The sequence below is a fragment of the Echeneis naucrates genome, chromosome 5 (assembly GCF_900963305.1).
Source record: "Echeneis naucrates chromosome 5, fEcheNa1.1, whole genome shotgun sequence".
NCBI classification, from domain to species: Eukaryota; Metazoa; Chordata; class Actinopteri; order Carangiformes; family Echeneidae; genus Echeneis; species Echeneis naucrates.
In genome coordinates, this window is record NC_042515.1 from 19,288,819 (window position 1) to 19,430,575 (window position 141,757).

Genomic DNA, 141,757 nt, shown 5'->3' on the forward strand with positions numbered 1-141,757 from the left:
AAGGCTGAGGCGCTGGCTGTTGATATTGTTCTATCAGACAGTTCGCAGGGAGGAAGCCCTCGGCCTGAGCTCCCAGGGCCGGGGGAGAGGGAGGGTCTGCCCTGTTATCTTTGTGTTAAAGGTCACACAGGTCCGGTGGAAGAAGCACAAGCAACAACCATCTGTGTTTTCCACACAGCTATCTAGACCAATGAGAGCCAGGCTGAGCGAACACACACATGCACGCAGACATCACATCACTCACTCATATCTGTGCACATGGGCATGATGAAATATGCATTGTCAGAAGAAGTTGGAAAGCCCCCAGATAGGTTTTCCCTCTTGTGATGCGTGTGTATGAAGTATTGTTTTGCTATGTAATCAATTTCTGCACATGCTGTTGCTCGGAATGAAAAGCACTGATTTATCAAAGGTTTGATTTATAGTTTGTCTGGATATTGTATAGAGTGTTATGTGTTTTTTCATCAGGGACAGGGATTTGGATGTATCGCAAAGTGATAAGCTTGACAGTGAATCCCCCTTTAACTCTCCCTCACAGACACATTTAAGCTGTTTTAAATGACAGGGCTCACTTTGTTCCGCGCTGTTACATAAGTTGTACAGTGTGCTCACATCTTCATTTAAACTTGCGTGAGAGTGTGTCAAAGCTCTGCCAAAGACGTGTGTTTCACTAGCAGGAGTACCTGCTTCCGCCCCGTCTCCTTTGGCTGAGAAATGTAAAAACACACACAGGAAGAGTAAATTCTGGCTCAGGGCTTTTTTTCGTGATCCTATTGTTTTCCCTCTAGATACTTCAGCAGCGTACACAGTCAGAATACTGCTTACCGACTTACCCATATCCAGGCAAGTACAAGACACATGCAGGTGAACACATGTAATACACAACTCACACACTCGGCGCATGAGTCCATGCAGAGCATTAGTCATATTGGCACGCGGGACTTGAGTGTCTACAACCATTAATACCATAAAAATATAGAGCAGAGATGGAGGAAATGAGGCCACACAATCTGAGAAGGCTCTCACAATGACACTAGAAGCCAACAAATAGTGTTTTGACTGAGTTATTGTGCTTTATTTGGAAAGGACATGAATGCTTCTTTTTCTTCTGGGGCTCCATGAGTGTTTCATTTTGAACCAGTAAATCATTGTTTTTACAGTGCGGCTTGGAGGGCTGTCCGTGCAGCATTAAAGAAAAAGAAAAACAAATTCATCTGTTATCAGAGTCTGACCTACTCTCTGAGCTTTGGGCTAATTAACGGCAGTGCATAAGCTATTGTGTCACAGCAATGGCCTTTCACTACAGAGGAATAAGACTTTGTTTTGTTGTAATGGAGCAGTGCTGCCACTTTATCTTAGAGTGGGCTAGACTTAACACAAACAGCACTGCTGAAATTACTACTTAAATGTGACTTAATGAGCCCCTGACACACAACTCAGCCACTATTTGGACAAAGTTGTGAGTTATGTTAAGAAAAAAAGTGCTTACACATGGGAAAGTCACACAATCAGATGACTACAGCACAACAACAATATCTGGCACATTGTTCAATGTAGTGTAATGTCTCTTTGTTATTCAAATCACAAAAATGATAGAGGCTACTTTCATTGATTCATTCATGTTCTACCTCTCATCCATTTCTGGGTTGCTGGAGCCAATCAGAACTGACTCTGGGTGAGGGCGGGGTCACCTTAGACGGGTCACCAGTCCATCACAGGGCCAACACACAGACACAGACAGAGACCAACAGCCACTCACACTCAGACCTACAGACAATTTAGAGTCACCGGTTAACCCAAACATGATGTCTTTGGACAGTGGGGGGAAACCGGAGTACTCGGAGGAAACCTACACAGGAACAAGGAGAACATACACACACAAAGGCCCCAGGCTGGGAACCTAACGTGCAACCTTCTTACTTTGGGGCAACAGTGCCAACCACTATGCTACTGTGCTGCCCCACATCCATTGAATTACTGCAGCATTCTGGATGGCATGTAAGGAATTAAGCCTGAATTTTTTGTTGAGCTTTTTCTTTTCTTTTCTTTTTTTTTTTTGATGAAGTGCTGATTTCCATGCTCCACCTGTTTATTGTAAAGCTCTGCAGTGTGTGCATGTGTGTGTCTGTATGTGTGCAGAGGCACTGGGGATTGTGGGGAGGGGGACCTGGTCTTATATTGTAGGGGGAGGAGAGAATACACTGCTGACAACGGACTTTTCTTATTTAACTCAGGTTACAAAATTAATTACTATGCTAAAAGACACCTGAGTTTCTTTGGTACAAGTGGTTGATGTGATAAGTGTAATAATGCGTCACCTCTCTTGTCATAGTCCTTTGCCAAAAACAACCAACCTCCATTAATCCTGAAACAATCTCTGCATTCTTCACTTTTATGACATTTTAATAAAGTAGGCTACATATCCTCTGGCCTGAAGTCTTTTAATCAGGATCTCCAGCTCAGGGCAAATATGCGCATCTCAGAGGAGCACCCCTTACTGGTGTGCACAGCTGCCGATCAATAAATCATGTCAATAACAATTCGATCCATTACAGCAGTCAAATGCTTTGCCATCTAATTACAAAGGTGTTTGGGTCACTTTAAAGAGTGAAAGACCTCTGCCTGATTGCACTTGAGTATCACATCAATCAATACAGGGACTTAATATAGTACAGCGCATTTGCATAACGGTCTGATTAAGAACCTTCTTTTATTATAAATTAATGCTGTAGGGAACCTGCCACTGTCATAGCGTATCGTACTGTATCACACTGTGCCATAATGGGGCAAAAAAGTCAAAATATGCTTTCCAGTAATCAGCTGCATGAAAGTATGAAGTCACATGGTTTTTAGTCTCAGAGGGGACTGAAAACACTCAGCACGTCCATTCAGTTCAGCATCCACTCTCTGGCAAAGCAGGTGTTATGGATTGTCACAGCTCTGGGAACAAATTGCTGACCTCTTCCCCTGATCCCTTTCCTGTTTGGCGTTCTGTGTGTGCAGACGAGTGGAAGGGAGATGGAGTCACTTTGTTCCCTTACTACGGCATGTTTTTCCGAATATCTCCACCCCCCCACCCCCCTTTTTTTTTGTCAAGTCAAGTCATGTTCCAGGTGGGGTGACGGAGCGCAGCACACAGCCCGAAGTGGTCCAGGAAATTTGTGTCCTCTGTCCAAAAACATGTTTTGACCGCCTGTCCCACATCTGGAGGGATACTTACTCCTAAAGCCATTCTTCTCTGCAGTCACATGACACAATACTTTTGACAGGTTCTATTTGCACACCCTGCAAAGGCAAAACATATTTTGCTAAAATGAAAGCAAAAAAAAGGTCATATTTTGCAATTGTGAGCTGAATACTCTTGAGAAAAGCACATTGGGCACTGCCAAAAACCAGAGCGGAGCTATCTTTAGTCTCCCAATTCAAAAACAAAAGTCAAGGTTTATGGCAGCTATAAATGTGCTATATTGACACATTGAAAAGTGCCTTGGCTTCAACACTCCATAATAGTCAGTACAGTATCACATTGTAACCCGTGGAAACAAAACAAGTGAGTCACAGTGATCTAATTGTTTTGCTTCTGGTGAAGCATATTGCAAAATACATTACTCAGCATCCTATTTACACAAATAAAGAGCTTAATTGCTGCAGCAAGCACAATGGTTGCTGTCTTAAACAATAATTATTGCATAATTAATACCATATTTAGGGACACACTTAATAATTTAGAAATGTATCATTGCATGGACCAAAATGTTTAGTCTTTAATGAGATTAGTTTCATGCAAATGCAAATACAACATGAGGTGATTATGATATTCATTCTCCAGCCACCTATTACAGGAAAACAGAGCTTTGCATTTCCAGAATAGTCTAATCCTTCATGCACCAAACCATCTGGAATGGGAATATGGCTGTGTGTAATGTGTGGGTCTGGATGCCTCTGCAGCAGCCAGGACCAGGGACCCGCAGGGACACAGCACAGATGATTCTTTTATTGCGCTTCTCCACTTGATCACCATGCACTCCAGCTCTCCTGCAAACATCCCTGAGCCCTCGATGCGTCGTTTGACCTTCAAGTGTGCAGAGGAGTGTGTGAGAAAAACAAGTGCGGGACCTCCTTCCCAATGTGTGGCCGTTAAACCAGCACAGGGAGCCGTCAGACCAGCCTCCCGGTGTGCCGCACAAGGTGTCTCTGTCCTTCAGAGCAAACCACGAGTCTGAGTCAGTCTGTTCCTAGAACCACCAGGCTCTGCAAGGCAGCGATCACTCAGCTGTGTGCGAGGTGACCGAAGGGGTTAACACCGCCAACCTTTCCCATCTGTTGCCAGGGAAGTGTTGCCTGTTGTGCAGGAAACAGGGAGAGCGGTTTCCTGTTATGAAGAAAGGGTTTTAAAGGTTTGCATTCATTCAGTCGCGCAACAGATGCCGCGCCAGGAAGCCCGGGCAACAGCAAAAGCTTCGGTGTGCTGGAGAAACTGTTTGTGGAAACTGCTTTTAGGAACCTCTCTGTGCGCTGGTCTGTCTCAGGAAATAATCCGTGAGCAAAACATGTCGGAGAAAACACCGAGAAGACTTCTGACCACAATCCACTCACTCCAAGCAGAAAAAGTGTGTCATTGCACAATTCAGTGGCTCATGTGATGCTGCAAGTCTGAACTTAACGACTGCTGTCATCTGTGACCGTGCCACTGAATGGACATGTATCATATAAATAAAATATCAAATGAACACGGGAACAAATGATTTAAAACAATCATGGTACTTGAACTAAAACGTCGACGTGAGAAGAAGTGCGGCTGGTATTTGTAGTCCAGATCTCCCGGACAGAGTGGCTTTGGTTTCATTCAGATGGAGCCTGTAAAATAGTCTGTTGATTGGGCGGGATCAAAAAAAAAAAAAAAAAAAGATTTGGCGACAAATCTAACAAAAATAAATAAAGTCAATAGTAGCCCACTCTCTGAGCAAAAACTCCCACCATGCCTCAATGGTGAGCAATGCAATAGTGAAACGTGGAGAGAGCGCGTTTGGTCCGCGTCGCCGCGCAGCCCAACCTCAGGAAGCGCCAAACGACACCTCCCGTTTCCACACAGGAGCGCACCACAGCACTGGAGTACAGCACTGGAGATGAGCTCTCCCCGACAAGAGTAGACCCCAGCGGGACAAACAGCAAGACCACAAAATGCTTCCGAAGTCTTTCACTGCAACTTGATTTTTTTTTTCTTCCTCATAATGTGTGTGTCTTTGGATGAAGTTTCCGCGTCTTTCGGAGGGTCGGTGCGGAGAAACATGAGGAGAACTGTCGGATCCCGTGGATGATGATGCTCCACAATGAACGCAGGTTGTTGGTGAATGTTTTGTGTTTACATCCAGACTTACAATGTTTTGTTTTTATTATTAAACAAAGTGGTGCCAGGGTTAGGCAGGGAAATGTGCGTTAGTATTAAGGTCTTTGTGACATTGGTCAATATAGCTGTTTATTTCCATCATGGTCAACACTTCACTTAAAGGGTTAACTTGATGCTTCCCAGTTGTAGTGTTTAAAACTACTTAGATAATAACATCAACACATCGGAGGACAATTCTGTGAAGATGCACGATATGTGATATGATATTGAACTAAATCCACAGATCTGGATGAGCACATGCCGGTGAAGTTGCTTTCAGTGAAGATCTTTACCGCAAAAAATAAATAAATAATAATAATAACAATAATAATTACTGTTTTGTTTCATTTCTGGGGTTGATTACGGTTAGATTGTGCTCTATACATGAAACAGTAGTCAAGACCATTGTTCTGCGTAGTGTCCTCTGTAGTGACTAGCCTGTATTTTAGAAGTAAGAAGGAGAGAAACATTTTTCTTGTATGTGGTTCATGTATGATAACATTTTTCAAAGAAAGACATTATTCTAAAAAATCAAGTGAAAATTATTCTACAGGTTAGTTCAGATTGGATTTTGACCTGTAAGTTTGGCCCTGCCAAGGTCCCGGTGTCTATCGCTTCCTCTTTTTCAGAAACATTTGTTTTAAATGAATTCTTGTTGCATAATTCATATCCTGTTGTTTGCAGTTGGGTGCTTTGTCAGACTGGGACTTGTTTTCTCTCCCAATTTTATCGTTCATTGACGTACTCAAAAGACACCCCCTTACCCCCCTCAAAAATGAGAACGAAAGTGTGTTTCTATGTGCGGTTGTGTTTGTCTGTGTGAGGCAGTGCGTGTACATGAGACTCGGGGAAGAATGACGAGAAGGAAGTCCATTTGTGTTGTGAAAATGTGTTCTCCTGAAAAGATTCATGGAGGAGTGATGAGGGGCCATGCCGTTCATGTCCTTCCCCCCATGGACATCCTGTGTGGAGTCCTGTTTGCAGGCTCTGCTGGAATTCTTTAAAGCAAGAGCATGATGACATTCATGGTTAAAATATATGTATAACTGTCCATCCCTAAAAAAATTGCTTTCAGACTGGTGATAAGAGAGTGTGAGAGAGAGAGTCAGAGCACGGGCAGAAAGAAAGGGAGAGAAAACACTCAGAGATAGCCAAAGTGCACACAGGGTTTAATAGGATGTGCGTCAGGGCAGGTACTAAATAACAGGAAGAGACAAGGGGTGTACACACTTTGTTAAGCACGGGTGTGTTTCATGACAATACTAAATTTTAAAGGCAGGGCTCCTTTATGACTTAACATCTTTTGACATTTCATCAACTGTCTAAAGTCTAAATTGAAAACCAAAATTTGGTGCCCACTGCTGCCCCAATGAGCCAGATTATAGTGAACTGGGACTATCCCTCGTTATCAGTGCGCATCAGCTAATTTGTGGAATCATTAAGGCATCATTGCACAAATTATCTTTAAAATAACTGGTTTTCTGATCCTGCTGTCAGCCACCAACCTGTACGTGTCATTTCCCAGACAGGGAGACATTATTGTTCCTCCTGTAAGTACCCTGTGGCTCTGTTGTTTTTCCTGCTGATAATGTCCCTTGCAGCATTCTGCGTATCACAGACTACTGTATCGGTCTGGGCTTCCTCTTTGGTGCCTTTGCGGAGCCAGGGCACAAATTTTACCCTTAGTTAGTGAGTAAAGTGTAAATACTGAAAAAGAAATGAAAATGTTCTTTGTGTTTTTATTACAGCTTTTTAATTACGTTTATTTTCTCATACAGATTTTCAAAATCCCCTGCAAGTCCCTCAGCCAAAGGTCCGCAGTCATCTGACCATCAACGTACATTCCAAGCTGATGTCCAGGCCGTGTCCCCGTGTCCGGGGTCCAAAACCTCCTGTTGCCCCCAAGCCTCTGTATGAGCCTCACCCACAGGGGGAGCCCCATCCCCCACAGAGACTCAGCAACGGAGACGTGGCCCACTCCGATGGGGAGGCTGAAGCACTCCACGAGATGGCTGAGGAGAATCAGGAGAAACACGAGGCTAATGGCAACAGCACAGGAGAAAATAACAAAGAGGACACCGCAGAGGAAGACACAAAACAAGTAAACATATCAGATAATGATGGTGACATCGACAGCACTGGCTCTGAGGACACACTCAAAGGAGATGATGGGTCAGCTGTTGACACTACTGAAGATGAAAACACTGACAATGACTTGAACCGGCCTGAAGGTGAAAATCACACCGATGATGAGAATACATCAACAGCCTCTCTTCTCCTGACTGAGACAGAGGAGGAAGCAGAAAAGGAGGAAGAAGAGGAGCAACAGAGTTTAAGTACAAAGACTGAAATAACCTGTAATTCTACAGGAGTCTTTGCGGAGCAAAACCTGGATCAAACAAACAATGATGTTGGGCCTAATGAGGGAGAGAGTGACCAGAGTGAGCACTGTGACGCACTCATCGACAAGACTGATCTGGAAGCTGGAGGATTTGCATTTGGATTCAATGTGCTTCCAACTGTAACTGAGGAGTATCCCTACGATGTGATAGGCCCCAACGATGATGCTAGTGATACTTGTGAGTCATGTGACCCGGCAGAAACAGGGGATACAGAGGTATGGCAACCAGAACGGGCCACCAAAGACCCCTCCGGCTGTTTTCGATTCACATCCAGCACAGAGGATGTGTTCGGGCCTTATTCAGTCATAGAAGCTGTTCCGGGAGATGCGACCAGCACGGCTGACCCAGAGTGGAGTCAGGATGACACTGACGACAAACCCTCAAATGAACTGCAAACGCCAGGCGCTTCGAACCAGGAACCTTACTATGTGTCATCAGATGATGTTGACAAGCTAGAGAATAACCAGGCTCTCTCCGACCAGGGTGACACCGAGGAGGGCAGTGAACTGTCAAATCAGCACAAAGACAAAGCAAAGGACAGCGAGTCAGCAGACGAGTATGCGGACATTGACGAGTCACTCTCTCCCAAAGACGACTCCGAGCAGTTGGAGTGTGTGTCGTCTGAGGATTATGTTGAGATCGGCGATGAGGATGAGGAGGATGAAACGGAAAAGAAACATATCAGAGGAAAAAGTGCTAAAGAGAGAACAGCTAAACGAGAGCAGGCCTTCCACAACCAGCGGAAAAGCTGTCAGCCTCGCCTCAGGTTGTGCAACATCACAGTGCCAACAGACCTAGACCTGGGCCGCACCCCCGAGCTCACCAACAGAGTTGTGTTTGCCCACACCACTGAGGCCTTTGAAGAAGACATTGAGGAACTGGACTGCCATATTGTGCCTTACTATGAGGACACAGACTCTGATAGTGAAGAGCATATTTATGAAGAGGCAGGGTTTGACTCAGAGGGTGAGAATTTTGTAACACTGGATAGGAAAACCATTGTCACACGGTCACGTTCTTATTCTGGAAAAGTTCCAGGTTATGTCCCGGAAACTGTACCAGAAGAGACAGGGACAGAGTGCCAGAATCATGACTACTGTACGGTGGCCGTGGATAAGAACAATGAACCACTTGGCCATTCACAGCAGCCTGGGGTCAACTGTTTGATCCCTTCAACAAAGTCTCGCCGTTTCCTATTATATTCCCGTTCTGCAGAGGGCCCAGCGTTGTCCTTGACCACTTCAACAGAAATCCACCAATCTCTGAAAGATGAGATCAGGATGAAGAGAAAAGATGATACCCTTTCCCTCCCATGTGTGATTACTTCCTCTGGAAGCTTCTCCCAGCGTAGCCATCAATCATCCAGCGGCGTTTCCACACCAACCTCTTTAGTGGACATACCACCGCCCTTTGAACTGGCATACATCACAAAAAGACCAGTCACCAAGAGTTCCCCATCGCTCCTGATACAGCATGAACCTAGTGACATACCCAAGAAGAAGAAGTCCTCCTTTAAACGTTTCTTAGCACTCAAGTTCAAGAAGAAGACCGATTCAAAGGGTTTCAGTGATGGGAGTGTCCGTTCTTCACGTTCATCTTCAGAGTCCAGCCACCATGGCCCATCAAGAGTCATAGAGCTTGATCGTAGGAGCACTGGCAGCTCTCCTCAGCCCCAATCCCACAGAGTAAACTCCCAGCAGCGTATCTCAGATGTGCCATCCACCCTTGTCCTCTACAACGACCATCAGAGGAGAAAAAGTGATTTCAAAGCTTATGGCAGGGGGGTCTCCAGAGTGGAGTCATTTGAGGAGCGTTCTCGTCACTCTGTCATGCCGCTGCCTTTGACCAAACCCCGCTCCATCTCATTCCCCAGTGCAGACACCTCAGACTATGAAAACATCCCAGCCATGAGCTCAGACTATGAGAACATCCAGATCCCTGGCAGGCTCACCAGGTCCCACACTGTAACTGAATTTTTTGAGGATCCAAACCGCACAACAGTTGCCTGCAATGAGAATGATGGCTATGTGGATATGAACAGTTTCCCAGGAATTGACAGCAAACCCCACACTCCGAAAGCGGACCCTGAAAGGTATAGTGATCATTTATTTAGGTTAAAATGGTTTTAAATTAATGTTTTATCATCTCAAACGAACTTGGGGTATTTATCCCAGTTCCAAAAACACGTGTTTGCATACTAGACGTATCCAGCCAAACCCATTCTTTTGGTTCTATTTGACCAAGCTTTGCAATAAAAAGTCTGAAATATCTGCTTCCAATTGTTAATGTTTAACCCAAAACACTTATATAGACATATATCCCCAATGGTGAAGGTGTGAATACCTTTAATCAGGACGGATTTATACTGAAGAAATTGTTTCTGAAAAACACAGACAGTGTGGTAAAGCTTATCAATGTCTTTTTTGTATAAAAAAACAACAACCCCAGTTGTAACATAGTACATTGTATTTCACGGGTTCAGAATTGGGGCAAATATAACCAAAACCTTCTGCAAGATTACCTTCACAAACCAGAATGTAGTGTCGTACTTTCTTTCAAAAATACATCGGGTTCATCATCAATAATTAGACCCTATTTATTAATTTGATGATAAATCGATTAATTAAGTGATTTATAATTTGGATTGAATTGCGTAATCATGGAAATAAGCAAAAGTTTACTGGCACTTTGGCCTCTGGGACCTGGGGATGATCACTTTTCACTATTATTGCCAGATGATTAAATATTATTTACCATAGTATGTCTAAAAAGGCTTTATCTATGATCACATAGAGGGAGAGACTTCTAATCACTGGAACTACGTGTTAAGTATTTAGCTGAATTGTGAGGATTTATTCTCTTAGAAGAAAAGCAATCTTTACCGCTGAACATCGGAGCTTATCACAGATGAGCGGGGGGGCACCAAGCTGAGTAGAATTAGATCTCCCTCTTGTAGCTAAGTGTTCAGTGAGGGATGAGCAGGCTGCTGTGTCAGGCACCGCTGGCTTTGGGAAGATGGACAATGCATGTGGGAGAGCTTACTCGTGTTTTTCATTTGGTAGATTTAGAGGTCACATCTGGTGCCACTGCTGAGGTGCTAGAACAGATATGGGCAGCTGAGAAGTTCACTTATTCACATTACAGTAAGTAATTATGGGCTGCAATTAAAAGTGAGTAGACTGGTGTGGGGGGGGTTCTTTTAACACAATGAAGTGGAGGAGGATGAGGAAAAAGGTGAGAGAACGAGGGGAGGGGATGTGTTCATAGAAGGAGCAGAGCATGGTGATAAAGGATGAGAGGAGGGGGGGGGAGTGAGAACAGGAGATAGGGAGCTGGAGCGGTTCTGTTGTAATTGCCCTCCTGTACCTGACACTTATGGTTAAGTTTAGGAGGGCTTTTATTAAAGTGGCTTTCTCTCAAGTGCCCCTCTTTCATTGGACCCTTGAGGGGGCTGCAGGATTTACTACAGCGTGTGATAAAGAGAGGAATCACTGTGGTCAGACTGTACCAAATTACCCTGGCCAGCACCGGAGCCTCAGCCGCTGTGGGCCAAAATCTTTGCCAAGGCTTAACAAAATAGTTATGTTTGATGGCCTGTGTGAAGTCAAAGAGATGGGCTCCTTTAGGAGCTCCTTTAAAGGCTTGAGATATTTGTGGGACAAAATGCTTTTGTCTCAGTTTGTTTTTATGTCTTGTGGTGCCTTTTTTATATATAAACTTAAGCTAACTGTTCTCTCTTCTGTAACTATTTTACCTCCGAACAGAAACAGGCTCAGCTGGCAGTCCGTATAATTTACATACACTTATATCGTAGTACCTGTCGAGCAGCAAATGTGTGCTGCAGGCATTATTTCCCCACTGCTTCAGTCCAATGCACTTTCAAAATACTGTAGTATACTTTAAATCTCAACATTTGAAGCCATTCTGTTTCCAAGACAATGGCCCCTTGGTGAAAGCTCCTTTTTCTCCCAGTGATGTTATCGATGTGTCATCTAGCCTGTCGCCTCGCCTTCACCGTATTCCCCCTGGAGATGCCGTTGTTGCCAGGGCCTCTCTTTGGTGTGCCTGTGTGAGCTTAGCTTATGTTTATTTGACCATTAGTGCACGTGTGCACTTGCGGTGTCAGCGTATGTGCTTGTCCCTGTCTTTCTGTGTACATCTTGCTCCTCAGTGCCAATGTCTCAGGCCTCCTGGATGATCGTGGCAGTGATTTATTGGACTCATAAACAAATTCAAAAGTCGACGTGAACCACAGTGGATTTTTGTGGTGAGGTAAATGGCCGAATGTTCCCAGAGCAGTGCACACAAAAGGACCATGCCTACAGCAGCAGACACGCATTCTAAAGAGACGCTACAAAGCTGCTGTGCCACAGGCCTGGCTTCTTCCCACGTGTGTGATTAATGTATAACACCATTCAAACTCTGCTTCAGCACAAGTATTCAGCCCAACCAAAGAGACATGTTCATTAGCAAGTTTCCATAGTGTACAGTGAAAAAAGAAAGATTACACTAATGATTCAACCAAGGTGTGTGCCTTCGCACAAAGTTGCGACTTCGTGCTGCTTTATCATCAATGGAACTCCTGCCGCGCATGCTAACTCAGCAGAACTGTGCTTTGCCACAAAATCGTGTAGCAACAAATGAGAGCTGAAAAAGGCGTTTCCACAAACACTGCCCACAATTTGTGTTTGTGCTCAACCCAGACACCATTAAGTGTTCTTTATGTCTTCCTGGAAGCTATTCAAGCTAGACTTCCAACTGCAGTGTAGATGTGTTTTTCTCCCTGTGCACATACAAAAAGTTTCTATAGCAGCATGTTGAATAAGGAACTGCTATTGCCTGCAAAATAATGCAACTGTAGCTTACCCTTTGGCATCATTTTTACACCATACTGTTGAACATGAACCTCTTCAAAGTGATGACAAAGCCCTGCCATGGCCTCTAAAAAGCTCCTCCACCCACTGTTATGTTAGTGTTAGTAGTGATGAGGGAGCCGTCTTAAGTACATTGTTGTACTGGGTGTTGGCTGTGTGGCGAGGTGGTGGACAGGGCGTGTCATTGGCTTGCCAGGCCTGGTGCCAGGCGCTCTGAGGTCATTGCCAGGTCATCCCCGGGGAGGAAGTGTCCAGCCTAGGAGCTTCCCACCAGCCTGTTTACAGGAAATGCAGGACGAGGGTGTGGCTGTGGCGGGAGAGTGGGAGGCGGAGACGTGGGTAGACAGATAGGTTGAAGGTGGGAGAAAGGGTCACAGTGGTGGGGTGGCCGTTTCCCAGACTCTCCCTTGACCAACAAGATGAGGTGTGGTCCCTTCAGGAATGCCAGGTCTGCTACTTTTGCTGCTTAAGTTTGCCAAGAATGTCTCGTGTCACTTCATATGCATCGGACAAATCAAATCATGATCATCTGAAAGCAGTAGGGGAAAGTTGGCCCACCACCTGTCACATGATGGGGGTATTGTTACCTTACACCCACTCACATCACATGATAGGTGAGGCAGCAGTCAGCCTCCTCACAAATCACCTTATCACACTCTTTGACAAAAGCAGCAGCCATAGGACAGACGTAATCACCCTCATTAGAAGCAGCAGACAATTTAAAACTGCTCCCATTAGTATTAACATCTACTATTAGCCACTTCCTGAGCATGCTCCTATTTGCAATAATAGTGCTATTACGCGTGGAAAAAAATCCTGTCTGCCCGCTCTTATATTTTAATAGTCAATGTTTAGCTCAATTGAATGACATATTACAAGCATCATCAAATTCCAAGGAGACTGGTGCTGTAGGGGTCTTTTTACAAAGAGCCGTCTTGTCCTCTGCTGAATTTAACACAGTAGACTTAACTCTGCCATGACATAAAAGATATTGCATTCAGCTGGCATAATGGCATAGCAGTAATGGTTTTGTGAAAGCGTTTCATGTGCTCCCAGCTTACAAAAATGATTATTCATACGTTTATTATAGCAATGGTATATAATCGGAAATATATATTAAAGAAAGTATATTTGTTTGTAAAAAAAAATCTTGACAACATCCAAAAGAAGTCATTTTAAACTAACTAGTATCCTTAAAAAAAAAAAAAGAATCAACCAATTATGCCATTTGGAGAAATGTACTTTTTGAGTATGAAGATCTGGGAGGTGCTATTGTAAACTGGACACAACCCTCCACTGCAGCACAAAATGTACCTTTGAACAAATGTGTTGTTGCTTGTTAAAGGTGATGGCGAGGGTCTTCAGCTCAGAGTTTCTCTTGTACAGAAAGAATGTTCCTCCTATTTTTTTTATTTTTTAGTTTCAAGTTTTTGTGTGCAATTATCTTTATAGAATGTGATTTTGAAAAATGTTAGTCAGTTCACCGTCAGTACAAACACATCTCAACCACCAAAACATTTCATATTTCATGCCAAAGTGACTTATGCAGTTGTAAAAGTAACATATGATTTTTCCTATTTTGTCCCTTATTGTACAATGTAGCCAAAAATCACAGACTACTGCCATGTGCCGATATAATGGGTTTCCTTCTCCGCTGCTGAAGAAGCTTTTGATTTGTTGGTTTGCCTCTCAGAACACATTGTGAATGTGAATGGTCAGCCCTAACCCGAAGTCATAGATAACTGCCATGTAAAGCGATATATGACAAAGAAACAAATCAAAGAAGAAATCATGTTCTTCTTAATCTTTTTTGACATTTTCTCTCTCAATGCAGTATATAATAAAATAAACTCATCACAATCAGTGCCACTATCAAATAACAACTGTCGTGTACAGCAGTTTGCACATCGCCTGGCAAATTATTTTCTGATATACACTGAGGAGAACATCTCTTCAGTTACAATAACATCTGTGTTTTCCCTACACAAATGCAGTTAAACACAAGTATGACCACATTTCTAAAAGAAGGCTGCAACAAAAAAAAATCCTAAACAATACATTTTCTGAAAAATGTATATTAATCTGTTTTATTTAATATGTGTAGTTTCTTAGTTAGAATGCATCGTGTTTCTATCCCCAAAGATTTCAAGTTCTTCGTTTTTAAACTGAAAGTTCACTGTTTTTGATCTGCAGGCTGCTGCTAGTGGTGAACACTGACTTAGAGGGATTCATGAATAATGGAGGAAGTGGCAATTGATCGTCTGCTCTATTAACGCACTGCAAAAGCACACAACGTTTAGTTCCCACAGCTTTTCCATTGTCTGAATGTGTTCAGCGTTTTGGAAATGTCGGCATGAGACAAGTATGAAAAGCCCATAGCAGGTTGACCTGTTTACTCCAGGGTCAACCGTGAGTAATGGGCTGTAGGTGCTTTCTCCAGCCCACCCAATAGCTCTGACAGGCTGTGTTACATGTGTGTTTGTGTGTGTAGTGAAATGTGAATCTCATGAAGTGCACGCACTGTATGTGTGAATGGAGCGAAATGTGAATTTACTTTCTCTCTTAGCGTCAAACATGGGGACAAGCATGGAGGCAGTGTGTGTGCGCCAATGAATTTCTCTTTCGGTAATTGGGTATGAGCAGCATGTTGGAACTGTTGTTAGCGCCACAGCAAGAGGATTCTGTTTTTGATACCCAGGACCGGGACCTTTCTGTGTGGAGAATGCATGTTCTCACCGTGCTAGCGTGGATTCCCTCCAGATACTGCTGCTTCCTCCCTTAGTCCAAAGACATGCATGTTATGGTTTATTGGCCAGTCTAAGTTGCCTGAAGGCATGAGCGTTAGCGTGAATGTTTTTTTGTCTCCATATGCCAGCTCTGTGATAAGACAGGGTGACCCCCACCCTCACCTGGAGCGTTAGCTGAGATTGGCTCCAGCACCCCCCTTGGCCGGAACAGATAAGTGGTAAAAAAAAACATGAGTAATTGCGTGTTTGAAACGTGTACATGTCATTGTTGATTAAATTACAACATCCTAAAGTTTAATGCCACATTTGACTCAGAGAAATTCTGATGGCCATCACATCAGATAAAAGGGAAAGGGCAAACTCACAACTGAAGATCTAGAACCAGCATAGCATGTTTGGCTTACCCCTGCTCATTGTCTGATATAATTGTGTTGCTGGATATAATCAATGAAATGACACAGTATTTCACAGGGGAGCAGGTGAATCACGCATAATTTACCACATGCATCAATTTGCACCTTAAAATTTAATTTGTTCCAAAGAAGACAGACATAAGGGTTTCACTCAAATGACAACCAGAATGTAAAGAGGCTCCTGATGAGAAGTGACAGAAAATGACAGACTCGGGGTCCCAGTAATTCCAAAATGAGATGGTTTAACTTGATATTATTTACATTATTCCACATTTCACTGGGGTAGGTACACAATATTGCAGACCTTCATGTATTGGAAAGCAACATTACCTGTAGCAGTGTGTTTTGCTGTTCTGCTGCAATCTGCATCTCACTGTAAGTCTTTCCACTTTATGCACCATATTATGTGCCATAATGCACAAATATTTCACCTCTGTATCTATCTATTAGTTATGTAACAGAACAGGTAGATGATGAAAGAGAAAGATGAAAGAGTCTGTGGTGACGGCGCTCTGGGCTTTTAAATTACTTGGTCCAGACACTATCCTGGCAGTGCTGAATGTGCTCAAACATATTGAATGGGTCCTAACAGACCAGAGGACATTAATAATTAGCGCAGGTAACATTTGAAGGGATTACATGTAAAACAACCTACAGTGTGGCCCCCTCAGGTACAGCAGCACACAAAAGGGATTAGAAGTGTCTGCACACAACTGTGCCATCTGTGAGCGGAAGGACTCATGAAAGGGATTACAATGTGCCACTGGAGGACTCCATGTGGCGGCCGGAAACGTTCAGAGATACCCACAGGAGAAGGAAAAACATATATTTACAGGGGATTTGGAATATTGCTCAGTGTTTTGAGAATATACTGCTGCAGAGATAGTGTACAATCACCGGCTTCCAACTGTAAATGCGTTGTGTGTCATGTGTTTGCTGCCTTGTAGTCGCAGTGGAGCATATTCTGTGTGGATTTTATGCTGGGAGCCACATTATTGAAGCGATGTTGCAGTGTATGTTCGCTGGTATGCATGATTCAGAACCAGGGCTGTTTGGCTGTACTCGTCTCTTTTTCTCTTCTTGACAGTGCCTACACTGAGCCTTTCCCCATGAACCCTGTGTCCACCGGGTTGTCAGCGGACGAGGACCAGGGCCGCACATCAGAGGAAGAGGAGGGGCTGGAGCAGAGTTACGACCGGCAGGTGAGCTGTCGGACTGGAGAGACTTGTCGTTAAGAGCAGTTCTCCTAGTTATAAACCTGTCCAGCAAATCAACATGATGAGCCAAAAAACCCTCCTTGATCCTAATGTACACTGTTCTGCTTTTATTGGTGTGCTGGCTGCAAGGTGTCACCTCTAAACTCCCCAGCAGCACTCCCCACCACAATGGTAACCACAATAATATCGTACCCCAGCTCCTATCATGTCACACACATTTCCTTATTAAGTAAAAAAAAAAAGAAAAACAAAATAGATTTGACAAAACAGAGAGGGCCAGATAGTCTAGAGAAACCGTTTTCATTTAATAGATGTGTGTTTAGGTCTTATTTCAAGGAAATGAGGATCAGTATGCCTTTCATGAGGTATTTGTGAAATGCCACACATAGGAAAAAATAACACCGACAAAGCACAGGACCCTTTCCCGTTAAAACCGCCTAAATGGCTTCAATGTTATGCTTTGGCTGGGATGTTTTAAGACCCAGTGATTAGCCTCTAAATCAATGGGCAGCGTTGTTGTCACCACACACACACACACACACACACACACACACACACACACACACAGCTTCTCATACATAATGCACCTGAATTTTAAAGTGAATTTAAGAAAAGCTTCATGTCTATGCTGAACTGTAATGAAATAATCATTCTTATTTTGACAGCAGATATCTAAAAAAAAACTGCTTTCCCCTGGTCTGCTTGGCTCCTGCGTAGCTGTTCCTATTAATGTCTGAGTGGAGGAAGAGCCCACAGAGAGCCTTTAAACATTAGCCGCACTGATTCATCTCCCAGTGTTCTCTCTCCTTGTCATGCAGATTGATGGCCGATCCCGAGCGTTCTACGTCGCCAAAGAGCTCGTCGACTCGGAGAGACTGTGAGCATCTGCACTCGAGGAATTCCCCCATTTGCGCCTTTCCCCTGCATGTCATCACACAGAAACATCTTTATCTTCTGTTGTGCTGTTTAGTAGACATGTTTCTGCTCTACTCTTCCTTTCAGCTGTCTCTCTCTCCTTCTCCTAAACTAATTCAGCGAGCTACCTGCAGAGTGACTGACAGCCAATTATATGAGGGCCTTTTGTAACTTATTAGATACACCAGCCTTGTCTTTGTCCCTGTTACACACTTAACCATTCTTCTGATGTAGTTTTCCTTTTCTTCATGCATAATTGAAATAATTTAGGCTGTTCCAATAATTGCTACACTTCTCTCTTATTGTTTTGCAGACATGTCAGTGCCATCAAGCACCTTGAAGAGGTAACCTTGAAAACTTTTTTTGCCACACCATGTCACATCAGCTTTAAATGTCTCCTGCTTCAAGGCCTATTAAACCTTTATGAAAACCCGCTGATAGCATCATATCCTCTGTGTCTGCTCCCCAGTCTCTGTCTCCTTCTCCTCCTCGCCCCGTTGTAAGGCCCTACTCAGGTTTATCAATGTTTTTGCAGCAAGGTCCACTTCCTGGTCCTGACAGGGTGGACATGTACTCTGGTGTGGTCAGTTGTAAGATGACGCAGCTCCCGTAGACCAGCCGATCTTACTGATGCTTTCCTTGTATCCTTGCTCAACTGATTCTGTAGGTGTAGATACATGAGCAGGTTGTCCAGCAATCTGCTGCCTAAAGGTCAGGGAGGGCTGCTGGGTCTTTTATATTGTTTGTTTTGCTCCTTATGAGGAGGTGGGCCATAAAACGGAGAGTAGCAAATGTCGTTCACTCAGGACAGAGTGGGAAAGGTGACGGCAGTAAGCATCTGGAGGTCAGTTATGTATCACAGCCAACTGTCGTCATCTATTTCCATCATTACTCATCTAGTGTCTTTCAAAACTTCAGCACATTACCGCAGAGTGAAGAACAAAGAAGGACACTGAAAATAGTTCAAACCACAATTTCATTTAGATCAAAACAGAAAGTCCTAAAGGAGAAGTGAGGTGAACAATTCCCTTTTAAAGTGTAGCGTGTGAGAGATGCTATTATGGTGATGGTTGCAAGTACAAATCTGACAGGTTGAGCCATTGAACCAAGGGAAGCCCATCAGTCAGCCTGTACCTTATAACCTTGAGTAAGGTCATAACCTGAATTTCTGAGGCGTGATTTATGAAAGCCTGCTGTAAGTACAAAAGCAGATGCTTTGGGTAATGTACAATTTTAGGTTATTTAACAGCAATTAATGCAAATATACAATGGTCTTGTCTAATAATCATAAATATCCAATCTTGTTACAATGCTCAGTTATCCTCATTTGCATAGACGGAAACGTCAAACATCAGAGCATCAGAAGTGAAATTTCTGGCAGTAATTTGTCGCCTGAACCATTCTTCAGTGTAAATTGACTGTTTGTACAAAATTCTCACTTTTAAGCAGCCAAGGCTTCTGCTACTCTTCAGCGTTACCATGCCACCGAAGTGAATCTCTGCTACCTTTCTGAGGTGACATTGAGGGCTTTTTCTAACTGTTGCATAATGCATAGGCACATTGTTAGACTCTTATTAGTCTTCACACTGTGATCTGTGGAGGTGCTAGGCCCTGTTTGATTCAGACTGATGTCATAATTAGCATGAGTATTTCAGCTGGGAAAGAGTCCAGCAGCACAACATGCACAAACACACAGTTTGGGGGGAAGAAAAAAAAACAGGAGCAGTGTTAAGTGAGAGGCACACATGAGCTATTGTTCCATTGTTTGATAAGGAATAACAAGAATACAAAGAATTTCCAGACCCTGTCTCCACATAGGAAGGGAGGCCATGCTCCTCTTCTAAAGGACATTCCTTCTAACAGCTTCAACATATGACTCCTTATTTGTTTTTTAGCATTTGTAACTTGCAAACTCTGAGCAGATCCATTGTGCTGAGATATAACCAAACATGAGTGGCCTCACACTGCTTTTTGAGTCGTCTTATGTGAGGAACACAGGGATGAGGTGCAGAGGGGACCAGTGAAATGGAGGGTGTAGCATCTCTCATTCGTGACTCCAAGTGCATGTGTTTGTGTGCCTGTGTTTTTATGTAACCTGGAGACAGAGTCAACCAGAGTCACTGTTCTCCTCCCCAACAGACATGACAAATGTAAACTCGTAAGTTATTGATCTTGCATAATGAACATCATGTTCTGAAGCGCCCTGTGTCACCACATTATTTCTTCCCCAGCTGGGATGTCTCTACTTTTTTATGTCTGTGCTTTGCTCAGATAGTCTTCAGACTCAGATCCTTAAAAGGCTAATCAAAGTTTTCTAAAAGATCTAAGTTTCTGTGCCCTCAGAGAAAGCTGACTTTTTTTTTTCAATACCTGGTAACATTCATTATTGTCTTCATTTGCTGAGTAGATGAATTACCTCTGCTGTGGTTTTCCACTCCTGTGTCCCATAACTCCTCATATTGGTCCTTTTAGTCACTGGCACAGCAGCTATTAAGGCCTGTTGCGCGTGTTTTATGTCTGCTGAATGGACTTCCCTTATATTTACTGTATGTCAGTGAATATCAGGTCCTTGTCCAGAAGAGATGAACAGTGGGTTATGTACAAAACAAAAAAAGCAGTGTGTCATTGAGCACAAGGTCATTATGCAACAGCACCTGGTGTGTAGCCGAGTGCCGCCTTTCCTGAATGCCTGGACAGAGCCCAAAGTACTGAGGTGATATGAAGGGAGGGTGGCAGGAAGGATGTTTAGGAGGATCTGACCTTCCTTCCTTACATTTTTCTCCCCCTGTTCATTCCTCTATGCCTTTAATTTCTTCTCTTCTGCCTCCCCTCCTCACTGCCATTTCCTCCGCCCCCTCACTCTTTTTTCTCTGCCCCCACAACTTTGGCTTCTCAAAAATCTGTCCTCATAAATCTTGTTATCCCTGTCTTATGCAGGACTTTAGGTCAGCAGTGGCTGATGCAGTGGGTGAGGGTGGGGAGCCGGTGCTGGAGGAGTATCGGCTGAGAGAGATACTTGGTGTGCTCCCCCAGGTCTACAGCCTCCACAGCAGCATCCTGACCAACCTGGAGGAGCGCATCAGTCAATGGTAGGAAATATCACTTCACAGCCTATACTCCCAGGCCACGCTAATTTTTAATAGAATCTGTTGTTGTGGTGTATTGTCATTCACAAGAAGTACTGAGACGAAAACATTCATTCTCCTCTGAGGTGACAAAAAACCCTGCACATGATCATATCATTGTTTTAAACTGCACAGCGGTGTTGTTTAATATTTAGAGAAGGTCTTATTCAGCCAAAGGCGTTACTCAGAAGTCAACTACAGTTATGTGCTTTTGACACTTCACTGCACATTCCGTACAACACAGAATATCTACTGAACGCTGGGGGTGATATAGTGTTGCGGAAGCAAATTTTAGTTTTTGAGCCATGTCAATGTGGGTTAATGAAATTCTCCCTCCTTAAAAAAATCATCCCTGAAGTTTCAGTAGGGAACCATAGCTTCTTTCTAGGCTAAACGTTTTTTATAAGTGTTCAACAATCAATGAAAACACATCTTCCTAACTATTCATAAAGCGATAGCTTCTCATCTGTTAGTTTGAGGTTGCCAGACATTATCCAGGAAAAAAGTTCATTGATAAAGTTACAGGTATAAACTGTACATTCAGGCTGTACTTCATCTGTGAGTTTCCTCATTGTACAGGGAGGAGAGCCAAAGGGTGGTAGATGTGATTCTGTCTCATCAAGAGGACTTTGGCGTGTTTGACACCTACATCTCAGAGTATGATCGCAGCATGTCCTTACTGGAGGAGAGCTGCAGGAACAACCCCGCCTTTGCCAGCATTGTCAAGAAATTTGAGGTAAAACTGTGAACAAGGACCAGAACCTAACCAGCTGTTAAGTCACTTTCACTATGACCATGTCTGTTTGGCAATAGCTGTTTTAATATCAGGAAAGCATTAAGTATCAACTAAGTGCAGGTTTGGAGCGCCACGCAAGACCCAAAAATCTTCCACAAAGGTTTTGACATCCACACAATTATATCTCAGATTCACTTTCCATGTTGGTGGAGGGAAAATAAAGCCTTGTGATTGTTTTCACAGCTCAAAACTGGTACTTCCCCTGATACGCCACAACATATATTTTTGTCCAAAGCTTCCATTGGGAGGTAATGACCTTTCTAAAGCTTTTCTATCTTGCTCCTCTCCATGGGAATGACCTTTCCACTGTCATGCTCGCATATTTTACATCAACTTGAAACCAAATTCTTTGTCCAGCATGAATCTCTTCATCTTTGATAGTCCCTGGAGAGCAGGGAAAGTGAGCTTTGACTAGAGGGATCAAAATTCAGTGAAGGCTCTGTCCAGTCATTGCAGTGGTCCATGAATTGTGTTGGTGAAATACTTAATCACCACTTAAGCCATGTATCAAATAGGAATGACTAGCTTTTGGTCGTCATGGTTATCAATTTAATGTCGTTGATAATATATAGACTGTAGATAAAGGTGGAGCTTGATGTCACACACAGGTTTCTGAGGAGCAGTTTTGAAGCTCAAACTTGGCTGCTCCACCATCGCCACATCTCGCCAGTGTTTGACTCCTCCAAACTCCTGGCTAATCCAAAACTTGGCAGGAACAGGAAGGGCACGAGTGCAGCCTGTGGCGAGCGTATGCTCACTCACCTGTCACTCCCCTGTCGTAAAATGGGAATTTTGCTGGAGAGAGCAAAACTGTTTTTTTGTACCAGGCTGTAAACATGTTTATGCCTGCTGTTATGTTGGACATGTTTACATGCTTATTTTTACAGTCAGCTTCAAGTGGCCATTTAAAAAACTGGAGCCTTTGGTGCCTCAGTGTTCATTTTTTAGCCTTTCACTTGCCACATGGTTTATATGTGGATTAGTTTTGCGTTTATTTGAAAGCACTGCCCAGGTCACTTCTGTCAAAGTTCAGGGTTTATCAAGCTGACCATTCTACTCAATCGCTTTCTATCCAAATTTTCCCATCACCAGCTCCATGCTGTGCTATGATTTGCTGTGAGTACCTAACACAATGGTTCCAGGCGTTTGTGGTTTGATAAGAAAAGTGAACGGACAAGGCACCAACTGTCACCGCTCATGAATATTCAGCAGCAGCTGCTGGCCCTTCCCAGAAAGACTTTGGACCTGCCAGACTTTAGTGGAACAAATGTAAACAGAAAGGAGCGGGGCGAAAAAGACTATAAACTATTAAACTACAGAAAATATTGACTTTTAGCATCTTAGGGCACCTTTCCTCATTCGGTTTCTGTCATTAAGTAATTTAGCTCCGGATAACCTTGATCAAATGTTCCTCTTCATTTCAGCCTCATAACACTGACATCATTAGCCCATTTCCTCACGTCATAATCTCCTGATGCCATAAAGGGGATTTGCAACAGAACACAAAAGTATAAATGGATACAAGTCTTTTGATGAGGATTGGGCTTTGTTTTTTCCCTTTTGAAATGCTCCACATCTGTAAAGCATGTGATTCACCTTACCACTCTGATATTAACACTGAGAGGCTGCTCTCAGTCCACTGGCTGATCCAGCACAGCTGTCACTGCATACACGCACTTCATATTGTATTTATATTTCCCACCTTACACATAAGCGTGTAAGCTGGTTTCTGCCCCCCCTCCTAATTCCACACCAGGCCACTGTGTGCGAGTGTGTTTGTGTGATTGTGTGATCGATGCTCTGCTGTGTCAAATCACTGCCTTGGGAGCTGCATGGTGCTTGGGACCCCTACATAATGAAGGAGGGGAACTGAGAGAGCAAAAGAGATTGTAAGGGGTCACAGGAATTGCTACAGAAACTGCTGAGAGGGACAAGAGCTGTATGTCTGTTGGCGATATGGCATTTTTGGCACTTGATAGGATTGTTTCTTACTCTGTTTTCAGACCTAAATCCTCACTGCCCCCAACACCTCTCTGGTCTCTCTCCCCCTGCTCCTCCATTGTTATTGCACCAAGCCAAAGTCCAGCAGTATAAGTGGTAGTAATTTCATTGTGGATGTGGTGATGACAGTGATGAAGTATCCACCAGCCCTGATCAGATCAGAGCTAGAGCCTTACAGGATTAAAGCCTCCTCTCCACAGCCAATTGCTTGTTTACAACACCATCTATGAACATTGGCCAACACAGTGTGATGTGTGTGTGTGTGTGTGTGTGTGTGTGTGTGTGCATGCACGTTTGTTTTGCTTTGGGATGATTTGGATATCCCCAGTGTGTGAGACCGTTTGCATTTTGGTCTGTTTGTGTCTGATTGTTTTGCGGGATCATGTCCATACACAAAGTGTGTTGATCTTGGGAACCTGTTTTCTTTAATTTTCTTTTCAAGGCTCTTCAGCTTGGATTTATATTCATGCCATGGACTGAATTTGTGTAAGCCCAGCATGTTTTCTCTTGTGCATGAGACCCAGGAGGAGACGTGGATGCTGTGCAGCAGGTGGACAGAGGGCGATAGAGGGAAAGAGCGATGGAGTGCATTCCTTGTAAAGGCAGCCGGGCAATGAGGCAGACAGAAGCTAATTAGAAAAGCAGCCTCCTTTACAACTCCCCAATTAGATCAGTTGTGTGTGTATAGGTAGCAAATCAGCTGAGCCTGAAAGGTGCGTTTGTCCATTCATGCATGTTTGTATGTGTCTATTTCCCAGCTAGAGGCATCACACACTCACTCTCCTCCACCATTTGACTAGCTCACCCAAACAAACCACAAGCTAATTATCATTTCTGGAAAGCCACTTCCTCCGAACAAGTGTCAATTGGATGACAATTTACAAGCAACACTACAGGGGAGAGGATATTTTGTGGCCAGACAGGTTGAATAATGAAACGGTGATTGTGATTATTTTGCTTGATGCATCATTAAGTGGTCAGGAAAGAGCAGAAATGGGAGGGAGGAATCAAGACGATTGAAGTCAGTATAGAGGTTGTTGCTGAGGGCTGATGTTAAAAAGAAAAGGATGAGAAAGAAAAAGAACAAGGAATCAAGGAGTCAAGTATTTGTGAAGCATGCTTGTTAGGAGCGGCATCAGCTCTCTGTTTTACTCCTGCACTCCAGATTCTGTTACTGAAGACAAAGAGTAGTGTGTAATAACTTGCAACCCATCTCTCCTCTTTATAGGCCCCCATTAGCGTTATCTCATCAGGAACCCAAGGTCTGTGTGTGTCTTTGTGTAAGAGTGTGTGTGTGTCTGTGTCTGGGTGTGTGTGAGAGTGTGCCTGAGATGAGTTAAATGTGTGTCTGTCTTTGTGAGTGCAACACTGAGTAGTGTAAATAAGATGAAGATGGTGTTTCCCGCAGGGTGCTATCTGTGTCTCTCTAATGAATGGTAGGACTTCATTGAATTAGAAAATACTCAGTGTGTATGTGTGCGCAGGTGGATGTGCGTGTACGTGTGAGTGAATGAGTGTGCACGCTCCGTCCCCCGTTGCGCTTCTACTGCTCGAGGCATAAATACCTGTCAGACACAATTAGGCCCTGATTGATTTTTTTAAAGCTCTCTTTGATTGTGCCAAATTCTGTCCCCTTTCACCTGCAAATGACTGCTCTGAGAAGAAGAATGGGGCTTGCTCTGGGTTTTTTGTGTGGTAGGAAAACGCTTGAAGGTCAGCTTGCCCGCAAGTGTTCCCTTGGTCACTTGTGACCTTGGCTCGCAGCTTCAGATTGCAGAGCTTTCCTTTGTGAAGAAGACGATGGCGTAGTCATTGTAGTTCAGGGTTTGGTGATGGGAGATTGATTTCTCTGTAATTGTCTGCATCAAAAATATTTACATGTATGTACACTAGTAAAACATATTATATTATTCATTCATGTTCTACCGCTTATCCGTTTCTGGGTCATGGTGAGTGCTGGAGCCAATCCCAGCTCACCCTGGACAGGTGGCCAGTCCATCACAGGGCCAACACACAGAGACAGACAGAGACCAACAAATACTCACACTCAGACCTACAGACAGTTTAGAGTCACCAGTTAACCCAAACATGATGTCTTTGGATGGTGGGAGGAAAACTGGAGTGCCCGGAGGAAACCCACGCAGGAACAGGGAGAACATGCAAACTCCACACACAAAGGCCCCAGGCTGGGAACTGAACCCATGGCCTTCTTGTTGTGGGCTGATAGGGCTAACTACTATGCCATCATGCTATATTGTATTATATCATATTGAATGTGTCAAGTTCAAGCATATACTTTGTGTAAGTGCTTAAATCATCTTTGCCATGGAAACAATTTTGTAACCTTTGTATTATCATCTTTATATGTACCTCCCTACCAATCTTAACTATAGCTGTGGTGAATGTGTGTTTGTGAGCGCAGACTCGAGGCCCAGAGGAAGCCGAAGTCCCCCTGAAACACCAGCTGCTGCAAGTCATAGTGAGAGTACTTCAATATCGAATGCTACTCACAGGTAAAACATGTGTGCACACTTTTTAAAGCCAACCCATGTTTCTTAGCCTTACATTGTGTAGAAATAATCAATATGAGTACTGTATCTTCATGACTTGGCTATTTTTCCTCTATTTTCTTTAGATTACCTGAACAACCTCTCTCCGGACTCTAAAGAATACGAGGACACACAAGGTAAACCTCATAAATGATGCGAACGACACAGACACACACCACAGCTGCTCAACATGTATCAAGCACTAGTTGTTAAATCACAACCATCGAGTTTCTTTATTGAGGTCAAGTTGCTCATAAATCTTTCTTTGTCTGCGTTTGTGTTGCAGCTGCCTTGGTGATTGTGTCTGAGGTGGCAGACCAGGCCAATGACAATCTGAAACAGGGGGTGAGTTTTGCCTGGATACACCCCATGTGTCTGCATTCAGCCTGTTAAGCTCTTGTCGGGTTTGACATATTCACGGTCCATCTCTTCTGTTCTTGAGACACGTCTTTATATGCTGCTTGGCAATGAAAGAGTGATTTTCAAATGGAGATTGAGGGTGACCAAGTTAAACTGCTGAGGTCTTCCTGCATCTTCTGAATGACATGGTGGAGAGTGAACGGGTGGTCTATCCCTCTTTGGCACCGGCTCTGCAGCCTGACGATTAACACGAGGGACAAGAAAAGATGATGTCAACAGAAAGCCCCAGGTGTATCATTACAAAGGGAGCAGTGTAAGGGTGGACAAGGCCTACGCTCCCTCTCAAACATAAGCAGGCCATGGAGATAATTTACAAACCATCCCCCCACTGTGTCTGCCTGTCGCTGTCAAGATGCCTGGTGCCTCACTTTGGCTTGCCTCCTCTATTTATCACACAGGGCTTATTTCTCTTCTGTACACACGCTCTCACACACAGGCTGACAGACGGTGGAAACACAGGCCCCCTCTATCTGTATGTGGCCCCCCTCCCTCACGTATTGGTATCTCATCCATTTCCACATTCGCTCCCATTCATTCACACACAAACAAGGACTATTTCATTCTCTGTCTCCTCTTCTGTTCCTCATGAGTTAATCTTCTCCCACCTCTCTGTTCTTTCCTCTCCTTCAGGAGAACCTGCTCCGTCTGGTTCACATAGAGTACAGTGTCAAAGGCAAGAGGGACCTCCTAAAGCATGGACGGGTGAGCACCACATAGCTACGTCTGCCGTCTGTGTTACTATTCCTCTGTCAATGCACAGAGGAAATGCATTGTTCTTAGACTTATGACCTGAAACTGCTGAAATGCTTTTTCTTTTGACAGATGTTTGTCAAAGAGGGCACACTCATGAAAGTCTCGAGGAAAAGCAGGCAGCCACGACACCTGTTTCTGGTAACATTTCTTCTCTCCGTATCATTTTACTTTAACATAGCTTGTTGCAGGAATTAAAGAGACATTGTCTTCTGCACCTGCAATACTATTGAAGCAATGGTGAAAATAAAGTCAGTGCGAAAGCAAGAATATGCAAGAATGTTGGGCGTAGGTTGGTCTGTAAGATAGGTGAGGTTGGGAATGGGGGGCTCGAGGCCAAGGCTGTAAGACCTTCACTAAGCACCACACCCACAAAGCAAGGGCCTCCCTCTCCATGCTTCTCCTCTCCGCTCCTGTCAGGACTTGTTTTCCAGGGCCCCACTTCCTTGCAGGATGTTTGGTGTGGGTCACTGGATGCCGGCTTCCTGTGTATTGGGAGGGGACTGACAGCAAAGTGAAGGCCAGACACTCTGTAGAATGCAGGGAGGAGGAGGAGGCAGAGGAGGGGTGGGGGTGCTACACAAACACATAACGTGAAGTAGAGAAACCTACTCTATTGTTCCATGTGCAATCAGTGCTGTCGCATGTTATGAGTTATGCCTGGGCTGCATATTCGCAGGAACAGCGGTGATGACTTTGGGCTACACTAGCCGATTCACTTCAAATAAAATGGGAATATGCTCTGTGGATTTATTTATGTTTTTCATTTTTTTATATTCCATCATCCAATACATATGATTGCAGCTGCTAGATAGCTGAAAGGGTTGGCTAGTTGCTATTTGTGGGCTATTAGAGTTATATAGCCATTCACCTCTTTGAAGTGTACAGCTGCTTTATTGGCTTTTAAGGAGAGATAATCCAAACAACAATGAAGATGAAAGCCATCTTTCTCCTCAGTGGCAGGAGAAGTTACGGCCGTGTCACAGGCCTGGGCTCATGGAAGAAAAAGAAGCAGGTGGAGTGAGTGGTGGAAGGGAGTAGAGGTAGGACATAAAGTAAGATGGGGAGGCTGAGTGAAAGAGGCAGGTGAAGGAGGTGAAGGGTGATGACATGAAACACCACCGTTGAAAAAGTAAAAGAATTGCATGCCAAGAGTTCAAGTAGGTGCATGTTGTGCCCCATCTGTGAAAGTCGTTTGGGAAGACCGTCAACTTGGTATTCGGTTGAGTTCATGTGGAAGGAATATCTGACTGAATGAGCAGCACAGGGTGGAACAGGCTGCTGCTGTGGCTGCAGCCCAGAGGTCGCAGGCAGGGCTCTGGCTTGGCTATCATGCACTGTTTTGTCTCCAGCCAGTCAGCCAGTAACTGTGTAACTGCGTCGTTGTTGTTGTTGTGGTGAAGGGGGCTGGTTCCACCCAGTCCTAGTTCTAAGTGAGACCTGAGAAGGCTGGGAGGGTGAGGGGAGGCCTGGAGCCCGGAGCAGGGTGGAGAATTCCTGGATGCTGCCTTTATGGCCCCAGCGGATGTTTAGAGCACACATTAGGTGTGACCAATGATGTAATTTCTTTTGTCTGGGAAGAAATGAAATGCTATTCAAAACACAATGAACTCTCAGTATGTTCAGAGAATCACAATACTTTTAGTCTAACAGCATAATAAATACATTTTTTATCATAATGCCTCATTTTTGTCATGGGTACCTGGGAATTTTGTGTAACGTGCGTATAATAAACATGTAAGACAGCTTTGAAAGGAAATATAATGTAAATAGGTTAAGCCCAGCAAGTTGAAAAAATAAACAATAAAGTATCTACAGCAATTTCAGACATTTCTCTGAAGATAACACCACCACCGTGTGGTAACCATCAGGTATTTCATTCTGAACAGCTGAGAATCTGGACTCAGCTGATTTATTCACATTCATATTTAATTAGCATATAGGAGCAGCTTGGAAAAACATAATTAACAAATAACTGAAATCTGACCTAACTTATTTTCTTTTTGTGTTCCTCATCAGATGAATGACATAATGCTGTACACCTACCCTCAGCAGGATGGGAAATACAGGCTGAAGAACACGCTGTCTCTGTCTGGAATGAAGGTACTTCTCTTTAAGCTCATCTTGGAAATAGGCTCTGTGCAGAGAGTGCTTTACTGGACTAATGTGTTTGTGCCCCACACACACGCACACAGGTGAGCAAACCCGTATTGGACAACGTGTTGAACTGTCTAAGAATTGAGGTGTGTGACATCACCATTACACTCTCAGCCAGGTGAGCCGCTGACTGCGAAAACAAGATGTTAAATCTCTGGCCTTTCAAAACCACCAAGTGTGATTGTTGGTCTGTTTATGTGTTCAGCTCAATTGGAGAGAGGGAGGACTGGTTCCACACATTAAGTCGAGCCATAGCAGATCATGCTGCCGGACTCTGTACGTTTGGGGGACCCTGCAGTGAGGTAAGAAAAATAACTTAACCAGCTTTAACCTATGACAAAGACAAAGGATCCTTCATTGATTTCATTTGCTCAGTGCAATAGCAAAATACAACTTTAATTGCAGATGATGAGCCTCGATGTTTGAATAGCTTTGAAATGTACCATATGTAGGAATGAAGCAATTTACATATGGTATTTGGTTTTGTATTGCACTGTGACTTAAAAAAATTAGACCTTCCCCAACCTTTTTTGTCTCAAACTGCCTGAGGAGCAATTTCTTGTCACATTGACTGAGACAAACTTCACGGAACAATTCAGTTGATGTGATGTTCATACGAAATGCAACAATACATCTGTTGGAGCCAATGATTGCTTAAGAATGGTAACAACTTACATCAGCAAACAAATGGCTCTCAGTACAGCACAGACTTGATCTAGCAATGTTTCTGGTCAGACAAAATTGTGACCCATTAACTGGGAGGGGAGATCTTAAAATCATAATTTACCCCTTCATATTACTTAACAGCCACTGATTTCATTGATAACAAAGGTTTTCTGAATGTTGCAAATAGTGCCTTTAAAAATAATGATGCCTCTCTATTCAATGTAAGCAATAATTTACTGGCAACCAAAAACAGTGAAACTGAAGCTGGTTGCTGTAAAAGCCTGAGCTTTGTTCTCAGTGTCCTTAAATTTTTAAAACTTGAACATCATCCAACATTGTCTGTTCAGGCACGTGAGAAGTTGTGGATGGCCCTGGGTGAGGCAGCTCCTGTACTAGTGCCAGTTTCTCATGTGATGATGTGCATGAACTGCACCTCTGACTTCAGCCTCACGCTGAGACGACACCACTGCAATGCCTGTGGCAAGGTCAGATACAACACTGAAAACCACTGTGACTTATCTGTGATGAGTTTTTATGAAAGGCTTTTCTGACTGTTTTATAACTTTCTACTGCTGTTTGAAATATTTATATCAGAAAAGTATGTGGAGTGAATGAAGCTTTAAGTTAAGGTCACAGCAACTGCATTATGTGCATGGTCTGTGGTTTGTAAACTACCACTGTATGCTGCCTCTGTGAGCAGGTGGTGTGTCGTGCTTGCTCCAGGAACAGATATCCACTGAAGTACCTTAAAGACAGAGTGGCTAAAGTGTGTGACCACTGCTATGCGGAGCTCAGGAAAAGAGGTGAATCTTCGGTTTGTTCATGTGGAAGCGTTTGTTGGAGTGTGCATAGAGAGATAATTATCTTGGTGTGTTTATTCATCTTTGACATTGGATTAACTATGTATGTGCGTGTAGGTGGAAGTGTACCGGGGGCATGTGGTAGCTCCAGCCCTCGGACTCATCGGGCAAGTCGTCCCCTCTCTGCTGTCTTCCAGAGCCTGCAGCCCCCAAGTCTATGGAAGAGCAGGAAGAGCACCTCCCCTCTCAATCAGGTGGGTTTCATGTGTGCCTCCGTATCAGGTCCAATGTGCATTTTAAAGGCTTCAAATCACACTGCATCGTATATAATAAGAATCCCCATGTCATTGCAAATATGATAAGGGGAGAAGTGTTGTCATTTGGTTTGTGATATTATATCTTAAGGCTTCATTCATGGCCTTTGATAAAACTTGTTCCCTGACCGGGAACCGAACCCGGGCCGCGGCGGTGAGAGCGCCGAATCCTAACCACTAGACCACCAGGGACTGTTACAGTCAGCTGCCAGTGCAGTGGAATGTGGGTCATTTTGGACAACTGCTGCACTGTAAATATTTGTGTGGGAGTGCCCAACAGCTGGGGTTCACCACCTGCTGATAGATGTTTAGGTTAGACACCTGATCCCTTACAAGTTTATGCACAGACGTGTGTCAAAATCCTCAGCTGTAAGTGTTATTTGGTTTGACATTGTTTTACCATTTAAGAAATGAAAAGCGGGGCTGGAAGCCTTTCTACTTTTACCTCCTTGTTTACAAATACTGAATCAGACTTCAGATCCTGCCCACCACCACTGCTTATACTAGGCTGAGAGGTAAAAGCTGCTTAATGTGCTCATGTTGTATATAAAAACTTTATCGACATGTTTACAAGTCTAAAAATGAGATTTACATCGTGGGCCACAGAGCACAGACAACTATCTCACTGTTGACCATTTTCCAATTTTGTGACTTGAAATTTCAAAGAACTGAAACTACAGCTACAGCTGTTATTTTGTATTATTTTGCAACCCAAACCACCACCAAAGACTAACTGGATAGTCTGTGTGACAAGTGTATCTTTGCTCATGGCCTGTATATAAAAGTATAATCTCAGTAACTCCTCACTTCCCATTGGAAATACGTTAAGAATATTTTCTATAGATTTTGAGTCAAATGGTAAAAACATTCATGTCATTGTTTCCAACTTTCACTTTGTGTGGTCAGGACATATATTTGGCAGAGCAAAGCATGTGCATTAGAATGTGATATTTGACAGAGCAGAGAAGACATTTGTGAGTAGTGCAACAGCAACCATTAGTGTTCCCTAGCGTTAGTGCCTTTATACCTGCAGAATATCCTCAGGTGCTGCACAGAATGACAGGAATGTCATCCCTAGTTTACCATTATGTGCAAGAGTTCTAATTCATTACTACAGATATTTTATGTACATGATATCATGAATTTGTCAGGTGTCGCTTGGTGTGGAGGGATCCACCATGAGCGGCAGCCTGCAGCGCCGAAAGAAGAGCAAGAGGAAGTGGAAGCGGCTATGGTTCCTCCTCAAAGACAAGGTGCTCTACACCTTCACAGCCCGTGAGGTGAGGGGGCACAGAGTCTCCCACACCAGCCCCAAGACACACACACACTGACATGACCACTCAATAACAGATGCACTTCCTCACAACCTTTGTGTTTTCTTCTTCTCTACCTCTGGCAGGATATCATGTAGAACTATTCTACCCGCATGTTTCCAGCATTTCTGCCTTTGCTCCTGCACAAAATACTTTATATGTGCCTGATGAAGGGATTCTCTGTGCTCTCTCTCTTTTTCTTTTGACAAATACATATTTGCTTGCTGCATTGCTTTGTTCTTCAGTGAAGCATGAAATGCTTGTTATTCGCATATTGGCACTGACAGCAACATCGATTTTCTTAACTTGTATATCTTTGTTTGATGTATTCGCTCACTCTACTTTCCTTAGGATAAAGTGGCCTCAGAGAGTCTACCTCTGCAGGGTTTCACTGTCAAGCTAACTGAAAGACCAGATGGAGAGGAAAGCAGCAACGTGTTCCACCTCTACCACAAGAAAACCTTGTACTACACCTTCAGGGCTGATGATCAGCACACTGCACGCAGGTTAGCATGAGAATGATATCCTGTTTTTAGGCATGATAACATCTTATTGTTAGGGGGTTTTGTCAATTATTTTAGTAAATAGAGCCATTTTTCCTCACCGGGAATCAAACAGTGAAAAAAATCAAGCAGTGTTTTTAATGCTAAACATTTTTATGGATGGGACTTCCATCAAAGGCTAGCATATTAAATTAGAGCGGGTTTTTAACCTGACGCCGCTGTCGGTGGACGCAATGGTTTAGTTCTTTTGCATCTGGTGACAGTAGATGCATCAGTGAAGGCACTGACTGAGACTTCAGGTGCATTATAATGTATTTGTCTTATGAGGTCAATCCCCTGGATTTTTCAGTAAATAAACCCATTTTCCCTGACCGGTAATCGAACCCCGGCCATGGCAGTGAGCACCCCCAATCCTAGCCACTAGACCACCAGGGAGTGTGTAAGTGCACATATAACCATTCTTATGAACTGAACTTCCATCAAATATCATTCATTCCATTCAAATATTGATCAGTATCAGTATCCATCATAAAAATCCATTTACAGTGAGGCTCTACATGATGTTCACAGTTTCAATATAGAGGGCAAAAAAATGCAGATTCCAAATCGACAAGATATTTAAAAAGCAAAGGACTTATCAAAAATCTATTTCAAAGCTGCTTTAAAGCAATTTATTACCATAACAAAGCACTTTTTGTTCGCAGCTATTTGTTTCCATGAAGACAATGATAGATGTCGAAAAAATTTGACCTCAAATCCTTGATATGAGTCAAGTCCCACAAACACTGCATCATTAATTTCCCAAGATGAACAAAGAGTACAGTACTCGCTTTAATGTGCCGCTGCTCCCTGTCCTTGTGTTTCAGATGGGTAAACGCCATGGAGGAGGCAACTGTTTTATAGCGCCTGCTCAGCTACACGAACAAGCCCTGCTGTCTGACTGCTAACAGCACAACATAGCTACCTGTTGCCTCTGAACTCAGACCATCAGTCAGGATTTATGTCTGGCCTGTTGAGGAATACCACGCTACGAGAAAATCTCCAACCGGCATCTTAGACAATGCTGCCATCTAGTGGTAGCGAGGTAAAACTGGAGCGCGCCTGAACTGTGCTATTATGTGGAAAGTTGAAACCTCTCTTTGGAATATGATTCATTGTATAAAAACTGCAGTTTGCAGTGCTCTGATCCAGCAGAGGTCACTGGAGCACCTTGGATAAGTCCATGGATTCATATCAGAGGCTGAGAAAAAGCATGTTGTCCTCAAAGTTTTTAACTGCTCCTACTTTGCTGTACTTTCTCCAGTTCTGCCCGGATAATTAAGCCAATCTTGTGATTCTGCAGGAGGAAATTAGATCACGTCTTTCATCATTATAAATGACACAGCTTCAGGATAACTTTTGCAAATGATAACCAATGCCCAATACTAGTTTTCACTGATCTTAAGGGGAAAAAAAAAGGTGCATGGTATTCTGAATATATATTGTGAAGTATACACTGCAGATACTGGAGTGAATTATATGATTTATTTGTATAGATTGTGTGTGTTACACAATGTTCTGAGTAAGAGGTCATTTTAATTCTCATCATAGTGTGTGTACAATATATTTCTTGTGGCGTTTTCAGAGCTTACTCTTGTATTGGACTTAAAAAGCTATGGAATGACCCTGAGCATGACCACCTCTCAACAGTACTTCTGTATGGACAATACTTTGTTTGAATCTGTAGGTTTTGAAATCAGAGTACTATCACACAGGTTTTAAGTGCCAATTAATTTCTGACAGTTGAATGCAATGCAATTTTTAATTGATAATGAATGTGCCTGAAATGAAATTGTACTCCTCGTTCATCTTTATGTTATCACAGTACTGTACCACTGTCATGTCTTCAGAAGAGACCTTGATAACATTTGCTTCTTATCGATTCATATATACTTTAATTTTCCAGTATTTTGAACAAATCAGTTGCTATCCAGTAAATAAGAAAGTATTATTGTGCCATTTTTGTTAATGCCTTTGTCCTGCTGTATATACATTGCTGGATGTAATTACAATTTAACCACCTGGGCATCATGGAAACTACTGGAGAAAGCCACTGTCTAACTACCTGTAACGCTTCGATTTTCAAACCATCTGAGCCGCTCATGTCCTCAGCCATTGGAAGGCACTGAAGTTTCACTCCTCTCTCTCTCTCTGTTCTAACATTGTCACACGTCCATCATTTCTCTTTATATGTCTTAAATATTCTACCTAAAGGCATTACCTGCTTCATTCAGAATGCAGCTGTACTACATGTGATGTGTCACCTCCTCAAACTGTATTATTTCTAAAGCACACAGATGTTCATGAAGTACTGTTCAGCTTTTCTACCTGTTTCTTATGGCCATGCCAACAGTGTTATTATGGATCGTACCTCTTGCATATAGTGCATTGTAAATGTTTATGTATATAGATACATATGAAAATAAACTCCTTTAAAGAATTCCTTAATGTGGTGACTCTTTTTCAGTTGGTTATAAAACATATACTTATTGGATGTAATGAAAACTCTTGTATACAGATTTTGGAATACGGTGGTCATATTTTTGTTGAGAATATATGTTCATGTGTGGTAAATTATGTGGTTTGGTATCTATGCAATTTATTGATTGGTTCATTTTGCTCTCCAATTATTCCATCTCTCTCTGTCTGAGCCTCACTTTTGCTTGCATGCTGGGGTGATCAAAACTAAATATCCAAACATCTTATAATACACATATTTCCATCAACACAGTGGCAAAAATTATTAATGATTATGTGTCACAAAGATGTATAAAAGGGTTGACATGGGCCGCACATTACTTTAAACAGGTGTAAATGTGCTTATCCACTAACAGAAATAAACACTGGATTGTTAGTAAAGTGTGAAGTGTACCATGCCCATCCCTTGTGTTACCATTGTTTTCGAAAAAAAAAAAAATGTTGTGTGTAATGCAAATGTAGGTTATTCTTTTATCCAGCAGAGGGCAGCAGTAAACGGGAGCAAATATTTCAATTTGAAATCACACATACTGATATGGGTCCATACCTGCATGTTTAGTGGCGGATCATTGGTGTTTGAGTTGACAGAGCTCAAAAAGTTGATTAGCACTAACACTGAAAATTTATTTGTGCATTCAATCGAAGTTCAGGTAAGGTTTTTTTTTTTCATTTCTGCTCATTAGTAATAGCGCATTTATATAAGCATTCATAGCTTTATACAAAAACTGAAAAGGCAGGGTGAAGAGTAGAAAGTCATTGATTGCTCAGTGTTGTTTCCATCTAACAGGATTCCCCCTTAATGCCGAAGGTATACTGAAAATCTCTTAACACAGACAACTTCTATTCTCAAGCTATTTTAGGATCTATATATCTTGTTACACATGTTTATAAATGCCCCATTAAGAAATATCAATAATTGCACATACATGTGCATCAGGCTTGCTTGATCAGAATTTGAAAGTATTCCCATTGATCAATCTTCAACACCCTGATTGATAATAGGGTAAAGTTCTGGTCAAATTAAGTCTAGCCCAGAGGGATTACCCATCATTACTGTTTTTATGTTGTCGATGTAATCTAGCCAGTGACGTACATACCACCATCTACTGTCATGACTATTAACATTCAATTGTGCTTAACTTTTGACTTCCCAGCCAGAAGAGCCCCTTCAGATAAGTTATATATACCAAACTGAATAAGAAAGACTAAGTCAGAAAGCAACAGGCCACAACGAGTTAAATGGTGGTTATTAATATTTAAAAAGAGAGAAAGAGCACAAAATATTTCAGCCTATTTGTTTTTTAATACCTGCAATGTTAGTGACTGCAGGTTAATCGGGATAAGGCCAGTGCGGTCCTTTAGCCATTAAGAAATTGCATTTGATTTAATAAATTTAAAAGGTTGTCACAAAAGACATCAAGGAAGGATGGGAACAGCATGTATTATACTATTAATGGATCCAAAGATCAAAACCAAAAGATTATTTCCAATTGGATGAGTAAAGATGAAGTGATTGTATTCAACTCAGAAAGTAGGCAGAATAGAAAATAGGAAGATTGGTGTTGCTCTAGATACATGATCCCAGGAGTGCCACTGACCCAATACATACTGGAAGCAATCAAAGAAAGAAAGGGAGAGAGTGAGATTTGAGAAAAGGATTGAAAATGTGGAAATTTGTTCCATTCCTTTGAGCTCCTGAAAGTTAACTTCTAATCTTATGAGATAGCAAATGGTTTCTCACATACATACAAACACATTTTGCAAAAGCTATTCCACAGTCACCAGTGAACCTGATATAGAGAGTATGTAACTGTAACTGCTTCAATGCTTGGATCAATAGCCCTCAGTTTCTGTAGTGTCTGCAAATTGCAAGAAATTGAGCTCTAAAAATAGTAAAAGGACAGCTTTTCCACACATCCACAGGCTCAATAGATAGAGCATGTAAATGCATTGCCTAAATCAGAATCAGTCAGGTGAGAAAATTCCCCATGCTGTTAACTCTTGTGCCCATACAGTGCTATAGACACACCAGACCAATCTATGAGGTAAGAGGGTAAGAAGTGGTGCATCTGATTTGTCCTTGTCTAGAGCTCTTATTCACAAGAGTGTTCGTGTAGAAAATGTTCACAATAGAGGATCACTGTCATATGTAAAATTAGCAGCTGAGTACACAACAGAACAATTCAAAACCCAGTTGATAGACAGCCTGTGTGTGTCATCAGCTGTGGTGACCACAGAAAACACAAACATTGGTAGATGTGTTTTTTTAATCACATCTTGATTTAAATGCCCCATCAGCAGTATTTAGAACAATAAAGTACATTTACTCTACTCTTAGAGACAACCCAACTTCTAACGCAATGTTTGATCGACCACATGTTACATATTGCCATGTATGGGCTCACACAAAAAAATAGTTTGGTTTACCTCAAGGCCGCTCAGACTGAGCAACAATTGAACTTGCTTTTGTCTTAAAACACATTCTCAGCCTTGAAACCTCAACAGACATAAAGTAAAGAAGCGGGGACAAAGCTAAGGCGTGTGACAGGGAGAAGAAATGAGGACAGATAGCACAAGGCAAATTTAGTCTGCGGCATGTCTCTTGATGAAAGAACCATTTCTCTCCTTTTTTAGGGATTGTTTTTCATCCCTCCCTCCCTCTGTCTGTTCCTCTCATTACTCACTCTCATGTTTGACCTGGCACTGCTGGGATAACAGAAATGGCCATCACAACAGGAAGCGTCTGGGTCCCCTGCCCACATAGAAGTCTATTTCACACACCAATATATGAGGCTAGTAGTTCCATGGAATATACAGTCAACTGCGTCAAAAAATGCTAATACCATTCTTCAAATTAAGTCAATTACATTTCAAATTACATAATGAAGAGCAATTCAATAACAGCTGGGTTTCTCCATTTGGAAGTGTATGAACTTGTAAAACCAAAAACTCAAATTCACCCAGCCAACAATGCAGTCTGTAATTTAAACTTGAAAGCTGCAGAGGGCATCTTACAGTCCTAAGTGTTTGTGAGAAATTAGCTTTATGAACATCACACAACTCGTGACCTCAGAGAAAGATAACGAGGCATCTCCTCCGACCTTCATTTCCTACATTTTCCATCCAAAGGTGGTGATAAGGGGCAAATAATATTGGCCCACTGGCATTGAAGAGAAAGTCTTGCTTCCTCAATTTTTTTGGACTTCGTATTGAAGGAGTATTATGTTGGGCGGGACGGTATGCAGGGAAGAGTCACTCAACAAGTCTTTTGAGTAGAAGTCTGCTGGACATCAATTGACTTTATATTAGTGAATAAGGGACAGACTAGAAGAGGTGGCTGATCAAGAGTATTGCAATTGTACAGGTGGAGGTTTTATTTTCAACTCCGGCTGCAATATGACGTTATCAATGTAGATAGATTGTCATCATGGGACTTTTACAGGAGTATTGTTTTTTATGGTTGTTCCATTACGTGTAAATGGACTGCAGTGACAACACCAGGCACCTAAAAGGATGAATTTTTCAAATTCATGGGATTTCATCATTTTCTTTGACCAATCACAAATTAAAGTTTACAGATATCTAATTTGTTATTTTTTTAATATACAGGTTTGTCCACAAATCTGTGTCCTGGTGCCAATGATGTCTTTCAAATGTTTGTTAAAGTGATGAGTAACTTCCATCTTACTCACCTAATCCCTATAAGCTTTCAACCTAGGTCTACATATTATAGTTTTATCTTTATGAGCTAAAAATAGTCCTTTCGGGGTTGGGACAGACTGTCTAAATTTACGAGCTCATTTTCTCTTATAGTCAAACGGTATTGGTAGGTGGGGGCTGATGACTCAGCCCCACGTGGATCTCTGTGCTTTGTGTAGGAGTAGAGGAGTGGGAGTTTGCACATGCTGTGGGCAGGGCCAGTATGGAAATTCATGACTGTTTGGATCAGCCCAGAAATGGTAATCTGCTGAAACCTGTTTGTGTGTGTGTGTGTCTCACAGAAACACATAGTGAGAAGGATAAACTAGACCAGTTGTGTATCTGAACTAACACATTGCTTTTATTTCCTAGTTTATTGTTTTCCATGCCAAATGCTGATTTTTCACTGCAGGGAAATAATTGTTGGGCATTATTAACACTCAAGTTTGCAACTGAAAAACATGGCTTCCTCATTTTGCCTCAGTAACACTGATAGTACATGTTGTGTAAGAGGTTGTAAGATCAAGTGTTAAAAGACAGACTGACCCCTGGCTAGTCACAACATTAGCTGTGTGAATGTGGCTATGAGAAACCCATATCCAATTTCAAAAACATGTGTACCTGTGTTGTCAGTCCAGTTCTGCCAGTACATGACACTGAAATGCTCAGAGCATTAAACAATAACCCTTGACTCTGTTGTAAAATCTGCATGGCCTGTATTTACTGCACAACCTGTGAAACCATATAATCTCACTTCGCTTCTTGAGTGTGTGTGTGTGTGTGTGTGTGTGTGTGTGTGTGCGTGCTTATCTTCGTGGAGCACTAAACACTGCCACTTTGTTGCAGTCTGTGCTTTTGTGTCTGCGTGTGTGTGTGTTTGTGTGGGTGCATATTTTCGTGGAGACTTTAGCCTGACCACACAATAACACAAAAGGTGTGTACAATTCAGAGTCCTCCTGGTTTTTGAGGGTGATAGTTACTTTAGACCTGATTTTGGGTGGAGTATTCATCTGAGATGGTCAGGATTAAGAACTAAAGATTTCCCAAAGTGTGTGTGAGAGTGTGTGCGTGTGAGTGTGTGTGTGTGTGTGTGAGAGAGAGAGAGTGTGTGCGTGTGAGTGTGCGTGTGTGTGTGAGAGAGTGTGTGAGAGAGTGTGTGAGAGTGTGTGCGAGAGTGTGTGCATGTGAGTGTGTGCGTGTGAGTGTCTGTTAGGGAATTCACCTGTCTGACGTCACACCGCGGTTACTGTGCTCAGCGCTACCACAGCAGCAGAGCAGACCGGCCAGTCAGACACTCCGGAGGGAGCTGCCGCCTTCAACACTTCCTTAAACACCGCTCAACATTTACAAGTTCAACTTCCAGGAAAAGCGCCTTTCAGATACCGAACTCTACACAGCTCCGCGACGAGCAAGGCCGTTTGCAGCCCAGCGGAAGAGGTGAGTCCGGGTTTCATTTAAAAGTTGGTCGATGTTGGACAAACTTGAGCTCGGTGTGGGGGAGTTGGGACAGCGGCACTTTCTTGTTCGTTCGCGGGATACCGGGTGTGAAGAGTCGGCGGTGTTTGCTCTGACCTTCCGGCTGGGGCTTGTGTCCTGGCTCATGGTGAAGCAGAGCTCTCGGTGAGACCTAGACCCGTTCTCCCCGGAGGACCGGGGCCGGGACCGGGACCGGGTCCGGGACAGAGGAGCTGCTGTCGCCGAATCCCTCCCTCTGTCTCTCCGTTGCAGTTGTGGTTACGTAAGAGAAGTTAAGCCATCTTTTAGATCTTGCAGGTCAAGTCCATGTGAAAACGCTAAACAAAACTAAAGCGAACTAAACTTAACAGCTTTGATTGCCCCGGGGACGCATAGATACCCCCGGTGAGGGGCTGTATCCTATGGCAACAGAGGAGCCTGCCTGTAGCTAGCCTGCTAAACTGGTGCTAAATCATAATGGAGCCAGAGTTTCTGTTTATATTGACGTCGTTATTCATCGGTTTGACCGGCAGCCAGAAAACTCTCATTAAAACTCTGTAAACTATTAAGCCTCGGGTTCCCAGTCACAGTAGTAAACGGGGCACAAACACGTTATTTATTTCCACTTAAGGTAAACCTTTGCTGTGATCTAAAAGGTATCATTTTGTTTGTGCATAGATAGTGAATGGTTTTCCTGAATGATAACGCAACTAAAAAGATCATTACAATTAAATTTTACTTTGTCCACAGTTTGATATGCAGTCAGTTCTTATTGTGAATATCATATTTAGTTTAAATTCTATTTATTTATTGTGGGTCATCATAGTATGTGGAAATTTACCTAACGTTTTCAAGGTAGCCTATGTAGCTGGATAAAGAGGAGTTTCAGTGGACCTTACTTCCATTGTTCTTCCTGGGTTTCTTGTCTGGTTGACAGCAAACTGCCTGTGCCATGGTCATTAAAATAACAATACAAACAATCTCATTGCAGTGTATTGGCGGTTTGCATTACTCAACTGAGACTTGAAGTCCGCAAGCCTGAAATGTCAATGATCCTCCCCACACTCAAGTTTAGAAACTGAACCTCCATTTACCCATAATCTCAGGAATATGTTACTTCTTTTTTTGACACAAGACCATTTTTGTAATTGCGATGACGGATGGTGAGGGAGTTATGTGTGACAGTGGTATATTGTTTAGGGGAAGTTCTCGTGTAAAGATTAGTCTGAATTCTTGTGGCTGTAAACAACTCAGTCCTAGTTGACACAACTTGTTGGATCTATGGATACTGAAACACCAGATTTCATTTTGAAATATCACTTAATTTCTTGTGAAAAAACATGTGTCACTCACTGCAGCACAATTCTGCACTTGTGGCAAGACGCTGTATCCTGTTGTTAACTTATAGAGGCAGTGCAGCTTTGTGAGCACTGGTAACATGATCTGACTGCAGTTACTGGTGTGTCAATATTGGCATTATGAGCTTCTTGGAGGATACGGCTGGGACATCTGCTCAGCCAGGAGTTGCCCGTGCAGCACATATCCTTCATTAGTACGAATAGTGCTTTTTATATTTGTGAATTAACATTATGATACAGAATGGCAGAGCCAGGTGAGCTTCAATAGTGTGCAACAAATGAAAAGTCAAAATCCAATAACCAGTCAGTCCCTCCTCACACAAACACAGACCATCAGAACAGAGAAGTACTGAAAAATTGCATTCATAATTAGTACATTTTATGTATGTGAATTTATATTTTCTGATTTAAACCATCATTTCAAAAAACAAAGTGTACTTGCCGACTGAGTCTTCTCTGTAGCACTTTTTGGTTCAAAAATATGAAGCAAACACCTGCTGAAATAAGATAATAGTCCTTTATGAGTCTCTCAATGGGAAAAACGCATGTTACAGCAGCATCGAGCATATAAGAAAATAGAAATAAACTAGATAAGGTAGAGATATTAAATTGACAGAATATGACAATAAATATATAAAACTAATTTTTACCAAAAAAATGTTAAAAAAAAAAAAAAAAAGGGAAGGCAGTTGATTTGCACATTGTAACAATGTGCAATTCAGCCGCTTTTATTAAGCAGAGGGGGTGTGGCATGGGGACTACTGAGAGTGTTCTCAGTTATGAAGTCTGACCACTGAGGGTAGGAAGGACCCGCAATAGCCTTGCTTAACAGACTGCGGGTGGATCAGCCTCTCAACACGGGGCTACCCAGTGTATTCAGAGTGTCCCACAGGGGGTAGGAGCCATTCGTCAACATGGATGAGAGTTTTGCTCTCACCCACCACCTCCAGTGAATCAATGAGGTATTGCAGGACAAAGCAGGCTTCTTTGATCAATTTACTAAGTCTCTTCCTGTCTACTGCTGAGGTTCTTCTGCCCCAACAGACAACTGAATAGAAAATGTCTGATGCAACCACAGTGTCATAGAATGTCTTCAGCAGTGCCTCCTGTACTAAGACTACTAAGACGTGTTCTAGAGAAACATGTAAATATTTGTGTGCAACACAACAATTTTCACTTAAATTTGTCAGATCAGCCCTGGGAGAGGCTGGTTCAGCTCCAACTTGCCCTTGGTCTCTTGTCACAAGCTGTGTCACTCCACATCATGGTATCCTGCCTCTCCTCACTCACTTAACCAAGGCAGGGTGAACTGTGAGCGTGGCAGAAATAGACACCGTTCTTAGTGCATGTGGAGAGAAGACAAGTGCATGCACACACACATTGGCAGGATTCATTCCATGCTGGTATAGCAGGTTTTACACCATGCCAAAAAACTCAGTGATTTTCACAAAGAAGGGATAGAAAATCAGAAAAGGTTATCATGCCATACTATCGGGCACATAGTGTCCATGTGTAATATCAGTCCTTACACACTTAAGTCGCTTAATAAGAAGTTCTATTAATTAAGTATAACTGGAAGTATCACCACAACCTAACACCTCTCACCTTACTCTGACCTTGAAGCAGGAAGATCAGCTCTGTTCTCATTCTTCTTTGAATGTCTGTTATTTCTCTTTCCTTTCCTACTCTGACCTAATTGCTCTGTGTCTGTGTGTGTGTGTACTACCTTTTAAACTCTTTTTCAGAAGGTGTTGCTATTTAAACAGAGTATATCTGTTGCATGCTTTCTGTCAGCATAACTTACATGTGCAAATAGGTATGTGGATGGCAAGCAAGCCTTTGTGCGAATGTGTGTGTATGCGTGCGCGCGCACATTCACATGTTCATATATGTGTATGTCTTTTGGGGGAAGGTGTGTTTGATATTAACATGATTTACTGAAGTTAGTGAAAGAAAGGAAGAAAGGCTTTGATTCTTCCAGGATCGTCTCCTCTGAAATTCATTACAGGCTGCTATTGTGTGTGTGTGTTTGCATCTGTGTCTTTGCATACACCTATGTGTTTTTGAGCCAGGGGTTATGTATTAAAGAGTCGTGGAACTTGTGATTTAAGGAAGGTTTTGTGAGACTTGCACTGTTTTGCATGAATTTGTTTGTCAAAACTGTATATAAATACATAAATAAATAACCAACTGTAATAGTAATCAACTGAATCTGAATGATTGTGTAGAAAGTTCCTCAATCTGGTGTTATTACCTCCACAAGGAGGATAGGTTTTTGTCCTCTCCATACCTTCATATTTGTATAGGTAGCTAGTTTTCAACAAATATAAAATGTATTTGGTAGCACTCATATGAACAGGTACTCAATAGCTTTTGGATGTGTAGTGCCATTTGGAAACCTGTAACTGGTTGCCAAATTTTTGTATGGGGAACTTGTGATGGCAATGATGTGCAACCATACCCCATTTCACCCTTTCATACAAGAAAAGCAGGCAACATGTTTACGCTGAAAACATGCGTGTCAAACTATTTTACCAGTAGTCCTCTTTTTTTCCCATGATACAATTTGACCTGTCTGTGGTGCAAGTATGCAATCTCACTGGGCGCACAGCTGAAGGAGCTAAAGGCCTTCAGCCATGTGTTTTTCCTTTTTTTTAAACAACTGTGCTTTTCCATCTGTGCCATGTTCAAATGTCTTTCATGGAAGAAAACTGGGCGCACTGGTGTTGACTTAGCAGAATTTAAACCTCACTATTAAAATCTAACTTTGAACAAATCTTTTTCACTGAAGTACATTTCAATGGGATTGAAATCAGGTAACTGACTTCTCTTTCCAACCAAGATCTTTCCTCTCTTTGGCCATAAAAAGCTTTTGGTTGCCTTGTTCGTGTGTTTTTTGCTTTATGTCTGGGTAGTGCTGTATTGTACTATATTGTGAGTGTGTTGTGGAAAAGGTGTGAGACTTTTCAGTCATTGTAAGGTGCATGTGAGAAGCTCAAAATGCGTGTATGCTTGATGTAAGCTAATCATCCTGTGTGGTAATGGCATGGCTCAATTCAAGAGAGGGCTAACCTTTCATAAGTGCTGTGCACAAAAGAATTTCCTTCCTAAAGCTGGATAAAATGTCTCTGTGCAGATGTTGAAGATTCTACTTTAATATGTTAAGCAAGCTTGCCTGTTGGTATTCCTTACATAAAGATGCCTGTGTTTGTTCACAATTGTGGATAAAAAGCTGACATGCAGAAGCTTCCTAACCTGCTAAACCAGTGTGATTAGTTTTTCCTCTAAATGACATCTCTGCTCTAATTCATTGAATACCAGACCTCTGACTTGTCTTTGGAGGTTCACATGTACTTGATGACAGTCTGTCACATGAAGACACTTGTGCATTTCCATCTGTAATCTCCACCTCCTACCACTGTTATGTTTGACTTATGTATTCTAATGGAAAATCTGCTGGGTTTTTTGTCTTTACATCAAACAGTTCTCTCTACATATTTTACATTCCATTTACATTCCAAACTAGCTAAACTGGATCCTCTACTGACATATTTATCCCATAATTAAATGTCACAGGTTCTTAAACACTTGATAAGAGCAAGTTAGAGCTGAGATGATTGACAACAGGAATTTTTATGTCACGTCAGGGGGCATCACCTTATCACCTTAGTGTCTTGTTTTTATCATTTTTCCACATACTGTGTGATTTATGAACCCTTTTTGTGTTCGATAAAGATAACAATAATATCACAGGCAGGGAGTCCAGCTTTACATGCACTGGCTCTTTGCAGTCCTTTCAGTCAAGGACAAGACATGAGGCCATAGCTAAAAGTGTAACTAAATAGCTCCTTGAGGCTGAATTAACACATCCATGAACAGTGTTCATCTCACTGGATAGTGACTTTAGGATTCAGGGAAAGTAAATCTGGTTCTGTCAGTAAGCTTAATTTCTCCTTACGTGCCCACTGGCCTGCCTTTTGGGTTATCTTTTTTTCTTTCCCTCTCTCGTTTCCTCTACACACCCTCTCCCCAATTGCATGTGCTCATTTTTTCCACTCTGGGGAAACAAGGCAGTCTTTTCTATGTAGCAGTGTATGTGTACATAAGAGAGTGTGCATATAAATCAGAAGGGAACAAGAATCTGTGTGTGTGTGTATACATATACATACATACATATATATATATAGGATAGCTGGAAATCCAAATCCAAAATATACCCAACATGCAATGATGTAAGAGAATCATAGATGAAACTAACTTGTATTTTCAACAAATGTTTTACAAATGTTTCCAAGCATACTGCTTTCATTTATAAACAACACCTTAACTTTAGACTAATGATAACTTGGTCGTCTTTGGTTGGTCCTTATTTACTTTGCTGTAACCCGTGACTGGAGACATCTGTAATGTTCCTATTACTCTGTAGCAATGCTAAGAGTCATCCACCCTGAAGCTGCAGGTTTTTGTGATCTCAGGATAATATAGTGTTAATTGGATCAGAGCAAGAGGATTTATTTTATTTTCTCATTCTGAATGTAGCTTCACTAACCTAAAATGTTAAAAGGTATGTGGTGTTTCTTCGCTGTAAACAACACTAACTAAGTTATTGTCACAAGAAATGCTCACATTCTATTTTGGTAGACCATTGACTTTTAATTAAACTGGACCATTTACATTTCCTAAGCTGCATGCTGGCTACTGAGTAACTTCTGCTGTTTGGAGTGGTTAACGGTTAAGATTCCTTCCATTCAATTACCATCCCATATTTTTTTGGTTTATCTGGGATATCAAACCAACAATCTCCAGATTGCAAGCCCTCCTCTGTAAGATTATTCTGCCTCCTGCCCTGTACAGATCCTCAGTCTGTTAAACAAAAATTCACACCTGAGACGTGATCTGTGCTGGTACAGTAATTGTTCGTACTGCTAATCAGCTTGCATATGGGGTTTTATAACCCAACAGTCATAGATGATCAACTGCAGCAAAAATAAAGAGCCAAACACCACTTCTGTGAAGTTAAAGACAAATTAAAAGGTGTTGTGGATCCAAGCAGAGTTCAAATTGCATCTAATTGACCCTAATAGGCCAAGCAAACTACATTACATATATCAGACAGTGGTCAAGTCACAGAGGACCTCATAATGTCTGACTTTAAGCACTGGGGAAAGCAAGATGAAAAAATAAAGCAATATTGTGTCCTTATGAATGATTATTTATTTTAGCAGAAACACAAAACCACACGATGTTCCTGGGGTTTCATTTATGTATACACCACCCTCATTCCTAGGAGAAAAACAGGTTTCTGTAGATGCTGTTTGCCTCAAACCAGGTGCATGCCATATCGCTGAAATGACTATTAAACCAAGATTATGTTAAGGGGCAAGAAACTTCTAGAGATCAAGTTAAGGAACTTAGAAGCTCAAAAATGTGCTGTGATGAAATTCTTGGAGGAATTCTATTGGATTTCACAGCTGCTTTGGGAATTAGGTTGTAGGTTAATATGCACTCTGGGTCCTAATAGTCTGTGTCATAACACTGTGACTGGTTTCAAGCTGTTTTGATGTCTTCAAAGGCTCGGAAAGCTTTTGTTATTACTGTTCCTTTATACAACACGAAACTTGACTGACTGCCCTGCAAATTCAGAAGAGTCCTACCTTTGCAATCTCTGTTACATGGGCTCTGGAAGGGAGGTGTCACTACTTTTAGCCATTAATTTCACAACATGTCTGTTTACCATTCCAGGTTTTCTGAACACTGTCTCCCCAAACTGAAATCAACAGACATGCTTTGTCATGTTTTGTCTATGGTGCTGTGATCTAATGATATTGGCTCTCCTTTAGAAAACATGTCTGTCTTTCTCTAAATCTTTCTCCAAATCATACATGATATTTTTGGGCCATTGCATGTTTTCTGCATCACATTTTGCTACATTTCAAAAGTACACATTAAAAAGGTATTTTGGTGATTTTCAGCATGTACATTTGTTAATTATTGACTTATTTAAAGCCGTTCCAAGAGGAAGTGTACGTACCAGATTTCTTAATGGAACAGTTGCGCCTGGATGAAGCAAGCAGGCTGGCACTTTTGCAAGCTGTATTTTCTGTTTCCTTAACCCTAACCCTAACCCCTAACCCTCCTTCAAATTGTACTATAGAAGTTTAATTTTTGTGGGATAGCAATGGGATAATTTTCAAGAAATATAAAAAAAGAAAAAGTGTGGGAATTAAATGGCAAGAAATAAAAAGAGATCCAAAGTACCTTTTAAAATTTGAGTGAAAACATTTTAGAAGGGTTTTGTTCAAGGTTTTTCTTATTTAGAGGGAAATAAGAAGATACTTGAATGATGACCAATGTCAGTTGATTAGGAGCTTTCCCCTAACCCTAACCCAACAGAAAAGGAAATACTAAAGGACGCAAATTTAATCAGAGAAGCAGACTGAAAGTATGTATCCTCCAAATTTGTCCACTCAATTGCAAAGTATGATGCTAACATTGACGGTTGTCTAATATGCCCAAGACGTTCTTCAACGACACTGTCAAAAATACCTACGTCAACTTAAGATGTATAGAAACACCACTACTAATCAGTTAACATTTCTTTGTCTTTCTCAAGACACTGGGCTTTCAGTTTGTCACAGAAATCGGATCTGTTTCACTTTCTGTCATTCTCATTCTCTTATACTTCCCTCAGTTCAGGATTACTACTCTCTTTCCTCATTACTCGTTGGTAGTTTCCAATGTTGTGTCTTGAATTGGAAACTTCTGCTTTATCTGAGAACATGGACTACAGCCACTGATCTTCTTCCTTCTGGTTTAAAGTAGACATGAGCAAACCAAACACAAGACGAGTTTGTATGTGCTCTAACTGCCAATCTTTGTATCTGTTCCAGGAGGCTAAGGTGCCCTGTCACCATGGCACCCTTTCTGCGTATAGCCCTTAATGCCTATGATGTGGGAGCCTTGCCGCCCATCTCCATCACTCCCATCTGTGCCATTAAGATGAAGGAGTCTGTCAGCACAGGTATTTACATGTGTGCAATCAGAGTTTCATTTTGACAGGGGAGTGGCACAGGCGAAGTGACCAGACATCCCTTGATCAATTGTGTTCATGGTCACCATCTGCTGCTTTGAAAAGCGCATGAGCAAACTGGCCCTCCACCAACTCTAGGTCTTTTTCATTTAATTAATTACTGTGTTATAATTTTTTTTTATATGAATGATGATTTAAACAACGAATGATGATTCATATGTTCTATCACAGAGCGAGGGATGACTTTGGTCCAGAGGAAGCCCACCATGTATCCAGCCTGGAAGTCCACTTTTGATGCTCACATCTATGAGGGTCGTGTCCTAGAAGTGATCCTCATGCAGAGCACTGAGGAACCATTGGCCAAGGCCACAGTGGGTGTGTCAGTCTTGGCAGAACGTTGTAAGAAGTCCAAAAGCAATGGCCGTACCGAATTCTGGGTGGATCTTCACCCTACAGGCAGGGTGCAGATGGCTGTACAGTTCTTCCTTGAGGATAGTGATGGAGGTAAAGCCTGTATACTTGAATCCTCTTAATATGCAGTTGAAATTGTAAGCAATATGAAATATGTTTAAGTTCACAAAATACCCATCTTTGGTAGAAAATTGTTTGATCACAAAACTTAATGTTGGTCATCAAGGAAGTAAGTGTTCAGGGCTGTAAAATTGCATTCCCTGACCGGGAATCGAACCCGGGCCGCGGCGGTGAGAGCGCCGAATCCTAACCACTAGACCACCAGGGATTGGTGCCCTCATATCCTAGCAACAACACAGATACACACATGAACAGAGACAGCTCCTTGCTGTGCTGTTGTGTAACACCCTCTATTGGCAGACAGGATTCTTATCAAGTGTTAATTTTCTGCATGTCCCTGTAATTTTCTGTATGTTTCTTCCATAGCTAAGCATGTCAGTGTTGGTGTTATCCTCTCTGGGTAGTGTAGAATCATTTCTAGGCCAACTGCCCTGAAATAAACTTTGTGGCTGGCAAGTGTGTGTTGGAGATTTATCTTATTACAGGTGTGGTTATGAGGTCAGCGTTCTTTAAAGTCATTAGCCTTACTTATTAGTCAGTCATTGACTTATGAGTCAGTAATGAATTCAACAAATCCCTATTGCAGTCAATAATAGTCTCCAATAATCTATTTTAGCTCTTACTTCCGTTGTTAGAAGCTGAAGTGAAACAGAGCAGTGTTGGCTGGCAAATTCTATATTCAGCCAGCCAGCCAGCCAAGTAGCCCAGACAGGGAACCCAGCCTAGAGAGAGACTTACAAAGTAGTTCTGTGTTGAGGGGGTTTCTTGGAGTAGCACAGTCGGGGTTCACTGTTGAGGACTGAAGAGGGTCATGAGATGGTGGTGTGCCTCCTGTTATGAAAGAGTTCCCTACTCCATCAGCTCCCTCCTACACACGCCACAGATTTACTGAAAAGCAGCCCAGAGTATTTTTACACTCAACACTGCTTTCTCTGTCTGTCTTTCTCTGCGCTCTCCCTCACTCCCACTTCCTTAGCTCAACTCACCGAAGCGCTCCCTAAACATAAACATCTGTCACTAAAATGGCAGAAAGGAAATAAGTTTATCTTCCTCTCCTCATCGCTCTTCCCACTTTACCCTGACTATCAGTTGCCTTTGAGGCTACTCCTTTCTTACTCCTCCCATCCACCCACCTACTCCCCCCTGTGTCTTACAAAGTTTCAGTTTTCTTTGTTTACTTCTCTCACGCTTCCTTCTCTGACTTTCGACCCCACCTCATTGACTTCCATGAACTGGGGCTGTTTAGCCAAGAAGACAGTTTTGTGTTTTTCCCTTCATTTACCAGCAGTGCCTGTGGCCTCCCTCTCCAGCTAACAGAGTTTTGATTATATGCACTGATGACTGATTTATTATAATGCCCACTGTGATCTGACTAAAAGGTCATCACCTAAGCTCTTTAGCTATGTAGATTCTAAAAAATAAATGCAATATAGGGAAGAGTAAAATAGATAAATAAAAGACTCCCACTTTATTACCTATTTTGATTTTATTTGTCTTCTGAAATGAATAAAAAGTTGCTTTAAATGTCAGTTCACAGTGAAGCTTTTCTAAATGCAAGTTAGGTATATTTTTTCCGGAGTAATAAACAGAAATTTGGTAATTTCTTTAACTCTCTTCCCACAGCTGCGTGTAAGCCGTCAGTGAAACTTCCTCCTGAGGATGGCGTCACCACTCTTAACAGGAGGAGAGGAGCATTCAAGCAGCCCAAGGTTCACTTCATCAAGAATCATGAGTTTAGTGCCACTTTTTTTGGCCAGCCCACCTTCTGCTCTGTCTGCAGAGAGTTCCTCTGGTGAGATGCCAAGTTCTGCAGTTGTTTGATTATAACTGTCACTGCTGTATTACCTTTATGTTATTTACTTCAGCTGGCTAACATATTGGACATTTAACTGTGACTATGAGTTTTCAGGAGAGTCAAATGTTGTCTTCAGGAAAATACAAATGAGCAGAGTTCACATTTACCAAAGTCAGGTTGAATGTAACACTTCTAGGCCTTTGAGAGCACAGGTGTGTAAATCATGAGCCCACATGATTATAGGGTGATATCACTATTCACAGGCATCACTGAGGGTCTGATTGGTTGCTGTGTTAATTATTGGTCTATATCAATGACTTATTGCAGTGAGGGACCTGTGTGTGGTCTCATTTTGCTTAGGCATAAAGACCTATATATAATTATGAAAGAAAACAGATCCAAAGGAGAAATAAAATCCAGAAAGAAATAATTTTCCTGTTGGCGTTTGACTGGGATTTTAGGTCCAAATAGTCAAAGATCAACTTCACAAAACGAAAAAAAAAAAAAAACAAAAACGTGGCTATTACTCAATGTTGTAACTCTGGAAATATATATTTTGACCATTTTTCCTGCAACTGTGCTGCTTAGAGGAGGAACACAACCCCGAGGTAGTAATTTATGTTTTTCAGCTGTATTGTAATTCATCATTGTATTTAGGTTAAGATGCCACTGGCACAGCTTGAATACTTCCAGACCATCTCTGCTATCACCTCATTTTTCCCTGGGTATCAAATGGGACATAAACATCAGTTGTCTAATAGGAAAAGCCCAGCCCACCCAAGGGTGTTTCTCGAAAAACCAATTATTAGCAATTCAAGTTTTTTAGATGGAGCAGCCCTTGGAGGTGGGGATCTGAAATGGTAGAAACAACCGGAAAGCTGCTATTGTAAGACTGAGTCACTGTCAAGGCAAATCCCACAAAGTTATCATGTTGTAATACAACTATGTCAGCAAAACTAACTGTGAGTCAAACTCCACCCCTGTCTCTCAAATTACAATGGTTTCTATTCTCCTTACAGATGTGAGGGGACGTTTGTTTTAGTCACCTGTGTGTGACATTAACTGAGCACTTTTATGCATCCAAGTTTTAATAAGATGTGAAAGACATTGAACCCCCTAATCTATCTCAGCAGTTCTCTTTTGATTTTTGTGTATTAAAATGTCTCAGTACTTTGGAGAAATTTTCTCAAGTTGTTTAACAGCTGCTTTGTAAAGGAGACAGCAAATTTTCACTCTTTTGCTGGCAGTTATCTCCATTCTACAATATATTACAGTATATGACTCTGTTGTCAGCATCATACTTCTTTCCAAATGTGACACATTAACTCTGTTCCTTTTGTCCCAATCAGGGGGCTCAACAAGCAAGGATACAAGTGCAGACGTGAGTGTTCATTGCTTTTTTTCAATTGCTATCTGAATTTTTATCACATTTTATCCTTTTGTATTCTTCACAGTTATGATTGTATTTGTTTATTCACTTTACCCAGAATGCAATGCAGCAATTCATAAGAAATGCATTGAAAAAATCATTGGCAGATGTACTGGAACAGCAGCCAACAGTCGTGAAACTGTGGTGAGTAAGGTGTCAAGTAAATGATATCCAGGATCAAATCCAAATGTTTCACAGGGTTATATTTATTACTTTGTTATTTTGGTCCTAACTGTGGTTTAATAATAATTTCAGTTTTCTCTCCTGCTTTATTATTTTATAATATTTTAGGCAGTGATATTAGTGAAGCCATTAATCCATCATTTGGTCACTGTGTTTTCCAACATAAAGTTTTTGGCACAAAGGAATATGGAGCTAAACAAACTGGGAGTGGCCCAAGTGTAGAGACTGCATCTAAATGAAATTGTGAATTGAAATTAATGGAGAAGAACTCAAATAGTCATTGCGTAATTTCATTTTGACTTTTACTCAGCAAACTAACTAAATTTACAGTGAATAGCCACATTTGTCTGCTTAAATTAAGAGATGGCAGTTATCTGCTGGTAAAATTGATTTCTGCGCATTTGTAGTTCCAGAAAGAGCGCTTTAAGATTGACATGCCACATCGCTTTAAATACTACAACTACAAGAGCCCCACTTTCTGTGACCACTGTGGCAGCCTGCTGTGGGGTCTCTACAGACAGGGTCTCAAATGTGAAGGTGAGTTTTGAAGTGCTGATTGTTTTTTGTGTCTCAAATGTAATTGGCCTTTCTCCTGTGTTTTACTCAGACATTTTTTCCTATTCCTTTTCACATTTTTTGCTCCTTTGATCAGACTGTGGCATGAACGTACACAGTTACTGTCAGAAGAAGGTGGCCAATCTGTGTGGGATTAACCAGAAACTACTGGCAGAGGCTCTGTCACAAGTCAGCCAGGTCAGCACACTAAGAAGCATTTGTAGTTTGAATTTCATTACAAATTATTGATTATAAATGAATAATGCCATGGATGTTTTAGCATATTTTTTGTCCTCACTAGAAATCTCTGAAGAAGTCAGATAATTCCAATGCAGCGGATATCGGGATTTACCAAGACATCCAAAGTGCAACAGTAGACCCTAGTGGTAAGATGACTTTTTGTAAACCTGGCTGTTTGATTTAAACCATGTTCTATCTCTAAAGTCAAGATAAGTGTGCTAATCCTGTTTATAGTCTGTTTAACATTATTTATGTTCTCAAACCATTTGCATTCAGGTTGGTATATGTATTCACTCTCTGTGTATAAATGTATATCCATGACAGGTGGCAATGGCAAAACAGGTGAGGGCTTGGTCCCAACCCCAGCAGCATCTACAGCTCCCCGAGTACATCTCACCATCAATCACTTGGTGCTACACAAGGTGTTGGGCAAAGGCAGCTTTGGCAAGGTATGTCCTATGATTCTCATCTCTGAATTATCAATATTAAACAATTGTGTGGACACAAAAATGAAAGATACCACAAATTTAAGCCATTGCACGAACCTGTGCATGCCTGTGTTATAATACATAGAGAGTTAGACCTAAACATTAATCCAGAATGTGTTTACATGTGAATATTAACTTTATAGATGGACCTAAACAAACAAATATGAAAAGAGATAAGAAATATCAAAAATGTGCAAAACTGCACACCTGAAAAAGAAACTATTGAATGTGGCATAAATCAGTTCTTCAGGCACTCTGTCATCAATGTCTGTCACTGTCCTCACTTGAATTTTTCATGTATGAATTATTATCAACTCAGCTCTCATTAACCTCATTCATGATAGGCTGGGCTAGTAATACCTCAGTAGATCAATACCCTCCCCCAACTCCACCTTTTTACTTTCCTAAAAACACTGGAGTGGGAGATGAATGATAAGGAACAGCTGTGTTACCAATCACTGTAGATCCCTGACAACAACTGAAAAATCTATCTCAAATCTATTGAGGTCTATTAGGTGACAAAAAACCTGACAAACAAAGTGTAGAAGTTACATTTATATCCAGGCCAATTGTAACCTGGTTACAGTGTTATGTCAACCCTGTCCTCTCACTGAGATATAAGCATGTAAGGTGGAGATAAATAACTTTCTCATTTTGATTTTCTTTTGTTGAGACTGTTCCCCAAACACACTGATGAAGTACTCATGCTAAATTACTTTGACACCCCAGGTGCTGCTGGCAGAGCTAAAGGGGCAGGGTCAGTACTTTGCTGTCAAGGTTCTGAAGAAAGATGTTGTTCTCATGGATGACGATGTGGAGTGTACCATGGTGGAGAAAAGAGTCCTGGCCCTTGCTTGGGAGAATCCCTTCCTCACACAACTCTACTCAACATTCCAGTCTAAAGTAAGCACATATGCACTGAACAGCTCACCAGTTCTCTGATAAGTAGTCAATCTGTGCCACAGCAGTAAAAGCATCAATTCTCAGCAGTTGAGAAGGACCCACCTTCTCACCCCTCTTTTCTGCATGCGGTCTCCCTGTCTTATTTGCCTATGACTCTTAACGACAATAATGTGTTGTTTGCACAGGAGCACCTCTTCTTCGTAATGGAGTACCTGAATGGAGGCGACTTGATGTTCCACATCCAAGACAAAGGCCGCTTCGATCTCAACAGAGCCACGTGAGTACACTAGTGCCCTGTTCAGACGTGACATTAACATGCATCTCAGGTGATTTGATCACAAGTGGACACCTCTAAGCACATCAGTTCTCATCCAAGATCAGAATGTGCCTCGAGTGACCACTTGTGATTTCATATCACTTCCTGTATTATATGCAAATAAACTAGTATGACAGATGAGTGTGTTTGGACATTGTGTTTGTGAGAGAGAGAGAGTGAGTGAAAGAGAGGAAAGAAAGAGAGCAGGAGCAAGCGAGCAAGTGAGCAAGAGTAAGGCAAGGAGGGGTAGAGTGAATCAATATACTGCAAGCCGCTCTATAGTGAAATAATGTTTGGTCAATTTTAAATACTGAAAAATACATTAAAACATCAATATGTGGTCAGCAATATTCATATTTTTGCATACTGTCACAAATATATCAATGTATGTGAAATTCTGTAAGAAAAGTAAAAACACATTTTTTGTTCATTATGAAATTGTGCTATGGCTACTTACACTGTACCAGAGTATGCCAGTTCAGTAGGTGGTCCTTAAATGGGGCTCACATTCATACCATCTAAAGAATATGGCAGAATTGGGCCCAGACCACCTTTTGAATTTTGTCTGAAGTATCGATTCACAAGTGCAGTTTGACAGCATTCACAGTTGTACTTCCAACTGTTCACTTGAGTTCGGATCATGATGGACTTGAGCTATGAATAATGTAGCAACTACTGTTTCCACAATTGGAGATTTGTAATTGTAGCTCTTAATTACTGTAAAACTGTGTTTAATGGTTATTTTGCACATTTCAACCTGCAGATTCTATGCTGCTGAGATAATAATAGGACTGCAGTTCCTTCACACAAAAGGTATTATCTACAGGTAAGTCCAAATAACCACCAGGCACCAGTGTCTGCCATCTCTACAATACACACTCTTCTGCAAAAGAGTAGTTGCATGTTGCATATATGTCTTTCCGCAGAGATCTGAAGCTGGACAATGTGATGCTGGACAAGGACGGACACATAAAGATTGCAGACTTTGGCATGTGCAAAGAGAACGTGTTTGGAGAGGCCAGAGCCACAACATTTTGTGGAACTCCAGACTACATTGCACCAGAGGTCAGTTTTAAGACCTGCTAATAGCACTGTGTATCTTCAGAAAAATCAAAAAGTCTTAATGTTTTCTGCTGTTTTTTAAATAACTATACATAATAGCGACGATGCCATTAGGGTAAACAGCTATACCTACAGTTAACATATAAAAATAGTAATGCCTAGTCTCTGTGCTTATTCTCCTTACTGTCTTCTGATACATCCTGTGAAACTGTTGTTTCTTGTCTTAGATCCTGCATGGACAGAAATACACTTTCTCAGTGGACTGGTGGTCTTTTGGTGTGTTAGTGTATGAGATGCTGATTGGTCAATCACCTTTCCAAGGTGATGATGAGGATGAGCTGTTTGAATCCATCAGGTCAGACGTCCCTCACTACCCGCGGTGGATCACTAAGGAGGCCAAGAGCCTGCTTGAACAGGTGAATAACTATTATTGTCATTGTTATTGTAAGTTAGTAGTAGTAAGTTGTCTCTTGTATAGTCTAATGAAGCATTTACTGCATACACATGATTGTGTAGTTGTCGTTTCTGTTGGGAAATTCACTGATTCCTGCCATGATCACAGTTGTTTGAGCGAGATCCCACTCGCAGATTGGGTGTGGTGGGAGACATCCGTGCACAACCCTTCTTTAAAACCATCAACTGGTCGGCACTGGAGAAGAGAGAAGTGGAGCCCCCTTTCAAGCCCAAAGTGGTATGACCTGATGAGTTTGTTTCAGGACAAAAATGTGTTGCCACAAATCTCTTTGTATAAATACTGTATAATTATGTACATCCAAGATACTGAGTAGTGTAGTGTGCTGTTATTTTATACCCCAACTGAAATCTTTGACCTTCCACATGCAGAAATCCCCCAGTGACTGCAGCAATTTTGACAGAGAGTTCCTGAGTGAGAAGCCTCGTCTCTCCCATGCAGACAAGAACCTCATCGACTCCATGGACCAGGCAGCATTTGCTGGCTTTTCCTTTGTCAACCCTAAACTAGAAAAAATTTTAAGTAAATGATGGAAACAGTGGCTGCTCTGGGAGCATACTCTTAGCCCAGCATACAAAATAAACTCATAATCTGTTATCTTTACCTTATCAATTGAATGGACAAGAACATGAGAAGATTTGGGCCTGACTCTAACTTAATCTGTTCCTCTATCAGAAAATTAGATAAAAATAAGTTTGTTGGTGTCTAAACCAGTAATCAAATCTAACTATGTAAGTGTATAAAAGAATGTAAAGCTTGGGATATTCTGAAGAAACCAGTGTTAGCATAGTCAGTGCTGGCGGAGTTGTTAAAGAGCCATTGGTTTTGTTTGTTTTGTTTTGGGTTTTTTTTTTTTTCTTACTTTGTGTCCTTTTCCATGTGATCACATCTTGGCTCTGTATGAATCATCTAATGTACTGTCTTTTGAAATGTATATTTACAGGCACACACATAAGCATGGTCCTCTTACTTGGTAAAACAAATATGTACAGCCAGCATCTCACATGCAAGTCAGGAAAATTCAGTGGTACACACAGTATTCACTCGCACCCTATGTGCTTTGCCTACTGTATGCCTCCTAGAACACCCCATCTGTGTGTGTTTGTGTATTGTCACATGCATACAAGTGTGTGGATGTGTGCAGGTATTTTCTTAGATGCAAATGGTGCTACAGGACTTATTTAGACTGTCTGTGCCTAAATTAATTCTCAATTTATCTGATAAATTATTGTACCATAAAGATGGGGGGACTTCAAATCTCTGATGGACAGTTATTGTGAAACTCTGTAGTTTCTCCTAATCAGTGACTGAACTGTCTCACATTCCCTGAAAAGAGTTTGTCTTTTCTCTCTCTCTTTTATTTAAACTATTTTTACATAGCAGTCTTCTTGCCTTCGGTGTCCACTGGTGTCAAACCTTTTCAAACTGAAGCAAAACACAAACAAAAGTTCATTTTCTGAGCTGTCAGCAGGCATACTGGGAAGAGTTGCAGAAGTGGTGAGGTACTGGACCTACACATCTACAGTAGCTGTTTTAGATGTGGGTTAGGGTTAAGGTTAGCGTTTCACTGGAAGCATAGGGCCATTGAAATGTCTTATATTACTTGAATGTTGGAAATTTTTAATAAGAAAATAATGTGTTGCACGGAAATCTAATATGTATGTAACCATGAGATGTCTCTGAGTTAAGGTTGTACTTTTTTTTACTCTCCTTGTCTTTTACATCTGATTATAAATAAATATACTATGAAATGAAGATTTTGCTTACATTTGCCACTATAGACTTGTAAGCCCACTGCTGCGGTGCGGTGTCTGCAGCACCTCTCAGGACTGACCGAGTCCTGAGAGAAAGCACCAAATCATGTCCAAGTACCACAGGGATGTTGTCAGTGTCACAGACTTGGGTGCTTTCACCGCCATCCAGCGGCCAGGTGTTCGAACTCCACCCTTCAGATTAATGCGTGGACGAAAGGCATTCCTGCAGTGCGCACGGTTTATGACCTGTGCTCGTCCTCTGTCCCTGGCAGTAATCCGCCGCCCGCTGCAGGGCCACGAACACTCAACAAATACCGAACAGGAGCCAAGAAACTGCAGCCTGCACTACCACATGAATCACTCCAAGTTGTTGGCAAATTTGCCTTCACGCAAAAGCCATCAGCCAGGCATTCAAGTTGTGAAGCGTTTTCTTTTCTTTTTTTAATCAAACTGCACCACGTTATTGTCAGAAAAAAAAAATAGTTAAAAATAGTCGACGTCAAATAACGTGTGTTTCCTATGTCAAAAATTCTTATACAAGTTTCTTGTCTTCTGTAAGAGAGCTGTGCCAGAGAGAGCACCTCTACACTTAAATACAATGACTGATTTTGGGAGTGAATGCCCCCCTCCTCCTCCTTTTGATTTATTCATGGCTCTCCGATTGTTTCCACTGTTCATGCAAGATCCGATCGCTTTTCTGCAGCCCACATTTGTTCTGCTGTTTCCACCTCAACGAATACAGATCGCGGGTATTTTTTTCCCCTTTTGTTATAATGTGCATCCGAGGGGTTGGTCTTTTGTGGAGGATTATCTGAGGAACCAGCCTATGTATGGTCCAAGTGAGCGGCAAAACCTGTTTCAGACAGCCGATCACGTTTGTATGCTCGCAGAAAGGCTTTCCAAAACGAGAAATACACTTATTTCCCAAAGAAAGCGCATTTGTAATATTAAATATGGGGACTTTGAGCATTGCACCCACACTGTCAACGCGTATTTCCCGCAGTTTCTCCCGCCCTCTCCTCCCAAAAAGCAGAAGTACCGTACCAGCAGTGACACACACCATTTACATCCAGTCATTATGACGGGACCTTATTTTGATTTATCTAAAAAGTAGGGGTCCATTCAGCCTTTGTGCCACATCGTGGCGTATTTTATTTACTTAACAGATATTACACTGAGGGGAAATAAGCAACTCGAGGTCATCTTCAAAAACACAACAAAAATAAAACTTCGTGATTGCACGAATGGCTTTTTGGTGGCAAAAATCAACACTCTACTTATCGAAAGTGGGTCGACGAAAATGTGCAATTAATTGCATGTGAAGCATTAACAAAGTGTTGATTCTGCTGGGGGTAAAAGCCTGTAGCGATCCCCCAGTTTCAGCCATTGTTTGTAAGATTGAAGCCGGTCGGACATTATTCTGCTGTTTTCCTTTTCTTTTCTCCGCCTCACAGACATTAGTCCTGATTGTGGTTGTGTGATATTTTATTGTGTGTGTGAAGATGGAAGTCAGTGTGATGTAGCCGGGCTCAGAGGCATATAGGCGGCAGAACATGCGCAGTGGCCGCTTGTGCCATATTGGAATGAGGTCGTGAACGAGAACGGCGTCAAGCTCGTGAGAGACTGCGCGAGCGAGACCGGAAGCGTGGCGGTTTTACTCTCAACACGAAAAGTCCCGCTGTTACCGGGGCGACGGGCGGAACGTCCGCCAGCGCGCTGTGCCGTACTTTGAAACGTCCGGCCGGGACTCCGGCTCCGCAGTCCCGTCGGCTTTACGCTGCTGCCAGCGAGCAGGCGGAGAGGAACGGCATCTAAAAAAACGACTTGGAAAAACTACTTAGCGGTAAGAGGCGAATTTTGCGACTAAATATTCACGTACTCTGTGTTGTTTGTCACTAATTCCTAGCGGTGTTTTGCACAGTGGTGGCACATTCGCCTTTTTTCCCGTCTCTCAAAAAGATGAGTCGGCTTCGGTCGAGTGTAAGCGCCCTTATTGCTCGCCAGCCTGTTCTTATTGCTCAAGCCGTGACGTTCAGTAACTTGACTCGGACACAGGCGATTTTACCATGTGTCCGACCGGTCCCCCACCGCCGTTTGTGCATTTAGGACCGCATGTCTATTCATTGGACAGCGAGCCGATCATTTTCTTCTTCGCGGTCTGTCATGTTCCCCTCAGAGTGAAAGTTAGACCGTCGGCGCTGTAGTGTCTCTCTGCAAAGCCATTGCGTTAATGGCCCATCTCTGTTTGTGAACGCTGCGGTTAGTCAGTGCAAGCAGTGCAATCTCAAGGTAGTTCCATTTCAAGGCTTGCGTGGAAATTTCCAATGATATGTCTTTGAATAAATCAGCATTTACACATGTCGAAGTCTTATATAATGAAGGTTGCACGACCTCAGCCGATTTGTGTCTCTGCGGAGCGCTAACCAAAGAGGCTAAATAAACTCGTTTTGTTTATTGAGGCTTTTCCCTTTAGTTTGCTGGTAAGGTCTGGTGAGGCGGGTGATGCTCGCATTGTCATTTTGTTGTCATAATTCGTGTTCAGTTATTGCAACCGATATCTCCTCTGGCTCCTAACTTCCCTATTGTGCAATTTGAGTGATCCGCTGGCAGCGCTGCTCCGGTCGACGTGCCGCTATGCAATGGCAACCAGCAGCATTTCTGCAACTGAGCGGAGGAGCACAGCGAAATGTGTGTTGTTATTCATTCGGGCTGTGTGGAAGAAGTGGTTCATTTTTAATTTGCAGCATATTGTTTGGTTTCTAGTTATAGCAGGACAGAGTAAGACCAGAATAAGAGTGCAAACCTTGGTTGCCAACCCAAATGTCCATATTAATGCATAAGTCATTTAAATCACCCAGGGGTTTCAAGGTACTACAGAAACCTAATGGGAACCCCACAGTACTCAATAATAATTTGGTTTCCAATTATGTCTAAAGTATTTTTTTTTCCTGCAAAAGAGATGTGGACTTTGGTATTTTTTTAGGTGTTATTTTTTTACTCTAACCTTAATTATCCACTCCCACCCAATCCGGACAATGTCTCCGCTGATCTGGATAAACAGTAGACTTTATTGTCAACTGTTTTTATCGGAACTACTTCGTATTGAAGAAGTAGTTCCAATGCAAACTGTACATGGCAATGGCTATTGATTATTTAGTTCAATGGACGGTGTGTCTGGAAAGACAAGATGCTGTTGAATGTTTCAACGCAATTTCCAGTCCTGTAAGCACTGCAAAGAAATCTACTCAATTCTGTTGTGTGATGAAGACAGAAATTGCTGAATCAATTATCTCAATATCTGGATGTACAAAACCAACAATACAGTATTGCTCAATAAAAGATACTTATAGGAGTAAGATAGCATGGACATTTGAGTTTTTTTTAACCTGTTAATAAAATTAAGTATTTACCATTCATTGTGTAGGTTGAAATCATGAAAAAAAAATTGTTCTATTCATTTTATATGTTGGGGTGGAAACTAACAGGGGGTAACAGTAATTATCTGCTACATTACTACTTATAATGTAAGGTAATCTACTGGTTATCAGCAGAGAGCCATTAAATGGTGTTAGGGGAAGTCTTTCAGTGGGTAACTTCTTTTCACTGAAAACAGGCTTGGATTTTATATCATGTACAATGCATGTGAATACGAATTTTGTCAGGTTGCATTTCCTGCACTGAGACCTCAGAGGATCAGGAAGGTTTGTTTAGAAATGCTCAGTCGCATGATAAGTGCTGATGAGAAAACGATTCAGTAAGTGCCTGTCTAGTGTAGTTTGGCTCTCAGTTGTTTGGGAGTGCTTGTTTATGTGCGTGTTTGCGTGGGCGTGTTCACATTTAGCCCCTTCTCTTTAAGGTTCAGTCGGAGTCGGGTGGTGCAGAAAGATTCAGGCAGACTGCTGATAGCTTTGGTCCACACAGACCACTTACTGTATGTGAAAGAAGGGAAGTTGCTTTTCTTCCTGTGCAGCTTTACAAAGTGCTGCAGAAACCCAAATCCTCAGCAGTCAAATAAGTCAAAGCAAAAGCTTGAAAGCTTTCTTTACTTCTTTATATAGTTTTGAAATGTTGCAATCAGTGTGTCACTAAGCAGCATTATTCAAACAAAGATACTATTTTAGACTTCCTAGAAAGCCAGATTCACAGCTTTTTGTTTTTTTTTATTGCAATAGAAATGTTCAGAAACATAAAGATCACAAAAGTGGTGTAGAAGACGGTCCCAGGAACATTTAAACAAGTAGAAATACAATTAACTTTAGATTGAAAAAATAAATGTTGTAATATGTAAAAATGTTTGCATCAGGTGATGGAATATATCCTCTTAAGTTTAGGTCTTTTTTTTCCCCCGTCACTCTTATACAAGGAGTGTGACCCCCAGGGACAAAAAGGCCCTCTGGTGTGTGTACGTTTGTGTCGGAGGGCGGGGGAGAAAGACGGAGAGAGTCTGGGACAGGGTCGTGGGGTTGATCCCAACAGAGTGTGGGGGTCGTGGTGGCAGTCCGGTGGCCAGGAGGGGGTGGATTCTGATGCTGGCTCTAGTTGTAATAGAGACGTCAAACATGACAAAGACAAGCCTGACAGGCCAGCTGAATGGAGCTGTCTTGACAGAGCAGCTATCTTCAGCATCCCATACACTGCTCTCTTCACTGTTGTCACACCCAGCACTCCCTTTTTTCTTATTCATGCTATCTCTCTTGTTGCATTAACTTAGTGCATCAGCTTTCCACAATGCTGCGGGTCAGTTTGATGTGTCAGAATTTGATGTGCGTGTCCACATTCATGTCAATGCGCTGTTTGAATCTTTACATCAGCGTAGGAAAAGGCATTTGACTCTGAGTTTTAAGACAAGCCCCAATCAGTTTCTGATGCAGAGGTGAGGCTGGATGAGATTAGCATAGTTTAATTTATTTCCCTGATCACATACCATCTGCTGTGTTACTTAAGTAGTAGCCTGTGCTGCCCTAATGAATGGCAAATATGCAGCATGCAATTAGGGACTTTACTCACCACTTCTCCGGTTTTGTTTTGAGGCAGGACCAGATAGAAGACCCTGAATGCTAATGTTTTAACTTTTGAAAAGCTCTGTTATCAAGATATTCTTTGTTTTTAAATGTAGCAGTAGTTTGGCTTATGGTTGTTTATCCTTCTAAATAGTTGCATGACTGCATGTGTTAATTACATTTGGATTAATATTAGATTTATTTTCCATGACACACACATTCTGTGAGATGTCAAGTATCATAACTGGTTTACTGTAAGGCTGGACCATGATTTCGAGTTGTTTGTGTAACTTGCTGATACAGTTTGGCTTTTGAAGCGCTGAGGAGGCTGTGAACAACCGGCAGGATCACCTTTCTCATTAATCTAACAGTTGTTATGCACAGTAGAAATAACAGAAATTATTGATAAATGTTGAGGTACACAGTTATGACTGTGAGGAGGGCATCTTAGTCATTTCCATGTTGTCTTTTCTGTGTTACCACAGTTTTGGACCAGTGCACAATCATTTACTCTCAAAGGATAATAACGGTCCTCCTCTGCTCCTCATCAGAGCTCCCTGTCTTGGCCTTGAGGGGGCAGCAGCATGAGTCAGGAGTCACTGGAGTCAGGTAAGAACTTCGCTGTGAAAGCTGCATGAAATGAGTAAGATAAAATGTTGGAAAGGGAAAATGGGAAATGTTTCTTGTGTGTATGCATTCCAGATGGAGACTCTGCCCAGGATGCGTGTGACTTCAACTGGGATGACTATCTGGAGGAGACTGGAACCGTCTCTGTGCCTCATCATGCCTTTAAACATGTGAGTGCTAACAGAGTTCCCTGCTAACATACTGTAATCTTCCACCAGATTTCCATAGCTGATAACTTAGTCCCTGTTTAAAGTAAATGGCTGTTAGTTTCAAACCAGGTAACTCCCACAAAGAGCAGTTTGGAATGCTCCAAATTATAGGACATAAGATTGTCATCTGTCTTTTGATTATAAATGCATCATAATGAAATGCACAAAATCCACACTCTGAATTTTATTAACAATAAAACACAAAATGTTAAGCAATCTACAAGACAGCTGGATTCACCAGTGATTTTTACAAAGCTACAGTGGCAGGCTCAATATCCATGATCTGTGATTGGCCTGGCCTGGCATCACTCAGCCAAACAGGACAGGAACTCAGAGTCAGATGACAAACATCCTGTTCTTGCTAAAGCTGTTTTAAGGAAGGGATGTAAAACATTATGCAGGGCAATGTGTGGTTTTTAAAAACATGAATATATCATCCGTTGGATATCAACACTTCACTTAAAATAAAACAGTGAAAGTGTCAAATATGGCATCCTTCACCCTTGATACAGATTCAAACTAACAGATTGGTTTAACTTGAATGATGTAAAGTGAAGTAGCTTAAAATAAAGTCTATCTTTCCATTGTGCGCTTTTGTTTTAAATCAGAAATTAGTTAACAAAAAAACTTTCAATGAAAGTCATGGTCTTTGTGTTTTTCTGTCCCTGGCTCAGGTGGACCAGGGACTACAGACTGGGCTAACTCCAGGCATGAAGCTTGAGGTGTGTGTGCGCTCAGAGGCCAACAGCCCTTATTGGGTGGCCAACATCATAACTACATGCGGCCAGCTGCTGCTGCTACGCTATGAGGGATACCAGGATGACCGGCGCGCCGATTTCTGGTGTGACATCATGACAGCAGACCTCCATCCGCTAGGCTGGAGTCGCCAACATGGCAAGACCATGACAGCCCCTGAAGGTGAGACATGGCTGGGTGTAGGAGGATCTGTGTTTTGGTGGTGAGATGTAAGATCCAACCTGGAATCTACAGTAACAGAAGTTAAGGCCAAAATCTCAGTTTTTTACTTTGAGGAAATTTACTACCCAGCCATTGGATTTGTTTTATTTTCAGTGTAGCAGGGGCAGATGAACAATGAAGAAAAAACTGGCTTTTTAATACAAGTGACAAAATGCTGTTTAGTGGTGGAACTCTGCTCAGGAATTGTATGGTTGTTCAGCAAGTGCAGGATTACTTAATATGTCTGCTTTCCCAACATTATGTTGTCTGAGCTGCTCTCAGGGGAAAATGCTTGTACTTTGCTTCTCAAGTTCTAGTTTAATGAGAAACAGTTTTTGTTGGAAGTTGGACAATTTATATTTTAACTATTATTGAACTCCAACTTATATTAGTACATTGATAGTACACTATAGAATATAACATGTTAAAACTGAGAGATTAATTAAATAATAGTTAAATATGCTTTTTTTCCAAATATACCCTTTTCAGTATATAGTCATTGACAGTTGACAGACAGGTGTGGAAGATGTGACTATATGTTGTATATGGTGGATTCCGGTCATTTTTTTGTTTATTGAACTGAAGCTGTGACTGAGTGAATTGTGTGAGTGTGAGAGAGAGGGCGATCCTGAGTCCACCTGGTTGTTTGTTGAATACAATAAATGTTGGATGTTTCTGATCCACCTCAGGTGTGCGTGAGAAGCACCAGGACTGGGAAGCTCTGTTGGAAAGGGCCCTGGCTGAAGAGTGCAGCGTGCCTGCCAACCTGCTGGAATTGGTAAAGCAGCTGTCCATCCTTAGAATCCATACACTCCTATGGTGTGGGATTAGCTTTTGTCTATTTCTGTCTGTGCCACGAACAAGCTCCTCCATCTGTAAATTTATGATTAATGTGACAACCTAAAAAACACATAATGCTGTCAGTAAAAAAAAGTTAAGGTTCCCACAGTGAAATCAAATATTCCCTATTATTGTCTAACAGGGTAGGCAAGTTCAGGAATACAGCTGAAACATCCAGTTGACAGTTTTTATCCTCAGGTGATCAGAATTGTTACTCTGCAGTCTCTATACACACACACACACACACACACACACACACACACACACACAAAGGACTGCATAGCTGTCATGTCCTGTTTTACTGTTGCATGCTAGGTCTTTTAGACTAAAATCTCCAATTCCGTTTTTGAAATGTCAAACATCGTGAAGAGAAAAATGTCACGTTTAAAATGATGTGAACTTAAACTGAATACATTTTTATCTCTTATGAGGTCTGGCATGCAGAGCCAGCCTGAAGTACACAAAGCTAAGGCTCTGAGCTTTTGTTTACAGCACCAAGTGCCTCTGAAAGCAAATTCGCTTTCGGAACAGCCTGTGAAGTTGTTTTTTTTTTTTTTTTTTGTTTTAGGGCAATTGCTTTTCTTCATGTGACCATGGCAAGTTTTACTACTTGGTCATGCAGTGTATTGTCTCAGTACAAATTCGTCACCTTGTCTAGGTGTATGTCCATTTTGGTTTGTTCTCTTTCTATCCACAGCCCCAGCGTGGCCGGGACCCAATGGAGCTCTTGTGTGCAGGCTGCTATGTGGAGCTCCAGGACAGTGCCAACTTGGGGCTGGCCTGGGCTGCTGAGGTGGAGGAGAATGTTGGGGGGCGGCTTAAGCTTCGCCTGGTAGGCACAGAAGGCCTCCCAGACACACCTACAACTGTATGGCTGTTTTACCTCCACCCGCGCCTCCATCCACCTGGCTGGGCCAAAGAGCATGGCTGTACCCTCAGGCCTCCCTCAGGTCCGTGGCACTGACATGGATCAGATATTATTTTTAGAAACAAAAGTAAGAAATAAAAAATGTGTCAATATTGTCTGCCAAAGCAGACATGAGTAATAGTAATAGTAATAGGAAACAAAAAAAAATACATAGAATTCATGAATGGGTTACGTATCAAATTATAAAGTAAAGCTTTATTATTTTCATAATACTTTCTTTTATGTTAAATCACTGCATCACATCTCATTATTATTACAAATTATTGGAAAAAAATCATTGTATCTCCTGGTTGCTCCTACTTGCCCAATCACATCTGTCATTGTAGGTTTGCTCACATATGTAATGAATTTAAAAAATGTTTAATAATTTGACAATTGCAACTAAAGAAATAAAGACACAAATATTGAAAATGCAATGATATCCTACCAGACCTTGAAATTGATTTCCTGTGCAGGACTCGAGAGATCATTGTTTTCAGGGCCGAAATCTGCTAATACTCTTGAAGTGAATAAAGTTTGTTAACATGCACGATGTGAGAAGCACCGCAGGCTGTATGGCTTTCCTGACGCAGTTGATCCACCTTCTGGTTCCACTTCAGCTAAAGCCTTATGGATATTTAATTCCAGACTTTTATTACTAAACTCAGGGTTTTTTATACTTGATACCCTGCTTTTGAAAGTTATTAACAGAATGAACTGCATACCTAAAGTGATTGGGGAAAAAATCCTAATCTTAAAGGCAAACCAGCCATTTTATTAAGTTGAGCCTTACACGCCATCTTTTTTAACAGGCTAGCTGGCACCTAATGTTCCATGATGTCTGAAGATGTCTGTGTGTGTTGTGGTTGGTTTTTTTTTTTAGCTTTTGGTAGATAAGAACTAGATGGCATACAGATATAAACTGAAGTATACAGCTTTGATTCATTTAAACAAGAAAGTGTGCAGTTACGATGAATGATACACTCTTTTAATGTCACTAATAAATAAATGATGTTGCAGTCACCAGAAAGTCAGATTTTGCTCTTCAGCAGCTGATGTGTATGTTTGCTTGCTTTAGATCTGTTGGCACTGCGGACAGAGGAAGAGTGGGAGGAGGTGAGACAGAGGATCAGCGATCTGCCTCAGGATGAAGCACTGACTGCAGAGTTCAATAAGGTACTGCCAGCCATGCTCACGTTTGTCCCTCCTGGCACAAACATTTATGTTAGTTCTGTTAGTTAAGCTTTCAGAATTATTCTTCAACTTAATAGTTGTGACTTACTTTTCCATAGTGGGTGCTAAAACCTCTCTAGGATTGAGCTTTTGAAAATGACTTTGTCTTTGTCTCAGGATCAGCCTACCATTGCTACTCATTGTTTCAAAGAAGGGATGAAACTGGAGGCTGTTGACCCTGCTGCTCCTATTTCCATCCGGCCTGCCACTGTCACCAAGGTAACACATTTTCATATCAAATCTGTCTCTGCTATGCAGCAATATCTTTTTTTCTTTTGCTATTTATAGGCCTTAGATTTGTTTCTTTTTGTTTTCAATGTAAAACAGTTTTTATTTTATAGCAAAGTTATTAATAGCAAACCATTTATCCTACATGCCCCTCTTTGTTTCAATTCATAATTTTGTTGTTTAACTATGCATCCCAAGACATCTCCTTGACTTTGCAATCAGATGGACATACAGTCAGGTTCATAAATATATGGACACAATGCTGTAAATCCATTGCCATGATGTGCTCAGGCATGTGTTATCTCTTTGTTATTGCATTTAGAAGGGGCAGACAAAAGGTTTTGAGTTAATTTCACGGGTGGCTCTGGTGAGGTCACCTCTCAATATGAAGTCCAAAGAGCTGTCACTATCAGTGAGGAAAGCCATTATTAGGCTAAAAAATCAGAACAAACCCATCAGAGAGAGAGAAAAAACTGGTGCAACCAAACGGCTGTTTGGAGCACTCTTAAAAAGAAAGGACACACTGGTAACCTCAACGACACCAAAAGAACAGGAAGACCAAAGAAAACAAGTGTGGTGAAAGACAGAATAATCTGTTCTCTCATCAATAAAACCCATTCAAACAGTTGGCCAGATCAAGAACACTCCAGGAGGTAGGAGTATCTGTGCCAAAGTCAACAATTAAGAGAATGCTGAAAATTGTGTCAATATCTATTGACCTGACTATATTCTGTCTTCTCAAGATAAACAAAACAGTGATTGTTTGGAAGTATTCTATGTTGTCCTTCTCTTTTCTTCAGGTATTCAATGAGCTGTACTTCTTAGTGACGATGGACGATCTTTGTGGTATTGAGGAGCCAGAAGGTGCACGACCATCCTTCCTGTGTCACAAAGACAGTCCAGGGATCTTCCCTGCTCAATGGAGCCTCAAAAATGGGCTCTCCCTCAGTCCGCCACCAGGTCTGCTCCTTCAACGTTTGAGATACAATTAGTTTTATCAATTATTTGTGATATAAAACAGTAAAAATGTCAGTGATTAGATCACTTGGGTTGTGTTTGCCTCCCTTCCCCTGTCTTTATTTGGTTTACTTATTTTCCATTGTTTATCTCTTTTTGTTTGGTCCTCCTTCCTTCTTTATTTATTTCACCATGTCCAGGATACCAGGGTCCAGACTTTGACTGGGCAGATTATCTGAAGCAATGTGAGGCGGAGGCTGCTCCACAGCATTGCTTTCCAACTGTAAGTCCACCTGTTTTTTACCTATTCCTCAACGAAGTCACAGTGCTCAGCCTTTGGTATCAATATGCATTTTTACACACCAGACAGTGCAAGATAAGGTTCTGGTTAGTCTCATACTTGTAATGTGAGCTGTATAGCGAAGAAAGCCAGCTTGTAGTTTGACTTCAAATTAAAAAAAAGTAAGACAGACGAAAACATATGGCTTTCCATGTCTATGATGTGTTGTTTCTTGCTTAGACAGCTTGGCATGTGCACATAGCAAACCACCAGGTTTGGAACAGTAAGAGTTCTGAACTGAACAGTCTCATGTTTGGAAGCACAGGTTGAGCACAACTCTGCGACTCCCCAATGCCAGAAGAAACGTTTTTGCCATAACATCTGCCTGTTCTAAAACACAAAATGTGGAAAATGAGACAGCTTATTTGAATGACAGATAAATCAAATGCTTGTGATGAGACCATGTTTCTGTAATGTGGTGGTTGTAAACAACTGGCCCACCATAAGTTCCCTCCCCTTTATCAGAGAACAGATATGCTCTCGGAAAAAATTGGGGGCAATTTCATGGTGGATAAAAATCACAGAACACACAATCATCCACTAGACTGAAATAGCTTTCACTGAGTTTTCTTCCCTCTCTGTTTACCTGCCAGGAGCAGTGTGACCACATCTTCAAAGAGGCCATGAAACTGGAGGCTGTGAACCCATTGTCACCTGAAAACATTCATGTGGCAACAGTCACCAGGGTCAAAGGACAATACATTTGGCTCAGCTTGGAAGGTGAGATGGTATACTGAAAGATTGCATTTGCTTTAGCAGATTGGATAAAAAATAACAGCTATAAATTGTAGTCCGAGATTATTCAATCCAATATTTTAGCTTGATCTAATCTAAAATTTCAGATTTCCTAGTTGAAAAGATTTTTTTTGTCTCCAATGGAAAAGACAGGAATGTTAGAAACAGTGATTACTGAGATTATATTTTTTCATGGAGAGAGACAAATAACTGTGACACCCATCAGACACATTTTAACATAGTAAAAACCCTCACCAGGTATGACTAAAGGATGCATTTCCTGGCAAAACAAGTTTCTTGCACTCAGAGAGTGATTATGAAAATTTTTTTCTGAGCTTTCAAGAAATGTGATTAAATTATTACATGAAACAATATTTATAGAACACCATGTTCTGTAAATATTATTAAGCAACATAAATGGACAGGACTGTTGGAAACATTTTGTATTATATCAAATCATTGTTAAAATTAATGTTTTCATGTTTAATTTTATGTTTTGTCAAGTGGAAGCTTGTTATTTTTGGGTTTTGCTAAATTAGGAGACATTTTGATATTTGTACTCTTAATCTGCAACATTGGCATTTGTTGCCATATGCTTTCACACATTTATAATAGCATGATTTTTATGTGCGTATATTTTATAAATGAAAATTCAGCATTTATATACAAATGCTGAATTTTCCTCCCACACCAGTAAGGGTGGTGCTCCCTTTGTATTTTGGAGGACTTCTAAGGAGTTATTTGTGTGTGTTTGTGCAGGACTAAAACAGCCAATGCCAGAGCTGATTGTTCACGTGGACTCCCTTGACATCTTCCCTGTCAGCTGGTGTGAGACCAATGGCTATCCACTCATCTATCCCATCAAGCCCTCAGGTATACAATCTGTAGTATGAGTCATCGCAGTGGAATGCCATGTTCTTCTGCCACATCTGCCATAACAAAACTCTTACTAATTCTGGGATGAACATAATACAGTAATTTCCTCTTTTGTGATATAATAGTGTGACTGGGCACAAATCAATCTTTCCTTGTTTTCCAGTTGAAAAAGAGAAGAAGATTGCTGTGGTTCAGCCAGAGAAACAGTGAGTACATGGGGAAAGGCTGGGACATTGACAGGTTTATTGATCTGAATGGACAGAGATTAACTATCTTTCAATGACTTTACAGTAGAACTCCACCAAAGTCTTCGTCACCTGACACTGTCAGGCATCAGACGGCCAACCACTCAGAAACAGGTGAATAGTATGTCTTAGGCCTCAACAGAGGATCTCGTGACTGTGTGCAATTGTCCCATCATTTGTATCGTTTTGTATATCCACGTGCAGGACAGGGGAACGGGAAATACTGCTGTCCCAAGATCTACTTCAACCACCGCTGTTTCTCAGGACCTTATCTTAACAAAGGGCGCATCGCAGAGCTGCCCCAGTTCATTGGCCCTGGAAACTGTGTCCTCGTGCTCAAAGAGGTGAGTTGGTAGGAACGCCTGCTGCTCTACATTATTAGCAATTGCAATTACTTATATTAAATGCTACATAGAACAACAGCCTGAACCCCCCAACCAGCAGACAACTTATAAGTGTTGCATTTCTCTGTATATCTGGAATCAAGGTATTGTCTTTGCTGATAAACTCGGCATACAAGCCCAGCCGTGTACTGAGAGAGTTGCAGTTGGACCAGGAGAGTCGCTGGCAAGGCCATGGAGAAACACTCAAAGCCAAGTGAGTAGCAAACACACTTAATCCTCAAACCGAAGTTCTCCTCTGCTCAAAAAAGCTGCAAAAATATCACATCTGTTTACAGCTGGCCTGTTACAACTCGAGAAGGATTAACATGTACTTAAAGACACAAATAAGTATAAATATCTGTACAGTAGATGCTGGCAAAAGTTCCTGCATTTGACTACATTAAACTACTGATATAGTCAATATCATGTGGGTTACTTGGAAGAGAAATTCTGATTTATTACAGCTGGTTCACTGTTCAACATTGCCTTTCTTCCAATATCAGGTACAAGGGAAAGAGTTACCGGGCCACTGTGGAAATCGTCCGCACTGCAGACCGTGTGGCAGACTTCTGCAGGAAAACCTGTATCAAACTAGAGTGCTGCCCAAATCTGTTTGGACCTCGTATGGTTCTGGAGCGCTGCTCTGAGAACTGCTCTGTCCTCACCAAGACCAAATACAGTAGGTGGCTTGGACACCTACAGATGATTGACCCTGTAAATTATTTATCAGATTATCATTGACGACAGTAAGGATAACAGCTAATGGCTGAGCGGGCTGTCAGTAGGTTAGAAGCATGAATATTTGTCAGTTGTGACCTCAGTTATGAACATTATTCAGACTTAGTCACATTCAGCACAATAGCTCATTATTTTTCCCTGAGACATTGAGTTCATTTCAATTGTGTTAGTAATGAATAGAAATGATCAATGGCTAGATAAATGCTAATTCAAATCACTGAAGCTGATGGACAGAAATTCAAAATTAATGGCCCCAGTGATAAATAACAGGTATGTGTGTGTCACTATTCGCATCTTTACTCTTTTTGTCACCACTAATGTCTCATATGCATTTGTGTTTACCGCAGCTCCACTACAGTTTTGGGTTTAGAAGATGATGCAATGTGATGGCAACAGACAAAAGACTCTTTTTATTTTGTCTCTTTTGTTTTCATCTCATTCTAAGCAGCACATAATCTCCACAGATGGGACATGAGCAGCCTATTTAACAATACTTTACCTGCAGGGAGCTCATGTTAAAGAAAACAAATGCTTTAGTTTATTTTGATTAATTTGACCTCACCACCAAATTCTTGTCTCTCTACATGATATATTAAAATCTCTCCGACATGTCACACATAGCAATATAAGCTTGTTGTCTTACCTCCAGCATATTACTACGGTAAGAAGAAGAGTAAGCGTGTTGGCCGTCCACCTGGGGGCCACACAAACCTGGAGGGTGGAGTGAAGAGAAGAGGAAGGAGGAGGAAGAGGAGGAAGCAGCTCTTTGTCCATAAGAAGAGACGCTCATCAGCCTCCGTAGACAACACACCTGCAGGGTCTCCACAGGTAAAGCATGTGCATGTTCTTCATCATTGTTAAACGGACATTGCTACCTTGGGTTCTTTGCTCATACATTTTATTATGTCATTGCCTTTGGCTTGCAGGGCAGCGGAGAGGAAGAGGATTTAGATGAAGACGACTCTCTGAGTGAAGATTCTGGATCCGAGCTGCAGGACGATCTCCAAGATGACTCTGAACAATCTGTTGGGAAGTCTCAGCCCACCACACCATCCCCCTCCCCACCAGCAACACCCAAGCCCACACGTCGACGCCGGAAACCTCGCTCACCCTCTTTCTCTGATGATGAGAACCGCCCTCCTTCACCAAAGGTAATAAAAGATAACAAGGAAGAATGACTTTGGCATTATTCTGTGTGATAACAATTAATTCTGTAAATGTTGCATAATATTTCTCTTCTATTATTTTGATAGTAACGTTTCCAAACAGTATGCCTTTACTGAAAAACTGTAACTATTCCAGGTTGTAACATGTCAGCTTTTGAGCACTCTCTCATGAGTGCTCTCTAAACAGTTTATGTGCAAATTAATAGGACTCCAACAATCAGTGCATCTTTTATGAAAGATGTTAGTCCCATATCCCTCTTGTTAAAGGAAGTTGTAGGGGTCAGCAATGATCTGAGCTTCTTCACTTCAGCTTGGAGATCTGAGTCTCATCCTCACTGTCTTCTGATTCACCCTGCGTTGTGTTATTAGACCTCAAAGACAGAGCCTCCTCAGAAGTTGTGTTTGGACACCAGCCCCCTGGAGTGGAGTGTCACCGATGTGGTTCACTTCATCAGAACCACTGACTGTGCACCTCTTGCAAGAATTTTCTTGGATCAGGTGAGAAATGTTCACAGGCTTAATGGCCATTTAAGATGAGCACTCACTCCAGTCGACTAAAATAACTGCAGTTACTCACTTGTTTTTCCATCCACAGTCACACATCACAAAATTTAAACAACTATAACAAGTTAAGCTAAAAACAAATTGAAAATAGAAAAAGGCATCTCCTTTAATGTTGTATGTGTCTGTAGGAGATTGACGGACAAGCGCTGCTGCTGCTAAACCTCCCAACAGTGCAGGAGTGCATGGACTTGAAGCTAGGACCGGCCATTAAGCTGTGCCACCACATCGAGAGGGTCAAGTTGGCATTTTATCAACAATTTGCTACGTAGCTGACGGGGAATGAAATTTGGACATGATTCCATCCTGTTCTGTGTATTATCCTTGTGAAAACACTGTATTTTTCCCATTTTAACTTTTCTTACACTGGACAGCCTTTAGAATCCTGCATATACCACACGGACAAGAGGAGTGTATCAACATTTTCCTGATTCTTAAAAAAAAAAAAAGAAAAAAAGAAAGACAAAAAAGAACAGATGCATTGGTTGTTAAGGTGCTGTTTAGGAAAGCATTGCATAAGGGTGGACTGAAAGAGTACAATTCAAAGCACTTCAATACCATAAGTAAATGTAAGACACTGAAACCCAACTAATTTTGATTTTTGATCCATCATCGCAGATGTGCTTTTAAAATGAAACAAATTGGTTTCCAAGTGTGTTTTAACAAGGTTCTGTAATTGCAGTTTTGTCGTCTGAGTGCTATGAATACTCCTCTTTGATTTAGTCTTTCATTATGACAAAATGTGACTATATGCCAGTGTCACCAAGTGAATTGGTCTGCTGTGTCCATTCATGAACTGCAGTCTGCTTTGCGGTCACTGAAAGAGGAATAACACTAAGTCGCAGGTTTTTTTCATCATACTGTGGCCCAGAATCTGGTATCTGCAAGTTGAAATCATCTGCTGGAGTTAGAAATGGGGCTGTCGTGGCGATTTCACACTAAAATCTAATTTGAGTGGAAAGATCATTTCAACATTTTTAGTTAGGTGAGGATACAAACCAGATATGAAAGCCTATTGACGTTCAAGCACTTATAAACAAACATTGTTCTTAATAAAATTAACTTCACCGCTTGAGCTCCAAGCTGATTCCTGGTGCACAGGGATTCATGTGGCTTTTAGTTTCAAGAGATCATTTGGCTGGTTGGCTTAAGAGGAGACAAAGCTATTTTTGTGCATGGATTGACCTAAGTAATACAGTTGGCTTATTTCTCAAAACCCAGAGAAAACATTAAACCACAAAGTGATTTGTAGATTTTTTTTTTAAGAACAATCAGTGAATTACTGCAAGAGGAGAGTTTGAATTTAGTGTGAACAGTGGATAGATACACTAGTGGCATGTTTGCTTAACAACAGATGTAAAGGGTCTTTCATCTCAAGACTTGAAATTGCTCTTGTTTGAGCTTCTACAAAAGAGCAGTTTACAGGTGCGAGGATTCTGCAATGCAAGCACAAGTAAAACCATGTACTATTGTGTGGTATGCAAATATGTAAGTGCATGTTTGTATATATTGTACATAATCAAATATCTTCTAGTGCAACAGGGTGATTAGAAAGAAATTCTATTGAGCAATTAACTTTATGCATTAGCAATGAGAAAATGTCCTAGATATACAGTATATTTGCACAGAATAAGCCCAAACCCTTTCAAACAAGAACTATTGTGAAAACAAATTAAGCTCCAATTGATATTAGCTGTTTCATATTATTTTTTATCAAATCAACATAACGGGCAGTTTTAAAGCGAGACGATGCTCTCAAAATGCTTTTGTAAATCAATTGTTTCTCTTTACTTGCTCAAGTAGTGCGATTTGTCATGTGCTTAATTTTGTGTGAGGGGGAAAAAACCCTGTGGGCTCTTTGTTTACCCATCTGCTTGTAGTTACTGCAGCATTCAGAGTAATGGAACATATTTTTATCTCATGTTTGACTATTGCTATTTAAAAATAACACGGCAATAAAAACTGCAAACAATGGTCAATACGTCTCTTGGCCTTTCTCCTACAACTTCCAGGATGCATTTAGCGGCTACGCATGTCACATGACCCAACGTCTGTCAACACGAGTGGGCACTACCGGGCAGGGAAGCAGCTGATATACGTGAACCGTGACCTGCAATTATTCCTCGTACTCGTATTTTAATCCAGAGGAGCTGTTGTAAAGGAGTTTAAAGTAACAAGCTCGCAGGACTTCTGTTTTTTGTTTTCAATTCCAGAGATAATTTAAGTTTGATAGCCGGCTATTAGCTTGACGTTACAGATAAGTTAGCTTGAGAGCTAGCTCGGAGGCTGAGGGGTAGCACCGTCTCCAGCCGCCGCCGGCTTTAGCTATTTGGTTGTCGGCATGAATTCCCTGCTGATGTCTTGACCCGCACGGAACAGCACATCGGAGTGAAGTTATAGCCCCCTTTGGTGCGTTTCAGTCGTTATATAAGCCAGTAGTAACTCGTGGTTTGCTTTAATGTTAGCTCTCCGTCTGCACGGACGCTACTAACCAAATACTGATTTTTAAATGTTGCAGCTCGAGTTTAAAGTGTGCAGAGGGGCTGTGCGGAGCCGCGGAACACGGTATTGTAACTTCTTGTAACCGGTTTGAACGACGGTGCCACTTCTCTCGTGACAAAGCCATGTCTTCATGGGTGCCTGAGGCTGGAGGATGAGGGAGAGCCTGCGAGGGAGAGGATGTCGCCGTCTTTCACCGGAGACCGCCCTGCCTAATATATCGATTAGCTGACCGTCGACCGCTGCGGGCAGAGTCCCTGTGTAAGAAACGAGCGCCCCTGTTTGTCCCAGTTGGCCTCGATCAGTGTAACCGAGCCATGGCTGCAGTTAGCGGGGTCAACATGCTGTCCCAGCTAAGGGACGTGGCACTGGCCCCAGGAGCAGCAGGGATGCCCGCCGTGTCCTTCACCAACTCGTCGCTGTCCAGCCCGACCCCAGGCACCAACAACCCGGGCTGCGAGAGCGGAGCCCTGATGGACTCCTTCGGGATTTTCCTGCAGGGACTGCTGGCCGTGATGGCTTTCAGCACGCTGATGTGTGAGTATGACCAGAGCTCTGCTGTGCCACACATCTGAGCCCAGCTGATGATGTAATCAGGCAATTACCCAATGGAGTCTCTGTTCATCAGATGGCACATTGATCACAGCGGGTATGGTCATATGTGACAAACAAGAGGGAAAAACAAAACAAAACACCTTCACTCACAATTAAAGCACGAAGCAGAGGCTTTAGTTTACCTGGATAGCTGCTCTGTATTTGAGGGTCACAGAAGATGCTTTACTCTCCTATCTCCCGCCACATGAGCTCTCTTGATACATGACACCTATTTAGCACCCTTTCAGGTTAAAAGTCAATCGAAAAAAGGAAACAGGGTTGAAAAAGGGTCTTTACAACAGGGTGTTTATTTTGCAGGTAGAGGAGATTGTAAAATCATCATCAAGTTAATTGAGCACTAACAAGGGAATGAGTCTTGCAGACAGCAGTTATGTGTGTTTAAAGATACATTCAATTTGTGCTTAATGCCCGCAGCTTCAATTGACCTGTATAATGCTGATTTGCATGCAAAGAACTGTACCCATAAAAGAGTCACTTAACTTAACCAATGTTTGCTTCATAGATCCTGCAGCTGCTAAGAGTCATTATCATGTGTTTTAAAGGAACTGATTTGCAAGCATCCAATGCATTTTTGTTGAAATTATCTTTGTGATTTTCATTGTAATTTTTTATCTCTATCACTCATTCTTTGCACAAGAACTGGCAGCCAAACTTTAGAATTACATTAAGGCTCACAGGGAGACAAAATTTCTCATGAGGATAGATAAAGTATTTCTGAATTTCATAAAGAGGAGGGAAAACTCCAGATTTGGTCCTATGGCCATTCATCAGGGTCTGGTTCTGTACTGGCAGCTGTGTAACTTAATAGCAGCAGCCACAGTTTTGTGGGTCCCAACAGCATCAGTGCAGTGAGGAATGTTCAGCATTTTAGAGTTTGTTTGTTTTTGTTTTTTTTTTTGCTGGAGGCAGCAGGACAAGGGGCCGTCCTCCTGCTCCAGCTGTATGCAGGGCGTGTTCCCTGAAGTCATACTTGCATTCAGAGCAGAAAGTGAGGTCAGAACTAGGAGTGTAACTTGGCTCCATTAAATCACAAAATGCCCTCGGAAAAGGTTTGAGGAACACTGACGCATTTGGGGAAAGTTTAGGGCTGAGATGATTTGATGCTCAAATTCCTATTTAAGTGTCACAGCCCTGAACATGGCCATAAATGTAGAAGTCATTCTCTATGATGATAGAAATGTACACCAATCAGGTCATAGCACTGAAACTACCCTGTCATTTTGCAGCCCTTTGTCATACTAGTTTAAAGGGGAAGATGGTGAGGGTGTTGTAGAAAACAAGTCACTATTGTTTGGAAGAGCAAGAGCTTTATTTGTGTTTCACTGCTTTCAGTGATGAGCATTCTTGCATAAACCACTCATCCTTTTTTACACATAGGAATTAATTAGAGTGATAACGTCTCCTAATCCTCTAATTTTAACACTCCATAAATACTAACAAAAACATTCAGGAATAGCAGTTTCTGTTACTCAAGACCCCTTAATGTACACAAGGATCCTGTAAACTGCTTCCATGCAATCTAACACAGTGACTTTAGACCAACAGCTTAATTTTGAACACTTTATTCTTCCTCCGATTTGAGGTATACATTTTATTAGCTGGTCCTGCTTGAGCCACTTCTCCCTTTTGGACTGTCAAATTAGCATTTTTCATTTGCTGTCAACTGTGGATGTCAGATCTGCTTCCTCTGTGAGCAACAGCATAATGTTGTGACTTCCTTTAATTCGACAATAACAAATTATTCAGACATAGAAACAGCCTGCATTAACTGCTGTCTCATTTCAGCTCAAAAAGCTGCACCTCACGTCCCTATGGGCTAGATGAGAAATGTTCTGAGTTTCACTTGTGAGCCTGCTAGTTTGGTAATTTAACTGTCTTAAAAGACGCATAAATCTCAATAACATAGTCATAACATCTCAAAAGATAGTCTTACGAATCAGTTTGATTCTCTCTGTGTGCCTCTGTGTTTGTATGAGTGATCAGTAGTAAAATCCCACAATCTGTGTGGTGTACTCTTTTCTCCACAGTGAAACGCTTCAGGGAGCCCAAACACGAGAGGAGACCCTGGAGAATCTGGTAAGATAGTTGAGACAGCTTCAATTAATTTCTCTGTAAATGCATCATATGGAACGAATTAGAAGTATATCAACTGTGCTGTGTCTCTGCAGGTTCCTGGATACCTCGAAGCAGGCCATAGGGATGTTGTTCATCCACTTTGCTAATGTCTACTTGTCAGACCTAACAGAAGAGGATCCCTGCTCACTGTGAGTCTATTCTGTGTTTGACTTTGTGTCCGCAAAGCATTATGTTTCTCATGTTAGATGTATGTCACAAAGATACTGTTACAACAAGGATTATTAAGCCTTGTAGACATGAAGTGTTGAACCTTAACCACAGATCTGTCCGACAGGAAACCTCTAACTTCAGATTACATTCCCTTTTCTTTCTCTCCCAGATACTTCATTAACTTCCTACTAGATGCTTCTCTTGGTATGCTGCTGATCTATGCAGGCGTGAGAGCCGTCAGTGCTATTGTAGAGTGGAGACAATGGGATTCACTGCGATTTGGAGAATATGGTAAGAACTATATATCTGAGTGACTAAGTATGGACTTTAGCACATTCTGAAAATGCCTGTCTTGCCTAATGGACGGCAGACGTTGCCCACTGGACTGCAATACTGCAGTGTCATGTCTTATACTGGCTGCACAAGTTCCCCAAATACAGTTTGTGTATCACTGAAGCTGTGATGCCACATAAGTCTGTGCTTCATGTCCTTATGTTGAAACAAAAATGTTAACACCAATCTGCTGTGTTTGTTCTTTTCTTTATGCATGTACAGGAGAGCCAGTGCAGTGCACAGCGTGGTTGGGGCAGTGTATCCTCTACATCATCATCATGATGTTTGAGAAAGTCCTGATTATGCTGATCCTCCTCATTCCCCAGTGGAAACAGGTCAGAAAAAAATCAGTAATGAGGGGATGAAAAGAAGAGATACTAGCTGAAATAAGTTTGAAACCATTGTCAGAAAAGGCACATTTTCAATATCCAAAAGTATGGCAGTTGTTGAAAAATCAAGGGAAAAGAGTCAGAATTTTCCACAAAGCTAAGCAAAAATTTTACTAAGCTTTGTAAAAGATTGAGATTATTGTAGTGGTTTTGTCCAACAAGGAAAACAGCAGGAGTGCTTCTCTTTCAAGCCTGCTGAAGGATTTAGTTTAGCCTGAGGGTTATTTCTTAGAACTGATATACTTACATTTTGGTGCTTCAATTCACACACTGAACTGGTTTCATGTGTGCTTGTACATGTTATTCCACACTGTATAATGCCATAACAGTAAGTGGAGGATGGTCCCCTAGCCATCTATGCTAGGTAACAGAAAGGGATAGGCCATGTTCAAACTTGTAAAAGAAGAGGAATGACACAGATTTGGTGCAAATGACAGGTTAAGGGAAGTGAGCTCAGAAGCAATAGTTGTAATCATGGCATCAATGGCATTTCAGGCCTCTGACACATCTCAAGATGGCTTTGTTACAGTGTGCTGCACAATGCATTCAGGACTTACAAAAAGAAAAGTTCCCTGACCGGGAATCGAACCCGGGCCGCGGCGGTGAGAGCGCCGAATCCTAACCACTAGACCACCAGGGACATCTAGGGTTTGGTATCAGGGTTGTGTGTGTGTGTGTGTGTGTGTGTGTGTGTGTGTGTGTGTGTGTGTGTGTGTGTGTGTGTGTGTGTGTGTGTGTGTGTGTGTGTGTGTGTGTGTGTGTGTGTGTGTGTGTGTGAGAGAGCTCTGTAGTTTGACCCCTAGTGGCACAAAATATTTGTGGGTCCTCATTCTGTATTTGCATATGCAGAGGAACAACACAATGCACAAACTTTATATTTGAGTGACTTTATTCCTTTTATCTTAAGCATTTACAGGCTATAGAGACCAGTATACTCAGAGATCAAAAATGTTCCCTGACTGAAATCAAACCCAGGCCACAGTGCTGAGATTGGCAAATCCTAACTGATAGACTACCAGGAATGTGTTTGTTTTTGTAAGGAGTTTTGTGAGGAGACACCTTTTAAATCATGGTCCGTGTCTGGAGGAGTTGATAGGTTTTTGACAGCATGCCCATCGCTCTCTGTCCGCAGCCTGCAGCATTCCAGAGGAGACATATGTCAATGTCCTCTGGTAAAGGAGAGGCGTATATTTCAGTACTTCTGCTGCAGATACTGTAATAATAATATCCTTCTCCTAAGATTATAACTTAGTTCTCATGATATATCGACCTTTATCTTGTGAAATTACAACTTTATTCTTGAAGTAAAATATTTTTTCCCACAAATTGGCCCTAAAACTCTGTCGCAGAGATTCAACATGGCAGGTGAAGTAAAACGCTGGAGAGGTGGGCTTCTTTTTTATCACAGTTCTCCAGGGTGGGAGAACTGCAAAGGTTCCTGGTTCCTGGGGAAAGTTATTGTGGCCGGGCTACAGCTTTTCTGCCTTCTCACTGTGGACAGTTGAAGAAATGATCTCTTCAACAAATGGTCATGCCGAGTAAAAATGCCCCTTCAGGTTACTTACTGGTGGTCATTTCTCAGAAATGAAAGCTGTGCAATTTTCGTCTGTGGACTTTATCCAGCGAAGATAAAGACAGTTCCTGCTGATATTTGGAATTTGAAAGGCTGTGTGTTCTGTGTGTTGTGTATGCTTATGTCTGTGCCTTTGTGTTTGTTATGTGTGTGTCACAGCTGGCTCTACCCAACCTCATAAAGAATCCTGCTCTGGAGCTGGCCATCGTCATGCTTATCGTCCCATTCTTCGTCAACGTAAGTCTGCTGCTCAATTGTTTTTTGCTGCAACGCCCAAACTACATGTCATGCTTATTTCCTAAATCATGCAAGTTTGTTCATATCATCGACATTGTTTAGTGTATGTGTAAATGTAAACAAATCTTTCCAGTGTTGGTGAATATTTTCCAAATCAAACCTTTCAACACAGTGATCTCTGTTTTCTTTAGGCGCTCATGTTCTGGGTGGTAGATAATTTTCTAATGAAGAAGCACAGGACTAAAGCAAAGTTGGAGGAGCGAGAAGAGGATTCACGGGGGAATAGCAAGGTTCGCTACAGACGAGCCCTATCCCATGATGACTCTGAATCAGAGGTAAGCCTCACCGTAACGGTCAGTTGTTACTGCTCGACAGCATTGACTGACCCAGACTGACAATTTTACTCAGTACTGATTCAGCACACCTTAACTCTAAAAAGGAGTGTGCCCTTTGACTGATTGTAGCCCTGATCATGGCTCCCAGTTACTTTAAAAGCTTATAAACAGACAAGAGGTCTATCAATTCCTGATTTTTGTCCAAACAAACCTTGTAGGACCTTGTAGTCCAATTTGTGGTCCAGCTTTCTTGACACACAATAGAATGCTCCCTGACCAGGAATCAAACCCAGGCCATGGCGGTGAGAGTGCTGAATCCTAGGTTAGACCACCAGGGACTGATATCAGCTTTTGAAGACAGTGAGAAATAGTTGAATAAGTTGAAACAACTACACAAAGTGTCAAACTGTCAGACTTTTGACCATTTTATAATTGTGTGATTTTTAACTTGCCAAAAACTGAAACTAATGAAGGATGACCTGTTATTTTGTATTATTTTGTGTAAATAAATAACCAAACTGCCACCAAGAAACTGAATAGATGGTGTGATAGTTGTGTGATAGTTTTTAAGATTTTTCTAACTACGCTGACATAAATGTGTTCCCAAATAATTCTTACTTGTGGTGAGAATAGTTGTTTTGGTAAGGATTGTGGAATTTTACAAGACAGGGCCTTTTTGAGTGAAGAGACAGACTTTGAGCACATGATGGTGTGCCCAAGGTCTGGGTAGCTTGCCCTAAGTTACGTAGTTAGCATGATGTGTTCACTAGGAGAGAAAATGTGATAGAAAAGAGAAGAAGAGATGTTTTACAGCACTGGAAGCAGCTTTACCAATGAAAGAAATTAATTTGGATGCTGATATGACAAACATGTTTCATTTCCCTTTAATCTGATTTTGAAAAGGGAGGTATGCTGTCATGTGCTGTCATTCTACCTGTGGTCAAATAATGAGACAGGCAGCTACAGGTCTGACCCAAATCAGGACAAAGTTTTTGGATGTATAATTTTGGGATTTCGGGTTCTAGGGAGTATTTTCTGGGCTTTTGGCATCTGTGCCAATAGCACAATGAATAATGTGTCTGACTAGGTTTGACTCTTGGCTGGCTTGTATGTTTTATTTATTTTTTCCTTCTTTTCTTCTTTATGTCCCCTTTGCCCATCAACATCACCAGCAAAAACAGGTTTCAGCCAGCCCGTAACCTGCATCAGTGTGTTTTCAGGTTAGAATTGCCCAGATCCAAATCTGTGCTGAACTCTAACTTTCACTTGCACCATTCAGCAATGCCACATGATTTCCAGAAATAAGAAAACAGCCTTCAGTCCTGTTTGTGCGGTTTGCCTCGATAGTGTATCCTTGTTAATCGATTTCCTGTTTTGCTAACACACTATTCCTTTTCTTCTTTTTTTTTAATGTCATCAAGTAAAGTACAACATTTGGGTCCTAGCTAGATATTCGTTGGACTTTAATTGACCAAAATAAAATAAGAAGCATTTTAACATATCAAAGACAGCTTCATGCTTTGTTTAACTTCCAGCTTGTGACAGCAGCTGCTGTGACAGCACTTGCTGCAGCACTGAGCTGTGGGGGGATGGGTCGGGCTGCTCGAACGGATGTCTTCAGTTCAGCAGCAGTGTTAGCATACGGCGGGCCAGTGGCGCAATGGATAACGCGTCTGACTACGGATCAGAAGATTCTAGGTTCGACTCCTGGCTGGCTCGTGTGTTTTTGTCCTGTCTCACCATTCATGGGTGAATCGCTGTCATTCCTGCTGTTTTCATTTTGGCTCAAATCTCTACAGTTGGCATTATTATTTTGAGAGAACAATAGACTGACAAGTTATCTTCATATGATGTATACTGGACTCAGTCCAGTATACAAAGCAGTTCCTTTTCTAAGCTGGGCCATACTACGGAACTGTCAACTAAAGGTAGAAAAAAGTTATGAACCCAAACTAGGGCTGGCGATAAAACGATAACGATATTTATCGCAAAATAACTTTTCCTCGATAGAAATATAAGACGTGGTCTTATATAGGACTCACCCTAGCCATGTTTTGACAGACAACACGAACAGCCAATGATAATGAGAATGGCGCCGTGCCGAGCCAATCACACAGCTGGAATAGAGTTACCGCCACGTCAGACTAGGTTGACATACACACACAGAGGAGGTGATGCAGCCGGCTCACGTGCTTATGTTTTGGCCATTTAAAGTCCGACGAGAAGCAGAGTAGCGTGCACGGCAAATTATGTCGGATATATACAGAATGTTTCTTGTTTTTTGTCTATTTATTTGTGGATTTGTTGTCCACGAATTTAAAACAATTCGAATATATGCAAAGCATACGGTGAGGTTTTTTTTTGGTTTGTTTTTGATTTAATTTAAATTCGCGTCGGACCGAAGAACGCCCCTCAGCTGTGGTATCATGAGCGCATACGACGGCCTGTGGTGATGTGTTGCTTTTTAAAACGGTTACCAATAACGGGAAATATGAACGAGGAACACACAATCTATTTCCTCTTATTTTCGTTTTTATTTAATCAGAAATACATGTCCAATAAAAATAGTCCCACCTCTCCTGACGTTAGCTGTGCATGTCGTCTTTTTTCAGGAGACTCTACCTGCAGTCAACCCTCCCCGGAGGTGAAAGTTAACCATAAACGTGAATTCAGATAATTTGGTCTATTTGTTAATTTTGTCAAAACACCGCCGCTAAGTTCTGCTACCTACCTACTGTAACAGTTGGATGTTGTCATGGAAACATAGTTGCTTCTCTGGCAATAATGGCAATACTGAAGAGGAATACACAATCAATTTAATGTAGTTTTTATTCAATGAGAAATACATAGCCTATTTTAGTTTATATATCTAATATATTTATTTGGAACTAAGCATAGAATCTAGTTTGTGTTCTCTTGAAAAAACCTGGAAGCTTTGGACTGGTCAGAATTGAGACTTTTCTATTTTGTATAGATTTTTATTTATGTATTTATTTATTGTCATTGCCAAAGAATTTAGTTAGATTTTAGTTTTATTTATTTGAAATACAGTTCTACAAGGTCTGTAGTACAAACCAATATTAGACATTTTTCCACCTTAGTGAGAGCTCTAAAAGATGCCTGACTATTCCTTGCACTTTCTTCAACCACACTTTAAGGTGATATTAGCTCCTTCTTACCTACCAAGCTACTTTCTTCACTCTGCTCATTGCAAAGAAGTTGGTGGTTGTTGATCTGGGTGGAGGAAGGACTTTTTGTGGGAGTTGCGTGTGTTGGGGAGGGGAAAAAAAAAGGAGGCAGTGGGGCCACAGGAAGAAGGAAGGAGGGGTGCGTACTGAGGAGGACAAAGCTGAGTGTGAACATGGACACATGGGTCGACCATGTTAAAAACTAGGCCCTCTACTTCTCGTCACTCCTCCTGTTTCTCTGATTGTTCATTCTGTTAGAAACTGTTGTGAGTTTTTTTTTTTTTTTTTTTTTTTGTCCGTGGGCCACATATTAGTCAGTATTTAAATCACAAAAAGAAACAGATTTTCAAAGCATTTTAACATATCAAAGACAGCTTCATGCTTTGTTTAACTTCCAGCTTGTGACAGCAGCTGCTGTGACAGCACTTGCTGCAGCACTGAGCTGTGGGGGGATGGGTCGGGCTGCTGAACGGATGTCTTCTTTTCAGCAGCGGATTTAGCATACAGCGGGCCAGTGGCGCAATGGATAACGCGTCTGACTACGGATCAGAAGATTCTAGGTTCGACTCCTGGCTGGCTCGTGTATCTTTTTTTTCTAGTCTCACCATTCGTGGGGCAATGTTGCTCGACTGGAGTTAAATATAAAAACTAAATTTAGCACTTTGAAACATGTTATGCCGAGAGGAAGATACAGAGACAGGTGATTTCCACTTATTATAAAAGCGTTTCAAAAGTACAGTCCAATTTACACTGTGTGAATGAATCAGCTGAGCCGGCGGTCACAGCGTCCTGAGATTGAATCCAGCCAAGAGGCCTATGCTGCAGGTCATCTCCCGTCTCCTCTCAACCTCTCTGACAATTACTGCCTGAAATAAAGACTTTAAAAAATCATATGCATTTTAGAAAACATTTAAGAAGCGTTATTTCACTGTGTATTTTGCACATAAGCAGCTCGATCTAGAATTATCAACTAAATGGTGAGACCCTTTTACTAGCCACCAAATTATGTGAGGTTTTATCAAGATTTCAGTTTTTATATGGAGTTGGTTATGGGAATATGGAGGTATGTCAGAGTTTTATTTCCTGCAGTATACACATATAATGTTATAATGAGCTTATATTTTTGTGTCTTACCTTTCCTTTAGATCCTTTTCTCAGCAGATGATGAAATGGATGAGTCAGATGAAGATGATATTCGTCGATTAACTGGCCTAAAGACGGTAAAGAAGAAAAAGCTACGTATGGGGATCCCCGTCTGACCCATATGCCTAGCTCAAGGGCTAGACTCACGTTTCCTCTGGTAGCTTTTACCACACAGGCCCCCATATAGTCCCTGTTCCTCCACAGGCTCTGACATCGACATATGATGGCAGAAGTTACCCATTGACTTCCTTCCAGAAACAACAGCATAAACTGCATTTGGTGTGGACTTACTTGCACACACTGGGAAATGTGTTTGCAGTTCACCTGGTACTTTGGATCACTGTTGCTTTTTGGCACTCCTGAGATGAATGCTGCATTTAAAGACTCTGGGAACAGGAAATATTCCATGAACATAATGACATCAAATTCCAAATATAAGAGAATTAGGAAAACCGTAAGACTGGTTTAATACTGTGTGGCCTTCGGCGGCAGTGTGTCTGGTATTATGTCCATCGGGTTGGGCAAATAGAAATGGCCACAGCAGAGCCAGGCATCATGCAAACAAATCTGATCACACAGTTGATAGATTTTTTTTGTAACATGTCCCCTCAAGTGATTGTATTCCTGTTATAGGCTCCATGTAAACATTGTGCTTTTCTTTTCACATATAGACACACCACCATGGCCTGTGATGTGTGTTTGCGTGCGTGTGTGCGTATGAGAGTGTGTGTAGTTAGACACAACTCAAAAATAGAGGCAGCATTATGTCAGTGTTTGAATCACTACACTGTAGTGACTCAAACACTTGCGAGCACAATGACACACTGTATTACTGTATACCTTATATGATGTTACTCATGTCAGAGGGAGTGCTTTAATGTTACAGCAACCTCCCATTTTAATGTCTTCTGGTCTTTCAACTCTTATACCAATAGGACTGCAAGTGCCACACTGCGACATCCCAATATCAGACACACAAACTGCAGTTGTCTGTTTATTTGTTTGTGTGGTACTGATGTGCTCTGATTGTGTTCTTTTATATGTTTTGTCTCATTTTCCCTTGTTAAGTTTTTATATAAGTTTTGATTGTTGGGTTTGGGCCAAAAAGGTGACTATGCTTGTTCCAAAAGTGTTCTTTATTCCTTCACTCCAAAAGGCAGAGTAGATATGGGAACCACTTCTTGCACAATTTCCCATTTATCATAGCTTTTATATCTCCTTTTGTGTTTTGTTTTTTTTTTTGTTGTTGTTGTTGTTGTTTTGTTTGGTTTTATTTTGTTGTTTTTACAAAAATGTGCCTGAGTCAAATTACCAGCGGGTGTTTTGTGGTTATAAGTTGTTTTGTTCAATTTTATTTTTTCTTTTTGGCAGAGCTTATCCAGAGCTTCAGATCTTCAGGCACGAAGCAGTATTCAGCAGGATCTGATGTTAAGAATGTGACAAGCATTGACCTCTAAACTGTTAAGTGACTGTGGACCAGACAGACCAGAGAGACGGTGTGTATGTATGTGTAAATTTGTGTGTGCATGCCAGCATATATACACAGTGTACCTGTATGCACTGGCCTGTGCTGGATGCATGTGTGACTGTTGGTTCCCTTTAAAGTCAATGGAGATCGACATAAACTGTGACTGTGACGACTGCGTTGCCGGTGATGATTCATGAAAAAGTTTTTGGCATGCTGGCAAGGAATACATGAGCATTGTAACGAGGGAAGCACAGCAACTTGCGACAGTAACGGTAACTCAGCTCAACTCAGATAAAGGTAAAGGTAAAACTACTAGATAATTAATAAGGCAAGTGGTGCAGGTAAATTATCATTATAGCAGATTATTTTCAATAAATGATCTGACACACTAAAATGATTCAGTGTTTGATTCCTGCTTGAAGTCAATGTTTAGATAGTCCAGTTAGAAAAAAAAAAATAAATAAAAATCTGTTCCCTGACCGGGAATCGAACCCGGGCCGCGGCGGTGAGAGCGCCGAATCCTAACCACTAGACCACCAGGGATTAATAGGGGAACTAATGACCACTTTTCACAAACTGGATGTAGGACATGTTGTAATTGAAGCTGCCACACCCATGCCCAGACCTACTTTAGAGTTTCTTACAAATGTGTAATGAAATATAGAGACAGATATACACATATTAACACACACACACACACACACACAAACACATATTAACACCACTTAAAGAAACATTGTGACTGATCAGAACACAAACTCAAGTTTTCCATGTGTCACTTTCCCTGTGCAGGCTGTGAGCTCAGCAGCATGTTTTTGGTTTCTCCTCTGTGTGGTGCCAGAGTGATGCTTCAGGAAGCTGCAGGTTGTTTTCAGTAGTTAAAGTGTAAGTCAGTAAACACACATTTCTCATGCCCAGTCAGGGATGGCTACCAACAGCAGCATGAACATGAACTCAGCTGTGACTAAGACCTGGTTAATACAGTAAGTGTGAGTCAGTTTGTCCATCTACAATCAACAGCTCAATTTAGCATGATGATACCAAACACTCTGACGACTATTACCTTTCCTCTCTGCTCACTTTTAAAATAAACCGTGTCCCACCAGGATGTAAGGAAGTATTTCTGATGTAAAAGCAAACGAACATCTGTAATGCATCAAACATCTCGATCTCGAAAATAATATGATAGGTAGAGATGACTTTTTCACCTATACAGAAATTAAGTTTGCTTCATTTAAGGGGGAACAAACTGCTGTAGGAGCTGAATCCAAATGCAGTTATTCACATGTTAATTTATACTGATGAGGCATCTTGCTGCTAAAGCTGCTAAAGCTATATGTTTAAACATCAGGTGTGGTTGTGACTGACATTAGAGCGTCTTGCATGGCTTCAGATTCATCTGACTTCTTTTTGCTCCTTGCTCGCAATATAAGGGCAGCGAAGAGCTTCCTGTGGTTCCAGTTGGGTTGATTTTTCGCCCCTTTGAGCCCTCATTCAGTTGTGCCATATCTTAACTGTCTATACAAATGCTCAGGTTTAAATCTAGTTGTAACAATGGGCAGGCTGAGTCTCAACCACTGGAGCTGCAGAGAGGTGTTGCTGGAGGGTGAACTATTTCAGTACCTTTTCTTTCCAAAACCCACACCAACATTAAAAAAAAGAAGTGTGTATTCCTTCCAGGATGAGTTAGGGAGGTGGAGGCAGACAGCCACTTGTGTTGTGTGCTGAATTATCAGCTGTTGGCCTGTAAGCTTATCGTAAAAAAATGGGGGACCCATTCCAGCTGTACCATCCATCACGTCACACCTAATAATACACACTGACAACAGGCAGAGTGGGGTAGGGGGTATGACGGACTCACTGGGTCCGGACCAGGACTATATATAACAGGAGACAAAGACAGACACAAGAAAAACAGCAGCGACTGTGAGACACTGGAAAGAGGCTGTTGAACCAACACAACAAATCTAATCACCATGTCACAGGTAAGCCAAGTCATGTCAAATGTCACATGCTGTTACAGGGTTCGCTTTACTGTTAATGTTTTTTTTCTTTTCCATAAGAAGAGTCCTAATATTTCCTTCTTTCTTTACTAAACTCCAGCCAGTCGAGGTGAAGAAGAAGAAGCGTCCCCCAATGAAGGAGGAGGACCTGAAAGGAGCTCGCAGTAAACTGGGGCTGAAGGGCGAGGTTAAGAGTAAGACCTATGAGGTCATGATGGAGTGTGGTACGTATGAAGTTTTATTCATGTTGTTTCCTCTGACACAACCGCACCAAACCTGATGCAGCACCCTGTCAGAGCTCAACCATAACAGCACTGGAAAATGGTTATAGCTTCTCTGCCCTTTCCAAAAGTTTCTCCATTCCCAGTGTTTTTTTTTTTGTTTTGTTTTGTTTTTTTTTTTTTTTATTTTTGCTCGGCACAAACTTCAACAGTTAGATATCTGTCACTGTTTCAGTGTTAGTCATCAGTAAGAATTCACGACAGAAATAACTTAATACAGGAACGGCATCAGATGGATCAAGTCATGAACCAAAAATAGTTACATGGGTATTTTAATGTCTTGATATTGTTATGAATGCATTATTAAAGTATACGTATAGCGACTTCAATTGCTCAACCTGTGTCTCTCTGCAGCAGCCGAGTTTATATAATACGTTAAGTTTCCAACATCACCATTTTTAAACAAAAGCGTTCCCTGACCGGGAATCGAACCCGGGCCGCGGCGGTGAGAGCGCCGAATCCTAACCACTAGACCACCAGGGACTGATGTCTGTGCCAGAGCACAGTTAACTTATAAGAAGTAGCGCAGATGTAGTCTAACCCTGAGTTTGATTTAGGAAGGCAGTGTTGATTGTGTGTGACACACACGCACGCACGGCACACTAAAAATCTATACTAAGTGAGTCAAGTCGAAAGTTAATGAAAAGCAAACCAGGGGGCCAGATGATTATGTTGAGGTGGAGGTTGCATAAGTACAATTTCGTGGGTGTGTGTGTCTGTTTGCGGGTGTGTGGGTGAGCTAGCCAGAGCAAATATTGAAGGGCAGCTGCTGGGCAGCTTATTACTGAGCATTTGCTCTGTACAAGTAGCAAGAAGTAAAAAAGGAGGAAATAAATAAAATCAAGATTTAACTGAGAAACTATGATGATTGCTTTGTGTGGAGAAACTCAAGAGACACTTTAGCATGAACACAACAACACTAAACAACATGTGGCCTAGCCAGTGACTCTCAGGAACAGACTGAGTGGCAACCAGGAACAGTTTGGTGACAAATGGAAAGACGGCACCCAGGACAGGAAGGGCTAGCCCTCCAATCTGTGTCTTCCGCGAGGAAGAAACTCAAAATTGTGATGGAAAAGCCTTCTGAGATATACCCCCAGGGGTGCCCAACCAGACAGGTCAAACGGCATCGACCCAGGCAAATAGAAATTCAACAATGAATGCAAGATACATCTGCGGGAAAGTGTGCAAATACCTGCGCTGCTTAAAATACACCTGGCCAGGTTGAAATGCAGGGACCAGGATCTGATCCTGGTGAGACACAGGAGGACCCCGGCCAGGAATCACCCCACAGAGCCCTGCACCTCCAAGCAGTAGAGCCACCAAATCCCCCCCAGCACGGTCCAACAGAAGCGGATCAAGTGGCCTTCAGCTAACAGCAAAGCAGTGTGGTCACAGTTTGGTGCAGACGTGAGCCAGATCCTGGAGGCCACAGCCAATGGGGAGGTGGGCCCATGGCTTGAGACTATGACGGCAATCATAGTCAGCTATGCTGCTGAGAAGTTTGGCCACATTGAGACCAGGAGAACCAAGACCAACTACACAACGAACCGTAGAGAGCCACCCAGATCCACAGACTGCATCAAGAACTCTAAAGCCTCAAAAACTGCAGAGGGCGGCTGGTGAAGAAGAAAAACAACCACTTGCTGAGCTTCGCAACATCCTGAGGGAGAAGCGCATGCCGGTGCATCGGGCAGAGTGGCACCGAAGGCAGGGAAAGGAAAGAGCAAGAATGGGCTTTAAGGCAGTAAAATCAAGCTCTCTAGTGCTCCAGAGGAGAAAAGTAGTTGACAAGATCTGCTTCTCACTGTCTGGAGTCACCATCCCATCCATCACAGAGCAGCCAGTTAAGAATCTTGGGAAGCGCTTTGACTGCAGCCTCAAAGATTCTGTGTCCATCCAGAAAACAAAGAGCTTGAGGACTGGCTGAGTCGGGCTGACAAGTCAGGTCTGCCAGGGAGTTTCAAGGCTTGGGTTTACCAGCATTCCATCTTGCCCTGGATCCTGTGGTCTCTGATGGTGTACACAGTACCCATAACAGCCATTGAGGCTGATGGTGAGAAAGATCAGCAGCTGCCAGCACAGTTTGAGCAACTCCACCCTGGATAGTACAAGCAACTTCCTACACCTCCCAGTCAGCGGACTCGCTGAAGAGTTCATGGTGTCTAGAACACAGGAAGTCCTGCAGTACAGGGAATCAAAGGTGACATCGGCTGGCATCCAGGTGCGAACAGGCAGGAAATGGAGGGCAGACAAAGCTCTGGAGGTGGCAGAAGGCATTGGTGGGGTCGATAGCCACACGGTGTGCAAGGATCGGCTACTACCCAGTAACCACGGTGGACAAGGCCAAGGTCAAAGAACAACAACATGTTGTTCAGGAGGAAGCGCGGGCAGGCGTGGAAGAAGAATAAGCTAGCAGGATGGTGGGAATGGGGCAACAAGGAGCATGGACTAAATGGGAGAATGTTCTGCAGTGAAATATTACCTGGTCCAATATCTGGAAAGCATCCTGCCCCCAGTGTTCAGGACAGGGAATCCTGGAACACCTCCTCAGCAACTGCCCAAAGGCCCTTGGAGACGGGCGCTATTGCTGGTCACAGCATAGCTACGGCCATCAACACCATCAAGGGCCACCACAAGACGAAGACCATCAGGTTCCACAGAGCCGGAGAGATGCCCTGTACTCAACCACAGGCGAGATCCCAGCCAGGAAAACATCTACATGACTCTGACCGGACGTGATCATTGTGTCAGACTTTACCAAGCAGCTGATCATCCTGGAGCTCACAGTGCCATTGGAAGAGCGTATGGATGAGGCCAAAGAGAAATAGTGTGCCAGTGTGGACGAATGCACGAAGCAAGGCTGGAAGACCTGCTGTGAACCTCTGGAGGTGGGCTGCCGAAGATTTGCTGGCCGGTCCCTAAGTTCTAAGTCCCAAAGTTCTCATGCTGCTGGGCCTCACCAAGGAAGCAAAGAGGAAGGCCATCAGGTCTGCAACTAAGGCCACAGAGAAAGCCACAAGGTGTCTATGGATCAAGAGGGCAGATCTTTGGGCAAACGCTGCTGGGACACAGCCTGGAGTCTGATCAACCCCGGCCGGGCTGTCTGGGCGAGGGTGTCTGATGTTGAAAGACCCAAAACACCCAATGACCCCGGGTTACATCACTGATGATGTTTCCCAGCACATCAACGATATGTATTGTTGACCTGTGTGGAGAAACTCCAGAGAGACTTCGGCATGAACACAACAGCACTAAACAGCAGAAGCTGCACTAACATCAGGATGTGGGATACATAACATTAGAGCTTGTGCACAAGGCAGAAATTGTTAAACCCCATAATATTTAGACATATGTGGTCAGTCCACAGCCACAGTCCACAGTTGTCAGCCAAACTGATCTGAGGGTCCTGTGTGATTACTCTGTTCATGGAATCAGGTACATACATTATACATACAAACACTCCAGCAGTCTACTAATAATTCCCATTGTTTGATGAGAGATGGATCCAGTTAAAGAGTCTTTCTGATGGCACTCTATGTCTGCCTCTTCCTGGTGCAGAGCGAATGGGGAAAGTGGCTCCATCTGTATTCAGTGGTGTGAGGTCGGGAACAGAGACAGCCCTGGAGAAGTCAGCTGCTGCCAAAGCTCCTGGAGCCAGTGTTTTCAGCAAGTAGACAACTGCAGCGACAGGACAGAAGATTCTGAAGAAACACACATGGTAGTGTCTAAGTTTTTGGGTCAACTTTGTTATTGCTTAATGTGGATTGCACAATGGGTCTTTTTTGTAGGTGTTGGGGTCAGTGGGTATGGTTGTGTGCTCCGGTTGTTTGACATTGCTGCTAAGTAAGCATTTATTGTACTTTGCAGTTTGAACAGTGCAGCAGATTTCGACCGTATTATGATGTCTGATCAGCTGTGCTTTTAATACTTATCTATCAGGGGTCACAGCCCAGCCACGAGAAAGCGTACTTAAATCATCCTCGCAGTTTACTCAAAGATTCCTTATAATGTTAATATATTTGAAGTATATATGTATGGATAGAATATTTTGTTTGTTATACTACAAAATAATATCTCTCAATGGCAGAAATTCAGATAGGCTTCTCAGAGGTTACTGAACATTCTTTATTCTTCTTTCTTTATTATGCCTCAATTGTACATTTTATATATATACATATATATATATATATATATATATATATATATACACAGTAGAGGCCAAAAGGTTGGACACGCTTTCCTATTCATTTGAATGAGAATATATATATAGAAATGATAGAAATAATGTCTCTTCTGTGTTAGAAAAATCAACGTTTCACAAAGGACTCAGTCAACTTTGCTGAACTACTCTCACCTCGCACTGCCTTCTCTGTGTCCCTATGAGCTGCGAGGTCCTTGACTGGACACACACACATCTGTATCAGCTCTGCACATGGTGCACTCAGCCTGCCATGTGTCCCGAACGGGTCGGTAAACTGGGAATTTTTTTCGCAGTTCATCTTGAATGCTTCAGATGCACCACCGGTGTCTGCTGCTTTCTGGTTGTGAGTTTTGGAGATCCGCCTCTCTGGGATTGCGTCACACACGCTAACCCACACAATGACAACCTGGGGAGGGGGGACATGTCCAGGGAAAAGAGGACGCTTGGTCAGCCTACATTACTGTCGAACCTGGTTTATAATGAAAAAAATGATATTCAAGATCATAACATTAATAAAGATCTTTTGTATTTGTAGTTTAAAATAAACAAAATCATCTAAGGCAAGTAAATGTGTCAACCTGAAGACTATTTCAACAGGACAATCCTGAAGATCAACATAAAATGCTAAGTTCAGTCACATTTTCAGAAAATTGTATGTAATTGCTTGAGTGATTGTTATTTTATTGTCTTATTTGTAGTGGAGGCAAGTTTCACTCTCTGTGTGATTTTTTGTTCTTTATGGTCAAGACAAAATTGTTAATGAGGTTATTATTGACTGTCTTGTTACTTTTCCAGAAGCCTAATTGAACATGTGTCTGCCTTTATAGTGCGGCGAACAAAATAACTATTTTTGTCTTAAGTAAATAAAGAGCATTTTGTCAACATGTATTTCTGACTACCTGGAATGGCTGGATTATTATTCAGGCAAAGAAGACAACAGTCACTGATGTGTTCAGGGACACACGGACCCCAGTTCACTATGTGGGTTGTATGTTATATGGTTATTTAATATGGACTTTAATGACTCATCAGTTTCACTTCACTCAGCAGGAGGAAGAAGCATAAGGCAAAAGTTGTGCTTCATCTTCTGACTGAAAACACTTTTGTGAACACACTGAAAAGCTAAAACCTAATAGTTCACAATGGTAAATTATCAAGAGTAAAAAAAGGACAAATTCATAGGAGAATGATTGAGTTATTCTTGAACAGCATGGATTGGATTGGATTGGACCAATTTAGGCAGCTGGTGTTGGTGACAGTGGAGTAGAGCCCAAGTAGGAAAATAACACTGTTTGCTCACCAGGCTCAGCTTTTCACCTCTGCAAATATGCAGCCAAAATTTGCTTGATTATTTGTTAAATCTACATTTGGAACTTTTGGAGCTCTGGTCACCATGTTTTGTTTTTGTTTTTTTTTATCTTGATCTTGGACAAATGTACTTTCACATTGACACATTGTAGTCAAATGTATGCCTTGCCCAGTAACATGTTCTAGTGGGATACATATCTAAACTTGTATATAAGGCAGTCCTTCTGATTTTCTTACAGTAGTCCACTGTGTGCTGCTAAATGGGAAATGACGTAAGCATACACGTCAAGCAGGTAAACTGCTGAGTGAAGGAGGCCAGCTGAAAGAGCAAGAAATCATTGACTATTCATTATGATGACAAGGTGAAGGAAATTCATCTCATGTTGATGACATTCATCTCAGGTATCAAACAAATTATTGATTAACTTTTACATTTAGGTTCTAGTATTCAGAGACATTAAACAACAGAGGACATTCAGATACACGGGAAACCAATGTAGCTTAATTACAAACTGTGTGTAGCAACAAAGATAAATGATCTGTGATGATATATGTATAGTAGATGTAAAAAGCACTAAATAAGACTTTTGGTGATTTCAAATTGGCATATTTTTTACATCGGAGTTGGGGCTCTGGTTGCAATGCTTGTAAGATAGACATCCAATTCTAACTCTGAGAACAGACATTCTCTTTAAGATTTACAAGCATCAGCATTTCTGCCACAGGGTCTGTTGCCCATTGAGCTCAGTTCTGTTGGTCAACACTACTCAGCACACACCCACAAACATTTTGTCCCTCCCTCCTGGAATCAAAGGTTTTTCTTCAGCAGTGAAATGAGCCAGTGTTCAGTTGAAGTTTGGTCATGTCTGGACTCTTGGGTGTTGGACGGCTGCTGCTGTGGGGCTGCGCCTGCCTCTGGCTGCCCGGCCTGGCCCAGGGGGCTCTTATCATCTCTGAAGCTCATGGAGCTCCACAGGTAAACTCTGTGTTTGTTTCAACTGGAAGTTTGGATTTAATCAAGTCTGCTCTCTTACAAAGAACTCCCTCAGCACTTGTCCCGTTCAGTTTTACCATTACTTCACTCTTACCAACTCCTCCTGTTTTCATGTGTGACATGCATTTCATATTTATTGTTAAAGTGCACCTTGCAAGTGCGTGACTTTGCAGCTCTATTTTTATTTCAGGAGTCACAAGGAGCTGTCAGATCAGTGCAGGTATATGCTAACTATTCACAGACACACACATGTAACAGTAGAAGTCACATTTGAAACAGGTCTGCTGCAAATGGATAATTCATATTATTGAATATCATGAAGCAATAGCTTTAACTCATCTCCTTTATTTTCATATTTCTTTTATTGTTACAGAAAAGAAGTACAGATACAGGCAAGGTATGAAAATAATCTTTGTGTCTTTTTTATTATTCTGATGATACATTTCATTTTTATTATAATTAATTTTATTGGGATTATTGCTTGCAAAAATTTGTCATTTGGCTCAACACATAAGTAAACAATAGATAAAGAAAAGAAAAAGGAAAACAGTTAATCATTAAACTAACCAAATAGACTAGGCTTTGTCGAAACCGATGTTTGGACTTTGTAAACATAAACACAGTGATGCGACACAGAAATTGATTTGAAAAAACAGATAGCAGAGGGAATAAATCTTTCAAAGAAGGGAAAAGCAATTACAAACATGTTGAGCATAACAATGTCCTGATGGAAGTGATGGGACATCACACAAATGTTAGTTTGTGTGATATGTGATGTGACTCCTAGACTCCCGTATAGGATCAAAACAACAATGTTCAGGCAGTCCCACTTTGATGAAAATGCTGCACGTGCTTGTTATAGATAAGGAAATTTAGACTATTATTGGAGTTTTTGTCTTTCCAACCAATCCTCTCTTTCTGTCTCAGGTGGAAGTGCACAGTGTGACAGTGGACTGCACAGTGACGTCTCGTTTCGCCCACACTGTCATGACATCCGTGGCCCTGAACAGAGCAAACACCTCCCAGGAAATCTTCTTCGATGTGGAGCTGCCAAAGACCGCCTTCATCACCAACTTCAGCATGTCAGTCAGTCTTTCCCCAGTCCCATTTCCTCTCTGACAATATTCCTGCTTGTGTTACCACCATCTGTACGGGACAACGTTTATCCGAACTCCCCCCCCCTTCCCTTCACATCTTGGCTCTGAAGCAGATTTTTCTCGATGATACTGATTATTTACTTTGCTCATCACAGGGAAATTGAAGGTCAGGTGTATGTTGGGGAGGTGAAGGAGAAAGAGAAAGCCAAGCAACAATATGAAAAAGCTGTTTCCTCTGGACAGACTGCTGGACTGGTCAAGTGAGTCATGTAAAGTGAACAATCACATTTTTATGGACTTTTTGTAAAGCTCTAAGTGATGACTTTGACAACAGAAGTCGCCAGCCATGTTTGTGTTTCATCACAGGGCTTCTGGGAGAAAGATGGAGAAGTTTTCAGTGTCTGTCAACGTTGCAGCCAGCAGTAACGTGACTTTCATTCTGACCTATGAGGAGCTCCTTCAAAGGAAAATGGGAAAATATGAGATTTTAACCCGAGTTAAACCCAAAGAACCAGTGCAAGAGTTTAAGGTTGTGCTCACTCCTATTTTAGAAACAAACTTTCTGGTCAAGCGCTCCTCTGTTCTTAGTAACAGAGTGTGATAATATATGTGTCAACATTAATGAGCTATACATCACACATTTTATCTGTCTCACTGATATTGTGTGTGTCTGTGTGGAGACAGATTGTTGCAGACATCTATGAGCCTCAGGGCATCGCTTTTGTTGATGCCCATGCAACCTTCCTCAGCAATGACCTGCTCCCTCTGGTGGAGAAAACTGTCACAGACAAAAAGGTAAGGAGTACCATGTACATGAAAATAAAAAATTATACCAGTAAATAGATTAAATATTTATGCCAAAGAATTAAAAATGACACTAAAATTATTTATACTGTGGTCAGGCACACATCTCTTTCTCACCAACTCTGGAGCAGCAGAGGAAGTGTCCAGGCTGTGATGGGACCCTCATTGATGGAGATTTTCTCATCAATTATGACGTAAACCGAGCACAGAGCCTCGGGGACATTCAGGTCATCTGTCAGCAGATGCTGTACTTTGTATCTGATGAACACACATTTATCCAACACTTCAAATCTTTAGCTCTACTCAGTCACTGACATTCCTTGTCTGGATGATGATGGATGACTTCCTCCCTGCAGGTTGTGAACGGATACTTTGTTCACTTCTTTGCTCCTCCTGACCTGCCCAGAGTCCCAAAGAATGTGGTGTTTGTGATTGACAAGAGTGGTTCAATGGGTGGGAGAAAGATTGCCCAGGTGAGAGACTGTTGATGTCGTTTCTGATGCCCTGATGCCCACGTGCCCACATTTTAAATTCTGACCTTTTTGCAGACACGGGAGGCCTTGCTGGCCATACTCAACGACATCCACGAGGAGGACCATTTCGGCTTTGTGGAATTTGATGACAAGATCGTTCCCTGGAAGGAATCACTTAGCAAAGCGACCACAGAAAATGTGGCTGAAGCCATTGCTTATGTGAAACGCATAGTGGACGTTGGAGGTTAATAGAAAACAAGAGACACCAGCTTTCATGCCAAATGTAGTATTTAATTGACCATCATATAGATGCACTCTGATATTATACATTTAGTTGCACACATTTTTTCTAGGAACCGATATCAACGCTGCCGTGTTGAAAGGTGTGGACATGCTAATCAAAGACAAACAGGCGAACAGGCTCCCAGAAAGGAGCGTTGATATGATTATTTTACTGACTGATGGCATGCCAAATTCAGGTGAGACTCTAGAGGAAGTTCATACTGTGGGACATATTTATGTGACTGTATACTGTATGTGGCCAATGCACTTTATGTTTGGCATTAAATTTGTTCTTGCTGTGTCTGTGAAGGAGAGTCTCACCTCCCAAAGATCCAGGAGAATGTGCGTTCAGCTATTGGAGGAAATATGTCTCTGTACTGTCTTGGATTTGGAAACAATGTTGATTATGCCTTCCTTGATGTGATGAGCAAACAAAACAATGGAGTTGCCCGCAGAATATATGAAGCTTCAGATGCAGCTCTCCAACTCCAGGTGGGGGCTACAAATACAATTCTGCTACAATAGATAGAGTTTTGTAAAGTTAAATGTAAAAATACCAGTTATGGCACTTTCAATATTGAATATTACGTAACAATTTTAATATAACTATAATGAAAAATCATCTGTACAACTATACGTTTTGTTTAAAGGTGCATTTCATTTCATTTATTCCAGGGTTTCTATGACGAGGTGGCCAGCCCTCTGCTTTCAGAGGTGGACCTGCGTTATCCTGACAACACAGTAGAATTTGTGACCACCAACCACTTCAGCCAGTTGTTCAATGGTTCGGAGATTGTGGTGGCGGGTCGGCTGGCAGACAACGATCTGGACAACTTCTTGGTTGAGGTGTACGGGCAGGGGGTAAGGAGAGGGACACGGCAGATATGGGGAGTTAGCAGTAAGGTGGCTCATTACTTTGTCTAATTGTCAGTATCTCCTCTTTATTTATACTTACATGTAGCCTGAGGAGGACTTCCAAGTGCAGGGTCAGGCCAGTGCTATTAATTGGAATGTTGTGTATCCAGACGAGGAGTACATCTTTGGGGATTTCACAGAACGGCTCTGGGCTTATCTGACCATACAACAGCTATTGGAGAAGAGGTCAGTTTGGGTCATTTGATTCAAGCTGAGGCGTGAAGTGCTTCCATTTGAAAATTCTTATTCTCCACCGCTCTCATTAATTTCTTTTTTAACTTTACACTTTAATGATTACCTCAGGTCATACATTAATGGATTCCATGGTGGTTTTCTGAATGACAGCGACATAGATGGCAACCTGAGTATAATTTTTTCTCTCACAGCAAGACTGGTTCCTCAGATGAGAAAGGCAATGCCACAGCCAAGGCACTGGACATGTCTCTTCGGTACAGCTTTGTCACACCTCTCACCTCCATGGTGGTCATCAAGCCTGAAACTGAGGACAGCACAGAGGCTCCTCTCATTGCCAACAAGCTGACTGAGGGTAAGAGGGGAAAGGGGATGAAGGCTGAAAAGTGATACAGTCCAGCAGTAAAAATAAATAAATAAACAAACATTAAAATGCACCAAGTTCATTCATCAATGCTTTTTTTTTTTTAACAGAACAAAGACAACAGGCAGAAAGAGTGTGTAAGGCAGTCACATTTTTACCATATCTCATAAAAAGGTCTGTATATTTATGTTGATTCACTGTGTGTCTTTTAACTGGGATGCTATTCTTCCTGTATCTAGCATATCGATATCACAGCCCCCAACAGCGCACACATTACCAGGCAACACCGACATATTTTGGTAAGTTTATTTTTACCAAACAGGTTGCATAACTCTGGATTAGTTTGTCACTCAGGTTCTGCCATTTTAGGTCAACAGCTACAAGATAACTTACCAGGAGCATTCTAAGCGACATTCATGGATTTAAAAGTATGAGTTCTTCGGACTTCATGAATCTTATAAGTTTTGATCTAGCACTGATACTGGATAAAAATTTTTACCCACATTGTGACAAATTATAGTTCAGTTCATCATGAATCCAACTGGCTTCATCCTCTGATCTCTTCTATAGGGTTCACATCATTGCAGCATAAATACTGTATGTTCATGTCCACAATATTGAATTGAGAAGGCTTTACTTATCCTTTATCCTGAAGCAAACGGATTTTCTAATCCACAAGTGTTAGATTTTTATTATAATACTTCACTAAAATGATGAACATGGTAAACTTCACATGCTAAACAACATGTTCATACTGCTAGTATGAGCATGTTGTTGTGTAGATTTTAGCATTTAGTTAAAGCAGAGCTGTGTCAAAATTATTTTGCTCATCACTGTCATTGTACCCTGGTATCACCTGCAGTGGATGGAGATCCTCATTTCATGATAGAGCTGCCAGACAGAAATGATTCTCTGTGCTTCAACATCAATGACAAACCAGGAACCATCTTCACTCTCGTCAGAGACACAGAAACAGGTCAGACTCAGGTCCTGATTAACACTACAACTTTTGAACAAGCTGAGAAATAGAACATGTCGGTCCCAGGTGGCCTTGTATAACCATTACTTTACCAAATTATATATTTTTGGCTCTCTTTATACACTTATTCACTATGAAATTTTGTAATATTGTTGAACAGTGATTAATTGAATCTGACATTGTCTCTCAGGTATTTTGGTCAATGGTCAGATAATTGGAGATAAGAAAATTCCCCCCAATGGGAGAATAAACACCTACTTCTGGCGGTTTGGCATCATCCACCAGGCTTTGGGGGTGAGGCTGGAGGTAAGCACTCGGGACATCTCAGTCTTCCAGGACAGCAATAGAGCCAAACTGCTGTGGTCCGATTCAGCTTCTCTTAAAGCACCCAAGTGAGTGGCCACCCCATCTCCTTCAGTAAAAGAAAAAGACCAGCCGTTGCATAAATAATACAAAATGTAAAGTACTGTTCAGAAAGAATAATTTTCACATTCTTCACTTCCCCTTCTTTCTTTCCCACCAGTGTGGATCTCGTTGTGTCCAAGGATCGCAGCCTGACGGTAACTCTGAAAGATTCAGTCAAGTTTGTCATCCTGCTGCACAAAGTGTGGAAGAAGCACCCATACCATCAGGACTACTTGGGTTTCTACACCCTGGACACTCACCTGCTTTCCCCTTCTGTCCACGGCCTGCTAGGTACAACATAAGACATTTGCCATCAAGTAGTGTGCATGATTTACAGCAGGGGAACAGAAATTATTCAAGTTTCTTTTCTTCCCTCTATAGCAGACAAACAAACAAAAAAAAAAGACAATTGTAATTATTTTACTTCACTTGTCAAGGTACAGAACCAGACTGACATGATTAAGTAATTTATACTGTAAATGTTGTTTCATGCTCCAGGACAGTTCTACCATGGGATTGACTATGAGGTGACAGATCTGCGTCCAGGAGAAGTTCTGGAGAAACCAGATGCCACTATGTTTGTGAAAGGACATCAGCTCAATGTGACCAGGTACTTTTCACGTGTCAGATAAGCGTGTTCTTTCTCAGTGTAACTGAATACATAGCGCTTACTTGCTGTGTGCGCTTCAAATATTGTTTTGTCTCCATAAAGTTTCTGTCTCTGTCCACAGAGGCTGGCAGAGAGATTTCAGGAGGGACGTAAAAAACGGAGAAAACATTCCCTGCTGGTTCATCCACAATAATGGAACAGGCCTCATTGATGGAGATGAGAGGGACTACATTGTGTCTGGGCTTTTTAAAACAGTTTGAAAGCAGATTACACCTTTGAAGTTGACCAAGGAAATTGTCAAAATCATAAAATAAATCATCAAATGTGCCTGCACATGCACCATGAATAATCTAACATCATGTACCCAAAGGCAAACAGGCCTCATCATGAGTATATTTGCTGCAATTATAAAAATAATCCGATACAGGGAGGAGTACTGGGTGACATACTCAACTATCAATTGTATTAGAATAAAGGGGAAAAGTTGATGAACTAGATTTCTTCGTCTCATTTTGGTTTTTCACTGTTCCAAACGTTGTTTAATAGAATAGAAAATTTGGTTTATCGGGTTAGTGTCAGTCACATAATTTCTCTGTTTTCCCAAAACATGTTTGGCATTGAGATTTTTTTAATACTTTTCTAAAGTCCGGAGCTGAGCTGAAAGCGTGCATGATGGGGTCTGATGTGGCTGCAAGCCATGAACAGATTTGTAGTTCATGTGAAATTCACTCTAGGATTCAAAAACAAAAAGCAAAAAACTAATACATGGCACCTAATAAATCATACTTTGGTGGTGACAAGCGGTAAAACATGTCTTTGTTGTCAATAGAGAGAAAAGATGTGGTATTTATGAAATGATCCTGATCATTATTTTACTAAGCAACGCGGTAGTTTGGGTCCTGTTTTCTGGGCTTTTAAAATCAGTAAATACATGAATAAAAATCTGAAATAGGTAACTTGAGAGGCAAGCCAGGACTGGATGACTGTCCTGCATACACACAGCACATGCACAAGCCCGCCCACGATTTATGGGAAACTATGCATTCTACCTGGCAGAGCCATCCCATGGAGGCGCTCATGATAATGGTCCCTCCCCCTGCCGGACAGAGAGTGGGTGGGGTGTCCCGACCAAAAGACTAACATGCCTTGAATTCCCGCCACACTTGTTTTCCATAATTCTGAAGGAAAGTCCTTTCTGTGTCCCAGGCATGACTGTGGTGTGGAGAGTCCTGCTGCTGTGGTCTTGTGTTTGTATCTGGCTTTCATTTCAGGCGCAAGGAGCTCGGGTCATTACCAGGAGAGACGCTCTGACGCAGGTATTATAGCAGAGCTTCTGTGTTGGGTTGATTTCTTCATGTCTATGATAGCTGCTATCTCATTCATAGTAAGTCTGTACCTGCATCTTTCCCACAAAGAATCTCCAGGCATGCAGGCAGTGATCTGTTATACATCACCAGCAGCAGCATTTTGTTTTGTAAAAAAAAGAATTGAACAGGATTACAGGGCACAATTACAGAGGCTATGCAGAAACATTGAAGAGTGACAGAGAAAATCAAATAAAAAAAGATATAAGAGTAATAGTGACTTTGTCATCTCAGGAAAATCCAGATGACAATGACTGCAACAGGAAATATCCTTTAAAACTGTTTTCATTTCAAGAAGGTACATATCACTGATGCCAATGTTGCTGTTCACTGATGTGTTTGCAGGTAGAGCTGTTTCTAATTTGATGCATGTCCATGTCAGGTCTCAAATATGCGATTGCATCAAGTCTCTGAGTGCAAGTCCTTTTTAGTTGTATTAAGAAAAGTACAGTCAACATTCAAGCTTTCCCTCAAGCATCTCAGTGTTGACCATTGAAGCAATGTGAAATGTAAACATTTTACTGTTGAAACCATGCTAATGTCAATTTAAACAATACAGATTCAACAATTTAAAGACAGGACAATTGCTGTTTTAATTACCAAACCTTATTCACCTTGAGAGCTCAGGAATCAACTGTCACATGAATCAAGTTCAGTTCGATTCTCAAGTCCTCATTTCTTCTACTAAAGGGTTGTGTGCATTGCTCATTATCAGAGATCTTGTAGATCTAGTGCCAGATCTGTTCAAAAAAATGTTTGCATGATCAGTTTCGAATTCCCGGGTTTACCACAGGAAGAAATTGACCAATTATTCTGAAAGGTCAAATGGCGAGAATGTGGTATTAAATTTGATGCAGGATTTCTGCTTGAAATGAACTGTTCATGGAAGCGTCGCACAATGAGATCTGATGCCATCGGTATCAGGGTAACATTTAACAATATCTTTGTGTTTTTGTCATGGATTGTGAACTTTTAGTCTGGGACAAAACAGAATTACACTGCAGCTTTCAAATCTCAATTTCAAGTCTTTACTTTGTTTGTCCCAGAACAAAATAAATAAATAAAAAAAAAATGACCACAGCTATTAAACAGTAACACACAAAGAAATCCATGACAGAGAGATGGAAAAAGTTTCCCACTGCCTTTGGGTTCAGTAGGCCTGTGTTGTCTTATATTCCTCTGCATCAATGCAGTAGTTCATTTAAATAACCATCATCTTCATCATCTTCTTCTATCATTTCAGGCCATGTCATGCTTTTCCTGTCACGTGGTGGCCCCATTTTGAGTTTTTGCCTCTGCCCTCTGTATATGCTCATCAGTCCACCTGCCTTCAGACACTCTCGGTTCACTTCTATGCACTTGCTGTTGCGTGTCCAGTCTCGTGCAGCTTGTTGGTTCCGTGACTTTTAAATGCACAGGTGTTTTCCCACGCCTGTGCTTTCGATTTTGGGGCCGCACCTTGCTTTTTTTTTTAACTGTTGCTACAATGCTTGACAGAACTTGCTGTTGGAAAATGTGTGAAATACAGGGGAGGCAGTTGCATTGTATGTGATGTTAAGTGTCAAAAGCACTTCAAGGATTATGACGCATTAGAAAGTCAGCATTTCTAAGCCAGGGTATTAACTAACGGTAAAAATTCAGGAACGGGTTCGGTGATATCAAACGCAATAATTATAAAGTTGGAGCAGGTCCTTATCCACGCCAGCTGTTTCCCTTTGCAATAACCACACAACCTGTCTATGTTCTGTTGCAGGACAACAATGAAGCTACAGGCATCAGGTCAAAAAAGGTAGTCATCTTAAAATACTAAAAACTAACAAAAGACATGTCATTCTGCCAAACTCCATCTCTACGTTGTGTTCCTATATGACTTGTTCCTCCTTATTTTCTCCTGTAGAAAAGAAGCACCAACCCTACAAATGTAAGGAAACGTTTTTTTAATTGTGATTTGAAATTAATTATGTGTCCTGACATCAAACATGTTCTTATGTTAACATATCGTTGAATTAAAAAATTCTAATCTGAATATGAGAATCACCACTCCCAAGACTATGGGAAAGATGACTGGTATTTTCTATTTCAACAGTAGTGATATTGTTACTGGTTTCCCCATTTCCCATAAAGCACATTACTTCCAGATGTTACGCCCTCTGTGGTGTCTACTGGCATGCATTTACCCTCCCTTTGCTTACCAGAGATAATAAACATGCTAAACAGTCTACCGTCATCTGAGTAAGGAGACTAGCAGTCCTACTGGCCTCTGGGCTTGCTTGTTTGCAGTATTATGGCATGACGGTTTATACGTTATGTGCTCATGATTTATCAATTCTGAAGCGTTATAAACAAAAACATTTTTCTCTGGACATGTCCTTTCAGATGGTAGAAGTGCACAGTGTGACAGTGGACTGCACAGTGACATCTCGTTTCGCCCACACTGTCATGACATCCGTGGCCCTGAACAGAGCAAACACCTCCCAGGAAATCTTCTTCGATGTGGAGCTGCCAAAGACCGCCTTCATCACCAACTTCAGCATGTCAGTCAGTCTTTCCCCAGTCCCATTTCCTCTCTGACGATATTCCTGCTTGTGTTACCACCATCTGTGTACGGGACAACGTTTATCCCACCTTCCCCCACCTTCCCTTCACATCTTGGCTCTGAAGCAGATTTTTCTCTATGATACTGATAATTTACTTTGCTCATGTCACTTTGTCATGCCATTCTCCATCTTTGTGTTTCCCATCACAGGGAAATTGAAGGTCAGGTGTATGTTGGGGAGGTGAAGGAGAAAGAGAAAGCCAAGCAACAATATGAAAAAGCTGTTTCCTCTGGACAGACTGCTGGACTGGTCAAGTGAGTCATGTAAAGTGAACAATCACATTTTTATGGACTTTTTGTAACGCTCTAAGTGATCACTTTGACAACAGAAGTCGCCAGCCATGTTTGTGTTTCATCACAGGGCTTCTGGGAGAAAGATGGAGAAGTTTTCAGTGTCTGTCAACGTTGCAGCCAGCAGTAACGTGACTTTCATTCTGACCTATGAGGAGCTCCTTCAAAGGAAAATGGGAAAATATGAGATTTTAACCCGAGTTAAACCCAAAGAACCAGTGCAAGAGTTTAAGGTTGTGCTCACTCCTATTTTAGAAACAAACTTTCTGGTCAAGCGCTCCTCTGTTCTTAGTAACAGAGTGTGATAATATATGTGTCAACATTAATGAGCTATACATCACACATTTTATCTGCCTCACTGATATTGTGTGTGTCTGTGTGGAGACAGATTGTTGCAGACATCTATGAGCCTCAGGGCATCGCTTTTGTTGATGCCCATGCAACCTTCCTCAGCAATGACCTGCTCCCTCTGGTGGAGAAAACTGTCACAGACAAAAAGGTAAAAGGAACAAACATTTCTATGTTTCTGCTTTGTTTTGGGCTTAAAAACACTTCCTGAGTATTATAATTATGTTCAATGAAGGCAACTGAAGTAAAAATCACTGTCTCTCAGGCACACATCTCTTTCTCACCAACACTGGAGCAGCAGAGGAAGTGTCCAGGCTGTGATGGGACCCTCATTGATGGAGATTTCATCATTGAGTACGATGTGAACCGAGAAGAGGGTCCAGGGGAAGTTCAGGTCAGCTGTCAACAGAGAATTTTTTGCAGCACATAAGATTTGTGAATTAGACTTAATCAAAATTTCTTCACTTCTCTTTAGATTGTGAATGGATATTTTGTGCACTTCTTTGCTCCTCCTGACCTGCCCAGAGTCCCAAAGAATGTGGTGTTCGTGATTGACAGGAGTGGATCAATGGCTGGAAAGAAGATCAAGCAGGTAAAAGACATTGTAGGTCAGTGAATCATCCCACATCCGTCTGTGTATTCATATGTAAAACTGTGGACCTTCGCAGACACGGGATGCCATGGTAGCCATTCTGAGGGACCTCCATGAGGAGGACCACTTTGCTATCATCCTGTTTGATTCTGACATCACCCTCTGGAAGGATGTTCTTACCAAAGCAACTAAGGAAAATGTGGCCGATGCCATTAGCTACATCAGGACACTAAAAGAAAAGGGAGGTATAACTTCAGTGACATTTTTTTGCTGGCTTCCTTCCTTATTCAGACGGAAAGAACAGTTAGAGGGGGAATTTGTAGAGAATGTATGAATTATAGTGTAAATCACAAAATTTCAGCCAGATATTTTACTTGCCTATCCAAAATAAAGCCACTGGTAGTTCTGATGAAAAAGAACCCACGCTCAAGATTAAAAGCAGAAATCATAATTTTTTATACTCAGCTCTTTCTACAGATTTTGCAAATGAAATAAGCATTAGTGCTGACAGTTGGATTTTGACAGGCTAGTACCTCGTGCTTTTAGTTGTCAATTGGTGTTTGATTTCTTATCTAATACTTGGCAAGAAGCATAAAAAATGTTCAAAAAAATTAACTATTCAACAAGAGGATATGCTATTGAGAAATCACAACATAATTTTCTCTTTGACTATGATGTTGTCTCAGGATATTTTTATGTTCAGGTGCTCATTGTGTCATCACCTTTCAGCTACCGATATCAACAGCGCTGTGCTGAGAGCAGTGAGTATGCTGGTGAGAGAAAGAGAAGATAAGAAGATTCCAAAGACAAGTGTGGATATGATTATTCTGCTGACTGATGGGATGCCTAACCACGGTGAGATGTCTTCATTTGGAAGATGATCATACTTAATTCTGGATAAGGGGTCAGGGGTCGGGATACATTTTTTATGTTCAATGAGTTTGAGGAAAATCTTAGGGGTGTTAAATATGTTATCAGAGCTATAAGTGTTTTATTGAATGAACTCAGGCTTAATACATGAATGTGTGTGTGTGTGTGTGTGTGTGTGTGTGTGTGTGTGTGTGTGTGTGTGTGTGTGTATTCATACATAAAGGGGTGTCAGACCTAAAAACAATCCAGGACAATGTTCATTCTGCTATTGGAGGGAAGATGTCTCTGTTCTGTCTTGGATTTGGAAACGATGTGGCTCACTCCTTCCTGGAGGTGATGTGCAAGGGACTGGCTCGCAGAATATATGAAGCTTCGGATGCGGACGTTCAACTCCAGGTGGGGTAAAACATGAAAACACTGATTTACAGCAGCATTAGCGTTTATTTTCACCTCCAGGATGTTTTTGTTTTGTTTTTGTAACATCATTTGGAGTGTGTTTTTTCCAGGGTTTTTATAATGAAGTCTCCAGTCCTCTTCTCCTGGAGGTAGACCTGCGCTATCCTGGGAATGCAGTTGACTCTGTGACCAAAAAACATTTCAACCAGTTGTTCAATGGCTCAGAGATAGTGGTGGCCGGTCAGCTGAGGCACAAAGATGTGGATAACTTCGCAGTGGAAGTGCTTGCCCAGGGGGTGAGAAATCGACAGCCAAATGACAACTTTGACATTATCTTTTTTTCTCAGCACTGAAGGCTAACAGTCATTATGTGAATAAAATGGACTTAGGTAGATTGTAAGGTATGTAGTTATTTCTTAAGCTGCTTGGGGCTTTGTAAAAGCTTCAGTGAGGAGGATTAGGTGACCATGCCAGGATTTTTATATTTTATTTGTATTATATTAAGGACGATCAGCCCAACACTTTTTACACTTAGTGCTCACACTCAGAGTCCATTCAGGATACGCCCAATGACTGATTCATCAACGTTTCATCAAGCTCAAATATTTATCAGGAGTACCAATCCCAGCTGGCATCTTGCATGAAGATTTGGTACAACCTGGACAGGTTGCCAGTCTATCGCAGGGCTAAGATATAAAGACAAACAATAATTCACACTGACATTCATGCCTACAGGCTATTAAGAGTCACCAAGTCATCTGAATGTGCATGTGTTTGGCACGAGGGAGGAAACCCACCCAGGCTCAGGGAAAGCATCCCAACTCCACGCCAAGGGCAGGGAATCAAACCTAGAATATTCTTGCTGTGAAGTAGCTGCACTAACCACCAAGCCACTGTGCTGCCCCCATCAAGCTTCAACTCCATGTTAAATATTCCTTTAGCCCAATATATTAACTTACTAATGACATCCCCATCAAAATCCAGCCTTACAATGCTGCTACTCTGACTGTATTCCCTCAGTCTTTATGTCAAAATTTACTATAATACCCTGTCATCTGAGTCATTAACTCTCTCTTCTTTCTGTAGCTCAACAATGACTTCCAAGTACTGAGAAATGTCAGTGTGGTGGACTGGAAGGTGACCTACCCAGATCAGCAGTACATCTTTGAAGACTTTACAGAGCATTTGTGGGCCTACCTCACCGTCCAGCAGTTACTGGAGGACAGGTTTATTTCATTTGCACACAAGTTGATACATGTCTCTGTACACTGTGATAAAAAAGGTCAGACCAGACATTTACGTTCACATCATGTGTATCACATGTCACTATTCAAACAGTGATGGGAAGCCCTACTTCGTTTCAGTAACGGGTGATCTAACTAATTCATGTTTCCATTGTTACAATGCTGTTACCATTATTGACCATAACTATAATTGAGCTTAACCCTTAAACACCCCTGGCTGTCTGAGAGATGCTGAAAAAAATTCACTGGAAGGCAATCAGAGGCAGAGATGGGCAGTAGTTCACACACAAACCTGCTGCATGGGTTACTTTCCCTGGTAGCTAGTTACTTTTATATTGCTGTAATTCATTTAAAAACTCTGTTGCTTTTTGAGAGAAATACTAGTAACTATGACTAATTTCTTTTTAAAGTAACACGTTAAACACTGCTATTAAGAAACCATCTTTCTCCTCTATCTCACAGTAAAATTGGCCCTCAGGATGAAAAAGATGTGCTGACAGCCAGGGCATTGGACATGTCTGTGCGGTACAGCTTTGTCACCCCTCTTACCTCGCTGGTGGTCACCAGGCCTGAAACTGAGGACAGACCAGGCAGCGCTCTCATTGCTGACAAGCTGACTGAGGGTAGAGGACATGTCACCAATGTTTTACTTTCATTTTCTTTATTAGCAGCTTTGTGTGTGTGTGTGTTGTTTTTAGGGCCCAAGCACTCAACAGTGTGAGAGCCCCATTGGATCCCTTGGCATTATTATTTTTCCTATTCCATTTCAACTTCCTCTTTGGGACTTAAACATACCCCAAATTCATGAATTTCAGACAGCACGCCAGGACTGCTTGAAATTTCGATATTTCATTGGTTGCAGAAATGCACTTCAAAAGATGGCTCAACGGCACTTGAGCCTCTTCCTCAGGATTGACGTACATGAATGAAAATTGGTACACATATGTATGCTTATGACGAGCTCCACAAAAACATCTGAAGCACGCATACCCTAACTCCAACAGGAAGTCGGCAGTTTTTAGATTTTTGGCTGATTTTGGATATTTCCATGCATTGTATTTTAACAAACTCATTCAGTTTTCCTTATTTGCTCAGTATAATCTCAAGACCTTGATGATGTAAAACTATCAAAATATTTCTTGTGCGTTGTACCTGCTTGGCGTGGTGGTGTGGCGAGTTTTTGAGGCTTCGCCAGTTTTGGCCACTAAAAAGGTAGTCTTCATAACTCCAATATACATCATCCAATCATGTCTAAATTCACCCCACATGAATAAAGTCCTGCCTTGAATAGGTGTATGCATCAATATTGAGTCAGACTTAGAGCACCACCTACTGGACACAGGAAGTCACTCTCAAGGTCCACGCCTCATAGATGAAAGAACTCCTCCAACAATTTTAATCCAAAAGACTTGACATTCACTGAGTATCATCTCAAGACCTTGAAGATAAAAAAAAAAAAACAATCAAAATCTTTGAAGTTCGTTATTACTGATGGGCATAGTGTGGCACCAATTTCAATGATTTGCCATAAGAAAGCAGTCCTCATAAACTGCCCCAAATTTTCCACGCATGATCAGGGTCCCACCCTGAGCACATCTATCTATTATGACTGAGTGACACGCAGAGCGCCACCTGCTTGACACAGGAACTTGGCACACTCAAAAATAAATAACTCCTCCTGCAACATTTATCCGATTTAAATTGAATTTAAATCATATTCTCTGATTATTTGAAAACTGCTGAGTCAGTTTGAGTTGAACTAACTTTCCAAATGTTGCCTTGTTTTACAGACCAGCGACAGAAAGCAGAGAGACACCAAGGCATGGCAATCTTTTTTAACTTTGTTCCATGAAAACATCCTTTGGCTGAAAAAGCTCTGACACTGTTTTATTATATTCAATAGCAGCCTCCCCACACAATGCTGGAGGTTCACGTGGTCTAACTGATGGTAAGCTTCTCACACAACAAGATTCATTATTGCATCATTTTGCCATGTTTACTCTCTTATTAGTCCTACGAATGTTTTATTGATTCATAGAATAATATGCTAAGAATAAAGATATTCCTATTTATTTCATAATTTTTTATTTCTATAGCTAAAGTGAAACTGTGTCAGCGGCCAGCCCTATTAGATATTATTATTTGATTGAAAGCATATGGATCAAAAATTTATGTTGAGAATAGTGAAGAAATAAGAGCTGGCTCTAGACTGCTACACTGAAGAATTAGTTTGTCTGTCGTATAACTTCTTGTTTGCCATGATGTTTTGATGACCCTTGTGCAGTGGACGGAGATCCTCATTTCCTGATAGAGCTACCAGACAGAAACGACGCTCTGTGTTTCAACATTAATGACAAACCAGGGACCATTTTCAATCTGGTCAGACACTCAGGATCAGGTCAGTTCTGATTCCAACCCACTTATTTATTGTAAATTGAAGCAAAAGGCCCAATGTGAAAACGTTTTTTTTTTTTAAAGGCTTCATGGTAAATGGTGAAATTATTGGCAAGAATGAAATTGTTCCCGCTGGCAAGGTCAACACCTACTTTGGGCGTTTTGATATCAGCCACAAGAAGCTGGGGGTGAAGATGGATGTGAGCGTTCACAACATCTCAGTCCTACATGATGGCAAACATGTCAGCCTTCTGTGGTCTGAGGCAGCCTCTATCAAAGACAACAAGTGAGTGACACAGTTTGCAAATATTACCTCAAGTTGGTGGACAGTAAAACATGTTTAAGCATGTTTAAAATGCTTTTAAATGTTAATGTGAAGACATTTGCAAAATAAATATCTACATTTCACCTGCTACACCTTAAAGATATAACTCCTAAAGTGTGTTCACCATCTAGATGGACACTAAACAATGAAGAGGGAAGATTAAAAAAAAAAAAAAAAACTGAATCAAACTGAAATTTGATTTAAATTAAATTGAAATCATATTGAAAATTAAAGGAGCTCCATGTAACTGCTGTGAATAACAAATAATAAAACTTTGCAGTCAGCTAGTCAGTCAAATGAAGTCCTTGTTTGTTTTCCAGTATGGACCTCAAGCTAACAAATAAGTGCAGCTTAACAGTGACACTGAGGCACTCCATCAAATTTATGATCATCAAACACACGAAGGTGTGGAAGAGACGCCACACTCACCAAGACTACCTGGGTTTCTACACTCTGGACAGCCACCACATATCTGCCTCCGCTCATGGCCTGCTAGGTAGGAACAGCTGAGAGAAAGTTTCCCCTCTCCCACATTATGATGTTTACTCATTGCTAGTTTTGAATACATGTAAAATTGACAAATTATTAATTTTTTGGTACAGGTCAGTTCTACCAAGGAGTTGAATTCGAGGTGGCTGACCTGCGTCCAGGTGAAGCCCAGGAGCAATTGGATGCCACCATGCATGTGAAGGGACAAACAGTCAATGTGACAAGGTGCATATACTGTACTCATGAAGTTTAAACACATGCTTACACACACACACACACAGATAAACATAATGCATGTGAGGATAAAGCATATGGATGTACAGTATGTTATCATCGGTTTTCTCTCCTGGACAGACACTGGCAGAAGGACTTCAGTAGGAATGTGAGGGATGGAGAAAATATCCCCTGCTGGTTTGTTAACGATGATGGAGCAGGCCTCATTGATGGAAGAGCATCAGACTATGTTGTGTCAGGGATTTTTAACTCTGTTTGAATCCTGAAAACTGGAAATCTTTCTGGCATTGCACTGGGGCAATTATGGTGAGTCACAATGTGCCACCATCCAAAAATTACACGTATGTATAACCAAACACAGTCAAACCAATTGGGATAATGATATTCCAACTGGTGCAAGTTGTGTTGCTTCTATATACTTCGTCAGCTACGATTCTCCAGCATAATCACCACTTAACTTCAAAAGTCATTACTGCACATTGCTTTTAATTAAATAGAATCTGATCATAAGGAAAAATGCTAGCAATGTATACATTGTTTGAAAATAATAATGCTAATTTCTTTTAAATTTTTTTTTTTTATATATATTAGCTTATGATGATGAATTCTAGGAAAAGATTTACAATATTTGCTTCTCATTGTGCTTCACACACCTGATTAAGTTCTTTGCACATCTTTGCAATCAAATAAATATTTTGCTGTAGAAATTATTGTCTCTTGTCCCTTCAAGGAAGACACTGCACAGCAGTGTTGGTAATAAAATTATTCAATGTGTTTGTTTACATCCAATTTATTTTTTCTGATGTACAAAGGGAATTTGGCCAATGCATTTTGTACTTAGCAGTGGGTACCAGGCTCACCATTACCAAATGGGTTTGTATATTTAGACTGCAGAGTTCCCCTAAATAAAACTGACACCTTTACACCGGACTGTACTGAACTGGATGACTGAGAGAAGAAGCTGACAGTGACAGTCACTTTAGTATGTTATTCTCCTGTGAGGCTCAGGTTAATTGTTGTAGACTGTTCCGCAGTGCAGAAGACTCCACACAGAAAACATACTGGGACAAGCTGCACAAAGGTACGTTTTGTGCTTTATTTGCTTTATTTTACATTTAGAAATAAAATGACTATCAACAGCGTTAACGTTCCTCTGAACTTCATGGTCTGCAAACACAAAATTGCGTTTGTTAAACAAGCTAGCAGGACAAACAAACTAGCTAAATGCATTAAAGGCTGGAGAGATTAAAAACAGCCAGCCCTTCTACACAAGCTAGCTTGACACATTGTGGTTGGGGTGATATTACAGTGTCATCACATTTATCTTGATACTAACGCTGCTGCATGTTTCCCCATATAGGCGCCAGTGGGCAGGTAACTGTCGACAGGTCACTGCGCACAGAGAGCCCAAAGAGCCGGAGCCCATCAGACATCGGACTGAGAGAACACCTGTGGAAATCACACAAGGTACGGAAATTATCTCCAGGTCCTCTATATCTGCGGGGGGGGGGGGGGGCTTCTTAATGTTATGTGTTATCCTGTTTGAAGTACCCATCTGCAACTATACTGTGGTCATAAAGTGATGAACAATACTCAGCTAGGCTGTGGGGGTAAAACAATGCTCATCTGGTGCTAAAGGGGCAAAAGTGTGCCAAGAACTATTCCCCACACCAGCAAACAACCACCTCCAGCCTGAACACCAATACAAAGCAGGACATACCAGAGCTTTCATGGTGTTTACATCAAGTTCTGAAGCAAACATCAGACACAACCGTGATTTTTCCAATCTTTTTTGTTACATTTTGGTGAGTGCGTGTGAATTGTAGCCTTGGTTTCCTGTTCAGTGTGTTGTATGTTCTGAGATGTTCTTCTCCATATTCCTGTTGTAATCAGTAGTTATTTGATTTATGGCTTTATGTCAGTTCAAACTCTCTCAAAGTCAAAGTCTCTGCCATCATAGAGATGGTGTCTCCTGCTCAAAGGATATCTTTTTTTGGGGGTGGGTGGGGGTGTCTCTCAACCCAAGAGATGATTGTACTTGAAAATCCCAGTAGATCTGCATTTTCTGAAATATTGCAATGACCATGTTCAAAACCCCTCTTGGCCATCCTTTATGAACAGTTTCAAACTTCAGCAGATGTCTAGACCACATCTACATGCCAAAATACTATGCATTGCTGTCAGCTGATTTAAATATTTTTGTTACTGAGCATTTGAATAGGCATACCTAATAAAGTGGCTGTTGAGCATGCATTTATATCTTAAAGGTTCATCCGACCCGAATGAAAATCAAGGAAAACCACCCAGAACGATAGGGATTCACATCTTTTTAAGTTTCTTCTCTGAAGAATGCCAAATGAAGTAGTTGATAGAATTTCCAGATATTTTGAGTGTTATTCAAAGTTATCTGGAGCTGCTTGCATGTTTTTGAGAACATGAATTATTAAGATATGTAGTGATGTTTGCTTCCGCTTGTTTTTTCTATCGAGAAGAGCAAGTAAACGTTTATGAGCTGCCTTTGTAAAATTTGAGGCTCCAGCTTTGACTGTTTTCCTTCGTCCCCCATTATAGCCTCATTTGAGTGTTTGTTTCTGTGTGCATGGTTGGTTATGTGCTGTGTTTGCTCCTGTGCAGTGAACCTAAAATGTGTGTGGATGTTTGTGTGTGAGTGAGAGAGAACTCCTTATACTGTAACAACTCACCAGCTCTTATTACATGGCTGTGGCATGTGTACTAATAGATCCAGGGCGAGAGTGTTGACCCCAGTCATGTCGGAAGTTCAGGAGTTGAGAGGGATTTTCTTAAGGGGATCTTTGCAGAAGTGTTTGCGTGTGTGTCTGCCTCCTTGTATGTGTGTGTATAGTGTGTTTGTGTAAGCTTTGCTGATTAGCACCAGATGTGCACAGCTCAGGGTGTCGGCAATAGTTTGAGAGGGCCCCACTGTACTCCATTTGGCCCTGCTTGGAGGATATAAAGACTTTTTCACACATGGCTGCGAGTAATATCTCTGTTGTTCATTCTTCTAATCATCCCAATGTTTGACGCATCAGGTCAGTCTGAGCTAGATTTAATGATAGATTTAAGGAGATTGTGCATCCAGAGCACAGAGTCATGTAGGCCTCCTTGTACTCCACCAGAGGGCGGGAGAGAGCTGTAACACAGTCTGCTCCCCCAGGAAGGATTGACGACTGTAGGTCCTTATTTGTTTCTTGATCGTCTTTGCAGTTTTTCAGGTTTTATAGCCAGAAACATTGCGCCTTTTGTTTTGCATTTCTTTATTGAAATTGCACTTTAAAGGGAAATTGTTTACCTAAAAAGTTACGCTTAGGACATTCTGCACTATTCTAAGGATGTGACTGAAAAAAAAAAACAAAAAACAAACTGAATTTAATTTTCAATACGCTAGGATAAATATTTTTTTAGTAAATACAAAGTCAGATACAAGTGGGAAAACATTAATGTTCCCAAACTCTGACGTGATGGTTAAACATATTACTGATGAGAAAGTCATCAGTCCACGTTAAAAAAAAAATCAGTTTGCAATAAATGAAGAGAAAGAAGCATGAAATATGACTTAAACATTTTTCAGTGGTGACTATTATTGAAAGTGCTTCTGCTGTAGTTCCGATTGTACAGTTAAGTGATGCAGGAGGTAGCTAAATTCTTTTGAAAACGATATTTTCATGCCGGACACTTTTACGCTGGGATTTTGCGCTCTTTTGTTAATGGAAATGTCAAAATTAATGTTACACTTTTAAACAGCTCTATTGGATTTTGTGGATTTTTTTTTTTTATTAATTCATTCATGTGTTTGCTTCCTATTTGGGTTTGTATGACCTCCCAATTTTGTCTAAAAAAATGTTCATGTTTCTCCATTTCAGCCCCACTTTCTTGACCCCCCCCCCCCCACCACCACCACCACCACCGGCTCTCTACCTTTTGTCTCTTTGTGAATATTTCACATTGCTGCTACCGCTGATGCGTGATGCGACGGACTGAGCGCTCATTGTGTGTATGCAGTGTGGGTGCTGCGGTATGTGGCTCCTCGGCGTGTGGTGTGTCATGACAGGCGTGTGGCCGCTGACGCCAGCCGGCCGCCTGCCTGTCTGTCTTTTCGACTGTTCAGTTACACCTGAACAGCGTAGACACTGCTATTGACACACACACACACACACACACACAAAGTGCAACACTAAAGATGGTGCCCACAAGTCAGATGAAGGGTCCCCAGCTTCCTGCCACTGTGGCCTTCCCACTCGATCCTACAGTACGGGAGGTTGTGTTGGTGTGGCCTTTGGTGTTCCGCTCATTATGCATTACTATATTACTATTATTATAGTGTTAGTATAACTTAATCCATATTTATTTTGCAATTAATAGACTGGAAAAGCAATCTGTATAAAATTTTATTTACAGCAACATATTTATAATAGTGTAACCAAATTAACGCTGTTTTTGTCCAGCACATTCTTTCAGATTTTTCTATTGTATATATACCAAGTGTGTCGAATTCTATGGCAACCGACACATTGTTGTGGGATTTACTGTATATCAAAAGTGCATTCTTGGTGGTTTTGAAATATACTGTGTAGGTCTGTTCTGCAAATGCAGTGGGAGGCTATTGCAGCGCACTATGGTATAATCCTAGGTATTCTGTGTTCTCTCTCTGGCTGCTGAGGTGAAAAGTTGAACCTGGTGTTGACCTTTTCTTGAGAGAGGCTTAGTGCTAAAGTCAGGCACAGGCCAAAGTCAGGAGGAGAATATTCTCAAGTTCCTCCTCCCCTCCCTCACGTGAACCGTGCCTCCCCACATCCACCCTCCCCTCCCACACGGAAACACTTAACATCTGTGATAAGATTTTGTGCATATTTCCAGCATTTTATCTTGTCGTTATTGTTTGTTTGTTTTTCCATCATGACGAAAGCCTTGTGTCCTCTTGTCACAGCGCTGTTAATCACAATTGCATCTCATCTAGGTGCAAGGAGTTGGAGAGAGAATGAAGGAGAAAGAGACTGAGAGGGGCCTAATGTTTATGACAGCAGGGAGTTGAATTCCAGATGGAGAGATAATGAAGAAAACAAGCAAACAATTATGCAAAAATAGACAAAGTAGTGAGAAAAGAAAGAAAGAGTAGACTGACAGACGACAGGAATGATATTTGGGGAAAACTGGAAACGTTTTTTTGTACTCCCAAAAGGTTTTTTTTTTTTTTAAAGATGGATCTACAGTTTATAGAAGTAGATCTTTGTATTGTGTTGATGCAAAAACAAACTTGGGTAAAACCAAGCGTGCAGATGAATTGCATCTGAAGCTGTTTGTATTGCATGCATTTTGTTCTTTCTTACTTCCTGTAATCATATGTACAGTATTTTATTGCAGTTGGAGGAGAGAGGGCTTTCTGACTCATTTTCTAGACACACAAAACACAAGTTAAAGACAAAGTCTATGTGTGATATTTCTGTTTGTAAAATGGTCACTCAAAGAAAAGCTTTTGGAAGCTTCTCAGCTGTTGTGCAGCCAACATCTAGAGGTGTGTCTGCAGACAGAAATCCTGACCTTGCGTGGATGGGACAATACTAGCTGGAAAGTAATTGAAGTTTTTCCAAAAGATGCCAGACCTTTTGCGAGGCGCCATAAAAAAGTTACTATCAAGTCTAGAAAGTTGGTTAATCTTGCTATGAAGGTACTAAATTGACATCTCACCTTGTTTGTCTGAAATCAATTTTAAAGAGCATAAACAAATATGAAAACTTTCAGTAAGCCATCTAATAGTCCAACATCAGTGATCCAGCCAAGATTTAAATACGTGTGATCCTCAATGTTTAATAGAAAACCTTTTTCTTCGAAAAAACATTGTCCTAAGCCCCTTTTCCACTGATCCAAAAAAATAGCTCAGACCCATCCTCTTTTCTCTGCCATTGAAGAGTCCCATCAGCATTCACACTGTGAGCATGAATGTCACTTACTCATCACATTGCTCTGGAGCACCGTGATCAACCATGATCACTGAGCAAAGCATCACACATGGAGACAACTATATTTGGAGGAACATCACCCTGGCGATGAGAAGATCCACAGATCCATTTTACCTGCACCTGACAGCTCGCTGATGATCATCTCTGTCCCCGTGAGCCTGCGTATGTGTGTGTGTGTGTGTGTGTGCGCCTAACTGCATGAGATGACATTATTCCCTGTACTAGCTGTGTCCTCTCAGGCAAACTGGATGGGCAGTGCAAAATCACCTTCTTTAACAGGTTTGCTCACTTTCATCAAACCAACATACTCCCTCTTATTTTGTTGTAGTAAAGCACTGTTTGTAGGTACAGTATTTTATATATATAAGTGCTTGACATTTTTGTCACTTCAGATAAGTTCAGATAAGTGAGATCTATGAGCTGTCGGTACTCAGACAAGCACAGGAAACTTTGATGCACATCCTGTACATAGAATTTGAGCTGCTATAAGGTATAGAACACCAAAATGCAGACTGAACTGTTTTAAACATTACTTTACCTCTATCGAAAATATAATTTTGGTGTTGTTTTTTTTCTTGGATTTGTGCCTTGTTCATTGTGTATGTATGCTTGTCAGTTTTTTTCCCCTAGGTTCCTGGTGGATTGTTTTTATATTTATTTATTTTTGTGAAGCAACTACTTGCACTTTTGAGTCCATGACAAATTTCCCCTAAGGGACGATGAAGTATTATCTAATCTAATCTTGGGCCCTGCTACTTACAAGGGCCAAGGCTCAATTGTTTGAAAATGTATCTGTGTAATTATTACAAGAAGCACGGTTTTGAATGTTTGAACAGAGCATGTGTCTGAGCTTTATTCTACATCTTTTGTTGTTTATATGTCACATTGATCCCCTTAAGGAAAAGAGAGCTTTAACCCCTGTGTAAGATTTATACATCTTATCATGTCTTATATCATGTGTCACAACCAACAGATAAACACACAATTTTTTTAAACATGACCCAGAATTCAAAACCAAAACTAAGTCTAACATTCCTCTAGTCCAGTGGAGCAAGAGAATGCATGGCTTAAAGATATGCGCCCAACAGAAGATGTTGAGTCGTGCTGCCCTCAATTCTCCATCTGTTTTAGTTTTGGAGTGGTTGTGATAACCTCAGCCTGACCCCTGATTGGTCTAATCTTACCCTCATCTCCTCTCACTGGTCAGCTGACAGAGGGCCACGCGGCCATTGGTGGGTGCACTGCTGAGGAAGAGGAATTTGTTTAGCATTGCGTTGGGTTAACAGTTAGCCAGTGAGAAGTTTAGTTTAGTGTTTAAACCATAACAAAGCCTGAAAGAAACAGAAACAGAGGGAATGTTGTGTGTGAGAAAGAGCCAAACAATTCGGGCTATAGATCAAAGCAGAGAATAATGTCAGTGACATGGGGTGTGTCGGTTGTTTCACACCATCTTACCTGTTTGCTCAGCAGATATTGTCAAATGCAGTTACAGTAGATACAGTGTCTTTAATCGAAAGGTAAAGCTCCTCCTAGTAGCATCTTGAAGCCGTCTGCTTGGAGGGTTTAAGACCAGGCAGATTAGATCAGAGAACCACTCTGTTTGTTTGTTTTGATCTGGGAGGGGTCAAGCTCCTAAGGGATACCCCCACTCCCCCCTTCTCTGAACTACCACTCGACTATCCCTGCCCAGGATTCCCCCTCAGGGCACAGTCAACTGGAGCCCCCATGACCTCTCTGTCACCCCTTCTGAACCCATATTATCCAAGGCATCCTGGGAACAAAAGAGTAAACCAAGGAAGAGTCTTCTGTGTCTTAGCGTCCACTGGACCAAATCACAACCAGACCCCTTCATTTGGGGCTGGAGGCAGTGCCACCCAGGCAGGCCCCTCCAGCCCTGGTCAGCCCCAGAAGAGTTCCATTCCAGCAGGTTGACCTTTCTTTCATCTGTTTTTGGGTCTGAGGTGTTCTCTCACACCCAGTAATGCTGCAAGGCCAAGGTATTAGCTGACAGCTGTTGGAACTGCAGCCTTGCCTGTTGTTATATAATTGTAATGACTACTTTGGGAGTTGTTGTAAAAACAGTGTCAAAATTAGATTCAGAATGTTATTTTAAATCAGTTCATATAAAGCTAATTACATCCAGTGAAATCCTGTAGCCAATTCGGCATTTTTTTTTTTTTTTCACATGAATTTCTGCTACTGTTTGTGCACCGTTTTGTCGTCATCAGGGTCTCATGACTGCAATACACTTTTCTCTCTTCACCTCTTCCCATGTTTGTCCATAACTTTCCCAAATACTATTGCTTTCCGTCTATCTGTCTGTTCAGACTGATGATCAGCCAAGGGCACAGACCTTCACATGCTCTCTTTCTCTCACACACACATACACACGCATCCCCCCTACTGACCTCCTCCTCATCTCCCACAAGGCCTTGGGGTGAGTCCGCCTGGCACCAGACAGTTATTCAAACCCTCAGGCAGCTTCACAACAGGTCAGAGACAGAAACAGAGAAAGCTGAAGAGAGAAGTAGTGAAAAAGAAGCAGTGAGAGAGCAGCTGATTATTTACTGATTAACTGCTGTCTTAACTTTGAATTGTGGGATGTGGACTTTTGCTTTTGAATAGAAAGAACAGAGACTGTGTGAAGTCTTTTTGGATAATATTTAGTGATTGCTGGTCATTGTTTGCAGGATTTGCATAAAGATCCTTTAGAAAACACGAAATAAATTTTAAAGTCCAAGGAACTAATTTAGTTCTTTGACTATTATTATTTCCTTTGTAGATTTCTCCTCTAGTCTTTAAACCCATCCCTTTAAAACAGGAAAATAAGTTATTCAGCCATAAATTAATTTAGTTTTTTTTATTATGTTTTATTTCATTTTAATCCCATGAAACAGGAAATAAAAGAAGAGGGATGCTGTGTTTGGATTAAAAGTGGTCTTTGTAAACATTGTGACCCATGTCTTTGACATGCTTCCTTTCTCATCTTGAAGAAAGTCTCTTCATAACAGGAACACCAAGAGATGAAGGCCTCTTTTTAAGAGAGGACATGGGATTGGAAGGCAGACTTTGGAGTCTTTGTGAGGCATGTGGGCTTGTGTTTTGTGTCAGTTTTGTTCTTCCAAATCCTCCTTGGTTTGTGTTTGTTTCAGAGCTCTGCTTTGAGCGATTAGGGAAGAGGGTTTGAACAACTCGGTTAAATGAAGACATAATTTCAGCTCTTTATTGTAGCTTAGGATAGTCATCCTTTATATCATTAAATGACACTGGTTTGAATATTAGATATATTGAAGGTTTGTTCTTTTAAGGGAAGTAGCCCAAAGTGTTTGAAGAATTTTCTGTCACATTAGACTTGAGGCTGGTTCGCTCTTTATGGGATGTGAGTATATTGTATTGGACAACTGATGTCAGTAAACCATGCCACCAGAGATGAGCCATATCACAAGAGGCATCGCTAGAAATCTGAGTTGTGCCATTAGACAGAGAGAAAGGCAGTATCTTGAGAGAGAGAGAAAAAGGGGAGAGACACAGAACGGATTGTTCCACAACAGACTGACGGACCTTTTAGCCTTATCTTCCTGAGCTACTCTTACAGAAAACCAAGGAGAGAAGGGAAAAGAATGCCCTGTTGTTTCTCTCCCTTCTTTCTCCTATTCTCTCATTTCTGTCTCTCTCTTCCTACTTCATTTCTTCCTGTTTTTTATCCATCAGTCTTTACCTAGAATTTCTTAAAAATCCTCTTAACCCCTGCACTCTCTCCATTGTCCTCCTTCTTTTACCGTCTTACCTTGATGTTTTAATATCTTGTTTCTCTCCTCATCCAATACTATCTTATCCGTATTCAGCTCTTCAGAGCACTCCCAGAGCTCATCGCCCCAACAGATTGTTAAAAGGCTGATTTGTAAGCCACCTCAGAGGCTAAGCTGCAGTTGACTGTTGGTGTTACACACTGTAAAATAGATCCCTCTCTCCATCCCAGGCTCACACAGTATGCGTGACAGCTTTTCAGGAGGGGTGCCATACAAACCTGGGCCCAGTTGCCTTTGCAAGAACATCTTATTTGCATTTGTTTACATGTGCCACACTCTGCACATTTTGATGTGCTACATGTCATGAAATTTTGGTGTATCCCCTTGCCCAGATCCTGATACACATAGACACACACTCACACACACTAACAAGAGTATTTGCTTGTGATGACACTGTGAGTCGTCCCTCTCCTTCTTCTCTGACAGAATGAAGCGGATGGATAATTAGATATCAAAGGGAGGCAGGCAGGGTGTGGCGAGGCGCGCGGGCCCCTGCAATGGTAAAGCACTTATTAATGAGATAGGGCTTATCTGCTCTCCTCCCAGGAATTCTGCCTTTGATCGGCCTGACTCTGGACTTAATACATTTTTGATTGATAGGCTGAGATGACAGACAGAGGCGGCGTGGATGGGGTAGGTGGGTGGAGGAGTGTGTGCTCGTCTGCATGGGCGGGGGGCAATGTGCAGATGCAACTGTAACGATGCCCTTCACGAGATTAAATAACTCATGACAGTATTATTTCACCTTTGGCATATGATACATTAAGATGAGCACACACAACTTGCTCGCATGTTAAATTAATCTCAGTTACACAGTGTATAAATGCACACACCAGCATGCTCACATTCCTCTGCCCACACAGACATAGATGAACAACGACAACCCAAACCGACAGGCATATTCAGTCTCCTTAACCCCAGCCATAACTCACACACCGGGGCACCAGGAAATCTTTTCCCCAAGACAGAGCAGGCAAGGGGCAGGCCTGTGGAAGGGGATGGAGATAAGGTCCTATCCCCATCTGGAGAAGAGTTATAGCCCACCCAGGAGGATGTGGCTAGAAACGATCCACCCGGACATGCTGCTCGGCTCCTTGGGATTGGTTGTGCTAGTGTACTCCCGTTAAGGAGGCAACGAGCGACCTCATGGACAGAGATAACAGTCCCGCTCTCAATAACACCTTGACCAGAGGGAGGAGAGGCAACATTGAATCAGTGAGCTTACAAACACACACACCTACCCAAAACTCAACACATATCATGTGACTCCACCCCCCCCACTCTCTCTCTCTCTCTCTGTCCAACAAGAGGTGACTGAGTGTAATCATTACAGCACCGTGTCACCTTGTTATGAGTCTATGTCAATGCGAGACGTTGGGTAAATTAAAGGAGCCATAACTGCTGCTCCATCAACAGCCCATCACCCCTCATTTATTACTATGCCAACGAGTAGAGGGATAAAGCCACCCCCCTCCCCCATCAAGAGTACAGATCGATCAATGTGACAGGTGCATTTCAGTCCTCCAAATCAATCACACTAACAAAGGCAGGTGAAAGAAGAGGTGCCTCTAGTTGGTTTTTTTTGTTTTTTTTTTCAGAGCGCTACAGCTGTGTTTCCTGCATGAGTAAGGAGAAAAGACCTGAACATACCCTCTGTTACGCTAAACCAAAGACTCAAACTTGAGCTAACTTTAAGTACAGTAGGTTGGTGTGTGGATTCTTGTCTCAGTTTTTGGTCTGACTATAGTGTCTGTCATTTTGGCTAGTTTGGCTCATCTGTGGCCACATGACAGTTTTTGAGGTTTAATTAAGGCTTGTATGTGGAGTAAGATAGTTAATTGAAGAAGGTGCTCTGTCAGTACCCAAAGAAGAACCATAGTCAGATTATAACATAACTCGCACATCAAAATATTGATTTAACACACAGAGCAGGTGCTAATGCTGGACACAGCATGAGAGTATAGCTGCATGGGAAACATGATGAAACAGAGGCAGCACTGAATAAAGATTGGGAGGAAAGCGAGACAGCGTAAGGAGGGGGTAGATGATAAGAGTGAGAAGAACTGATAGAGTGGAAGAAACCGTGTAGAGAAAGAAAATGATTAAAAACAGCAATCATCCGTTGGAGACTGATAAACCAACCAGTCGTTAATTGGAAGCATGCAACTCGTGGGGATATGGTTGGATTACGTTCATTTCTTCCCTTCCTTTCTGTCGCTTCTTTCCCCCTCTCTTTCTGCTCTTTTCTCCTTGGTGCACTTAAATGTTCTGCGGACGTGTTCAATTATCAACAGTTGAAATTGTTGGAATTAATGCAATATCATTGTTTTCACATTTTGTCCAACCAGTAGAGGGAAACTGACTTCTCCAGCTCTCTCTTTTCTACTGTACAGCTTTGACCATTTTGGGAAGGCAAAATGCCATTAGTTAGAGAGGAAAATTAAACGGGAAGTGATTCAGAGGTCGAGAGACAAAAAGCAGCGTAGTAGCAGCTATTTTTGAGTGATCTACGTTTTTGGGGATATAGGAGATGGGAGATGGGTGGTGGTCCATAAACAAAGGACTGACAGCCCACCTATCACCCCGGCAGGCCTGGCTTGTGTTGCCTAGATAAAGCAGAGCTGCTGCCTCCTGTATCAACACCATCCATCATTCATCTTTGCCCGCCTGCCTACACACTCATTTGTCCTCACATCAGCCATCACATCTCCCTCCCTACACCTGCCCCTCTGCCAGCTGTGTATCTCTATCGCAAAACTTTTAGCTTACAATTAAGTTAAAGGAGACTGACAAGTAAAATTAAAGGTATTTTTCTTTTTTGATTATGTCAGAACTATTCACGTTGAGTATGTTTTGCTCATCAAATGAGACAAAGCAGCAGTCTGACAAAGTTTTGGCAAAATCATATTTTCCAAAACTGGCCTGACAAAATATTAAATGATTTTGGAAATTTAAGCCCCCCTCAAAATGACCCTCCAGGCCACCATTGTTCCCTTGTCAATTTGGGTTTTGTGTGTGAATCTTGTCCCTTTCTTTGCTGTTCATGGGGAATGGAAATTATGCAAATGTAGATGGGGCAGACGGAAGGAAAAATGTTGACATCTCCCATCCTCGCTGCCCCCTAAATACACACACATTTTATGAACACCATTCAGAGAGCTAGCTTTTGGCCCAGTTTGGTGGGTCTGTCTCTTTTGGCTGTCTCTCAAGCATACGTTAACATTTACAACCATATTGCTTGTGTCCCATTCTTTTTTCAGTCCAGCCTGGCCCATTTGAGTCAGACTGGACAGGTGCTGACACAGAAAGACAGAATGCTGTCAGCCATTGAAACAAGCAATACTGGATTATTTAACTTTAGAAAGAAAGAGAACACAGCAGGTAAAAGTTGTCTTTTGTCTGAAGAATAAAATTCTTTGATCAGCTGCCACTATCAGTGTCCCCCTCACCATTTGCATCCATTTCAAACATTATCTTATGAACAATAAACCTAGCCCTTACTTCAGAGACACAGCTGATTTAGTGATGGTATGATGCAGAGGAAACTTTTCTTTTTTTTTAACCCAGTGTTTTTCTAAGTGCAACGTTCAGCACCACCAAATGGAGGGGAATTAAAAGATAGCCAAGACCTGGAGACTAAGCATAGAAGGACAGCTGAGGAAATGGCTCAAACAGAGGAAGAATTAGAATGAATAAAAGCCAAGAAATGGGACAATAGCTATCACTTTTGCACCATAATGTACAAAGTACAGATATCACTGTCCTTTTGTGCCAGCGGGCTAGAGGCTCCATGTTCTCACACCAGTGGAACAAATGAGAGTAAACGGAGCCAGAAAGCATAATTATTGTCCATTAGTCTGTCCCTAAACTCTGCTTCCTGTTGTAGCTTTAGGGAAGTAGAGTTTCTGAGCTGTGGGAACCCATCACGTGACCTTACTTCACCCTTTGAATACCCCCAATCTACCCTAATGGGCCAACACACAACTTCCAGTGTGTCCACTGAGAGTTTTAACAGTGAGTCGGGGTTCACTGAGAGGTTCAAAGATTCTTTGCATGTCTGGGGTCAGACTAAAATACAAAGTAGGTGAAATAATAATAAGATTGAAGTTTAAATGTGGACAGAAATATAAATGTTTGAGTCATTATAATGAAATTTGATATAATCAAAGGCAGTGTGGTGATATATAATCCAATGTTAGTCTACGATTTCAGAAAAGATAAAACTCTTTATATTTCCTTTTCCTATATATGTGACTGTGACTATTGTATTTATTGTTGACAAAATGGTATAATTTGAGATAATTGGTCAGTAAATGCGATATACATGAGAGATGAATTATTTTCACAGAGAGCTATTCAGAGAACGATCTCGAAGTCTCTTATTAAATTTGTACTTATTTGTCTTCATTTAATTTGTGCTTTCTGTTAATTAAAAATGTAAATTTAAATGGGGTCACAAATAATTATTGTCATTAGCAATAATCTGCAGATTTTGAATTAACATAAAATCCTCTATTATTATGATGTAGGCTTTTGTGAAAGTTTTACCCATATCATCCGTAACCAGAATATAAGAGCAAAGCACCATTTTCTTTGTTTGTCCAACTTCCCGACAATTTTTGCAACTTATAGAGCTCAACTTTTACCTTTTTGAAGGAAATCAATATAATGTAAATAAACACAACCTGATATATTTCACAGCCTGACTTCTTGAGTGAACAAGTTTTTTTCTTTTCCTGACATGACAAATGAACACCATCATCTATTCATGATGAGCTCATAGCTGCATGCCGTCAGCTCTAATGATGATGATCCTCTTCAGTCACGCGTGGCCGAAGAAAGAGAGCATTGCCTTCAAGACCCCTGCGTTGCCATCGTCTCCATTAACCCCCATGACTCAGCTGTTGACACGAACCCCACCCCAGTCTAATGTTCACACATCAAACGGCCACAAACGACACGATCAGTCTATGTGTTTGGAGTGACATGATCGGCTATGATGTAAGTGGACTCAGTGGACAAGTGTGTTTTGGGTGTGTGTGTGTGAGAGAGAGAAAAAGAGACGGAAAGGAAAAGGGCTTCATGATATTAGTGCTGAGGAATGTGATGTGTTGGAGGTCATGTGAAACACCACTGGCACTCTGAACAACCTTCAGGAAGGCTATCGCAACATGACCCGGAAGAAGTCAGGTCATGTGTCAGGGCAAAAGGCTCGTCTCTGTTGACAGCATCCTTTTCAATCTATATACAACTCTCACTCCACAGGCTCCTGGGAACAGCACTCCTTGGCTGCTTGGTTTAAAGTGCTCCGTCCACACAGGAAAAGACACTGACATGACAGACCAAAGCATAGAGAGCCATTGTTGGCAGTTAGGATTTCAAGGAGCTGTTCTCCAGGGGTGTGAGTAGAGTGGAAAACCTCCCCCAGGAAATGCTGTGGTGGACTAATCAAAACCGCATCTTGATGTACCTCGCTGATTAAACTCTGTTAGGTTTGCAATTTTAATCCCAGACAGAGAAAGGTGTCCCTGGCTTGAACCACGTGCACCATATTGCTCAATGTCTAGGGGTCTAAGAATAGAGTGGGACGGAGAGGGGGAAGTGATTGGCGGAGGAAGGGTTGACATAAAAGTCACAGAGTTCAAGTTGCATGTTAAACAAACAGCAGGGCCTTTTGAGTGGCTGGAACCTGAGGTTGGTGGAAGTTAAGTAAATTAGTGTAAATTTGCAGGAGTAACCTAATTTTCAGAAAAAACAAATGGTGGAATTTTAATTGAACACGATAGTGGTCAATTCACTCAGCAGAATAGGGAAAATGAAGCAAGAATGATGTTAAGGCTGATGGTTTGTAAAGACTGCTGCCTTAGGAATTATCACTGCCCTTTGTAAATAATGTGTAGTTGTATTTAGACGTTTGATTATTTAAAAAAAGAAGTTGTCTGTCCTGCAAGCTTGTGCCTGTACCTTGTTGTACGCCACAGTTAGCCTATCATTCCAGCACAAGCAACCTCTGAGCTCTGTACTGACTTGCACAAAAATAGTGTTTCTAACTTGTGCTTTCTATTGAAGGAAACCTCTATTTTGAGAGTGCCAATGGTATATTTAAATTGATAACCATAATATCAGGCTCTCTGATGACGTTGCAGTCCCTGAATGGAAGGCAAGGAGACCATCGACAACACTGCGTTTCTAGGGCGAACAGCAGGTCCTTCATGAAGTGAGTTCAGACTTTGGCTGAATCTGTTGAACAACTGCTTCAACAGACCAACAGTACACAGATTTTACTTACTGCTGAAACTATGAAATTCAATTAATCAATTGGCAGAAAATAAACAATAAACCAGTCATCAAGTGGTCCTTCATAATTAATCAGTAATGACCAATGACTGTCAGATGCAGTACCAATCCTGTTGCTATACCAATTCTTTGGATTGTTTATTAAAACACTCACCCATAGGATGGCACGTAAATCATCATTAGTGTTCAACTAGCCTAAGTAGGTGCTTTAGTAATTGTAATAACATTTAATCTGCTGCTTTTCTTATCTTGTCATTGCATTAGTGAAGTTACATTATGCCAACATTAATAACAGCATTCGCTTTTACAAGAAATTGAAATGAAATCCATTACCTTGAAACTATTGATTTTAGCATGAAGGCTTAATAAATCATATTATTAATGTCATGTTGTTAACTTAAATGTGTTCAGTGTACTCCCTTTTTGTTTCCTTGATAATATAAAGGAGAGGCCTTATTTAAACAAATCCCCTGTACATCAATTACACAGCTTTTTCATAAGGTCAGAACAGCTCAACTTGTCGGTGTGTGCACATCTGTGTACAACATGTATACGTATGTACATGCACTCTAATGTGTGTTTAAATGTTTTAACATATGCAACCCCTTATAAACAGTGTTTTATGCAAACAGTGGTAGCGTTCCCATCAGATAAGGCACCAGAACAGGAGAAAGAGACTGTCTTGTGAGACAGAGAGGGTTGGAGGGACAGAGTGAGCGAGGGGGTGAAAGTAAAGGCAATATGAGAAATGCACATAAATCATTGTGGCTGAGAAAATGTCTCCTTTGAATGTTTTGAAACAGACAAATAAATATCCAGACATTTGTTTGAGGAGCATTATTTGTCTGACCTTCTTAACTGTGCTTTAGCATAAAATCTCACCTTGTTCCACATTTTTAGATACAACTAAAATGGACTTTGCTGAACACAAAATAATAAAACTTTTCCATTCATGTTTTTTCCTTTTGCACAGAAAGAAACCAATGTAGCTGTGGCCCTTCACACGGGTTTTTATTTGGGTGAAATTACACATTTTCCCTACATGGTGAGTTGTAGAGGAGATAACGGCTGTCCACTACAATCCAGAGTGCAGGTGGCTTTTAGGTGTCTTTCGACATAATCTGCTGGTTTTTGTGTGTGTGTATCTGATGGTGAGAGATGGTATGGCATCAGCCACTTTATCATTGCTAATATAATCTCTTGCTGCCTTCTACTTCCTCTACCAACCCAACATAAACAAAATCCCGCTGTCAGATGGGGAATATATAACACACAACTTGGCCTGTCTTTAACTTAGCTCTTACATCTCAGCAGAAGAGAGAACATTTTTTCCAGTCCCCTCTGAGTTTAAATGTGCGTCTGCTCGTCTATTTTAACTTTCTCAGCATTTCTCCTGACTGTATTATGATTCTCCTCTGTTTTTGAAGATTGAGGAAGAACTGGTGTTGACTGAACTACTGGTCTGCCCTAGATCAGCAAAATCTCTCATTTTGAACACCCCCCGCCAATTTCTGCCACTCCAGGAGACAAATGTGCATCACTGAGTTCATTCCCCTCTCTCCCTGTGCCCACTGGCTCCCTGAAACTCAGTTCCTTTTGCCTTTGAAGTGCTCCGTGCAGAATGAAGATTCTTTGCATGGTAAATTCGCCCAGTTGCCCGCAGCGTATCCATTACACAAGTTTAAAGAATGCTTCAGAGTCGTTTTGGAAGGGTCCTTTTTTCTTACTTCACAACCAATTTCTCTGCGTTTTGAACTTCGGTAGTCATGAGCCATGTAATCTGTAAATTGGGCCCTTTCTTCCGAGCTTGCGCTCCACCATCGAGCAGTGTTTGATGTGCAATTATTTTGCTCATTACAAGTTAATTTTATTGTTATAGTTTGCAAATGTTTCTTGGGGTCATGATGTTAAAAGTTTCTGTCGAAGTGAGAAAGAGGGAGAATTAGCGACGCGAGCGTATGAGGCGTGGAGAGCTCATTTGAGATGCCAGAGCTGGCTATCTTTCTGCTCACTTTCAAGCCTTTTAGAAACAACCTGCTGGGTGGTTTGAATAGCTAAGGAGAAGATGATCTGGGATTTAGTGTGGAAAAGGGATCCAAGGCCCTTTATCTGCTGTAAAAGGTTGGGAAAATGGAGATTTGTTGTGTTTGTTAGAAGGGAGCTGTAATCTCTTCCACAGAGAGATCGTGGCAGCATGGGACTCATATGTCCCATTTATTTATTTTTGTCCCATTCTGTCTTCACACACACCTTGGCAACCTGGTGTGATTACATATGTTTGCAGACGCACTGTTAATATTAGAAGGGAGCAATGGTAAGGAAAAAAATCTGTCCTTTTTCCTCAAAAATACCAGATTATAGCATTTTGCTAATTTCATGTAGAAGAGAATCAACACATTAATTATGTCTGGCTCATGAACAAAGCAGTTTTTTGCAGCCGCCAAATGTCATTGTCAGGGCTTGGCAGGACAAGTCTGAACATCATATAACCATGCCACTAAGCATTAAATTTGTGTCACTGAATTATGCTGTCCTCCTTTGTTTTGTTTTATTTCAGTAGCTGCTAAATCCATTGATGAAAATAGGATTTGATTTTACAGTGGCATTCTACTTATGAATAATTTCATTTTATGATATCATTTTACACAAAAAAGTGTTTTCTCTTTCTTGCCTTAAATAAAGACAGCTGGTGTAGTTTTATTGTTGTTTTATGTTTGATTCAAACACCCTTACTCAAATAAATGTATAATTAGCCTTTAGCTGTGGGACAGAATAACACATCCATACCCAAATTGTTTGTAGACTCTCCTTTTCTTCTGAGTAGCAGATAGTACTCCGTGCTCTTTCTTTTACTTCTCTTTCATTTCTCCCTCTCTCATGGCAAAGGCAAATTTTGGGGAGCTGTGTTCTTCAATAGCATCAACGCTACATAAACTTTGTTGACAACAATAGCTACTGGCAAAGCGCCTCCACAAACAAAGGAGAGCCAACAGGTTCAAAGGCAATGCATCACTCTGCTTCTGACTCTTCATTATTCATCCCTCTGTCTTTACTTTTCATTCCCCATTCTCCTCTATGCTTGTGTGTGTATGTGTTTTCTTTGTGGCTCTTTGTCTGTTAAACTGCTACATGGTCTGGATACTGAGGCTTATTAGCTGTTGAGTTTAATTAAAAAAGGCCATTCATATGAAAATGTGGGTCTGATAGCGATTGCTGTCCCTAGCAGCTTCCTCCTGCTACTTTTAATTAGACACCCACTTGATTGACATCAAGCCTACTGGCTGGCTGAAGCCTTGTGTGTGTGTGTGTGTGTGTGTGTGTGTGTGAGAGAGAGAGAAAGAGAGAGCGCTCATTCATCAGTGTCTGTGTATGAGTGCAGGCATTTTCTACACAAACATATACACATACGTGCACAAATACCAGCTCTAAGGTCATTAAGGCATTACAGCAGGAGACTGTACATCAAAGTTCACTTTGTCGTCATGTGGTAATTATCCGCACAGTAGCACACAGCCTGGCTGCCCACCTTGTCACTCATGTCTGCCAGGTCACGTTGAACAAAGAACAGTAACCTTGTGATTATGAACAGGGTCCGCAGTGTTACTGTGTTCAGTCACACCAGCACCACTCACTGTGCTGATGGAAAAGGCGATGAGCTACTTTTCTCTTTCTGTTCGTCCTCTCTTTCCTTAGCCGCTCTGTCTCTTTCTCTGTCTCTGGAGAGAAGTGGTTCTCTTCATCTGTTTTCAGGGCACACTTCAGCACTTCCTACCTTATTATTATACTGTCAGTGGCACGTGCCTGGCTGATAGATGTTCCTTTCAACTGTTTACTACAAGCAGATGTTTTAACTAAGGCTTTCTGTTCAACTTGACCTCTCCTCTTTTCTTCTTCAGACACAAGATGACTTCATCTGTTGTTCATGACGACTCCATTTTATCGGAGCAGGCAGAGGAATAAGCTGGCTATATGGTCGATTGGATAAGGTGTGTGTCTTTTAAGATGAAGGTGTGTGTGCATGTTAGTGTTACAGTGGAATTTCTGGAAGTCCAAATATGCTTGCAGTGCAGACGTCTTTTGTGCAGGCTTTTTTTGGGTTTTTTTTTCCAAACACTTATTATTGTTGGAGAAACTCTGCACCAACACACAAACTCAGTGCACCTTAGCTGGCTCTTGCAGAAAGTAGCCCAAAGTAACAGCCTGTTTCATGTTAGGGCTAAGTATGGCCCACCTCCATGCAGACTAGAGTCTCCACCAGAAATGGGCCATCAGAAGTCACTGCTCTGTAAAGTTCTGTTCCTTTCCTTGTGTTTTGTTTTGATTTGCCGGACGTTTGGGAATGATTTGGGGAAAAGGGCCTGATGGCAGCGGGATACTAGAGCGAGGCATGCACAGTGGACCTGAAATGCTGTTCCAATTACTGCCTTCTTTATGGGTTTGTCATCTGCTGTTTAGAAGCAGAGCACCCCGCATTTCATGCTGTTGAAGGAGAAGCTGCTTGGGTTTCTTTTCATGTAGTCTGATATCTGCAGGAGGTTTGTGAAGCTCAGTGTAGAAACAGTCACCAACAGGGGGCACTCCAGGTAAAAAGGAAAGAAGAGTGGGCAGAGAGGGACAAAATGAAATGATTTTCGTCTATAATGGTTGTAGTGTTTTTCTTGGTCTGCAGTATTTTAAATCATAGGCCTGAGTTATCCTTTGTTCACGTTTTATTTCATGCATTTTTAAAGCAAAAATTACAAAGTTGTTTTGTGTTGGATGAGCTCCATTTAAAGGCCCAGAAGCCTCTCCATTTTGTAACTCTATTACACAGTGTTCTCTCCTTCCTCTCACACAGATTAAATCACTTGTGTGACTCGGAAATGCTCCAAGCAATAAGACAGAATGGAACGCTTACAAAAGAACCTAACATGGTTTAAAAGAGCAAGACAGAATGAGACGGAGGGGAGTGTGTTGATGTAACATATCATTGTGGCGGCTCTCCTGAGTTAACACCATTAGCCAACCAGTGCAAGAGTCCAGCTGTCTCCCTGAGCCATCGAGGTGAGTTACCTGGGCTGATTTACCTGGCCTCTCAATGCCCTGCAGGATACAGTGTTTCAGCCAGGCCCTGTGTCCTCCCCTCTCCACAGCACTTAGCAGTGATTAACCCTGGATTCGGCCAGCCCACCTGCCATCTGACTACCATTACACTCCTGCTTATCTGCCTCTCCATCTCCCTACAATAGGGCTGGGGCCTGGGCTAGGCTGGGGGATCAGGCTGGGTAGGGCTGCCTGCTCTGTTTAATAATAAATCATTAGCTAAATACTTTTGTCCATTTGTGTCATGTTACATGTACTTCAATTTTCTGCTCTGTCTCTGACCATCACCCCCGCCCCCGCCCCCCACTGTTTTCCCTCCACTTCTCATCACTACTGCTGTTTGCTGTCACAGTTCATCCACAGTCCCTGCCAGTGTCTGTCCAGCTGTGGGCTTTTTATCCTTTTTCTCTGTCCCAGGGATCCTGAATGGCATCTTACTGATTCACATTGCAGTAAAAAGTTGATAGTCTTTCCTCATGTGGCCATGTTCAATGCTTTATCCAATGTTACAGAAGACAGAGAAGGGTAGAATTGAAAAAGGGGGGGGTGTTAAGGCTTTGAGATCTGAGAAAGAAAAAGTTGAATTGATTTTCCAACTTGAATCTACATGGATGAATATCTTCATGTGTTCAAGTCTGGTTCTGAAAGGAGCTATATTCTGGGTTTTTTCTGGGCATAGTCTGAGTTTGGTTGTTTTGGCTACTATGTCAAAACCACCCATTCAAACATATCACGTTTATGATCCACCATCACTGTTCAGTTTGCCACAAAAAGACACCACAGAGGTATGATGACAGCAGAGGCTTCACAACACAGTTGACACCAACAGCATAGGCAATCTGGACAGCGAGAGGGAGATAAGTCTTTTTGTTCATCTAACTTGTATAAAGTGATTATAGACATACTGAGCTCTCCATATTTAGACTTCTTGACGCCCCCTCCTTAGTCAGCCCCTGGTCCAACTGTTGTAATCAAATTTTCCGCTGACAGAGGCCATGGAGATCCTTGGGTCATGATGCGAGTCCCTCCAGCCCAGCCCCCCCAACCACTTCCCATCTACCCTGTGCCCTCATGCTGTAACTAAGAGGTCGCCATGCAGCAGACAGCGCACATTAGGTCTGTCTACCTCTATGCCTGCTAACCCACCCAGTCCGTAACCATGCTGTGCCTCAGGAATCAGAGCAAGAGATTAGAGAGGGAGACGGCAGAAAGGAATTGCATTTATCCTCGTATCCGCTTTTTGTTGTTCCTATCGTTGCTCAGCACCTTACAATACCTGCCAGAGTCCCTGTCAGAGAGAAAGATGAACTGTATAATGCACATAATTTTAAACCATCGGCGGTCATTTATTAGGATTCAAAGGGGCATAAAGAAATTGTAGAGGGTCCCTCTGCCTGTTGTAGAATTGAAAGGGGAGGTCACACCTGGAGGGACCATGCTCCTCATTGATCTTTGGTGTGTCACTGCCTGACCGTCCCTCAGTTTCACTACACATCACTCTGCCTGTCAACACTTGCATTTGGCCTCCTTTGCCACTGTTATCTGCAGTGCATAACATGCCAAACTTATACTTTTGTCATTGGAGAGCATTTGGGCTTTTTAATTTGATTTGCCCATTGAGGGATTTATCCCAGTTATTGCAATGAAACACTGTTGTCAATATCTTGCACACAAAACTAGAAAGAAATATTTATTTCTGATGAGTTTTCTTAAGCTAATATGGCCTTTTAAAATTTCATGCTGCTTTGGATATTTTTGTTTTGTTTTATTTATCTATTTTTTACTGTCTACAGTAACAGATTTCGTTTTCCAGATTTCCATGTTGATGCTGATACGATATCGACGAATGCGTCGTGCATTGTAGCCCTCTTTTACTCCCTCTCTATCACGGGCTCCCTCCCTCCCTCTCTCCTTCAGGCCGTAGCATAGCCAGTAGCTGATAGGCATCTCCTCTGGAGTCTGCTGTAGTCTGCCCCGGCTTCAGACAAAGTGCCTCCATCAGACCAGTGAGGCTCCATGGGAACCTAGCAGTAGACCCCCTGGCCCCACCACCAGTGTGTGTGTGTGTGTGTGTGTGTGTGTATGTGTTTGTGTGTCTGTTTGGATGGATGACAAGGGCTCAGACTAATACCTTTGTGTTCCGGTCCCTGTGTAATAAATAGTTTTCGTAAAACGAGAGATGTGTAGTGTCCATGATATGTAGGGCGTTGCATGAATGCCTGGTTTACTTTGGATATTCATTTGGAGGTGGTGCACCATACGGTTTGTACTATTTGTCATAAGCGATTTTGTTCATGCAAAAGCAATGTAGTCAATGTGAAGGAGCTGGTCCAAGACAGACTGTTTCTCAATCCCCAAAACACTGGAGCACACTCATACAGCACACACATATGTACAATACACACACATCATAAGCTGTGCTCCCTCCTCAAATCTGCATTCGGCATCTGGAACACTTGGGAATGGTTGGCTTTTTGACTTTCATCATAACTAGAAAGAGAGGGACCAAACGGACAAAAACAAAAGCCAAAGGAGGAAATCAGAAGAAGTGCTTTTATCAGGGGCCCAGTGTTCAGGGCCTGACACACTCATGTACACTCAGAGATACATACTCTTCCTGTACCTGACCCCCTCATAACCCCTATAACTTTGCAACATTTAAAATTGCAGTCAAGGAGCCTATTCTTCCATTGAAGTTTTATCCAACTGCGTGTTTGTGTGCACGTGTGTGTGTGTGTGTGTGTGTGTGTGTGTGCGCAAGCACACATTCCACTTGTGCTATCGCCACCATCGCTTGACAAGAATTATATAATTGCAGCCTGTGATCTCATTTTCCTCAAAGACCATTTTGAAGTTTCTTTTCCTCTTTTGCTCTTTTAGTTTCCTCTGTCTCCCACTTGTTTTAATGTTAAAATGACTCGCATTAAATCACCCGCGTCTCCCCCACTCTGTAATGCAGCTCTGCTTACTGTTTGTGGAAACTTTATAGGTTTAAAGAGTATGGTCTTCTATTCAAATCTTTAAATTTGAATAGAAGAAAAATATTCACTTCTTATTTGTTGGCAGTTTTATATAACCAGATTCAAACAAAAGAATTCAATTTTTGATACAAGAAACAAAAATGCAGCTTCTAGTGCATATTTTGTCTATTATTCTTTTCTATTAGATGAAATTGACTCCAATTTTAAATTGCGATAAATACTCATTGTAATAAAGCTTCAGAATTGCAAATCAAAATACAGGACTCTTGATCAGTTAATACAGCATCTAAATTAAGTTTTTATTTTAGTTTATTTTAATTCCAATAGTCCTGTTATTGTTATCATTATTGCTGATGCAGTCTAGTTGTTGGTATAAATATATATATATATATATATATATATATTTTATTTTTTTTTTTTTGTAAAAAATTTCTGAAAGTTTAGATAACTTTGCAGGAAGTTTTTTTTTTTTTTTTTTTTTTTCTCAAAATGGAAATTCAGAAAAAGATTAAACTTGGCCTAAAATTTCTTTTGTTTTCTAATTATGCATCTACTTGGTGAAAGTCAATTATGATCCAGATAATTTAAATCATTTTCTTTCTGTTCCTCTTTTGCCACCGACCACTCCGACCACTGTTTGTTACTAACTGAGCAGCTAATGACTGTGTACTTTGACTCAGTGAATATAATCTTTACAGCCTTGCTAGATGGTAAGCTAATCTTTTTCATTTTACCCTTTATCTCTGGAGCTACAGTCCCAGTCATAGTCAATAGAGGGCAGAAGTGATCTATACAGGATTGTCTGCATAAGAAGGCAGACTGTGTATAAATTCAAATGTGTGTGTGTACGTGTGTGCGTGCGTGCGTGCGAGTTCATCTGCCTTTCTTGTTTATACTTTTGATGAATTATGGTAAATCCATTCGTCCAGTTCTTGCCTTGGACGATAAAGTTTGACTATATATTATTTGAAGTGATATTAGTCCAAAATGATTAAGTAAAACCCCCGAAAAAAAATATTTAAAATAAATATTAAAACCATATGGAGCAAGTTTGGATAACACCACTGCCACCTAAGGGCCCATTTGGACAAAGGATTAAATTCTACATATTCTGGGACAATATTGATATTAATTAAAGGGTTTTCTGTCACTTTTCTCCATGAACTGAATGTTGTCTATTTACTGTACATTAAAGGTAAGGTTCTCCCCAGCACATGACTGGCCTTGCCATCTCTTTTTTTAAGAAAGTATAGTAAGTATAGTGAAAAAAATGGTTGTCTTTCTTTCTATTCCTACAAATGAAATAGCTTCAAATGTATGGGGGAGTTAAACAGCAGTCTCCCCCCCCCATTTTGGTGGCTTTATTGTTAGACACAGTCCTTATCTCCGATTGACACCTCTGGAAATGTCCCAGGAGGGGGACAGATTTGCTGCAGGATTAAACTAATTTACCAGATGATTGAATGTGAGTCCAAAGCCACTCTTTTGGAAAAGATGCAAAAGGGGCTCATGGCCACCCCTCCACAAGACATGATACACGAATAACTTGGCAATCATGCTTACTGTGAGTGTGTGTTGTACGTAGAGCTACACTCTCATAAGATGAATTGATTTGAAGGCGATTTCTGTAGACAGCAAATTGTTGGGCTACTGTAGTTCTGCAGTGTTGGGCATGTTTACTTAAAAACGCTGTTACACTGTTACGTTTTTGGAGATGTTCAGTTAAAAGCAAATAGCCTGACACCCAACCCAGCCGCCATCTCTGGATTTGCAGCATTAGCGGTAGACGTGAATCATCATTGGGGTATAAAACAGACCGAGACAGGGAGAGATGGCTTTGGAAATGACAGTTAGGGAGAAGGAGACTACTCTGTAAGACGGCAGAAACCAAACATCTTTTCAGCACTTGTATATCATGTTAAACTCTGCATTTTATTCAAGTTGTTCATGCTCTCACAAATATGTAAAAATATGGGAACATTTTCAGTGTGTCCAAACCAATTTGTGCCTGGGGGATGTTTCTTAATTGGAACACATTCAAGAGAACACTTACACGCTCCCGAGTGGTGTACAAAATATTACATTAATTAACATGCAAAACAGTCCCGCTCGGCTCATGCACACAGACACTCACAATGCAGGCATGCAAAAAGATTGCAGTGACAGCACAAAACAGACATACACCATGAGGAAATAAGGGCAAAGAATAGGAAGGAAATTTGCTTGAAAATTTAGCTGTAAGCCTGCTGAAGATCTTATTACATAGGCTGAAGATAGAGATCTCAGCTGGAATAATACTTAGCACATGCTGCCCTTTTAATTAAGCAGTAATATCTGCAGAGAGGGGTGGAGAGCA

The 141,757-nt window shown here is 41.6% G+C and overlaps 7 protein-coding genes and 7 non-coding genes across 18 annotated transcripts; 9 read left to right on the plus strand and 5 right to left on the minus strand.

The window, feature by feature from the left end:
• Positions 1–4,439: 4,439 nt before the first annotated feature.
• On the plus strand, positions 4,440–35,818 carry fgd5a (FYVE, RhoGEF and PH domain containing 5a). Of its 2 annotated transcripts, none has more exons than XM_029502784.1 (21): positions 4,440–5,340; positions 7,165–9,880; positions 16,910–17,024; positions 17,858–17,916; positions 18,268–18,298; positions 20,892–21,043; positions 21,659–21,815; positions 26,299–26,389; positions 26,512–26,562; positions 26,712–26,770; positions 27,476–27,547; positions 27,668–27,736; positions 29,615–29,698; positions 29,791–29,870; positions 29,958–30,054; positions 30,766–30,903; positions 31,119–31,221; positions 31,336–31,472; positions 32,684–32,812; positions 33,197–33,351; positions 34,215–35,818. In XM_029502784.1, exons 1-21 carry the CDS (start codon positions 5,331–5,333, stop codon positions 34,249–34,251), a joined length of 4,542 nt encoding a protein of 1,513 aa, XP_029358644.1. In that variant the 5' UTR covers positions 4,440–5,330; the 3' UTR covers positions 34,252–35,818. The 2 variants fall into 2 exon arrangements, with proteins under 2 accessions (XP_029358644.1, XP_029358645.1); XM_029502785.1 differs by having other exon boundaries at positions 32,684–32,785.
• trnae-cuc (transfer RNA glutamic acid (anticodon CUC)) lies at positions 31,653–31,724 on the minus strand. The gene has a single exon. It is a non-coding gene; the product is annotated as a tRNA-Glu (tRNA).
• A 4,981-nt stretch (positions 35,819–40,799) lies between the features above and the next one.
• Positions 40,800–59,130, plus strand: LOC115043362 (protein kinase C delta type-like). Its single transcript, XM_029501747.1, has 17 exons — positions 40,800–41,001; positions 49,268–49,398; positions 49,639–49,911; positions 51,562–51,730; positions 53,083–53,114; positions 53,221–53,306; positions 53,753–53,882; positions 53,998–54,098; positions 54,202–54,286; positions 54,465–54,589; positions 55,358–55,531; positions 55,717–55,808; positions 56,611–56,673; positions 56,774–56,912; positions 57,137–57,325; positions 57,472–57,600; positions 57,753–59,130. Exons 2-17 carry the CDS (start codon positions 49,290–49,292, stop codon positions 57,909–57,911), a joined length of 2,055 nt encoding a protein of 684 aa, XP_029357607.1. The 5' UTR covers positions 40,800–41,001; positions 49,268–49,289; the 3' UTR covers positions 57,912–59,130.
• Positions 50,075–50,146, minus strand: trnae-cuc (transfer RNA glutamic acid (anticodon CUC)). Its single transcript has one exon. It is a non-coding gene; the product is annotated as a tRNA-Glu (tRNA).
• Positions 59,131–60,815: 1,685 nt separating the features above from the next.
• On the plus strand, positions 60,816–75,641 carry sfmbt1 (Scm like with four mbt domains 1). 2 transcript variants are annotated; one of them, XM_029502039.1, is made up of 21 exons: positions 60,816–60,978; positions 64,621–64,744; positions 64,838–64,932; positions 65,646–65,889; positions 66,618–66,706; positions 67,466–67,718; positions 68,754–68,851; positions 69,026–69,127; positions 69,937–70,096; positions 70,294–70,376; positions 71,027–71,153; positions 71,928–72,041; positions 72,208–72,250; positions 72,336–72,403; positions 72,494–72,633; positions 72,777–72,886; positions 73,176–73,351; positions 74,060–74,238; positions 74,337–74,561; positions 74,946–75,074; positions 75,269–75,641. In XM_029502039.1, the coding sequence occupies exons 2-21, from the start codon at positions 64,720–64,722 to the stop codon at positions 75,407–75,409; spliced, it is 2,601 nt and encodes an 866-aa protein (XP_029357899.1). In that variant the 5' UTR covers positions 60,816–60,978; positions 64,621–64,719; the 3' UTR covers positions 75,410–75,641. The 2 variants fall into 2 exon arrangements, with proteins under 2 accessions (XP_029357899.1, XP_029357900.1); XM_029502040.1 differs by having other exon boundaries at positions 64,687–64,744.
• Positions 75,642–77,210: 1,569 nt separating this feature from the next.
• On the plus strand, positions 77,211–89,591 carry stimate (STIM activating enhance). The gene is made up of 9 exons (XM_029501567.1): positions 77,211–77,546; positions 77,656–78,173; positions 80,279–80,327; positions 80,420–80,515; positions 80,707–80,828; positions 81,093–81,205; positions 82,992–83,069; positions 83,261–83,404; positions 87,738–89,591. Exons 2-9 carry the CDS (start codon positions 77,954–77,956, stop codon positions 87,849–87,851), a joined length of 936 nt encoding a protein of 311 aa, XP_029357427.1. The 5' UTR covers positions 77,211–77,546; positions 77,656–77,953; the 3' UTR covers positions 87,852–89,591.
• Positions 81,828–81,899, minus strand: trnae-cuc (transfer RNA glutamic acid (anticodon CUC)). The gene has a single exon. It is a non-coding gene; the product is annotated as a tRNA-Glu (tRNA).
• Positions 85,051–85,123, plus strand: trnar-acg (transfer RNA arginine (anticodon ACG)). The gene has a single exon. It is a non-coding gene; the product is annotated as a tRNA-Arg (tRNA).
• Positions 87,101–87,173, plus strand: trnar-acg (transfer RNA arginine (anticodon ACG)). Its single transcript has one exon. It is a non-coding gene; the product is annotated as a tRNA-Arg (tRNA).
• Positions 89,592–89,674: 83 nt separating the features above from the next.
• Positions 89,675–89,746, minus strand: trnae-cuc (transfer RNA glutamic acid (anticodon CUC)). The gene has a single exon. It is a non-coding gene; the product is annotated as a tRNA-Glu (tRNA).
• Positions 89,747–91,097: 1,351 nt separating this feature from the next.
• Positions 91,098–96,579, plus strand: mustn1b (musculoskeletal, embryonic nuclear protein 1b). The gene is made up of 3 exons (XM_029501568.1): positions 91,098–91,188; positions 91,307–91,430; positions 95,049–96,579. The coding sequence occupies exons 1-3, from the start codon at positions 91,180–91,182 to the stop codon at positions 95,162–95,164; spliced, it is 249 nt and encodes an 82-aa protein (XP_029357428.1). The 5' UTR covers positions 91,098–91,179; the 3' UTR covers positions 95,165–96,579.
• Positions 91,899–91,970, minus strand: trnae-cuc (transfer RNA glutamic acid (anticodon CUC)). The gene has a single exon. It is a non-coding gene; the product is annotated as a tRNA-Glu (tRNA).
• Positions 96,580–97,855: 1,276 nt separating the features above from the next.
• On the plus strand, positions 97,856–104,611 carry LOC115043261 (inter-alpha-trypsin inhibitor heavy chain H3). 2 transcript variants are annotated; one of them, XM_029501565.1, is made up of 22 exons: positions 97,856–97,975; positions 98,184–98,213; positions 98,367–98,390; positions 98,921–99,075; positions 99,246–99,350; positions 99,457–99,619; positions 99,775–99,885; positions 99,993–100,121; positions 100,251–100,367; positions 100,443–100,611; positions 100,721–100,846; positions 100,960–101,141; positions 101,325–101,510; positions 101,611–101,750; positions 101,951–102,111; positions 102,231–102,257; positions 102,360–102,419; positions 102,983–103,096; positions 103,290–103,491; positions 103,623–103,795; positions 104,003–104,114; positions 104,236–104,611. In XM_029501565.1, exons 1-22 carry the CDS (start codon positions 97,862–97,864, stop codon positions 104,372–104,374), a joined length of 2,739 nt encoding a protein of 912 aa, XP_029357425.1. In that variant the 5' UTR covers positions 97,856–97,861; the 3' UTR covers positions 104,375–104,611. The 2 variants fall into 2 exon arrangements, with proteins under 2 accessions (XP_029357425.1, XP_029357426.1); XM_029501566.1 differs by lacking the exons at positions 98,184–98,213; positions 98,367–98,390 and having other exon boundaries at positions 97,961–97,975.
• Positions 104,612–105,242: 631 nt separating this feature from the next.
• On the plus strand, positions 105,243–116,078 carry LOC115044019 (inter-alpha-trypsin inhibitor heavy chain H3-like). 2 transcript variants are annotated; one of them, XM_029502840.1, is made up of 22 exons: positions 105,243–105,430; positions 107,232–107,267; positions 107,376–107,399; positions 107,855–108,012; positions 108,225–108,329; positions 108,436–108,598; positions 108,754–108,864; positions 108,979–109,107; positions 109,189–109,305; positions 109,382–109,550; positions 110,035–110,160; positions 110,399–110,571; positions 110,682–110,867; positions 111,658–111,797; positions 112,278–112,438; positions 113,606–113,635; positions 113,722–113,763; positions 114,100–114,213; positions 114,294–114,495; positions 114,855–115,030; positions 115,137–115,248; positions 115,378–116,078. In XM_029502840.1, the coding sequence occupies exons 1-22, from the start codon at positions 105,323–105,325 to the stop codon at positions 115,514–115,516; spliced, it is 2,721 nt and encodes a 906-aa protein (XP_029358700.1). In that variant the 5' UTR covers positions 105,243–105,322; the 3' UTR covers positions 115,517–116,078. The 2 variants fall into 2 exon arrangements, with proteins under 2 accessions (XP_029358700.1, XP_029358702.1); XM_029502842.1 differs by lacking the exons at positions 105,243–105,430; positions 107,232–107,267; positions 107,376–107,399; positions 107,855–108,012; positions 108,225–108,329 and having other exon boundaries at positions 113,719–113,763; positions 115,378–116,075.
• Positions 116,079–141,757: the final 25,679 nt, after the last annotated feature.

What these genes read in the sequence shown, in the direction of transcription:
- fgd5a (XM_029502784.1), top strand. An exon ending in AGCAGAGTTACGACCGGCAG is followed by an intron (nt 17,025 to 17,857) that starts GTGAGCTGTCGG and finishes CTTGTCATGCAG; the next exon opens with ATTGATGGCCGATCCCGAGC. An exon ending in ACCTCCTAAAGCATGGACGG is followed by an intron (nt 27,548 to 27,667) that starts GTGAGCACCACA and finishes TTCTTTTGACAG; the next exon opens with ATGTTTGTCAAAGAGGGCAC.
- LOC115043362 (XM_029501747.1), top strand. Translation starts at nt 49,290, where the DNA reads ATGGCACCCTTTCTGCGTATAGCCCTTAATGCCTATGATGTGGGAGCC. An exon ending in GCAAGGATACAAGTGCAGAC is followed by an intron (nt 53,115 to 53,220) that starts GTGAGTGTTCAT and finishes CACTTTACCCAG; the next exon opens with AATGCAATGCAGCAATTCAT. An exon ending in CTCTGTCACAAGTCAGCCAG is followed by an intron (nt 54,099 to 54,201) that starts GTCAGCACACTA and finishes TGTCCTCACTAG; the next exon opens with AAATCTCTGAAGAAGTCAGA.
- sfmbt1 (XM_029502039.1), top strand. Translation starts at nt 64,720, where the DNA reads ATGAGTCAGGAGTCACTGGAGTCAG. An exon ending in TGACTGCAGAGTTCAATAAG is followed by an intron (nt 68,852 to 69,025) that starts GTACTGCCAGCC and finishes TCTTTGTCTCAG; the next exon opens with GATCAGCCTACCATTGCTAC. An exon ending in ACCGCCCTCCTTCACCAAAG is followed by an intron (nt 74,562 to 74,945) that starts GTAATAAAAGAT and finishes TTGTGTTATTAG; the next exon opens with ACCTCAAAGACAGAGCCTCC.
- LOC115043261 (XM_029501565.1), top strand. Translation starts at nt 97,862, where the DNA reads ATGTCTGGACTCTTGGGTGTTGGACGGCTGCTGCTGTGGGGCTGCGCC. An exon ending in TTCATCACCAACTTCAGCAT is followed by an intron (nt 99,076 to 99,245) that starts GTCAGTCAGTCT and finishes TGCTCATCACAG; the next exon opens with GGAAATTGAAGGTCAGGTGT. An exon ending in ACGCATAGTGGACGTTGGAG is followed by an intron (nt 100,612 to 100,720) that starts GTTAATAGAAAA and finishes CATTTTTTCTAG; the next exon opens with GAACCGATATCAACGCTGCC.
- mustn1b (XM_029501568.1), top strand. An exon ending in TGAGGTCATGATGGAGTGTG is followed by an intron (nt 91,431 to 95,048) that starts GTACGTATGAAG and finishes TTCCTGGTGCAG; the next exon opens with AGCGAATGGGGAAAGTGGCT.
- stimate (XM_029501567.1), top strand. Translation starts at nt 77,954, where the DNA reads ATGGCTGCAGTTAGCGGGGTCAACATGCTGTCCCAGCTAAGGGACGTG. An exon ending in GGCTTTCAGCACGCTGATGT is followed by an intron (nt 78,174 to 80,278) that starts GTGAGTATGACC and finishes TTTTCTCCACAG; the next exon opens with TGAAACGCTTCAGGGAGCCC. An exon ending in AGGAGACCCTGGAGAATCTG is followed by an intron (nt 80,328 to 80,419) that starts GTAAGATAGTTG and finishes GTGTCTCTGCAG; the next exon opens with GTTCCTGGATACCTCGAAGC.
- LOC115044019 (XM_029502840.1), top strand. Translation starts at nt 105,323, where the DNA reads ATGACTGTGGTGTGGAGAGTCCTGCTGCTGTGGTCTTGTGTTTGTATC. An exon ending in CAGCAGTTACTGGAGGACAG is followed by an intron (nt 111,798 to 112,277) that starts GTTTATTTCATT and finishes TCTATCTCACAG; the next exon opens with TAAAATTGGCCCTCAGGATG. An exon ending in GGTCAGACACTCAGGATCAG is followed by an intron (nt 114,214 to 114,293) that starts GTCAGTTCTGAT and finishes TTTTTTTTAAAG; the next exon opens with GCTTCATGGTAAATGGTGAA.